This window comes from Ictalurus furcatus, chromosome 20 (assembly GCF_023375685.1).
Source record: "Ictalurus furcatus strain D&B chromosome 20, Billie_1.0, whole genome shotgun sequence".
Lineage (NCBI taxonomy): Eukaryota > Metazoa > Chordata > Actinopteri > Siluriformes > Ictaluridae > Ictalurus > Ictalurus furcatus.
In genome coordinates, this window is record NC_071274.1 from 5,781,637 (window position 1) to 5,903,532 (window position 121,896).

Genomic DNA, 121,896 nt, shown 5'->3' on the forward strand with positions numbered 1-121,896 from the left:
ATTTCGGTGGATTTTCCCAGAATGGAAAAAGACTAGTTGTATGGTCCTGCTAAACATTGTACACTACCTTGTTGCAATATATTGTAAATACATGTTCTTTTCTTTTCAAAGATACTCATTAGTAAATTGTAGTTACACCATGTAAATTAAACATTAGAAAATTCTGACAAAATACTACTTCTTCCATGATCTAGTGTTGATTTATAGCATGTTTGTGTGTTATGGTTGAACACTATGGTCAATACTGGGATGATTTGAATCACTTTTCAGAAGACATCATTAGTACGATCATATCACTGATGTAGCCCACTGCTACTCAATATCTAATGTTAGGTACGTACCTGATGTTGAGGTTTGTTTATTTACCAGTTGTTTCATTTCCCCTCCTTTTCCTTTCAGAATAGTAACTACATAGTAACTACTAAATTATAACCTGGGACTTAATAAGGATGAATATGAAATATTACTAAACTCTAGTTTTAATTTCTCCCTTTTCTTTCTATTTGAACAAATCATAATATTGTGATACTGTGTATTGTCAAGTATTGTTATATGACACCACAACCTCTTAAATTGTTATATGATACAACACGCTATTAAACCACACATGAACTGAGCTATCGTAGGCTGCATTTTAGTATTTGTAAGTGTGTTTATTATGCGTTTAGGATTGCAAATGATGCTATTTCAAAATGGCTCATTTTAATTTGTTTAATTGCAAATAAAATCTGATATAGTCAGCTTGAAAAAAGGGCCTGTTAAGCGATTATATAAAAATAAGCATTAAAACTTCAAATATTTCAGCAGTTTGCACTTTGAGAAGCACTTATGAATCTTGAATGGTAAAAAAATGAAGTAATCATATAGTGAAATTCATTTTAAAATCACAAATTATGTGGTTTTTATGTCATTAAAAAGAAAATTAGTTGCTTGAAAGTGCTTCATGAGATGATCACTACATATATATATATATATATATATATATATATATATATATATATATATATATATATATATATAATTTGAGGTCTTAGAAAATTGGACCTGTGGTTCTATATCTTTTGACTACCATGACATTTTCATTCATTCATGCCCAGCCAGCATCACAAGAAAAAAAATCCACGTTTGTAATTATTGATTGTTCACATTTATAATGCAGTCCAATTGACAATTATCAAAAAAAATAGAGGCCTTTTAGCAATCTCTAAAGTTTCATTGGGAGTGATTTGCGCCATAGTGTGGCTCGTTTGATGTTCCGAGTCCAATGAAAGCTCCCAGACTCCGGACCTCGTCCGTTTCATCTCTCAATTACTAAATTAGTTTGTGGATGTTCTGCCTTCATCTGTCACAATATGGCTCGAGTTTGATGAAGTGAGAAAAAAGTCTGAAAAGAGAGGCACAGGCAGCTGGTGGTGTTTCAAAGGCACTCAGGCCCTTAAAGATGATCTGTGTTTCGTTTCATGTGCCGTAGCCCAGGCTTATGAACTGGGCTCTGGGGTTTATGGTGTTTTATTTTTTTCACACGAGAGAAAGAGAATCTGTTTGATTTGTCTGAAGTTCTGTAGATTAATATACAGCTGTCACGGGCCCAAGGATCCACACCTCATCAGAAGCCTTTCATCTGTGCAATAGCACCTCGGGCATCAGACAGGGCACACACACACACACACACACACACACACACACACACACATACACACGGAGATATGTAGTCTATCTCTCTTTTTCACCGTCTGGGTCTCACTTTTACACATTCATGTACGAAGTTCAATTTAAATTCAATATATGCATGTGAATTTTGCATATCATTTCTATGTCAGGTTTTTATGTAAGGGATTATGGTGATGGCTTCCGCTGTGATGATGGCCTGTCTCGGCTCACTTTGGCCCCCTGTGTAACTGACAATCATGTGTTTTTAAAAGGCCATTTGCACTCGTGAGCTGCTGAGAGATCACAGGTTCTGTGTTTTGTGCCTCTTTAAATATCACTTTAGATATGTTTAACATGCCAGCCGGTCCCACATAAGAGAGAGGGAGTGGCAGAGAGCACACGGTCACTTGTGGATAAGGCTTGCTCTCAGTATAAGCTGTTTAAGTTCACAGGTACTGTAAACTCCCGAATTTTTGCCACCCTTCAAGAGAATAGGTTAAACTGATCATATAAAATAAAAACACATCATGTTAGTCACAGTGAAGCAAAATTTGCAACTGAACAATGAGAAAATTGGTCACCTGATCCCTCACTATCTTCTTTCTCTTGTTTTTGTACTTGAAGTTGTTGTTGTTTTTGTATTTTTCTTCGATTGTTTACTTTTCCTACTGTGTTGTAGTTGTTCTCATTGTTGTTATTGTCTTTTTTCTTGTATGTTTTAGATTTTTTTTCCCTCTGTTGTACAACCCCAATTCCGAAAAAGTTGGGACAGTATGGAAAATGCAACAACAAAAACAAACAAAAAGAGTCATTTGAAAATTCAGTTCACTCTGAATTATATTGAAAACACATTATTAGCACATTATTTGATGTTTTACTTTGTGAATTTAATTTATTTTCGAAAATATACACTCATTTCAAATCTGATGACTGCAACACACTCCAAAAAAGTTGGGACAGTTGACTGTGTAACATCACCTTTTCTTTTAATAACATTTATTAAGAGTTTGGACGCTGAGTGAAGACACCAATTGGTTAAGTTTAGCAAGAGGAATTTTCCCCCATTCATCCATTATGCATTTCTTCAGCTGCACAACTGTACAGGGTCTACGTTGCCTTATTTTGCGCTTCATAATGCGTCACACATTATCAATGGGAGACAGGTCAGGACTGCAGGCAGACCATGCTAACACCCGCACTCTCTGCTTACACAACCATGCGCTTGTAATCCGGACAGAATGTGATTTGGCGTTGTCCTGCTCTGGATGGAAGCAGATGTTGCTCCAAGATGTGTACATATAATTCTGCATTAATGATGCCCTCACAGATGTGCAAGTTACCCATGCCATGGGCACTGACACACCACCATACCATGACAGACATTGGCTTTTGGACCCGATGCTGATAACAGCTTGGATGGTCCTTTTCCTCTTTGGCCCGGAGAACAAGATGGATGTTTTGTCCAAAAACTATTTGAAATGTTGACTCGTTGGACCACAAAACACGATTCCACTGTGCTACTGTCCATCTCAGATGAGACAGAGCCCAGAGAAGAGACAGTGTCGATGTATGGCTTCTGCTTTGCATAGTAAAGCCTTAACTTGCATCTGTGGATGCAGCGGCGAATGGTGTTCAGTGTCAAAGGTTTACCAAAGTATTCCCGAGCCCATGTCAGGATATCCATTACAGACTCATGACGGTTTTTAAGACAGTGACGTCTGAGGGATCGGTGATCACGCGCATTCAGAAGTGGTTTTTGGCCTTGCCCTTTACACATAGAGATTTGATCGGACTCCTTGAATCTTTTAATTATGTTGTGCACTGTAGAAGGTGAAATGCCCAAAATCCTACCGATTTGTCTTTGGGGAAAGATGTTCTCAAAGTGTTGAGTTATTCACCGATGCATCTGTTGGCAGTTCTGCGAGCCTCGACCCATCCTTGCTCTTGAAGGACTAGGCCTTTTTTGGAGGCTCCTTATATACTATGATTAGACGATTGCCTCACCTGTTTCACATCACCTTCTTATTTCAACTTATATATATATATATATATATATATATATATATATATATATATATATATATATATATAGGTGAATGTAATTTATTTCTGACAGAGATCCCAAAACATTTACAACTTTCATAAGAGTTCTGCTGTAATCACAGAATTATGTTTTACAGACACAGTTTATACACACTTAGTGAACTAACTTGCCATTGGTGTTCTTGTTCATTCAAGATGATGCAAGCAAAGGTAAAGGGTTAGGGTTACAGTGCAACTCAATAAAGATGATCAATAAATCCTAATGAAATTATCTAATTAAAATGCTTCTGGAAGTATTTCTCGCATAATTAAGACCCGATAACTCTCACAGAGATGCATTTTCTCAAATGAAAGCAAAGCAAAAAAACAATGTACTATGGAGTAAAATGACCACAGTGGGGCGCTGTTCAAAGCACAGTAGAATGTGCTCAATATTCTCTTCAAGGTCAAAATATCAGCACATAGAGGCTTGATGTGCAGCCTGAGTAAAACATTCAGCAAAAATTCAAAAATTTAAATAGCAAATACTGGCAACTTATTTAAGATTTCGATGTTGTTCACGGACAATAGCACATTAAATCTGACACTGACAGTGACCTATTGACAAGTTTTCTGTTGTTTACTTGAACTTGCTCGTATTTGTATAGCTCAATCATTCCTACAAATTTCATATCTCTTACTGGATTTTCAAACAGAATACAGATATCGCTTCACATTTCAATTACATTTCTTTGGACTTATTTTGGATGTTAGATATAAACTCATAAACAACAGGGTCATTATCCCAAACCAGTGGATAAAATCTCTGCAATTACCGTTGACATAAATTCTGAAAATTGTTTTAAAAACACTTCACATGTAAAATTCTTTTATAAAATAAAGCGCATTTACTGTAATGATACTTTTTTTATTATTATTTTTTAAATGAAAGCCATTGTTCATGGTTGAGTTTTGCTTGTTTAAATTGTTGAAACAAAATTAACCCGCTTCCTGTTTGGGAAATACGGTTAGAGTTTGTTCAAGTTGTAAAATAGCAGGGATATAGCTTTAAAATTAGAGTTACAGTCTTGCAAATGTGAGATCATGGTGTGCAAAATATTATTTGTTGACTGACGTTTGTCAGGAATCTTTTCATCGCTGCATTACACAGTTGAATATTTTGATCTGTTAAAATGTTGACTTTACTGTTTTGTAGTGCATTCATATTCGTTTTTAATGCTAATGAATTCCTCTTCATATTAATCCTCACCTATTACATGTGGTCTGTGGTACACTATAAAAAAATTAAGTTAAAATGTCTTATAGGCTGATTCCTCTGATTTACGAGTGGTGGTTCTCAGTTCCAGCCCTAGTTATGCCATATTCTGCACATTTAATTGTGTTTTTCCTTTTCTAACAGACCTGCAACAGCTTGTAAATACTTTAGACTTTAAGCATAAGCTCATAAATACTTTAGGCTCGAATCTGTAGTTGCTGAGTCGAGTCTAGAGTAGGAAAGCACAAGAACAATTATTTTATAATACTCTGGCTCCATCTAAGGACAGAGAATTGAAATGCAAGACTGTGCCATTTGGGTGATTAAAATTTTGCTCTACCACTGCTCATGGGCTTCATAGGACATTACACATAAGGTACGAGCAATTTGTGCAAGAAATGCTGCCTTGTTCCTGAGTTGTTTTTGTAACTGGAATCTTTGGTGTTTATCGGATACAACAATAAATTAATAAAAGAAAAAAATAATACATGGCAAAAACTGTTGTGCGTATGCACCAGTTTGAAGTATTCAGCTTTCTTTGAAATGATAGTACAGGTACTCAAAGGGATATAACATACTGACTAGACTGTGCTACTGGGGGACTTGAGTGCTTATGTTAGGAATGACTGAGATGCTTGGAGGGGCATGATTGGGAGGAATGGCCTCCTGGAGCAGAACTTGAGTGGTGAAATGTTATTGCACTTCTGTGCAAGCAATGGATTTAATACTTGGTACTGGAACACCTTGCGCCAAAGGTCAGTGATCAATTTTGTGATTGTATCACCAGACAATGTTTTACACCCAGGTATAGAAAGGGGCAGAGGTGTCAAAAGATCACCAATTGAGTGAGTCGGATTAATCGCAGAGGGTGCCAGGCAGATGTACCTAGGAGGGACTTCTTGAGATCATCTGGAAGCTTGGGTGAGAGATGAATTTAACTCTGAAAAGACTTCTCCCTTGTAGCGAGTGAGGTCGGGGGGCACTGAGTCTGAATGGACCACGTCCAAGTGCGCAGTTGTAGAGTTAGCCAATGCCCATGGTCTGCTGAGCAAGTTCCAGGGAGTATTGACCTCTACCGAAGACATTGTTGAGCAAGGGATGGAGCACTTTGAGGAAAAAGGGAACCAAACAGTGTGTACCAATTATAGACAATTCTAGACTTTCAGTCTCCTGGGAAACGTTTATGTGAGGGTTCTGGGTTCCAGCCAGGCTGTGGAACAGCGTACCAACTCTGTACATTTGCACAGCTTTATGGGGGGTCAGGGGAGTATGCTAATCCAGGCTACCTCTGATTTGGGGATTTGGAGAAGGCTTGGGAATGTGGGAATTCTTGGGAATTCCTCAACACTTGTTGTGGAAGGTACTGCAGGAGAGCGGGGTATCAGGGTCACTACTTCAGTCTGTGTGTGAATGCAGTGAGAGTTGTCAAAACCATTTAGGGTTGGTGTCAGACTTTATCATGTGTGCCTCTATTCCTGGGATATCAAGGTCTAGTATAGGTGGCTAGATGCAAAGGTGGCTGGGATGAAAATGAGCATCTCCATGTTTGAAACCACGGCTCTCCCAAAATGAAACATGACAATGACAAATGGCTTGAGTCAGCAGAACCAGTGCCAGTTCTGTAACTCTACATCCCTATCCTTACGTATGGCCATGAGCTGTGAGTAGTGACCCAAAGATTTTGATTATGAGGGAATGTGACAGGGTCATGCGATCTGATGTACTCTGAAGGAGCAGATGCGAAACAAAGTCCAACTCGGCCATATCACAACCGAAACCAGCGCTGACGTTTCACCAACCAAATATTTGTGTGTATTTTTACAATATTTTTCAGAATAATCTTTTAAGTCTTCAAAGAGCAATTGCATTAACTGCCCATGATTCATTTCCCTCATAAAAGAGAACATAACACAAAGTTAGAGCCCAAGTGAGAGAAACAGCAAGTAAAATTCCACAGAAATAGATGACAACATCCTTATTGTAGAGCAATAGGTGCAGGTTAGATGCTAATCATGATAAGTTTTCCTCAACAACAGTGTTAATTTTGGTGACGTGCACCAAAATGAAAAAATGGTCACCAACGACAAATGGCTGCTGCTATACATCCATCCATCCATCCATCCCTTGGGGTGGCTGTGGCTCAGGTGGTAGAACGGGTTGTTTGATTCCCGGCCCACATGACTCCGCATACCGAAGTGTCTTTGGGCAAGACATTGAAACTGAAGTTGCTCCAGATGGCAATTTAGCGCCTTGCATGGCAGCTCTGCTAACATTGGTGTGTGAATGGGTGAATGAGACACAGTGTAAAGCACTTTGGATAAAAGCTCTATATAAGTGCAGACCATTTACCATTTACCGCTTTTCCTACAAAGGGGAGCCTGAAGCCTCAGGGCACAAGACAGGGACACCCTGGACAGGGTGCCAACCCATTGCAGGGCACAATCACACACGCATTCACACACTATGGACAATTTAGAAATGCCAATCAGCCTACAACACATGTGTTTGGACTGGTGGAGGAAGCCAGAGTATCTATAAGACACCGCAAAGCACGGGGAGATCATGCAAGCTCCATGCACACAGGGCGGAGGTGGGATTCAAATCCCCAACCCCAGAGGTTCCACCATACCCCTGCTATATGTACATTAAGGATATATTGTATATTTCCAAACACACTGGAATTGTAAGAGCGCCATGACTATGACTGACTATGTTGAAAACTCATGATCATAGTGGTAAATCAGAAATTTGTCTATAATTCTTCTACTAAGAGATTCAAATTTGATCAAATGTACATTTATTAAAGTGGTCCAAATTCCGTGCCTAGTACTGGTTTTCTAGGTTTCCTTGTTGCAGGTTTTTTTTTTTTTTTTTTTTTTTACACAAGAAATAAAAAAGTACTTCATGGCCACTGTTTACCCATCTTCTAATAGCTAATTCCAGCATGCTAATGCACCTTGTCACAAAGCAAAAGTCATCTCAAACTGTTTTCATGAACATGACAATGAGTTCAGTGTTCTTCAGTGGCCTTCCCAGTCACCGGATCTGAATCCAGTAGAACACCTTTGGGACATGGTAGAACCGGAGACTCACACCTGAGAAAGCTGGAGGAACTTCATGATGCAATCATGTCAGCGTGGACCAGAATCTCAAAGGAATGTTTCCAACATCTTGTGGAATCCATGGCATGAAGAACTGAGGCTGGTTTGAGAGCAAATGGAGGCCCTACCCAGAATTAGTATAGTGTTCCTAATAAAGTGCTCAGTGAGTGTATATTATTTGGTAGCGTTAGCACACGATGGCGACAAAGTACCACACACACACACACACAGACACACACACACACACACACAGACACACACACACAGACACACACAGAGTCTTACTGGTCTCTCTCTCTCTCTCTCTCTCATACACGCACACACACACACTATGTGCTGCTATAGGGAGTTACCAGCAGAGGGCGCTATATGACAATATTTTCCAAAGCAATTTTCACTTAAGCGCAAGAAAAAAGATGTTTATTCCAGAGCAAGACTGAATTCTCTTGAATTTTGAACATTACGTTTATTTATAACGCTTGAAAGTCCATTTTAAGCACGTGCACTGATAACACTGATGAATCTGTTAGTGTACAGAATAAACCATTATAATAAACACACAGTTATGGCGAGTAAACAGCACACATATCAGGGCATTTAATTCAATCTAGCTGAATCTGCCCTGTCGTAGATGATTTAGCTGCTGAATGAACAGATGAACAGAGCAGAGCCCTGCCCGCAGAGAGAGAGAGAGAGAGAGAGAGAGAGAGGCGCGCGCGCGCTGTCGCTGTCTGGAACAGCAGTCGCTTGCGTTAACGTGATTTTTTTTTATCATAAGGGATTTTTTGTGTTTTTAAATTGTTGTTTTTTAAAAATCTGAGATCATTTGTCGGATTTGTCGCTGATGAACAAATGGCAGCGGAATCATCGACCCGGAGATTCACCAAGAACCTGCTGAAACCCGGCAGCGCGGCCGAGATCCGCCAAACAGCGTCCAGTGCGGTGAGGATTTCTGCTCTCACGGTAAACTGCGCTCCATCGGCACACCGGCACACACCAGTATACACACCGGCACACACCAGTATACACACCGGCACACACCACTATACACACCAGTATACATACCAACACACACTAACACACACCAGTATACACACCGGCACACACTAACACACACCAACACACACTAACACACACCAGTATACACACCAACACACACTAACACACACCAACACACACTAACACACACCAGTATACACACCGGCACACACCAGTATACACACCGGCACACACCAGTATACACACCAGTATACACACCAACACACACTAACACACACCAGTATACACACCAACACACACTAACACACACCAGTATACACACCAACACACACTAACACACACCAGTATACACACTAACACACACCAGTATACACACCAACACACACTAACACACACCAGTATACACTAATACACAACAGTATACACACCAACACACACCAGTATACACATCAACACACACCAGTATACACATCAACACACACCAGTATACACACCGGCACACACCAGTAAACACTAATACACACCAGTATACACATCAACACACACCAGTATACACATCAACACACACCAGTATACATATCAACACACACCAGTATACACACCAACACACACCAGTATACACACCGGCACACACCAGTATATACATCAACACACACCAGTACACACACCGGCACACACCAGTATACACTAATACACACCAGTATACACACCAACACACACCAATACACACCAGTATACACTAATACACACCAGTATACACATCAACATACACCATTATTCACACCGGGACACACCAACACACACCAGTATACACACCGGCACAAACCAGTATACACTAATACACACCAGTATACACATCAACATACACCAGTATACACATCAACACACACCAGTATACACTAATACACACCAGTATACACACCAACACACACCAGTATACACTAATACACACCAGTATACATATTAACACACACCAGTATACACTAATACATACCAGTATACACACCGGCACACACCAGTATACACTAATACACACCAGTATACACTAATACACACAATTACGCACCAATATGCACCAGTATAATGTACACCAGTCTACACCAGTACACGCTGCGACTGGACGCTGGCAGCTTTACACTAGTGCACCACACAACCATCTTCCCTGCTGCAGAGATACAGCACGGTGCGTTCATTTAGACGCTTTGAAACAATTTCACATGCTGCATGAGTGTGTGTGTGTGTGTGTGTGTGTGTGTGTGGTACTGCTGTCTGCACTGTTGTGTATCGTGCAAAGGATAATAATTGAAAGATTTTTGCGGGAAACCTATCTGTCTGTCTATCTGTCTGTCTATCTATCTATCTATCTATCTATCTATCTGTCTGTCTGTCTGTCTATCTATCTATCTGTCTGTCTGTCTGTCTGTCTGTCTATCTATCCATGAGTCAGTATATATTGACTTATTTGTTTGCCTGTCCATCTCTGTCTCTCTACCTGGCTATTATTCTGCTCTGTTTCTGTCTTTATGTCTCTTTCGGAATGGTGTGTATGTCTGTCTGTCTGTCTGTCTGTCTGTCTGTCCATTTTTCTACCTGTCTGTGCATAAGTATGTCTGTCTTATTTGTTTGCTTGTATATCTCTATCTTTCTGTTTGCCTGTCAGTCTGTTCTGTTGCTGTCTGTATGCATATCTCTTTCAAATTAAATCTATCTATCTGTCTGTCTGTCTGTCTGTCTGTCTGTCTGTCTGCCTGCCTGCCTGTCTCACTGTCCATATATCTATCTATCCTTTTCACACCTTCTATCTATCTATCTATCAATCCATCCATCTGTCTATACAGTGAGGGAAAAAAGTATTTGATCCCCTGCTGATTTTGTACGTTTGCCCACTGACAAAGAAATGATCAGTCTATAATTTTAATGGTAGATTTATTTGAACAGTGAGAGACAGAAAAATACCAAAGAAATCCAGAAAAACGCATGTCAAAAATGTTATAAATTGATTTGCATTTTAATGAGGAAAATAAGTATTTGACCCCTCTGCAAAACATGACTTAGTACTTGGTGGCAAAACCCTTGTTGGCAATCGCAGAGGTCAGACGTTTCTTGTAGTTGGCCACCAGGTTTGCACACATCTCAGGAGGGATTTTGTCCCACTCCTCTTTGCAGATCTTTTCCAAGTCATTAAGGTTTCGAGGCTGACGTTTGGCAACTCGAACCTTCAGCTCCCTCCACAGATTTTCTATGGGATTAAGGTCTGGAGACTGGCTAGGCCACTCCAGGACCTTAATGTACTTCTTCTTGAGCCACTCCTTTGTTGCCTTGGCCGTGTGTTTTGGGTCATTGTCATGCTGGAATACCCATCCACGACCCATTTTCAATGCCCTGGCTGAGGGAAGGAGGTTCTCACCCAAGATTTGACGGTACATGGCCCCGTCCATCGTCCCGTTGATGCGGTGAAGTTGTCCTGTCCCCTAAGCAGAAAAGCACCCCCGAAGCATAATGTTTCCACCTCCATGTTTGACGGTGGGGATGGTGTTCTTGGGGTCATAGGCAGCATTCCTCCTCCAAACTCGGCGAGTTGAGTTGATGCCAAAGAGCTCCATTTTGGTCTGATCTGACCACAACACTTTCACCTAGTTGTCCTCAGAATCATTCAGATGTTCATTGGCAAACTTCAGACGGGCATGTATATGTGCTTTCTTGAGCAGCGGACCTTGCGGGCGCTGCAGGATTTCAGTCCTTCACGGCGTAGTGTGTTACCAATTGTTTTCTTGGTGACTATGGTCCCAGCTGCCTTGAGATCATTGACAAGATCCTCCCGTGTAGTTCTGGGCTGATTCCTCACTGTTGTCATGATCATTGCAACTCCACGAGGTGAGATCTTGCATGGAGCCCCAGGCCGAGGGAGATTGACAGTTCTTTTGTGTTTCTTCCATTTGCGAATAATCGCACCAACTGTTGTCACCTTCTCACCAAGCTGCTTGGCAATGGTCTTGTAGCCCATTCCAGACTTGTGTAGGTCTACAATCTTGTCCCTGACATCCTTGGAGAGCTCTTTGGTCTTGGCCATGGTGGAGAGTTTGGAATCTGATTGATTGATTGCTTCTGTGGACAGGTGTCTTTTATACAGGTAACAAGCTGAGATTAGGAGCACTCCCTTTAAGAGTGTGCTCCTAATCTCAGCTCGTTACTTGTATAAAAGACACCTGGGAGCCAGAAATCTTTCTGATTGAGAGGGGGTCAAATACTTTTTTCCCTCATTAAAATGCAAATCAATTTATAACATTTTTGACATGCGTTTTTCTGGATTTTCTTGTTGTTATTCTGTCTCTCACTGTTCAAATAAACCTACCATTAAAATTATAGACTGATCATTTCTTTGTCAGTGGGCAAACGTACAAAATCAGCAGGGGATCAAATACTTCTTTCCCTCACTGTATGTCTATCTGCCTGTTTGCCTGTCTCATTGTCCATCTCTCGGTCTATCTTTTTCGCACATTCTATCTGTCTGTCTGTCTGTCTGCCTGCCTGCCTGCCTGCCTGCCTGTTCATCTGTCTCACTGTCCATATATCTGTCTATCCTTTTCACACCTTGTCTATCTATCTGTCTATCTATCTATCTATCTATCTATCTATCTATCTATCTTTGTTGAGACAGAATTGCTGATAGCGAGCTAATGATTTAGTTATAGTGCGTCAGCAGTGATAATTCAGTCATTTCAGTCATTTCCCTCTGCACACACAGTGGATGTCTACATGTGGGTGTATTTAACATGTTTGCAGTGTTACTGTAGGACACCGCTGTCTGCCACACACTGCGTCATGTCCCGGTTACACACTTCACACCATGTTAGGGGTTATAACGTTTTCCTTAAACCCAGAATGGCTGTTTTCAATATTTTTGCTACGTTCTAACATTTTACTATGGACTCAGATTGGGGATTTTGCAGCTTGCGATGTGAATTGTAAACTGTCATTTAGAACAAAGAAAAGCAATGTCGAGTGAAATGTACATTCCAGTGTTGTTATGATGCCAAAACAGAAATGCCATTCATACTGTAGCCTAATTGAGTGCATCCTTGACCTCGGGGTAATTACTGGTTTTGCACAGATCTCTCCTGCTCTCCATGCTTTGAGGTGGTTTGCTCGCTTGAATGTTTGCTTTGATCCTCTCACTCTCTCTCACTCTTTCCATCCTTCTCTGTCTCACAGTTAAGTGGCATTGACTGGCGCTCGGAGTGTTCATCTATTCCCGGGTTTATTATCAGCGTTTCAATGGGACTGTTGGCAGAAGTGTGTCACTGGTGAACGTCTGCATCTGTCACACACCCAGAGCCATGTTGTTCTGACCCGCTGTAGAGAACAGCACGGGGGAAAACCCAACTTAGTTGCCTGTATGTAACTTATCTATGTAGAGTGGGAGGGGAATTTTATTCTATTTTCATTTGTTGTACTTTTAAGGTTATGTTACTACACATTCATGGTTGTGATACTGTATAAATGCAAGACAAAACAACGTGAAACCTTCTTACAGCATGTGTGGACTTAGGCTTGCATTTTGCATCTGCATGAGCAGGTCCCACTCCTGTGGTGATTTACAAGCGGAGGTCAACCCTCCTCGTCAGGGAGGATTTAAGCTTCCTTAAGCAGATCCGATTGGTGTCAGTGGGTCACCAGTGTGTTTAGGTGTGAATAAATTGTTCGTTTGGTGACAGGTTCAGAGCTTTCGGTCTGTCGCTTTTCATTTTATTGTTGTATTTGAGAATTGAGATTATATTAATTAATAATTATGATATATGGCACTGTTTCTATGGTAACAGCTTACACAGAGATGCTCCACATAAACGGGTTAATAATAATATCTGTAATTGTTGATGTGGTGAGGTTTTCTGTAAAGAGGTGTTTATTGTTAATGTCTTTTGGAAGGAGTCTCCAGTGTCAGCACTTTGTAACAGTTAGATGTAAAGCCATTTCTTTAAGTTTTCTGACACGGAAATATGCCATTACATGGAAAATTGCCAGCATAACTGTTGCTTTATTTGTTAACTCAGGAATAACTAGTGTATTCGATTAAATGTTTGGAGTTTTTGGAGTTTCTTGAGCTTTTTTGGATTTCTAGGACGGCTTGTCTGGTAGTATTTGCTTAAATATTTCCTCATAAATGCACACAAACTTAGACAAAGTGTAAATTCTCCATGACAACCATGAGAATGGTTTTTGAACTGGTGTTTAACTATGTCGACAGTAAGAAAGCTGATGGAGAACTGGAGAAATCTCCGTTTGGTTATTTGGCTTCTTGTGTAAAATGAGATCCATTAAATGGATTGGAGTCTTTGCATAAACAGGGAGCACGTTATTGAGCAGTCTAAAACGTGTCAGAGAGTCATGAGAAGCACGTCATTTTGAAATACAAGATATTCTTTGGTTTCCGCTTTCTCTTGGACAGCGTCTGTGGTCTGTGCGAGTCTGAATGAGTCTCCCACTGACCTGAAGCCTGGACACAGTCAGATCCGTCAAAATGATGTTTTGGGTTAATGCCCGTTTCCACAGGGGGTGTGTGTGTGTGTTTGTGTGTGTCCACCAGCCAGTGGCTTTTATTTACCTCTTCCCAATCACAGCTTCCGCATGTAACCAACCGAACATCCTCTCTCTGTGCCCAGCCTTTGAATTTTCTGGAATGTTCTCCAGACCTTCAATCAGAATAAATGGAGAAAAGTCCTTTCGCAGATGTGCAACAGAATAGAGAAACTAACTTGTGTGTGTGTTAGTGTGTGTGTGTGTGTGTGTGTGTGTGATAACAGTAACCCCTCCACCCAGCATATTTATGAGTGAACAGAGGCTGTGATCTGAATATTAATGCAGGCATGAGGCAGTGAGCCATGGAAATCATGGCCATGTAAACAGCCTCAAATTCGCCTCCTTCGTCCTCTACATCACGTTTATTAGTTGTTTAGTGTGTCTCAGTGCTTCTTAGGCTGTGTAAGAAAGTCTTTTTTTAGTATTTCTTTTGAGCCTTGGATTTAAATGCATGTATGTATGTATGCTTACTGCCTTTAGCATATACTAGCTCTCAAGTGCTCTGAATACACAGAGAAAGATGCTTTTAGGTACACAGAAATGAGTCTCAGCCACAGGGGTATAGAGCATCTGCTATGTTTTCTGCACTTTTCCAGCCTTCAGGATTTTGAAGGTTGCAATCTGATTGGCTTTCTACACATCTGTGTGTGTGTGTGTGTGTGTGTGTGTGTGTGTGTGCTGGTTTCCAATGGGGAAAAAAAATATGTTAAAATCCTGTGACATAATATTTTCAGTTCCCTCCAGGATTTCGTGATTTTGCGATCGCAGAAATGAACACAGAGTCAAGCAAAGACTGTGGAGCTTGCAGTTTTTCAAAATGACCACAGATTTTCTGCAGATTTGGGGCAAGATGTGTCATGTGACATCATCACAACGTGCATTCAGCCAAAGCCCTCTTCGATACATGATATACGGACACGAGTCTAGCTAAACGGTCTCATTTACCAACAAACATCACTGCGAAAGACCATGCGAAACTATTTCGTTCTATTGCATTGCCGGCAATGCAAGTAGTTTCTGGGGAAAAAAAACAAAAAAAAAACTTTTTGGCCGCAAAAATCACAAAAAAAACAAAATCCTGTAGGGACTGATTTTTAGAGTAACATTGAAAAATGTTCACAGAATGTTGAAAATGTTTCAAAGAGTTTTGTTTGACGCAGGACGTGGGGAGAAAACGTTCTTCTCACACATGTTTGCTGATAGGCTATGGGAAAAGGTTCATGATTGGCCATCTATCGTGCCGGTGGAATTGTTTCTTGTTATTAAAATAGGCTATTCTTGGTCATGTTTATTGCCGAAACCTACCATACTCTCTAGTGAAGCGAGACTACTCACAAGTAGGTTTATATAGGCTTAAAGGTGCACTGCTCAACATTTTTATAGCTATAACTATTACCTGCAAAAAATCTGGGGACACAATACAAATATTTATTTGTTAAAACAATGTGATCAAAAGAAGAAAAAAAAAAGAAACAAAAAACACATGAAAATGGCCTTAATTATGGACTGGACTTCTTACTTATGTTAACATCCCCCCTCAGAAACACAAACATAAACAATCTATTGCTGAACAGTATTGTACTGTAGTGGAGTAAAACTAAGTCTAATATCTGCTGCAAGAGGCATAAAAATATCTTTAAAAAAAATTATACATATATATATATATATATATATATATATATATATATATATATACATATATATAAATCTCAGAGTGAAGGGGATGAAGTAGTATGGCTAATTAGCTACATTTCTTCTTAAAAATACTTAATCTTATAAACTGGTAAACAGTTTGGAATAATGATATTGAATCTAATTAGCAAGTTATTTCTATATCTATAGCTAAGTTTGTCTTAACTGTCTAAGTAGAATGAGATGAATAGTGCTTGTAAGCTAGTCAGCAGAATAAGACAATAGAAATATATCTATTTTTAGAATTAACATGGATGATCTCTGCATGCCAGGATAGATTCTGAGATGTGGGACTTTGCGTAGATGGCCATGGATGGGATGTTTGGTCAAGAAGTAGTAGTAGATGCTTCCAGTACAGCCTAACTCTTACTATATTATAACATTTTATCATAAATACTCATTTTCCCCTTGCTGTGGAGGAAAATGTGCATAGGGATTTACAGACAGAAATATTACATGCATTATCCCTGCCAAGCGTGGCGGTGACTCTGCTCGACCATGCGTGCCCGCTTCCTGTGGCTCTACCTGGCTTTCTGCCCAATCGACCAAGCCATAATGGGAATGTGAATACTGAGACCCTGAATGACTGGAGATTTGCACGTGTATGTTTTGGCTGTAGGTCAGACTCAGGAAGTATGCCACTATTATTACCCCCCGAAAAAAATCTGTGTTTAAGAAAAAGTCACATTGGTTTTCTTCCCTTTGTTTTGTTCCAGTCTCCGTGACGCCTTGCTACAGTATAGCATAATTTTGTTGTTTTTTGCTTTTGCTTGTAAGCTTTTTGATGCTTTTCCAGCTCTTATTAGCTACAGTCACAATTCTTACATAATTGATATTACCTAATTGCAATATTATGAGCTAAATGGTTAGATTCATTTGTTATTATACCACAGCGCTGTTGAATTCTCGATTCGGATCGGTCAGAAAGCGTTCATTAATTTTCTAGAACAGTAGCACTGGTAGTAGCTTTAAGGCAAAGGTTTAAATCAACAGTTGTTCTAATATGTTAATGTTTTTATAGTAACAACATACACAGGGAATTGTATGGCCGACGCTCCACATAAATATATTGAAAACGTGTAACTGTTGATGTAGTGAAGTTTTCTGTGAGATGTTCAGATTTAGCATTTTTGGAAGGAGTCTCCAATGCCAGTGCTTGGTAACAGACGTATGCAAAGCATTTATTGACTTCCAATTTAAAGGCTGATGAGTTGAATGACTGTTTATAGCTGCTATAACATAAGTGATCAAAGAAACTAACTTGTTTCATTCCACAATGCTAGTCATAACTATAAATCAATAAAAAGTATGATCTGTCATACATTAATAAATTAGTTTTTGTTGGCGAATCACTGTGGTATAAGAAGCGTACAGGAAGTAAGCTAGTTCAGCCATTTCTCTGGTTGCTGTAAAAGCATCGCGCTGCATATAAATTTTATTGTTACAGTATATTTGTGCCTTCTCACTACCCCTCTCTTTCCGTCAGCATATTAAATCCATTTTGCTGTCGACTTATATAAGCTGCACTATTACCTAGATGAGCCAGGATAAAATATGAAATCATATCACGAGCACTTTCCATTTACTTTTCATTAGTGCTTATAAACTCCTTGTGCTTTCTCAGAGCGGGGGTGGGGGGTGGGGCGTGGTTTAATCTAGTGTGGTTTGGAAACCCCCAGGGATCTGTAGTGTATAGCCAGCAGGTCAGTGATTAAATAGATGTATATTATAAAAAAGTATGATGCAGAATATGCTTTAATTGGAAAACGATAACACCGCTTTGTGTTGAGATGCATCATAGTACCCTGTTGTCCTATAATAAAATGCCTCAAGTGTTTTATACCTTACTTCTTAATTAGTGGCTTTGTCAGGATTTATTACATTAATACAGAATAGTAATTATTCATTTACATTTCGCTATAGTATGTTGTATATTGTCCAGTAAAGGTTTTGTGTGTTTCAGTAATACACCTTATACATGTTCTTTTCCCTTTGTAAGTTTTTTCACAGACTAAAAGTGTTGATAAAAGACCACGTATGTATAATATTAGACTACTGTTATAATCATATTATGAAAGTGGCTTAAAGCGAACAATAAAATACATCCTTCATCTAGGTTGTGTGCGTATGTGCTCCTCCAAACATCAAGCCTCCGTGCCATAAGGGAGCACATGCAAGGGTCAAAGGTCATTCAGTGAGGTTATATTTAGGGGGGTTTTTGTTGTGTTTTAGTGTGTTATGGGGGTTGGAATGCAAACCTGTAGGAATTTCTTTTTCTTTTCTTTTCTTTTCTTCTTCTCCTTTCATTGCCTTCATTTCACAAGGACATGCATACAATCCAGTTTACATATGGTCTCTCTCGTCCATGTTTGCATGTTCTGTCTATTGCTGTTTCTTCATTGCTGACTTCGTTTTCTGAATGATGACCAGAGAGAGCCAAAAGCTACAAAAAGCTACAAAAGAGTCTCACAGACCTCAGTGCACCCCTCCTCCCTAAAACACACACACAAACACATGCACGCACACACACACGGCACCCCATCATCATTTAGAACAGGGTCAGCCTGGGTTATACCATCCACCGCTCAAGGTTTTCATTTGCTTTTCTATTTCTGCAGCCATGATCTACGAGACGTTTTCTGATCATTTTGACTGTCTATGTCTTCCCTTGGTTTTTTTTTTGTTCAGTCACGTTTCTCTGAATTAGATCCTGTGGTTAATGTTTATTTTGCCGTGGACGTAGTATTCTCCTGAGGATATGTACCCGTCAGCACCTTCGTGATTTGTCTGCATACACAAATAGACGCACTCTATTGAGGAGAGGAACCTTTCACCCCGTGGTGATGTTCCTGAAGGAAATGCAAAATGAACAGCAGTGTTCCAAGCTTAAATAGATTACAAGTAATCTAATGAAGTGCGATGTATTATACTGCCAGTAATGAGAAATGAAGCTCTGCAGACTGCATTATGTGGTAGTTCACCACACGCAAGCTTTGTTCAAATCTTTAAATAGGACTTCAGAGAGCATTAGAACACGGCCATCGTAAATCTCTGTTCACTCAATAACGTGCATTTACAGTCATTTAGAGTCATTACTGAATTGTTTTCTGTGCAAAATGACTCACAAAGGAGGCCGAACACAGTCATAATGCCGAGTAGTTGAGGATTAAGGCTCTAGCTCAACCTTCTCTGGCAGTTCTGGGATTTGATCTCACAACCTTCTACTCACTATTAAGCATATCTTATATAATGATTTTAATCGTCTCTACATGACTTTACACTACCATGACCTCCAGTGGCATTTACATCATTTTTTTTTAACATTGGGGTACGCTAATATGAGTCATCACTCAAAATACACCAAAAGAGCAGTCTGTTTTTCCTCTTTCCAGGAAACTCCACCCCCTTCCCCCATCTCACGTACTCTCGACTGGGCTCTCGTTTTGAGTTTATATGTAAATATGAAATAAAAGCTATCAGTATATGTCACAGCTGACTATATTTATTAGAGATGTCACTGAAAATCTTTGGCCAAAACGGAATGAAAGAGAAAAAAAGCAGAGAAAAAAAATTGACCTAACACTTAACAAATAATGTTAATGTTGATGATGATAATTAAAAAGTGATTACATACGTTGGTCTTTTCTGCTCCCCTGACAGGTTTATCGCATTCAAACCCTTTGCAGCAAATCAGCATAAAAATAGTACTATGTTTTCTTTTTGTTTTTTTTGGGGTTTTTTTTACTGTTAATCGCCTAAAATGCAAGTGTCTAGCAGTGTCCTGCAGTTTAGCGTCCAGAATAGATTAATATTTGGCGCTATCCATAATTCCCTCTATATTAACCAGAGCCTCGATTCTCAGCTGAAGAGAAGCAGCCTGTATAGAATGATGCTGCCACCACCGTGCTTTATATCTTCTTTTTGTGCCAGACATAATCTTTTTAAGAATTAAAAAGACCATAAGACATTTTGCCACATGGTTTGGGGTGATCTAGTTGGGCTTGGATGTTTGTTTTTTTCCCATACATGAAGAATATGAGAAATCCTACGTGCCAGATAGTTCTTCTGCTCCTTTTATTGTTGCTGCAGGTTTCTTGGCAGCCTCCCTGATAAGAATTTGTCTTGTTCTTTTGAAAATGTACTGTTATGGGTTTTTTTTTTTTACCGTTTTATTACCATATTATTTTTTGCAGAATCGCCTTAAATGACACCATCCACCTATGTTTCCATGATTGCCACTGCCTGCAAGCAGTTCCTGACTAAAATGCACTCTCCGTCCTATACTCCTATAAACCTGAAATGAAATGGTGAAAAAGCTATATAAAAAAATAAATAAAATAAAAAAGCCTTTTTATCACTTCTGGACTATTAAATGATTTTAATAATATGGAATTACACCATGGACATGTTTCATTTTCTTTTCATTAGTGCTTATAAGCTCCTTGTGCTTTGTCAGAGTGGGGTGTTTGATCTAGTGTGATTTGGAAACCCACAGGGATCTGTAATATATAGCCAGAAGGTTAGTGAGTTAATATTCTTTGCATCTTTAATTGTGTTAGGTGGTGGAAATCATGATCAACGTTTACATAATTATATTATAAATGCAAAAAAAAAAGTTGTGTGCCTCCATCTTGCTGAATAATGCAGTATTGAAAATCATGCAGCATTTGAAAGTGCTGAATAAACCAGGGCAGCTGTCATAATCTCTGCCCAAGCATCTCATCATGACAGAGATTAGTTAAGTGTATGTGTGTGTGTGTGTGTGTGAGTGTCTGCATGGACAGTTTCATGCTTCTCAACCCTGTGCTTATAGCTTTGTGCACCCTAGTTGTTATGGCTCCCACCAAACCTCAACGATCAACACCCCAAAAAGACAGTGGAATATGACCTTCTTATCCACAGTGAGTGTCTTTCTTTAAAAGTTGCTCTGTCTGTACCATGCTCATATTCAGGCACGGCTGTTCTTCATCACCATATAGCATGTAAGAACAAGCGCAGTCTCTGTATCTGACTGATGTCAGAGTGCCGCAGAGAAAGAGTCGAATACATGACCAGTATCAGAGTTTCTTCTGACATTCACACACACACACACACACACACACACACACACAACAGTAACTGTATGAGCTCACAAACAGAATGATGAATACTAGCAGCTCTGCAGTCAAATCAAATGGTACGAGTCAAGATGTTATCAGGGAGATAGATCAGACGTTACTTATGCTACTGCATGTGGTCCGATAACTCTGGTAAATCTGCCCACAAGCAAATCGTATGGTGCATATGAATTTATGAAAGGAAGAGGCAAGAAAAGGGAGAGAGTGAGAAAAGCAGCAGTGTAAATATCACACACAGCATCTTTGAGTTATCTTCATTCTTGCTAGAAATAATGCAACACATGCTGTTTTTTCTTCATCTCTAAAAACATGTTAACATCAGGTTTGTTGTTTCAGTGGGAAGCAAAGGCCGTAACGTAAATCAAAGACACCGCTGTTTTGATGCGAATGTATTCACAGATATAAGTAAAGGAGGGAATCTTGTGTGCACATCCTTCTTCAAGTCATCCCACAGGTTTTTGATAGGATTTAGATCTGGGCTCTGACCGGGCCATTCCAAAACATTGATCTTCGCCTTCTGAAGCCATTCCTTTGTTGACTTCAGTCGGTGCTTTTGGTTGTTATTGTACTGGAATGTGAAATTTTTATCATTTTCGACTGTGGCCTGCGGTTTTATGCCAAGATAGATTGGTATTTGTAGCTATCCATGATTCCCGCTATCTTGACTAGAGCCCCAATTCCCAGCTGAGGAGAAGCAGCCACATAGCATGATGCTGCCACCACCATGCTTCGCTGTGGATGACAAAATGTCTTGTTTTAGAACCAAACTATTTTTTTTTTTTTAGAATTATGCCCAAAAAGTTTTGCCTTGCTCTCATCAACACATTTGGTCTCAACACATAGTTTGGGGTAATTTAGGTGGGCTTGAATGTTTTGTTTTGTTTTTTCGTGATTAAAATACAGGCTACCCGATAGTCCATACATGAAGAATACCAGAGATTGTTGTCACATGCAGAGAGTAATCAGTACTTGCCAGATTGTCTCTTGACAGCCTCCCTGATAAGTTTCTGTCTTGTCCTTTCATCTGTATTGGATGGACGGCCTGTTCTTGGTAATGTCACTGTGGTGCCCCATTTTTTTACTTGTTAATGATGACCTTCACAGTGTTCCATGGTACATCTAATGTTTTGCGAATTATTTTGTTCCCCTCTACTGATTGATACCTTTCGACAATGAGATCAACTATATGCTTTACAAGAACTTTGCACACCATGACACCAGCAGTTGAATGAAACCAAGAAGACGTCAAGAAGATCCTACAGAAACAGCTGATCTTTATTTTGGGTTAATCAGAATCACTTCATTCATGACAGGTGTATGATAATTCCTTTAAAACATGAGTTTGAATGTGATTGGTTCATTCTGAGCACAGTCACATGCTCCATTATAAAAGCTTATGCAATCAGGTTATTGTACGTTTTTTCTTGTCGTCCCCCCCCCCCCCCGCCCCCACCCAAATGGTTTCCATTTGTTTTTCACTTGAATTTGGATGGTTGGAAGATTGGACATGATTTATCTTGGTTTAATTTTTTACATCACAAAAAAAAAAAGCGATTTTTAAAGGGATGTTTATATCCAGTTAATAAGGCTGACATGATTAACTTGATGCAGTATATTCTTGTAAAGAGATGATGTCATTCCTTATCTGCCAATCTCACATCTAATCTGGTTCTCTTTCGTGAATTCCTAAGCAATTAGTAGAGAACGGGACGAAGCGAGAGAGAGAGAGAGAGAGAGAGAGAGAGAGAGAGAGAGAGACTCACAGACACAGCCCATAATTATTTAATGGGAAAATATCATATTCAATATTTTTGGGACCCAGGTGGGCCAATCTCATGATTGAGTGAGCCAGGACCCTCTGACAACACCATCCCCCCCACCCCGTGGAGCCAGGCCCAGAAAATAAAAATATGCCATGAAAATGTGGTGGTATTTAGAATTTATTAAAGAATGTAAATAAACGTTTTAATTACATTTAATGTTGAGGAAGGTCCACGAAACAAGTTCCGGTTACCGCTTATAGCATTAACAATAAGCAATCGTTCCCTCGCTTTCTCTTAATGTTAATAAGACATAAAATGCTTATTCACTGGTGAAAAACTTGCTGCCTTACTTCTAACTGTTACAAAGCACTGACACTGGAAACTTATTCCGAAAATGATCAATAAACATCTCTTTACAGAAAACCATATCAACAACTATTCTTTAATAAATCTATAACGACACCTTTTAAAAACGTGTATATTATTAGACTTCGAGTATGTGGTTGATACATGGCCCTGAGAATTAGATGTTACTATAGAAACAATAACGTATAAGAAGTAGCACATTAATATAAATATAGCTTAGAGAGTTTTTTTTTACGCTTTCTGTGTAATAACCATATTTAGTATTTAGGGGAAAGGGTGTACATTGGCGGCACTCTGCAGTGATTTTGTTGGTAAACAGAATGACGCAAATCCTCTGTCTCATTTTCTATCTTGAGAAAAAAAAAGATCTGTTTCCTGCTCCTCCCATCCTCAGAGACAAGACTTCCTCCTGGGATTCATCTTATGCCATTCAAAATGTGCTAATGCTGTTGTGTGCTGAGTGACCAGTGAGTCTGGCTCTATGTTTATGATTGTATCACGAAGGCTAAAATATGCCACAGCATTTCTATTTTTATGACCATTAACGCAGGTGAAGGGGAATGTAAATGGGGGAGGGGTTTGAATGAATACAGCAGCAAGATTTGTGGTTAGATGTCCAATTAGATTAGCTCCTCATTTTTTTTAAAAAACATGAATAAATATTATATTTTTTACATCTATGTATAGTTTTAGACATCACTTACACTTGTGTACCTTGATTGACGTCACCTTGATTGAATGATGTGTGCCAGTAGGTTGCATTTTGACCAAATCTTTTCCTAGAACACCATGGGTGTGTCTAGATCACCTCCCTAGCTCCCTAGGTCATGAATCAGTATATTGTGTACATGAGTTCGGACACTGGTAAGGACCCTGGCTCATTACACATTGGGACACTGATAAATCAATTTCTGGCAACATAACTACTATAAATTTTTTTAGCTTAATCTCACATATTTCTGTCATGGTAAGTCAAGCAGGATCTTAGGCAAGCTAGTGGATTTTTAAAAAAAATCATTAAACACTTAAAAGTCATTAGACTCAAACAAACTGTATATAGAATGTCAAATGCTAACGTAAGTAATCATTCGAGAGCTACAACAATGATAACAAACTACTTACAATTGTAAACGAAGTTGGCTGAGAGTTCGTCCGCCTCAGAAAACATCATGATATCATTTCCAGTTAGGAAACATAGTGAGCATCGATGCTCCCTGTTTTTTGCAGTGCATTGTGGGATTTTTTATGGCGTGAATGTTCCGGTGTACTGGAAGGATTTCGTGATTGACAGCCCTTAAAATGGCCGACTCCCTGATCAGTGCCCTGACTACTAGGGAGCTGATTGAGACACACCACAAAGGGTTTTATTCCTTTTATACCACAGCAATTTACCATCGATTAAGTTTTTATTATTATTATTGAGGAACACATACTTTTTATCTATTTCTAGTTACAATTAATATTGTGGAACATATGTGAAATAAGCTAGTTTGCGTTATGTTTTACATTATAACAGCTATAAACAGTCTCACAAGCCTGTCTTGTTCTTCTCTCTCTCTCTCTCTCTCTCTCTCTCTCTCTCTCTCTCTCTCTCTTCCTCTCTATCGCTCTCTTTAAGGTAATATATGTCCAAAAATCTATGCCAGAAAATGTAACAATTTTGTTTGCACTAAGCAGGGATGAGAAAGTAATGCACATGCAATTTGGAACCAAAATGGGTTTGGAAATCTCACTGCACTGGCACATTTTTAAATACACATACCTTGTGTTAGACTAACCACATCTGCTCATACTCTTTTATTTCTGTCCACAAAAATAGTGACTAGGAGAACAGCAAGGCACTGGCTTATACCCAATAAAATAATCAGTACACTGCTGTTATATCACTTATAACATTTCGCAGTACAACACACCCAGATTTCAATTTCTATACACGTAAAGCATGACTTTTTCATAAAGACGAAAGGCTTTCTGAATTTCGTCTGCACTCTATCAATAAGCTGTATCTTTTTCATACGTACAACACAAAAGCCCGACCATGCTTAGTTTGCGAAACTTAAGCCACATGTTCATGCTCAGAACAGGAAGTCAAGCTCATTTAGACAGGTTAGACAGCATTAGTCTCATGCAATCGGTGATCGCACCTCTTCTTGTGAATCTTAACCACAGGATGTGATGTGTCGTGAAGGAAGATGATTATGATAAACTGAAGAAGAGGTGAAGAGCACAGTGTCGAATATGAGCTGACTTTGATTGAGCTCACCAGCCAGCGATATTAATACACAAAAGGAATGCACTGAACAAACTGTGTACCATTTTCTTGGATTCGGGAGATCAGAGATCAGAGAGATGATGCAGATTATGAGAGAGTCTCAGATACGATCTAAACATGTACACTGAAACGTGTCACTCATTATTTGTATTCAGAATCCAGTCATAAAGTATGCAGTTTCAGAATGAAAGAGCAAAACTAACCAAAGCTGCACACTGAATTAAAGTCATAAATGACGCACAAGGGCATGAGGTAGAACGTTTTTTTTTTTTATCCTTTCCCAGTTCTAATAAAGCAAAGCATCAGATGAAATTTGCAATATGCATGAGCTGTATCATTGCCACGTCCACGTCCGTAAGACCTCATTCAGGAAGGCTAGAGCCAGCGTTTTATGTAACTATACAAAATAGCTTGACCACACGCATTGTTATTGTTTTAACTATTTTGAAGATTTTCATTTCCAATCATTTCCATTATATTTAGTCTTAAAAGCACACGTAAAAGATAATTGTAATGTCTATGAAAAGTTCAGACACAACAAAATGGGAGACAGTTAAGCCTCATAAGTCATCTGTTTGTAATCGACACTTTAGAACTAAAACAAAAGATCACACACGACCTTAAATGGTCAGTGTTTTTCACACTATGTCTGGCAACGTGATCCGATCGTGTCTTTGTAGATCAGCATCTCTCCTTTGTCCTTTTCATCATACAGCCGGACCCAGTACGAAATCGTTCACCTCGTGAGCTGAAACAGCACGAGTGTAAAGTCCAGCTCACCATACAGTCCTCACTCGGCCAGTTAAAAATACAATCCTGTTATAACTGTCGTCACGTCTCTTTTCCTGAAGGCTTTGATGCCTGTTTGGTCAGTTACTGCTCAAGCCAGGGTTCCTTTTCTCCTCTTCTCTGTCAATGACATGAGCAGACATTTGTCTTTCAGAGCGGCTGTCTCAGGATAGCACTAAAGAGAAAAAGACGTTATATCCTGTACCACGTGTTGACGTTTAAATTCTGGCCAGGCGTATTCGTCTTCAGACTTTTTATGTGGGGTCACTTGATTTATAAATGGGATCTCTCTTCTATTCCGCTCTATTCTTTTATTTGATTTGATTTACTAGTTTACTAAATTTGTATTATGTATATCAAACTAATTATGAAGAAGTTTTGTGTGCTGCTATTGTAAATGTTAGTGCATAGAAACAAGCCACATTTAAGTAAATTTAATGTACATTTTTTGACTTTTTCCCTATCTTGACACGCTGTACTTGTGTAGGAGTTGAGCAATAAAAAGGACAAATTTCTCCATTCATCTAGACTAACTCTGTTAGTTCCTTTGACTAGCTCATTGAGTGACCCTGCCTTGGTGGAATAACAGAAGTCAAGACGTGCTTATCCTACACAGGGTTGTGGGGAGCCTGGAGCCTATCCCAGGGGACTCAGGGGTCAATGCGGGAGACACCCTGGATGCGGTGCCAACCAATTGCAGAGCATAATCGCACTTCCATGAACACACTAAGGACAATTTGAGAATCAGCCTATAACGCATGTGTTTGGACTGGGGGAGGAACATGCAAACTCCGCACACACAGGGCCGCGACGGGATTCAAACCCCCAACCCGACCCTGGACGTGCGAGACAAATGTGCTAACGACTAAGCCACTGTACCACCCAGAAGAAAATGGATTTACAAGCGGGACAGTAAATAATAAAGAGAAACCAAAAATGCCAAGGGCTGGCGTCACCCAAAAAAGTTTGTCTGAGTGTACGGAAGTTTAGACTGAGTGTGTTAGGTCTGTGAATGGTGTTTGAATTTTTCATAATATATTCATATTTGAATCTACAACTGCACTTTTTGTCTATTTTGTCTAAACATTTCCTAAACTTCATGGCATCTCATATTTTAAACCATGTATCGATTTTCTATCTAGGCACTTCCTGATGTAGTCATTCTTTTTCTGAGGCTAAATCATAAACCATGTTCGGTTGATTCTGCAACTTCATCACATTATGTTATTATTTGACAGTAGTTTTCTGACTACACGGTAAATCACGGGTCTATATTAATGCACTCTCTCTTGTAGCTTAACGTTTCTATAGTAACAGCTCCTCAGAATGTGAGCCTAATTTTAAAAACAATATCATTGTTGACATTGGTGAAGTTTTCCTTGAGGTGTTTATTTAACATTTTTGGAAGGGGTCTCCAGTGTCAGAGCTTTGTAACTGTCAGAGCTTTGTAACACTGTAATGTTTCAGACCCAGTCCAAAGTCTTCAGGACTTCTGTGGGACGTTCGCATGCAGTTGCATAAATATTAGTGGTACGCATAAACATGTGCGTAAACATGTGACACACACGTTTAACATTTACATACAGCATTTAGTAGACGCCCTTATCCAGAGTGACTTACACAATCGCTTTGTAGTCTATCAGAAACATCCAGTTCAATAGGTCTCACACACACACACACACACACACACACACACACACACACACACACACTGCATCATCTTAAGTTAACTGTGAGCCCATTTTGTGGTGATTGGGCTTATGATGATGTCACTTGTGTTAGTACACTCACAACAAGAGAATATTGTGACAGGAATTTCTGTGTGTGTGTGTGTGTGTGTGTGCATGAATGACAGAGGACTGAATTGCTCCAGTGTTTGAATGCTGTGTGATCTCAGAGAGAGATTTGGTGCTCTCTCATGCCTCTTCACTGCTCTTGCATATGTTGAGTATGTGTGTGTGTGTGTGTGTGTGTGTGCATGTGTGTGTGTTTGCTTTCGTTAATAGGTTTAATAAAAATGTATATTTTGTTCAGTGTGGCTGTTTTTACTGTTAGTGGTCCTCTATTTCCTGTGTCCCGTCTCACACTGCAGCTTGTGTTGTGTGTTTAATGTGTGTGTGTATGTGTGTGTGCCTCTGTTTGACTATGAATATCCTGGGGGATGCAAACTTGTACATGCTAATCCCTGTTACAGACTGCTGTGTGTTTCTGTGTGACACTTTCCTCACGACTGTGTGTGGCAGATTTACGGATTAACGCACGGATTCTGACAGACAGCAGGTTTAAAGCTTGTGATGATTATTCTAAAACAAGATGAGGACTCCAGTGAGGACAAACAACACTCAAATGCACATTTACTAACAGAACTGAAAGATTCTCTCCCTTTTTTATTCCACATGACTTTGACCTCATGTAGAGGCCATGAGGCCACACACACTCACACACACACACACACACACCTACACTTCACCATGAGTACTGTGCTTTGTCCTCATGTTCGCTTTCACAATAGCTAAAGTGGCTTCACAGGCTGAAGTGGTCTGTTGTACTCAGGGATGCCTGTTCCATCAAAATCAAGCTTTTACACTGATGAAACAAAGAACATTCCCTTAAGCTCCTCGACTGTCTTTCACTACTCTATTTTTCCTACACGCGCGCACACACACACACACACACACACACACACACACACACACACACACATTTACTTCATCATGCTTGTATTGAATTGTTGCAAGTACTGATACTATGTAATATGTAAGTAATAATATAACACAAGCTGCGTTGTTATAGGAAAATAATCGATGCTGGTTTGGGCACATGTAATACTTTTTATCCATTTATAGTTACGTTTACTGTTGTGGGATGTCTGCAAAACAAGTTAGTTAATGTTATTGCTTACATTATAGCAGATTACATTATGTACATTACTTGCGTTATAGTAATTTCCTCACTATTTTTTTTTCTCTTGAAGTAAGATGATAAAATGCAGGTTGTTATGTTACAGAGAAAGTCTAAAATGCTTAATTCCCGTGTCAGAAAACGTATAGCTTTACCTCTTACTTGTAATTACAAAGCACTGGAGACTCACACGTCTGAGTGTATATATATATATATATATATATATATATATATATATATATATATATATATATATATATATTTTGTAATTTATTTGTGTGGAGCGTCCAGCATAAAATACTATCTCGCACTTCTGGAATTTGGGGTTCTCCCCGTGCTTTGGGGGTTTCCCCGAGGTACTCCGGTTTCCTCCCCCAGTCCAACGCCATGCACTGTAGGCTGATTGGTGTTTCCAAATTGTCTGTATTGTGTGAGTGTGAGTGATTGTACCCTGCGATGGGGTGGCACCCTCTCCAGGGTGTCCCCTGCCTTCTGACCCTAGTTCCCTGGGATAGGCTCCAGGCTCCCCCGTGACCCTGTGTAGGATAAGGGGTATGGAAAATGTATGGATTATTGAGAGAGCTGCTGTTACAGAAAAACAAATCAGTCAGGGCTTCTGGAAGGTTGAGATACTGAGATCACCGAGTGTGTTTGACATGAGTACGGTTTAACCAAGAACTGCCCTGTGTGTGTGTGTGTGTGTGTGTGTTATTTAGGGGGGATCTAAGGAGTGTATTAATAGTCTTACAGTCTCATAGCACTCTTTAAACAAATTCCTGCGTTCTCTAAGGGCTCGCTGCATTCCTGAGTAGGAGGGCTCAATACGCTACTACTGCCATTCCTCCCCCATTTGTAGCCATTCTGGTGAATTTGTCACAAAACACACACATTTTAACATACCCCCACACACCCAACCATGCTGATTTATACCACTGTATGGTTGAATTATCATGTAATTTTAAAAAAATCCAAGCTGCTCTTAAATTTGGTAAAATTGTGGTGCTTCTTTGGGTAGAATGAATTTTACGGTTCTTCCTATCCATCTTTCCCTCCCTTGCACTCTTGCTCTCGGCTGTTCCAAGGTTAAACTGATAGTTCAGGGGAAATGTCTCGCACCTGCGGTTTTGATGTCAAGGTCAATGCCGAGCCTGACGACACACTGCGCCACATGATGAAAAGCAGGCCAGTGTGCAGAGAGACAGACTGTGTGTGTGTGTGTGTGTGTGTTTGTGTGGAGAAGATGGAGCTATGCCCAGTTATACCAACATATGGGAAATACAGGGGAATAGCTGTACAGACGCACACTGACATGGTTTCTATCTTGTGTGTGTATGTGGGTCAGTGTGTGTTTGTGTGTTTCCAAGGGGTGGGGAGGAGACTTACAGAAATATACAGTAGACTTTGCCCAAATTTGATGTGCCATTTAATTTTATAAACATCAGTATGGTTGCATCTTAATGGCTAAAACAAGAATATCACAGTTATTTTCCTTAATATTGAAACAATTGTTAAAACAATTATTATTATTATTATTATTATTATTATTATTATTATTATTATTATAATCATTATTATTATTATTAGGCTTTATTTATCATTTTCAACAAACAGAAAGCAGCCTTCTTACACAATGTACATTAAATGCTTATATTAGTTCAAATATATCAACCTTTGAACCAAAATAATCATTTAAATACATTAAAAATGTTATGGTCACGCAAAGTTGCGCAATACCTGAAAATGATCATTTATTAAAATAACAGCATATCCTGAACTGTTTTTTTTGTTACGTCAAAGTAATTTGCCAATGATTATAGTTTTAATTGGTTAATGAACAAAGCATATGATTTTATACATTTATAGTTACATTTAATGTTGTAGATTGGCTAAGAAACAAGCTTCTATCATCAGTTGCATAATAGCAGCTACAACAAGTCATTCTCTCACCAGTCACTTCATTCTCTTGAATCTGATAAGATAAAAAATTTTTTTTACAAATGCAGCTCGTCATGTTACGAAGAAACCACAACACACAAATTCCCCTGTCTTCAAAACTTGTTGAAAAATGTTCAATAAATATCTCTTTATAAATATTCCCACCATATCAACAATGATAGATTTTTCTTTGTTAAATAACGGCAAAAATCCTTTTATTAATATTAGCATTAGATTATTCAGTTGCTATAGAAACCCCTAACGTAAACCTGTGATTTGAATTACAGCTGGAACTATTGTCCGGTCCTTCCAGGATTTTGCGAAATGAACGCAAATATCCGCAGGAACTTGACATTTTTTCAAATTTACCGCAGGTTTGGGCCAAGATGTGTCATGTGACGTTACCACGACGCGCATTCAGCCAAAGCCCTCTTCGATTCACATCCGTCGAATATGAGTACAGCTAAAAAGGTCTTGTTTACCAACAAACATCACTGCGAAAGAGCGTGCAAAAGGACAAAATCAACCAAAAATGCTTGATTTTGCTGTGGTTTTTTTTTTTTAGAAATTTGTGGAGTTTTTTGTGCTATTTGCGGAAAACTATTTGAATTGGCGAGATTGCTATCGCACAAAATAGTTTTGCACCGTCTTTTGCAGTGATGTTTTTTGGTAAATGAGACATTTTTGCTGTACTCATGTCCGACGCATGTGAATCGAAGGGGACTTTGGCTGAATGTGTGTTGTGGTGATGTCACGTGACGCATCTTGGCCCAAATCTGTGGAAAAATGGCAAGCTCCTGTGAATATCGCGAAGTTTCCTTGATTTTGCGTTCATTTCTGCGATCGTCGAAATCCTGGAGGGACCGGTTGTTGAAAATAAATCAATACGTTTGAGAATTTGAGAATTCTCTAGTATACATTTAATAAATTAAAGAAAGCGCAAATCTGTTCATTGTGATTAATATGACTGAATTAAAGTCATCCTTGGTGCCTCACCCATGGTGGTCAGATTTATAGCTTACAGTACAGCTCACGCCTGATGCATTTTCCAGACTCCAGACTAGTCCTTTATATTTCACTTAATACACTGACATACCACACAGGAGAGGTGCACTATAAATCAAATCATCTAAGAGAACACGAACTGCTGAATTCAGTGTACAGTGAACATGAAATGCACCCCCTTGACTCGCAGAGATCACTCTATATGGATGACGTGTAATGTGAAAATTGATCACTATGTTTGATCAGGGCTGTGTTTAGCATGCAACGCTCTCAGATCTGCACTGTGGCACTGAGACACTGACATTGGAGTAGCAGTACATGACCTGGACTAGAGTATAAGCTTTAGTGTGCTAATACACACAGGCCTACAGGGCATTGGCTGCACATGGGCATCTAGGTGGGGGCACCATCTGCCTGCTCTCTATCACTGGGTCAGCGTTAATCTTTCATACGTACACATTCACAGTATTAAAACACTCGACAATGCCTCAAGAGCTTCTATAATAAGCAACACTTACTGGGGTTGGCTGGTCAGATATAAAAGATACTGTGTGTCTCAGACTGTGTGCGTGTGTAGAGCGCTCTCTACAAGCCTTAAACACAAGCAGGAGTCGCCTTAAGAAATCGATCGATGAGATATAACCTGCATTGGTATGTTAATTTGTACAGTCTGTGTGTTGGACGTACGCGAGTGCATGTTGCAATCATGCCGTGTGTCTTGCTCTCCCATAAGCCCTTCGTACAAACAAACAGATTACAGATTATAAACATTTCCAGTGCCTCAACCATCCTCACTCCCTGCCAGTAGACAACAGCGGCTGCAACGCCAATCAGTGCCACCTGGGAAACGGATTCGAAAGAACGCTAAGCAAATCTTTTCAGACGTTACGCTAACAATACGACGGGCGAAAAGGAATGTTGTGTTGCGTAAAGGTCTGCTTTTGGAAAAGGTTTGCGTATAGCTTGAGGGTTTGTGTGTATGCATGCGTTAGACTGTTGTCTGAGGATCTTTTGGCAGTCGGTGCGCCATGTTGGCGAGCACTTTAGCGTGGATCTGTTAAAAGAATGAAAGCTAAAGGGAGGGGGTCAGATGAGGGAGGCCAAGAGGAAAAATATAAAGGGAAAGGAAAGGAAGAAAATAATGTATCCCAAAGAAGCCATAAGGAAAAGTCTTCAGTGCAGCTGTGTTAACCCCAAGGGCACGCTCAATCTCAGAAAGGGTTCTCTAGAGGTTGTGGAGCTAAACTCCACTATGAGGTTCTGGATAGATTCGACGACTTGGATTTTGTACTGTATCTGGTAGAATAGACCGGAAGGGAGATGAAGGATGGAGGATGTTGATTGGTTGGTACTGCTGGATTTGATCAGATGGACTGGTGCTTGGAGATTCTGTCGGGGGGTTTACTGGGTTTATGCTGTGGTTTTCTCTGCATCCAAATGTTGATGCTTGTAGTCTGGATTGTGAGAAGCACAGAGAAGTCTTGGATGTTTGCAGGGCGCCAGGTTGGCGCTCGTATCCATGTGAGAAAGTGTTCTGTACTGCTCTTGGATGAGACACACACTGTCAATCCTGTAGACTCTCATCACTTTCATTACTCTCTACATATAATGAAAAAAGATAATGTTTGACTTAAATGTTGAAAGTTGATGGTGCATAATAGTCGATTAGGTGTCAGGGTTTAACCTTGATACCTGTGAGCGTAGAGGGACGGTCGAATTGCTGCCAAAATGATGAGCTAGTTAGTTCGCACAGCTACATTTTCCAGACATTATTCTGGATACATTCACCAGAATTATTGGCACACTTCATAAAACTGACTTAAACAATAGGAGAAACTATTTATCTTTGTTCTAACAAAAAAAAAACATTTTTATTGGAGCTAATTTTTTAATTAATAGTATTTTCTCTCAAATGTATACAGACAAATAATTTTACACCCCTTAGCCACATTGGTAATGTGCACTTATGTGCCCATGCTCCAATCATGACATGTTTGTGTTTTTGCTTCCTGGACATGTCTCCACGCTCTGTTTTGTCATTGGTCCATTCCCCCATTGCGTATATTTGTTTTTAGTTTAGCCTTTGATTAGTCTTTCTATAAATAGCCATCTATGTGTTTGTATCGCTGCCTAGTCTTGTCCAGTTAATAATGCTGTAGCGAGCCAGTGTTTTCCGTGGGCCGTTACTTTTGTTGTTAATACGGATGATCCTATTCTGATATTGCCTGCCTGTATTTTGACCATATGGAGATGATTTGTGGATTACTATAAATAAACAAGCCACTTACATTACACACTTACATTACACTGCTTCTAAGTACCGCAGGTACCACAGGTAATTGTTGAAAAACTTTTTCCTCTCAGGCCCCTTTAATCATTTTTTTCCCCAGAGGTGTAAATATGAGTTTGCACACATGTAAAAAAAAAAAAACGAAAACGAAAAACGAAAGAGACAGACAGTTGTTGACCTGCACAAATCAAGTAATGGATGTTAAAACAGTTAAAATACCATTAAGCACAATTAGGGCCATATAAAAAAATTCACATCGGTCCCCTTACACAGTGAGGAAGATCGTGAAGGAAGGGGAAAAAAAATCTCAGTGATGATGGTTTTAGAATCGCACAGTTTACATTTACAGCATTTTGGCAGACACTCGTATCAAGAGCGACTTACATTTTTCTCATTTATACAACTGAGCAGTTGAGCGTTAAGGGTCTTTCCCAAGGGCCCAACAGTGGTAGCTTGGCAGTGCTGGTGCTTAAACTCCTGACCATCTGATCAGCAACGCAGAGCCGTTAACCACCGAGCCACCACTACGCCACATTGCAAAAAAGAAAGATACCTCTACAAACTCATTGCAGGTTTCACTGAGATATGAACTCAGATCACTGGATTCAGAGTCCACAGTGCTAACCATTACAACATGGAACCAAGCTGCAACCAAGTTTAGTTAAGATAAATTTTTATTTGTCAGAAATGCTGTACTGTATTTATACCGTGTAGCTTGTTAGGAAGCTGGGGTCCACCATGATGGATGAAAAAGCACCCCTGGATGAAAAAGGTTTAAGGGCTCAACAGTGGCAGCTTGGCAGCACTGGAGCTTGAACCCCTGACCTTCTGATCAGTAACCCACAACCTTTAAGCTTTGATCCACCACTGCCCTCATTCAAGGGGTTGACACGTTTCTATTAAATGCCAGATTCATACTGTAACAACCTGCTGGAAGCATTGCAAAGAAGATGTTTTCCTCAGAGCAGCTCAAAAAATACAGCATCTGGAGTTCACCAAGTATCATTGGAATGACAACAGGCTTTGTGTGATGTGGTCAGATGGCAAAGCCAGTCCAATCGTGGCCGGCCAGTCCAAGAGAGCAAAATTATCCATGGTATCTGGGAGGGAGGGGTGGCATACTCTCACCCATGTCAATCACAGCAACACTAGCCAAACGTGGGTGTCATGTATGTCATGGAGTGGCTGTGGCTCAGGTGGTAGAGCGGGTTGTCCACTAATCGCAGGGTTGGCGGTTCGATTCCCGGCCCACATGACTCCACATACCAAAGTGTCCTTGGGCAAGACACTGAACCCCAAGTTGCTCCCGATGGCATGTTAGCACCTTGCATGGCAGCTCTACTACCATTGGTGTGTGTGTGTGAATGGGTGAATGAGATACAGTGTAAAACGCTTTGGATAATAGCGCTATATAAAAGACATAAATGTATGTGGAAGAGGGTAGATAGCGCATGCTTCCTAGTGTATTACGCTGCCCTCTGATGCAATATGAGCAGCAGTTCAAAAAGTTGTGGTTCACGTGTCGTACGTCAAGTACGTCTTAGCATTCACCCTGTTTAGTAGCTGTTGTATTATAGGCAGTCCCTCCAGGATTTCGCGATCGGAGAAATGAATGCAAAATCAATCAAACTCCGCAATCTTCGCAGGAGCTTAAATTTTTCTAAATTGCAGCAGATTTTCCACAGATTTGGGAAAATTTGGGCCAAGACACGTCATGTGACGTCATCACAATGCGAATTCAGCCAAAGCCCTCCTCGATTCACATGCATCGAACATGAGTTACAGTTCATTACAGTACAGCTAAAAGGTCTCATTTACCAAAAAACGCTCAGCAAGTTGCATTACAAATGTTGAAAAAAGCCACGGCAAAATCAAGCATTTTTGGACGCAACAATCACAAAAAACTCCCAAAGGAAATTAAGGACAAAATGTAGGGGGAAATACAAAATAAACTGCACTTAAAAAAATAAACGTGTCATTCTTTATTAATGTTAGCTAAATACTTTTCTTTCTCAAGTGTAGCTAAATGCAATGTATCAGACATGATTTAAGTTTAATGCATCAACCTTTCACAGAGTCAGCTATTTTCATTATGTTAGTACTGTATGGTATAAAAGGTACCTGGAAGATAAATGCATATTTGTGTTTTTATAGTGGGAGAATGATTTGACTGACATTTTTAGTAGTCACTTGGCTGGAACCTAGAGGAATTGCTCCGGAACAAGAGTTCACTTTCCAGATTCTCCTGATTATCCCTGTACTGCTGAACGCACACATATACACACATAACACACATTCACTCTCTCTCTCTCTTTCTGTATTTCATTTGCTCTATTCCCCATTCCCCCTTTCCCCTTCATGTACTGCTTTTATCTTTTCTCAGTCTGTTTCGTAAATCTCTCTCTCTCTCTCTCTCTCTCTCTCTCTCTCTCTCTCTCTCTCTTCCTTACTGCCGTCTCAGCGTTTCTCCTTTTCTCCTTCCCCGTCCCCACTGGGTTCCCTCTTTCATAGCAACAATGGCCATGTGCCCAATTGCAGCCGTCAGCTTGATTTTCAGTCTGGATCTAATTACCCAATTCCAAGAGTCAAAGAAGGACACAAAAGCTCTGCTAGTAACAAGCGTGCCTCTTTTTTTTTCACCATCTCCATCCTCTGGTTGGAGCTCATTGGTTGCTTGAAAGTAGATAACTCGTGTAATTTAAGACGTAACTAACAGCGAAAAGTTGCCTGTTAAACAAGATTGCTTTAACCCAAGCACCGAAAGTCATTTAGCTCTAAAAACCAATTCCGATCTCGTTAGGAAGACAGATGGCAAGAGATCACATGTTGTTTAAGTAGCACCATAAATCACCGGTTGGACTTTTTGGTCATATAAAATCGAGCAGTGGCTGAATTGCGGTTCTTATAAAGTATCTCACAGTTAATAGATCTTTTGAGCAGTACAGTTCCCATTGGCTATGTTTTTGGCTATTGTACACAAGCCAGGTAATTAATAGAGATCATATATTAGGTTGAGGAACAGTTGAGGGAAAATTCAGTCCAGAAAGAATGAAATAGGAGCGAGTACTGTGACTGCAGGAGAGCAATGAAAGCAAACAGGGGATTTTTTTTTTGTTTTTTTGGGGTTTTTTTTACAAAAGAGGCAGAGAGTGTGTTTTTATCTGATCCAGGGAGCCTTATGACTGTATGTGAAGGTCAAATATGAGAAGGTGTGAATAAAGTCACAGTTTGAGTGAGAAAATAGGCTGCATATATATAACGCAGCCAGACATATGCAGTGCTTTTGGTACAAGTGAGTTGCCATTGGCGTAAAATGTCATGTGTCATGTGACTCTGGGGTCAGAGATGTCTGCACATGGGCCGAAGGATGAATGGTGTTTGTGTGATTTTAACCCCCCCCCCCTTCTTCTTCTGTATTTCTCCTTCTTCCTTCTCCCTCTTTCTTTCTATCTAAAGATGATGAAAGCACAAGGACCTCTGTGTGGATTCAAAGGCTTCTGCAATCAAAAGTCTGTGTTTTTGTTGGAATGGGTATTTCAATTCCTAGCGCTTCGTTCATTTTCATTTCTTTCTTAGTTTGTAACTACGCTTATTTCTGCTTGGCATCGAAGACATAGATGTTCTCCTCAATTCACTGATCTGGAGAGATGCAAGAGGAAGAAGGAAGCTCTTGACATCCTCCATTTTGTGTGTAAATCCCCCCAGGACTTTTATTTCCTCACTAAAGACACTTTAATAACTTCCTTTCATAAACAAACTCTTGCTGAGCCAGCCGTTGGGACTGTAGGCATCTAAAGGTCACACTGCCATCTACAGGCAGCATCAGAAGCTCAGCATACACACACACACACACACACACACACACACACACACACACACATACATATAAAGCAATAAAGCACGTTTTGTAACCCACTTTACAGTCACACACACCAAGGATACACGATGCACAACTTTGCTTAGTTACGTGCCACTTATCTTTACATTATACGCATTTATGTCATCTTGTAAAACAATCTCACACACAACTAGCATCACTATACTAAGCTAAAAGATGTTTTAAGCTGTTGGTTAAAATTGCTGATGCTTGTTGTATAGATTGGCCATCACTAGATGGCACAGGAGGTGTAGACTGGAGCTGAGTCCCTCACTAACCCTGTGCACACAGTGGTACTTCCTGACCCTTTATAATGTCCAAATATCTTTTACTGAACAGCCAGGAGTTTATTTATCTTTATTGTAAAAGTCAGCAAAGATTAATAATCCACTAAAGGAAATGCCCTCAGTTATATAGTTTATGTCATAACACTTAGTCTGTTGAGTACAGACTTTGTAAAACGTGCAGATTTTTAGAAGCTGTGCTATTGTATAAAGGTTTATACCAGTTATATTTTATAGCTCAGAAGGTGTTCACGTACTGTATGACATCATGACTCGGACAGTAGTTCAGGCTGCAAGGCAACTCGCAGGTTATATTTATGCGCTTATTATCGTTTCTATAGTAACATCTTTTTATCTCCAGGGTTGGGTGTTCGAATCCCGCCTCCGCCCTGTGTACACAGAGCATGCATGTTCTCCTCCGTGCTTTGTTGGTTTCCTCTGGGTACTAGGGTTTCCTCCCCCAGTCAAAAGACATGCGTTGTAGGTTGATTGGCATTTCCAATATTGTCCATAGCGTGTAAATGTGTGTGCGATTGTGCCCTGCGATGGGTCTGCACCCCGTCTAGGGTGTCCACCACCTTGTGTCCCAGGTTCCCTGGGATAGGCTCCAGGCTCCCCATGAACCTGTGTAGGATAAGCGCTATGGAAAATAGATGGATGGATGGATGGGATAAAAATTGTGCTGCTACTTAAGGATAAAAACGTCTAATTATTGTACAAGAAAGAGTGCGGTTATACTGGATATCGGCATGGCAACATGACATGACGTTCCCTTGTAACATCATAACCTGCATATTTTATTTTGTAAAGATCGACCGATATTGATTTTTTTTATAGCTGATATGATACAGATTATTTGCATCTTTATGTGCCCGATAACCGATATGCAGAACCAATATTTATTTATTGTTTTACTTGTATTTTTGACACAGTGATAACACCACCACTGAACTGAACAAACCATTTTATTTATAACAATTTTGTCAATTTCACTTCCTCCTTGCATACAAAGCAAAACAACTCTTATTTATACACCAATAAATAGAGGGGTCTGAAAAAGTGCGATAAATAAATAAATACAATACAATACAATACAATAAAAAGATTAAGTGAACTGTTACAAAAGTGTCTTTTTTTAATAAAAGCTTCGATGAGGTAAACAGATTACGTGACTCTGTGAGTTTGTCTGTATTTCTTAGCACCAAGCTGCTTAAACTACGTATCACGCGTTTATATAACACATCTCATTTGTACATTAATGGCTGTTATGTTAAATAAAGTTGATTAATTAAAGCAAAGCAAGTATCCTTTACCTGTGCACACCAAGTTGTTGACTCGATCCTGCATGCAATTCTCAAAACGCCCACAAGAGGGCACCATTTATTGGTGGATCCGATATTACAAAACCGATAACCGATTATGGAAAATTCTTAAATATCGGGGAAAATATCAGGGGTAAAACCGATTATCAGTTTGATCTCTGTTATTTTGTCTTATTAAGTTCAAGAGAGAAACTTAAAAAGATATACTACTGTTTCACAGACATTCCACATGGTGTGCTGCTCATTAATAACTCAGTAATAACTTATTTTAACTATGGAATAATAATCTAATAATTAGTGTTTGGAAAGTGCTGTGGTATAAGAGGAATGAAACTGTGCTGTTATAGGAAATAATCAACGTCGGGGTGGTAACAGGAACTCCTTTTTGCGTCCAATCAGATCACAGCACCTTGTCATTAATGATTTTTCCTTTGACAGCCCGCAAATGTCTTATTTCTTACATATTTCAGTCCATTGCTCTTCTGTTTTATGTCTATAATTAGTATGAAAAGCATCTTGTCTATTAGTAAATAGAATGTGATCTACATACAAAGCTCACTGTCATATCTTAGCAGTAATCCATCTACAACTTCATAGAACAGAATAATTGTTTTTACTGCAAAATGTGTACATTTTTGTTTGCATCAGCCTAACACCTTGTTGTCAACAGTTGTTTAATGCACTTTGTCAATTTGTCTTTCTGTTTCTCAGAAATTTAGTCAGGTGTGTGATATCCTGTTAGTTGAGGTTTTTGCACTCACAAACACACACCACATTTACCTACTCTCTCCTGCCACAAGCTTGTAGTATTTTTCAGATGTGTGTGTGTGTGTACCAGACACATGTCCCTCCCTTCTGGCATGTGTGATGATTGACATGCTAAGTGATGATCATTTGAAGCTTGCAGGCAAACTGTTAAAACTGTAAGAGTGCAGTCTGCAGCAGAATTATTGGCACCCTTTCATCAAAGTTTCGCCACTGTGTTGCTGCCACATGATTGGTTGATTGGATAGCTGCATAAATGAGCAGGTATACAGGTGTTCCTATTAAAGTGGACGGTGAGTGTATGTCTGGAAAAAAAAAAATATATATATATATATATACACGTATATATATATATATATATATATATATATATATATATATATATATATATATATATATATATATATATATACATATATATATATATAATCAAAAACATTTGCACTGGATCAATGCGTTCATCTGGGACGACGCATTTATCATCACTTTAAAGCACTTAAATTATTTTTTTATATTTCAGCCTCTGCAGTCTGTGTGTCTCGCCTGGGTGTGTGTGACCTCAGCTTGCCCTCGGTAATCCATCATTTTCACAGACCAGGTGGTGAATAGGACTCTGAGTTTTGATTGACGGCACTTGGTAGCCGTCTCCATAGCAACAACCCAATGTTTCCTGCTTTGTCTAAGCTCAGGTTTATCAAACCGAGCCAGCACAACTCACTCTGAAACCACTAAAGGACGTTTTAGTAACGTACGAACAACACGAGACGAACATACTGGAATGTGTAGAGAGCAGAGACTGTGATCATAAGCAGACATGGATGAGAATGGATCTAGCTCATCTCCTTTCTCTCCAGCTAAGCTTGGCATCTTTTCCATTAGCATGTGCAGATTTAGCGTGATGCTAGGGGAGGGGGTTGGGTTCTTCAAGAGGCTCACAGCTGTGAAATGTTAACTAAATCCACGTCAGACACAGGTCTGGCTCAGTAAAGCTATGTCTGGACTAATCTTTTGTCTCTGGTGCTGGGTTAATGATAGAATCTTTCTTATACAAACATTGGGAATGAAAGCCTGATAAAATCGATACTTCAGTGTTCTCTGTTTAATAGCAACCTAATTATATTCACTACCATTAGAAATCTTACATTGAGGGGAATGTATTCAGGAAGGATTGACTTTCATGGTGTTAGCGGTTCAGGCTCTTGACACACACACACACACATACACACACACACACACACAACTACACACATGCACACACTGTCACTCTGGGTGGTAATATATGTATGTATGTATGTATGTGTGTATGTGTGTGTGTGTATCGGTTAGGTCAAGTATAAAGAATTTAGCAGTTAATACTAATTGAGGTCATCACCAATTAAATTTAATTCCATTCAATCTTATTTGTACAGCACTTTTAATAACAGACATTGTCACAAATCAGCGTAAATCCAGATGTAGCTTTAAGGTGTTTTCACATCTGCCTCATTTGGAGCATTTGTTTCGGGAACCTGGTGCGTTTTCTCCCTTGGTTCGGTTCATTTAGACATATATGAGCACGGCAGTCGCGCTCGGATGCGCACCAAAACAATCGGTTGCAAACGAACTCTGGAGCGGTTCGCTTGTGGTGAGAAAGCAATCCGCCCAACCTGTATAGCAATGCATGATGGGAACTGCGTTACGTCAAATACACATGTTTGTTTTGCTAATGGCTCGCAACACGAATCACGATGTAACTTGGACCAAAGACGAGGTAACTAATAAATCATCAGAACTACAGCTCAAAAGAAAGCCACAGTAAGCTCGTGGAGCTTCTGTCTATCCATCTTGATGGATGACTGCTATGAGCGGAACCCCAGAACATAAACAGATGCACTCTGAACAATGAGAGGACACTTTTCTCACGTTACCCGCATAAACACATTTTGGTACGCTTTGAAATGTTGCTTTGTGAAAGCGAACCGAGCCAAAGAGAAAATACTTTGGAGCAAAGCACAGAGCAACAGTTCTGAAAACCCTTGGATCACCAATGACCAAGCAAGATGGGACAGTGGCAAGGAAAAACGTTTCTCTCAAGAAACGTTGAGAGAAACCGTTCGAATCCATTCACTTCCAGATGTGTTTAAATGATCATCACAGAATTTATGATTACAGCAGCAGTTCAAGTCTTCAGTATCTAGGTCAGATTATCCACTGAAGAAAGACTGAGACTTGGGAATAAACTCCTGGAAGTCATTATGGTATCTATCTGCCACCATGCCCATTGGCACAAAGTGACTTACAAATGCAGAATCTCAAAGCAGAAGAAATATCAGGATGAATCAGGCAGGTCTCGAGAGCAAGAATGGTTAGTGTTCCTCAAAAAAGCTTTTATGGTAAAACAGGAAGTCGCTCCACATTGAATGTTCCACATTCAAGCTTTGGAATGTTACTTGTTTAAGTGCTCAATTATCTCATGTTTACTCATTGAATACGTCACAGTAGGTTAGTTTACTTACTAGCATATTTTTGTAAACCTCAACCAACATTGGTAGCATTGGCACAGCAGGAAGTCCGGTGCCTCTCAGCCTCAGTGTCCAAGGTTTAATTCTGTTTATTGTTCTGCTCGGTTTGGCATCCCCAACAAGGATGCACCGAGATCCTGACCAGGATAAACCGGTTACTGAAAATGAATGAATGAATAAATTAATAAATATTTAATACATTTCAGAAAAAAATAGTCATCAGTTTAATGTATTAGAGAAATAAGTGTTAGTTGTAACCTTAAGGGGAATATATTTCTACATTTATTATTTATTCAGTATCATTATATTCAATTCAATTCAATTTTATTTGTATAGCATTTTTAACAATGGGCATTGTCTTAAAGCAGCTTTACAGATATATATAAACACAGGATACGGAAACTGGTATGTATATTGTATAGTGTCTATGAATGAGGAAGTGAGGAGAATCAGATGAGTTCGATAAGCCGGAAGTGGGTTAGTACTCAGGTGATGGGGACTTCTACTGGTGTGGATCATTAGGTGAGCCAGTGACAAGCAAAAGGTTAAATATCAAAACATAGGGCTTGCCCAAACATCAGAGATGGTGAGTTTGAATCCCGATGATACCGTTAATATCCGGAACCAATTGAGTGAAATTGTGCTCTCTGGACCGGAGGGATGGTGTACATTTTCACCCCTGTCAATCACGGTGACATTAGCCCATCATGTGTGTCTTCTTTGGAGTCTTTTTTGTAGTGTGTACATGTGAAGTGTGGTATGCTGAAAAGATACAGTTGACTGGCTTCATTTCGGAGGGGATAAATATCAAGCGTTTCGGAGTTCCAGATATTTCGAGCATAAAAACAGGAAGCCACTTCACCCATTTTCTTGGGACTTGAAGCAGAGCAGCACTTACGAATCTCAGACATTTAGAGCTGTACGAAAGTACTGAAGCTGTTAAAAGCTTTAAAAGCCAGTAACATGATTCTAGATGAATCAGGCAGGAAGTGCAGTGATGCTAGAAAGATGGACTATTCTCCTATTTTATGGTGTAACTCTGGCTGCAGCATTTGCAACCAGCTTTAGTATGTGGTGATTTGCACGTAATCCAGTACACAATGCATTACAGTAATCTAAGCGAGAAAATATGAACATGAATCAACTTCTTAGCAGCTAGGTCAATATCCCACCGATGCCCAAATGACAGCTCTCTACTTCCTGATATAGAGGAGCCTCTCAAGTATGACAGATAGGTTTCCACTTAAATATCTTATCTTGAGCCATATGTTCTGGTGCTACAAATGATTAAAATGAGTCTGCTTTCATGCTGGGTGCTAATAGTATTAGCCACTTGAAATCTCCATCCATACATCCATCCATTTTCTGTACCGCTTATCCTACACAGGGTCAGCAATCGGTTCCAGCAATCAGTTATTGGTGTCTAACTTCTACTGGAGCCTATTGAAATCTGTTGGAATTCAGCTCTGTCATCTCTGCTATAGAGGTCCTTTCAGTGTATACTCTGGAGCCTGTTGGTATTTTGGCATAACTGTTTGACATTTAAATAGGGAAAAGATCAAAAAGGATATACGTGTGTGTGTGTGTGTGTGTGTGTGTGTGTGTGTGTGTGTAGACTGGAAAAAACAGAACTACAATCAAAGAGATCTAAACATGTTAGATTTTTATATTTTTACATGTCTTAGCCAAGGGGTTCCCAGCTTCACTTCTGGGATCCGGCACAGCATTAAAGGAAAACTCCAGACTGAAACCCATTAAGCTTGTTTATATTGAAATATTTGTGATGTGCCTAGTGATTCTGATAGTAGTTTGTTAGTTGGTGCTGTATTTTTTGTTATTCCCATGAGAAGACCTCTAGCAATGGATTTTAATAGGAGAAAAATGTAAACAAATCTCAAAAAAATCTATTTCCTAAAAACAAAAGAGCTTCTTTTCTCACTCATCATTTTCCAGCAATGTACAATGTCATATTAATAACTCCAGCATAGATAAAGTGGAGAATAGATATAAATACTGAAGAAATAAAGCACTGCTGCATCACTCTCTTTAGGTAGAGATGAAGTGAGGGCTAAATCTCATTAGCACTACTATACTGTGAGTAGACAGTTGAATGGCATTCTGGGTGATGAAGAAAACCATTAACCAAAGTGAAAATTGGCCAACATGAATACTCCAAAAAAGTAATTCAATCAGTGATATGGTTATTACTTATAGTATATGAGTTGGCAATTATTTTAAAAGCAGTGAATGGCAAAAAATCGAAGTAGTATAAAATAATGTAGTGCTTATGTAGATGCAAACTATAGCATAATTCAAAGAGATTGAATAAAGATTGTAATATATATATATATATATATATATATATATATATACATACACACACACACACACACACACACATGCAGTGTCCTCCACTAATATTGGCACCCTTGGTAAATATGAGCAAAGAAGGCTGTGAAAATTTGTCTTTATTGTTTAACCTTTTGTTAAATTTTTTTTTACAAAAATACTCTGCTCTCATGGATATCAAACAATTGCAAACAAATCAGGTTTATCCAAAAAAATATACTTGTTAAATCTTTGTTAGGTGTGCAACAATTATTGGCACTTTATTGGTATTTTAGTCAATACTTTGTGCTACCTCCCTTTGCCAAAATAACAGCTCTGAGTCTTCTCCTATAATGCCTGATGAGGTTGGAGAATACATGGCAAGGGATCTGAGACCATTCCTCCTTACAGAATCTCTCCAGATCCTTCACATTTCGAGGTCCATGCTGGTGGACTTTCCTCTTCAGTTCACCCCACAGGTTTTCTATGGGGTTTCAAGTCAGGGGACTGGGATGGCCATGGCAGGACCTTGATTTTGTGGTCAGTAAACCATTTTTGTGTTGATTTTGATGTATGTTTTGGATCATTGTCCTGCTGGAAGATCCAACCACAGCCCATTTTAAGCTTTCTGGCAGAAGCAGTCAAGTTTTCATTTAATATCTGTTGATATTTGATAGAGTCCATGATGCCATGTATCCTAATAAAATGTCCGAGTCCTCAGGCAGAAAATCAGCCCCATAACAGTAAAGAGCCGCCACCATATTTAACTGTGGGCATGAGGTACTTTTCCATATGGCTTCCTCTCTGTGTGCACCAAAACCACCTCTGGTGTTTATTGCCAAAAAGCTCTATTTTGGTTTCATCTGACCATAGAACCTGATCCCATTTGAAGTTCCAGTAGTGTCTGGCAAACTGAAGACGCTTGAGTTTGTTTTTGGATGAGAGTAGAGGCTTTTTCTTGAAACCCTTCCAAACAACTTGTGGTGATGTAGGTGACTTTGGATTGTAGTTTTGGAGACTTTCTGACACCAAGATGCAACTAACTTCTGCAATTCTGCAGCTGTGATCCTTGGAGATCTTTTGGCCACTCGAACCACTACATAGTGCATTGAGACAATATTGACACACGTTCTTTTCCAAGCTGATTCATAACATTTCCAGTTGACTGGAACTTCTTCATTATTGCCCTGATGGTGGAAATGGGCATTTTCAATGCTTGTGCTATTTTCTTATAGCCACTTCCCATTTTGTGAAGCTCAACAACCTGGACTTACCCATTGTGATGAATGACTAAGGGAATTTGGCCTGTGTGTTACCTCATATTTATACCCCTGTGAAACAGGAAGTCATGGTTGAACAATTTCCTGTTCCTAGTCACCCAGGTGTACTAAAAAAGGAAAATATCCATGGGTATATACTTAATATAGTTTTCGACACATGAATTCATAGGTGTGTCAATAATTGTTGCACACCAATATTTAACATATATACAAACACAGACACACATACACACACACATGTGAGTGTGTGTGTTGTGTGTGTAACATAACTTAGATTTTACAGATTATCCTTAATAACAAATAATAAATAATTGATAAAACTTTGTAACAGAAATTAATAACAAAAAACAGAATTGTACACATTAATCACCTTCAGCTGCAAGACACACAATGCATTAGAAATACTAGAAAATACTATACTAGAAAATTAATAAAAGTTAAGAGAACTTAATCTTCAGTTCCCTCAACGATTGCCTCTCAGTGTTTTTTTTTGTTTGTTTTTTTTGTGGTCGTTGTTGTTGTTAAAACTGAGAATGTTACCTTTGCGTTTCCTATAAAGCCATGATTTCCAAGTGTCTGTATCTTTTGGAATCAGTGTAGAATCAGCACTCATGGCAAGAGGGATCCTGTTTCAGACGGAGGCCAGTCATCATCTTCTCAAACCACACAGTCATAGAGATCCATGCAGGTAAATCAGGATTAATTGATGAGACTTCTTGTATCGGCTTCTTGTATCACTTGGGGTCTGCTACATCCTATAATTAAATTGTACCAGATCCAGACATCATCATGCATCTCACGACAGCTTCAATCAATTTTTAATAGGGATAGACATTCAGGCACCCGAGGACCTGGAACGGATTCTAACCACGTTCAGCAAAGTCTGCGTTGCTGGATATCGGCACATGTCAGCTGGCTATTAAACTCCTTTCATTCTTACCGAACTGTTATTGACGGGACTTCTGTAAAGAACAAAAACACAAACACTGTGCAGGGAAAATGCCTGGGTTTGTCTTCGTAGTTCGGTTGGTTTGTATCAGCATTCAGTGTCAATAGAATTATCTTAACATGTATCTTTTGAATGTGTTTATTATTTGCAACTGACATTTCTGTACAGTAACTAACAGTATACAGATGTCTACAGTGTGTCAGACTGCATGAACTGGTTTTTATCAGAGTACAACCAGAACATCTGAGATTTTCAGAGAAGTGCACGCACGACACTGACACAACAGATCCATGCTCCATTATACAGTAAATGAACACACATTTTATGAATTAGGTTACTTGTAACTATGAACGCTTGGTTTCTGCTTTTAGGGAAGGATACATTGCAGGCAATTAGAGTGCTGTGCTTCCAGTACACTTGATTGTGCAACCGTTCTTGCTTTCTCTCTTTTTTTTGTCCTTCCCTCCATCCGATTATAACTTGAGTTTAATGCTGGCACATGGACGTTTATTGCGTCAGTGAAATTTAGTACCGAGATTTAGACGGAGATTGAAAACATTTTTGAGGACTTATTGCAGTGTTTTCGACCACTCCGCTGCAGGAAAGAAAGACAAGGGTGTATGGCAGAATTTGGCAGTTAAAATGACATATCTTCTGTGACAGCTTTACATACAGATGCATACAGCCTGAGAATGTTTTGGTTTTGCTGCTCATTTTTTCCAGGCGATATGAGACGTTCTCGAGCAGTTACAAACATTTGTAAGTGTTTACATGTCTCTCAGACTGAGAGTCAGCAGTTCAGAAGAAGTAGAGGTAAGGAAAAGTAGTGTGTATGGGGCAGCGAGTGTAAGTTTGGTGTGTTTTGGCTATTTGATCCAGTCAGCTGATCGCAAGGGTGGTCTGTGATTGGAAGATCCAGTTGTGCACAGCTGCAGTGTAGGCAGATTTGCATGAGACAAGGCTGCCAGTGTCTCCTCCTCGACTCCAAGTGTGTGTGTGTGAGGGAGAGAGAGAGAGAGAGAGTGTGTGTCTGTGGAAGCCACAGCAGTGTACTTCAGGCTCAAGCTCAGCCTCCAGAAACCAGTGGAGGGAAGAGCTGCAAGATCTGAAGTTCCAGACTTTTCTGGAGATTGATGATTGATGCTTACTTTGCTGGAGTTTCTGTGTTAAAGGGAGATGTTTTTTGGTATGCTGAGCCAATGATGGACTGTCCTCATGAAGGACTGATGTTGTGAAGGTGCAACCTTCCCAAGCTGGAGTGTGAGCATGGTCTGCATTGAGGGTAATCCTGAGTGCCGGTCTCCACTAATGTATGTCCTGACTCCTGATCTACCTTGTCGTGCAGTCCTGCTGTCCATTATGGTGCATCTTGAGAGGGATCTTCATTGAGGTACTACCTAAGGGCTGATCTACATTTGGGTGCACCCTGAATTCTGCTTTCCATTGGGGTGAATCTTGAGAGGGACCTGCACTGGAAAAATATCTCTTCTGAAGTGTGTCCTCGGCTGGTCTCAGTTGGCGTGCATCTTAAAAGCGGTCTCCATTCAGATTTATCCTGAGGGCTGGTTTCCACTAGCGTGTATCCTGGCCTCCATTGGGGTGCATCTTGTAAAGCTCCAGGTAAAGTTGCAGGAAAGGAGGCTGGTACGCCAGGCATGGGTTGCACGGCCAGTGTGGTTCAACTGCAGGCTCTTCGCTCGTTGATGAGAGGCAGCTGTGCTCGGACCTGCTCAGAACGACAGGAGCAGATATCCCTGGAGGTCCTACAATCATTGGACAGCGAGGTGGACAGCCGGCCACGCACCATTATTATCACGGTAATAAGATTTTGCTCTTTTCTTGGTTGGTTTCCTCTAGGAGGTTCAGCCAAGATTTGCTCAAATTCTGCCGACCTTTTCGTGTCAGCAGTTTCTGGAATATTCGTTTTGGCCATATGCTTTCCTCCTGTACCGCTTGTTGTCTTTAGCTTCTTGGATTATACAGTGGCTGCTTGACCCACAAACTAGGTATCTATATTAGCACTTGTCATTTTAGGAAACTAATTTAAGGTAGCTGTGCACCACAGTTACCAAAGGAAAAGTGAAATGTGTAATATGGGGTTTTATATTTTCTCCCATAGAGCATATCTGGCTGGTTTCTATGTTGGAGAAATATGGGGAGAGAGCGTAATGCATTATCCAGCACTCAGAGCTGCTTCCGGCACAGCTGACAGAGAGAGAGAGAGAGAGAGAGAGAGAGAGAGAGAGAGAAATAATAAGCATGACCAGAGGGGCTTAGACTATGGGAATGTGGGGTTCTGTGGGAAAATGCTGCATCTGTGTTTGTGTGTTTTGTGAATGGGCTATCATCTGGGAATCTGTGTGTGTGTGTGTGTGTGTGGCTGAGGGAGTCGTGCATTAACCCCACATTACAAGTTGGTTGATGTGTCATGCTAACACACACACACACACACACACACACTTTAGTATAAATATCAGTTTTTCTTCAATTAGTTACTTAATCTAATGAATTTGTTTGTTTTGTACCTCACAGTTTCAAACTGTACCACATAAATATTAAAGGAATTGATTGCGAATAAGGAAATATAAACACAACAGCCAATATGTGTTTTATAGCCAACGCTGAGTTGGAAGATCTGCTCGGTTACTGACTGTAGTCAGCTGTGCACAACCTGGCTAAACAGCAAAAGTAGGTTAAGTTGATTAATCGTGGGAGGAAAGTTGTGTGAAGGAAACTTGATCTGAATCTGCGTTTCACATGGTATGAGTGTGGAGATGAAATAAATCTGCTGGTTAAATCCATATTATAGTTAAAGATGGCTGATTCGCAGTTATCAAAAGACCTGATGTGTGATATTGAGATGTAAATTGCGCATGTTTTACCACTCTATGTGTGCGGTCTGGGTTTTGTTTAACACATGGTGCTAATGTGGCTAACAAGTAAGGGAAGTCCATCCAGTGTTAGGCAAATTCTATTCCAAAAATAGTTCACACAGACTTGCCGATGTGGTCTCAGACTTACTGTAGTCTATAAAACATGAACAAAACTGTAGCTAAACAGTGGAATGTTATGGCGGCAGCCATCTTGGACAACCTGAATGTTTTGCTTTGTTAGGTTTTTTCCCCAAATTGATATCACTGACTGTGAATCAGCAAGAAACTGTGTTGAAGTCTGTATGGTTCCAGAAGGACAGGAAGGCATTTGCTCTCTGTCTTAGCTGTCAGTCTAAACCTTATCCTTTTCACCATTTATGTTATTCAGCGAAACGTAAGCTCCTGCAAGAAGCGGTCAAACCTTTTAGGTTGAGTTTACATATTTTCCACAATGGCATTGGAGTGGTTAAGTGGAAAAATGGATGCTCACTGTTTTGGCAGGATGCTCCTCTACCTTCTTTTCCCCTTCCTCTTGCATTTATGTGTCCTTGTACCTCTTTAATCTTTCTTCATTGACCCGTAGGGTGTGTTTTATTACAAGAGTGTTGCTAGAAGGCTCCAATCCTTATCCTCATATCTCCCTTAATCATATTTGCAGCTATTCCAGATAATACACTGCAGTAGCACTTAGATTCTAGTGTTTCAGTAGCAGTTCAGTAATGTGTCAGATAATAAATGTTGGCATATCGTGATAAATCATACATTGATCATTTTTATCTACGTTGTCTGTCATCAAGTCTCCATCACACTCTCGGTTTACATACCGAGGTGTTGGGAGGCCGATCCCAAAAGAGTTGGTTCCCTGATTCCAGGTATTGAACAGCCCCCCCCCCCCCCAAATTAGGATTGATTCTATAACAACAGCATCATAAAGAATGCATCAAAACACACTTTAAGCTTTAGTGTGAATAATGCATAGAAATTCAATTTAATTAATTTTAAGTGTGCAAAATTATACATGTGTGTATCATATTTGACTATTTAAAGCTGCACCGATTCTTTTGGATGCCCTGGTGGCTCAGCTGAAGTGGTTGAGTCTGAAAGTGAAAGTGCACAGCATGGAAGCTCATGTCCATCAACAGAGCCCTCCTTATAGCTTACTGGATGGAGAATGCTGTGATTACAGTCATTTTTATGAGGGTTTTCTGGGTTAATAATGAACCAGAAAGTGGCGGTTCAACTCCAGCCTCAGTAATGTCTGAAAACAAGTCTGGAACGGACGCTATTGGTCAGAATTTCTTTCGGAGCTGGTCGGACTGATATCATCCGAAAAGTCTTACACAATTTGAAGTTGACTGTAGAATACCGCCTACCTCGTTACTGTGTTTTTCACCGACCCGACTACTTCACATCAACTAGTGAAGGTATTAGTCAATGAGTCTATGCAACTCCTCATATGCGTCAGATAATTCATTTCGGAGAGGCGAAAAAGTGATCCCTTTTGATGTGCAGATGTTAAGCTCTTGGTCTAAACAGTGGATCACTAACATTAAATGAGAGCAGCAGCATGTGAGTGGGGCGGTTGTGGCTCAGGTGGTAGAGCAGGTTGTCCGCTAATCGTACGGTTGGCGGTTCGATTGCCGGCCCACGTGACTTCACATACCGAAGTGTCCTTGGGTTAGACACTGAACCCCAAGTTGCTCCCGATGGCAAGTTAGCGTCTTGCATCTGCTACCGTGAGTGTATGGGTGAATGAGACATAGTAACATGTAAAGCGCTTTGGAAAAAGCTCTATATAAGTGTGGATCATTTACCATTGTGCACCTACATGCCAATGATGGTTTTTGAGGTGCAATAGAGGGAGGGCTCCTTTAAGTTTCACCCCCTGATGTCATCAGTGTGATTGGAGTAGCTTTGATAGGGTTCCTCATTTCAGTACTACTCATGAAAATAGTTTTACGAGACTCAAGAAGAGAGCAGATTTGTGTGCGTGTGTGTGTGTGTGTGTGTGTGTGTGTGTTAACCAGACATATGTGTGCCTGATTGTCACTTACAACACAGAGCAGAGCTTACTCCATATGCTCCCCATCTCTTATGATTCATCCCTCTCTCTCTCTCTCTCTCTCTCTGTCTCTCCACCTCCATCTCTGTTTCTTCCACTCTGTCTCTCGTCTCTGCTGCTGATGCTTATAGTCAATCAGGAGTGATGGAGAGCAGATGGTGCTTACTGCTCGTTGTCACTGGTCTGACTCTCTGTCTTTCCCTCTTTCCCCTTCTCTTTCTCTCGTGTCATCGTTTGACGAGTGCGACCGTTAATCACACACCCCTCGGCTTCTATTTTGATCCCACGCAGCTGTAGTTTGCAGACATAATCAGCGCTATCACTCCTCCTGCACAGCAGGGGTGCAGGATGGAGGGAATAAAAGGAGTGAGCATGTAGATGCTGCTTAATGAACAGGAAGAGGGTAAAGGCTAGAATTAGAGAGGAGATCGAGTAACGGACCGATGGCAGAAGAGATGTAAATGAAAATAAGTGAATGTGTAGGAGGCTTGTGTGTAAAAGTGCTTGTTAGCACTATTTTTAGTTTAGGTTACACAGTAAATCATTAGCATTAACATGCTTGTTGTTGGTTGGTTTGGCGTTAATGGTTGTACAGTGAAATTTCAGTGCAAGGTGTATGGATTTAGGTCTGTTTTGAATACTTTTGTTTTTTATTGTAATTTATTAGTTCATATTTATGTCTTGTATATGCTGTAGTGAGAGAAAAAAAATTCTGAGCTACATACAGTATAGAAAAGTCTAGGCTTTTTTTTTTAAAATGAGGTTTAAACCATAAACAAATCCAACACACCACACTGGCACTCATACAAGAACCAAAAACAAATCATGGATAGCGTTGTTTTTATAAGTCATGTAACTTCTATTAAAATTATTGTTTTCATTTTGCATAGTTTGAAAGCACCATCTGCCATGTACATTATCTAAATACTGTACTTCATAGAAATGAATTAAGTAACGAATAAAACTTGGGAGCATGCACGTCGGTTGTGCCTTCGTCAGTGGATGTTCGCGGACGTCCACTTCTCGGTCGGTCTCCCACACGTCCAGTCTTTTTGAATTTGTTTATAAGTTTGGCGACAGTGTCGTGTGTGAAGAGCCTGCCATGTTTCCTGTTAAAGTAAATCACAACCTTGCGACAGCTTCCCGATCCAGCCATGAGAATGAGTTCAATACATTCTTCTTTTGTGAAAGGCATTCTTAATGGCTATCCCGAAATTCTCCATATACAGGGGAAATGAACACTGTTTACCAAAATGTCATCCAAAATTTTATATATATATATATATATATATATATATAATTTTGGATGACATTTTGCTAAACAGTGTTCATTTCCCCTGTATATGGAGAATTTTGGACACTCTGTTATTAATGCTGCCTAACACATAGTGGATTACTGCTATCACTCCAAAAAGTTGATTCTTTTCCAATGATAACATGTCTTGAAGTGTTTTATTTCCCACTTATTTCATAGCAAGATAATTTGCCAACCCTAAACTTTGTTATTAACTAAAGAATGTCATACTTTTACTTATATTTTTACTTATGTTTTACTTATAACAGCGACAGTTGCGATCACAATTATTCAACCCCCATTGCAAATCGGGTTTATTGTCAAAATTTGCAGACTTTCAGCTGTTTGCAATGAACAAATCAAACAAAAGCAATTGATCAACTTTGAATTCATCTTTGTCTTAGAATCATATCTAATCATAACCATATTCCATAACCATATTCATTCAATGTATTTAGTTACTGTATATACAGGTAAATCTACATATTGTAATGTGTATCATGAACAGTCTAGTGGACTACCTAGACCAGCTGTTGTAGGAGGTAATCTGACCCCGTTCTCAGAGTACAATTTCACAGAGGGGGTGGAAACACCATTTTTCCCAGCTGCACTAACTGTACATTCCAGACGTGTGCATGGCTAACACGACATAACTGTAATTATGGTTGTAATTCTGTTTTGTTTTCTTTTTCAGCTAAAGTAATGTCAGCAGTTATGTGCTAACGGTCTACTGTGATTGTCCTGTTTGACTAACCTTATGCCTAACCCTAAACAGTTGATATTAGATACTATATCACTGGTGAAAATGAAACTGACAATGTTAATGTTAGCCCTAACCCTATCCCAAAATGTGTTTATAGTATATATAAGCCCTGGTCTATGGGGGCACGGTGGCTTAGTGATTAGCACATTTGCATGTTCTCCAGGTTTCCGCCAGATACAGTGCATCCGGAAAGTATTCACAGCGCTTCACTTTTTCCACATTTTGTTATGTTACAGCCTTATTCCAAAATGGATTCAATTCATTATTTTCCTCAAAATTCTTCAAACAATACCCCATAATGACACCGTGAAAGAAGTTTGTTTGAAATCTTTGCAAATTTATTAAAAATAAAAAACAAAAAAAGCCACATGTACATAAGTATTCACAGCCTTTGCTATGACACTCAAAATTGAGCTCAGGTGCATCCTGTTTCCACTGATCATCCTTGAGATGCTTCTACAACTTGATTGGAGTCCACCTGTGGTAAATTCAGTTGATTGGACATGATTTGGAAAGGCACACACCCATCTATATAAGGTCCCACAGTTAACAATGCATGTCAGAGCACAAACCAAGCCATGAAGACCAAGGAATTGTCTGGAGACCTCTGAGACAGAATTGTATTGAGGCACAGATCTGGGGAAGGGTACAGAAACATTTCTGCAGCATTGAAGTTCCCAATGAGCACAGTGGCCTCATCATCCGTAAATGGAAGAAGTTTGGAACCACGAGGACTCTTCCTAGAGCTGGCCGCTAAGCCAAACTGAGCGATCGGGGGAGAAGAGTCTTAGTCAGGGAGGTGACCAAAAACCCGATGGTCACTCTGACAGAGCTCCATCATGTCTCTGTGGAGAGAGGAGAACCTTCCAGAAGAACAACCATCTCTGCAGAACTCCATCAATCAGGCCTGTATGGTAGAGTGGCCAGACGGAAGCCACTCCTCAGTAAAAGGCACATGACAGCCTGCCTGGAGTTTGCCAAAAGGCACCTGAAGGACTCTCAGACCATGAGAAACAAAATTCTCTGGTCTGATGAAACAAAGATTGAACTCTTTGGTCTGAATGGCAAACGTTATGTCTGGAGTAAACCAGGCACCAGTCATCACCTGGCCAATACCATCCCTACAGTGAAGCATGGTGGTGGCAGCATCCTGTAGGGATGTTTTTCAGTGGCAGGAACTGGGAGACTAGTCAGGATCGAGGGAAAGATGAATGCAGCAATGTACAGAGACATCCTTGATGAAAACTTGCTCCAGCGCGCTCTGGATCTCAGACTGGGGCGAAGGTTCATCTTCCAACAGGACAATGACCCTAAGCACACAGCCAAGATTACAAAGGCGTGGCTACAGGACAACTCTGTGAATGTCCTTGAGTGGCCCAGCCAGAGCCCAGACTTGAACCCGATTGAACATCTCTGGAGAGATCTGAAACTGGCTGTGCACCGACACTCCCCATTCAACCTGATGGAGCTTGAGAGGTCCTGCAAAGAAGAATGGGAGAAACTGCCCAGAAATAGGTGTGCCAAGCTTGTAGCATCATACTCAAAACGACTTGTGGCTGTAATTGGTGCCAAAGGTGCTACAACAAAGTATTGAGCAAAGGCTGTGAATACTTATGTACATGTGCTTTTTTGTTTTTTTATTTTTAATAAATTTGCAAAGATTTCAAACAAACTTCTTTCATGTTGTCATTATGGGGTATTGTTTGTAGAATTTTGAGGAAAATAATGAATTGAATCCATTTTGGAATAAGGCTGTAACATAACAAAATGTGGGAAAAGTTAATCGCTGTGAATACTTTCCAGATGCACAGTAAAGTGCAGTCAAAAGACCTTATTGGCATCTCTAAATTGTCCATAGTGTGTGAATGGTGTGTGTGATTGTGCCCTGCAAATGGTTGGCACCCCATCCAGGGTGTCCCCCACCTTGTGCCCCGAGTTCCAGGCTCCCCCTTGAACCTGTGTAGGATAAGTGGCATGGGAAATGGATGGATTATTCAATTCTGCAACTTGCCAATATGCATCAATATGTCTTGGTATCAAATCAACCAATAATCAGATTGAGACAACGTAATGACCACAAATTTAAAAAACGATATTTTATTGTAGTATTCCATATTCCAGTTGAGGTCACAGCACAGATTCAGACATGATATGGTACCCCTGGACCAGAGAGGATTAGGGGCTGTGCTCAAATTTGAAAGCTTCTGATCAGTAGGCCAGAACCTTAACTACTAAGCCACCACTGCCTCTGAATAAGACTGTTCATCTTTTCAGATGATTGTTTTCAGAGCAATTATATTAAAATATCCAAAGAAATATTATGATAACAAAGTGACAGGCACCGCTTGCACAACTAATTGCGAAACGCTAGCAAAGTGTAGTAATTCATTTCCATTTCATTTCCAAAGTGAAAATGTAATCCTTTATATGCTGCACGTTGCAAAATCTGATATCAACATGCTGGATATGATGGAAATCACGCCTACAAAAGCTTCATGGTTGGCCAGTTTCATCTCTGTGGAGAGCAAAAGGCATCTCATTCAAAGATTAAGGTGTCATGATATTGATTTAGAGGCAGATGCACATGCAGAATCTCAGTGAAACATTTAATAAAGTATCAAACAACCTACATGAAACAAGGACGAGCATAACGTGATACATAAGGACAGAACAAACAACGCAAGACAACAGTACAGTGCTGAACGTGACAATATATACACACCAGTGGTAATGAGATAAATGTGAAACAGGTGCATGAGACATGTGAGATAGTGCAGTGGCTGATGGGAAACGTAGTTTCTAGTCTTTTTCCGATATTACATGACAGTTATTACATGATACACAGATATTACATATATACACAGATATTACATGATATTACATGACAGTTATTCATTTTTGGCTGCTATTATTCCATATGGAAATAAAAGATGAGATTGTAAACAAAACACATACTGTATGTAAATAGAAACTGACATCAGAAGCACAATTAAGTAATTATTTACTATTATTATGTTTGTGTGTGTGTGTGTGTGTGTGCGCATTTATTCATGTGTTTTTTGGATGGTAGTGTTTCTGTGGATATACTGTACAGTACATACATTCTGGAATATGTACTGAGAGCCATATCTCCCTGCAGCTCTCGCCTGGTGTCCCACTGAAGCTAAGCAGGGTTGAGCCTGGCCAGTACTTGGATGGGAGACCTCCTGGGGAAAACTAAGGATTCTGCTGGTATTAAGGAGGCCAGCAGGGGGCACTCACCCTGTGGTCTGTGTGGTGCCTAATGCCCCAGTATAGTACAGGCGACACTATACTGTAAAAACAGCACGGTCTTTCGGATTAAGTGGTCCTGACTCTCTGTAGTCATTGTAAATCCCAGGACACTTATCGTAAAAAGTAGGGGTGTAACCCTGGTGTCCTGGCGAAATTCCCCAATTGGTCCTTCACCATCATGGCCCCCTAATAATCCCCATCTCTGAATTGGCTACATCACTCTCTCATCTCCACTAATAGCTGGTGAGTTTGAGTTTGTACAAGATGTGTTGGTGTTGCTTCAACAGCATCAGACCACAAAGGAGCACAGATTGGAAGAAGACCCAAGTGATGCTGTCCAATTCCGGTGAGCCTGTACCCACTGTACCCTCAGATTCCTGTTCTTGAATGACAGGCGTGAAATCCGACATGGTCTTCTGCTGTTGTAGCTCATCCCCCTCAAGGTTTGTTGTGTTGTGAGATTTTCTGCTCACCACGGTTGTAAAGAGTTACTGGAAACTTTGCATCAGCTCAAACCAGTCTGGCCATTATCCTCTGACCTCAGTAGCAAGGCATTTCCGTCCACGGAACTGCTGCTCAGTGGATGTTTTTTTGTTGTTCACAGCATTCTGTGTAAACTCTAGAGACTGCTGTGAGTGAAAATCCCAGGAGATCAGCAGTTTCTGAAATATCCAAGCCAGACCATTTGGCACCAACAATCATGCCACAGTCAAAGTCACTGAGATCACATTTTTCCTGAGACCACATTCTGAGTTTGATAATTGCATGAATGTGCAGGTGTATGTTACTAAAATATGAATGACTATAAAGTAAATGTGGGACTTTAGATGCAAAATAGTGATAATTCGTTACTTATTTTTGACTGAAATCGTTGACTAACAGATTTTGACTGAAATACATTACTTTCAGTTGTGCACTTGCATTCTGTTTAGTCACACGTTAAAACATCCACAGAGAGTCGGTGTTCCCCACACCCCCGGGTAAATCCCCGTTAAATTTGTGCCTAAAGTATCGAACAGAACTTTTCAAGAAACAAACAAAAGTATATACATTATGAGACTCTGAATTGGAAAACCGTGAACTGTGAGTTTTCTGTTTTCAGTTTTAGAATGTTTTTTCTTCTTTCTCATTGTATATTTTTGTTCATCTCTTGATAAGTTTCGTTCGATACTTTTGGCACAAATTTAATTCCTTTTTCTTTTATCTCTCACAACTTTAGTTCCATCCATCCATCCATCCATCCATCCATCTTCTACCGCTTACTCCTTCTTCAGGGTCACGGGGGAACCTGGAGCCTATCCCAGGGAACATCGGGCACAGGGCAGGGTACACCCTGGACAGGGTGCCAGTCCATCGCAGGGCACAACAACTTTAGTTCCTACCTGTGTTTTGACATTTTACTACATTTTACACTCAATAATGGAAATCTCAATAATGGTTTTCCACAATATTCACCACACGGCCACATTATTAACTATTGAGAACGCAAGATGACACAAAGAGCAAGCAAGGGAGGATTTGAAGTTCTTGAGACAAATTAGTTTGAGTGTGGGGGCATGTTTTATAGCTTGGTGAGGACCAAATGTCCCCACAAGGATAGAAAGCTCTGGCAGTTTTGACCTTATGGGGACATTTGTCTGGCGCAAATAAGGCTTTTTCTTTTACAAAAATATGCAGCTTTATTTAAATAAATAAATAAATAAACAAGTCAAATGGTTTGATTGAGGTTACTGAGGCTAAGGTTGGGGTAAGATTTAGGTGTAGACATAGCATTCATTAACTGCCTTACTAATTCTGTTAATGGAAGGTCCTCACAAGGATAGTAAGAAAAACGATTGAGTGTATGCTTAGGATCTCACTTCCATATGTTAAATGGTAGTCTTTAGCTTCTCTCTCAAAAATATCCTCACTGTTCAGTTTCTGCCTTGGCCCATGGCCACGGACTAATACGAGTCATGGTGGTCAGACATGTGGGCAAAATAAATTATACACAGCTAAAACCAAGCACTCTTTAAACTCTCTAATGGATATTAAACCAGTTTGCTAAGCCACTGCTGACTTTGTTTAGATCACAAACACTGTTATCTGCTAACCCTTTGGCATGCTCCCTGCCTGACTTCCTGTTTTAAAAGGAAATACATCAACATACAGAAGGAAATCACAGCTCGAGTCATGCATAATCAGTTTCAAACAGCCAGTTGCAGAAGGAAATCACCTAACATGTTTTACATGACTTACCCTGAATTCAGTCATTGCCAATTCCCACCCTGTGGCTCAGTTTTCCCCTATCACTCCATCGATACCAGCTGCTACACAACATGGCTTCTGGTTTTAAAGAATAGATAGCCTAATGTTAGCTAGCTTGATACTACTTGGTTTTAGCTACTTACATGATAATCATTAGCTATCTTGTTTGTTTGTTTGTTTGTTTTTTAATGCCATGCCACCGCCTATGGCTGTTTTCATGGTGAGTTAGCTATCTTATTAAAAAACTTGACTAGTTGCTAATGTCAGACAGTTACTTCTGGTGAGTAAACATTAGCTAACTGCTTAGTTGGTAATATCAGTGCAGTGCTGCATTTAGGGAGCTGGTTAGCCTAGCTAATAGGACGCTTAAGGGTGTAAATGTCCCCAAGGCAAATAGTTATTCTTATAATGTTGAAATATTTCAGTTGAAAATGGACACAATTCACTTCTGACTTTTGAAAGACAGAGATTATATAGTAAAATGCCATCATAAGTGACAACAGGAATGTATAATTGATTCATGTACTCGTATTGATTTGTTTTAGTATAATTAAAGCTTCAGCCCTTTAATTAATTAGCTGCAAGTGAATCAAAAATGTTCCATAAGTGATTTATTTCTCAGAAAATATTGCCACGGGATTTTTTGTTGTTTGTTTGGGGTTTTTTTTTTTTGCTGGAAAGAAAATGAATGTTAATTATTGGACTATTTCTGAATTTTGTATTTTATGAGAGCTGTATTGTTTCTGTACTGTTATGACTATTAAAAGTTGATAGCATGTGTGTACAAGGACAGACACACACACACACACACACACACACACACACACACACACACACAGAGAAAATAGGATGATGCAACAGAATCGGCCAATATAACTATTGTTCAGAAGCTCATTGTTGAGAGTGTTTCAATTTCTGTTCAATGTCTGTTCTACCCAAAAATACTTTACCATTACTTTAAAACAAAAAACGGTAATCTTATTCATTTAAATATGTACACACTCTATTGGTTAGTGACATCATGTGCCAGTTCAGACTTACTTCCTCTCCTGACCGCACATTCAGAATTCAGTGAGCTGACAGGTTTCACATGTAGTCCGGAAAGTTCTACTTCTCTTCTTTTTAACGCGTTTACTCCCAGGCTCAAGTCGTGTACCTTTTCATCGACGGTGTCTTTCCACATCTTGTGCATACGTAGCGCTTGTCAGGATGAGTTTTCGAAGTAAAATCACCTTTCGGAAGAAGATGAAAACGAGACGTGCCCGAGCAGATTTCAGCCGAATAAGCTGTGTATGTATCTGTTTATGTGTCTCTCTGTCTCTACCTGCTTCATCCACACTCTGACACTGACAAACTCTTTCTGTCCATCTTGGAGCGTGCTCATGTGTTGTATTATACGTGTGATTTGGAGTTTTATTTCATTTGTGAAAGTCGTTCATAACTCATAACACAGAAGACTTGTGAAACAGTCATAGTGATAGCAACGACCATTTTTTAGCGCGTGGTACAGAAAGTTGAGCTTTCTGTTTCTGCATTGTTTCCACATTGCTGCGTTGCATAGGAATTGTTCACTTCTTTTTGAACTTCCCTTTATGACTTTCATAGCATTTGAAAGTTTCCATTTTTTTACATTCTTTAAATTTCAACACTTCTATACTTTACACTTTCATTCAATAATTCTTTACTTTCGTTTTGTTTCGAATTAAGAGTGTGTGTCGTATTGTGCGTATGGTTCATTTGGGTTAAACACATGCTGGCACAGTGTGGTGATACAGTAAGTTGTCCTGTTCGGTATGGAAGTTTCGCTCCATAGAAACGCCAAACTGACGTAAAATAATGCACGTTCCCATGGAAACTGGGGATGCCCCTGAGAACGTTTATGACGTTTGTGAGCACGAGAAGGGGTGTCATAACTATAGAACAGACAGCGGTGTGCAAAAGTTTGCATAGCCTTAGGACAAAACGACAAAGAAGTGTACGTTTGGTGTGCTAGGTTTCACAAATGTTTCAATGTTACTGCATGTAACAAAAATAGAGTACGTTAATATATCGAATAGGGAAACTATCAGTTCAGAAATTTGCATCTCCCGTTTTGAACGTAATATAAATAACCGAATTACTTTCTTTCATATCTAAGTCATGATATGCTCTGATGTAGTTGTCTAGCCATGACAATTTGGCTCTTGTCAAAATCACTCATTTTTACGCTTGCCCATTTTTCCTGCTTCCAACACAAGAATAAACTGTTCACTTGCTGCCTAATGTATCCCACCTCTTCTAACGAGATAATCAGTTATTCACTTCACCTGTCAGTGCTTTTTCTCCTATGGCTGATCGGTGTATGTATATGACATAATTTCCTGTTAGTTTCTGCCTTATATTTTGGATTGTTGCCTTATTTCAGGACACACCCACATGTCATTCTTAACCTCCCGAGTACTCGATTCAGATTGATCAGAATGTGTTGATTAATTTTCTATAACAACAGCTTGGACATTGATTCAGTTCACATGGTTATATTAATATGCTCAGTAACAATTCACAGAGGAACTAGTATGGAGGACGCTCCATATAAACAGATTGAAGAAATTGATAAACGGTGACAGTTTCTGAGAGATTTATTTAGCATTTGTGGAAGGAGTCTACAGTGTTGGTATGTTGTAAGAGTCAGAGGTAAACCTGTAGCCTTAAGTTTTCCAACATGGGCAAGTCTTCAGCACAGAGAGCTGTGCGGTTTCTTAGTAACAGACCAAGCTGCTATTTTTGTCTTATTAATGTCAATAGAAAAAAAAAAAAGAAAGGTTGTTGAGGGAACTGCTATAATGCAAAGGATAATAGCGTTCATAACTTGTTTCATGGACATTCCAGAACATTAAATGGAGGTGGTGTTCTTTTAATTAATAAAATAATTGTTGTCCTTTAATAATAATAATAATAATAATAATAATAATAAAACACGTTGGAATGGGCTGTTATTGGAAAATAATCAACTTCGGGATGATAACGGTGACTCCACTTCGCATCTGGCCGCATCAAAGCACTCCCTCATTGATTAATTTCCTAGAACAGCGTGTCTCGTTAAGATTTATTCTTTACTTCTCTCCGCTGCTTTCTGTATATTTTTTATGTTGCAATGTTGTTTGTGAATTCTCAGCAAAGGGCTGTGGAACAGATGTGTGTGTATGTGTGTGTGTGTAGGACATTATTTGTTGTAGGATGTGTAATATCCTGTTTTCTTAGTTATCTGACATGAAGAAGTGCAGTTTGTGTGATATGCAGGTTACGGAAAGATCTGTGAAAGCCAACATGTGTGATCTCACCTGGGACCTCACCTGGGAAGTTAAATGTCATAAGGGAAATCATTAGATACTAAAAAAGAAACACAGGACTATTTAAAGGCACGGTCTTGACTTTTTTTTAACGTGAGAAGAAGGCAAAATGTGATGCTAAGGCCGTTTGTCCTGGCGTTGGTTACAATGTCATCTTTATTTCAAATATGAACAAATCCCAGAAGAAGTGTAGCATACTGATTTACAAACCTGCAGCATAAGAGCATGAGTTGGATGTTTCTGAAACAGGAAGCACCGATAGTACCTTCCATTTACTACAGGGGATTTTAACACTGTGCACAATAAAAGCTACCATAGTTGTACTTTTATTATATCATAAACCTTCAGTGTCAACAGAATTGCTTTACTTTTCAATATATCAAAAGAGGAACAGGAATTCACATGTGATTTTTTTTTCTTTCATGTTCATAATGTTCTACACTACCATTCAGAAGTTCGAACACACTCAATTGAGTATATCTTTTTTATTTATATATTTGTCTTAAAAGTGTATGCTTGAAAAGGAAATAGTTAATGAAATGAATGCCAGTTAACAGTAGGAAAACATTTCTGAATCAAAATGTATTATTAAGTATAATTTACTTCATTTATTTCCCCAAACAAAATAGTTTTCATAAAAGAAATTTAGGAGAAGTAGTGAGGCGTTCGGACTATTTTGGGGACTCCTGGGTGAAGCTCCGTCATTCAACTTGTTGTGTAGATGCCAAGTGTGTGCAAAGTTTCATCAGGAAAATGTATAATATATAAATTATATATAGAAAATGTCAAAATTCAAAATAATGAAATTAGATGTTTCTACATAAAAAAATTTAGATACCACAAAGAGCAGTAAACAGTAGAACAGTAGTAAATGAAACAAAGTCAATATTTGGTGTGACAAAAAAATAACCATAGTAGTTTCCGGTACAGTTTATACAGTTTTATAAGGAAATGAGCTGTAAGTTTTACTGAGCATCTTGCAGAATCAGTCTCGGTTCTTCTGGAGACTTTGACTGTCGTACTTGCTTCTAATTTTTGCAGCAAAACCCATCAGCCTTCATTATGTTTTTTGCCTGAAAAGTGGTCTCTTACATAATATGCTGCTTTCTCAAACATTTTTCTGTAACAATAAAATTTTGTGCTAGAAAACTAATGTTTGGGAATCTAAAATGTTTTTTGTACTGACATGATAATGTAGAAGTCATAAAATAAAAAATCTATAACAAAGTTTATACTAAAAAAATAGGGAGCCTAAAACTTTTGCACATTACTGTATATAAAATTATACATCATTTTTTTTGCTTTACACATTTCTTACTCACTGAATAATTCCATGTGTTACTTTATAGCAATAACATCTTCATTATTATTCCAAAATAAAAAGTATTCCATAGCCTCTATGGCTTGTAGGGTTTGTTTTCTTTGGATGCTCTACTAATTTTTATTTAACATCAAAGACAAAAGAGAAAGTCTGGTCTAGCTGTGTTAACAGGCTGAAACAATATGAGACTTAATTACTAACACATCTACAGTATGCTCTCATTGTGATTGAGTAACCATGGAAACCACCTGGAAAAGTACAGCACAATGTGGCACAGACATAGAAGCAACCTGGATTATTATTAATTCAACCCAAAATTCTGTATCTATTGTGAGGTTTTGAATGGGGCTTTATTGCATTTGGTAACAATTTCTTGCAACTGTAGCTCAAGATTTCGATGGTGCATGTAGATCACTGACCTTAAGTGTAATCTGTAAATGGAAATGGTCTGAGTTGGATAGATTAGCCAAAAACCTTACACAAGTAAAAGTAGTCATACAAAAACACTGCTTGAGTGAGAAAGTATCTGGTGGAAAGGCTAGTCAGGGAGCATGTTGCTTGTGTATAATCAGATGAATTTTAGAATGAGGAGTATTGATGATGATGATGATGATGATGATGATGGTGGTGGAGTGGTGGTGGCCATTCATTCTTGAATTAAGGCCTTAATTTCATGCAGCCCCAAGCTGTTTATGCTTGTATAATGCCAGTGCATGGCTAATGTGGTTTGGCACAAACCAATGTTTTCCATCTACACTCGTCGGAAATGGCTACCCGGTAGACATGGTTTACCTCTCAGCTCCAGGATTGGGGGCTCAAATCTCACCTCTGCCCTGTGTGTGTGAATCTGCATGTTCTCCTAGGGGGTTTCCTCCAGGCATTTTGGTTTCCTCCCCCAGTCTAAAGACATGCACTGCAGGCTGATTCGCATAAAATTTCCATTAGTATGCGAGTGGGTATGTGGAACCTCATTCATTGTGCCCCCCACCTTGTGCCCTTAGTCCCCTGGGACTCCAGGTTCCACGCTCCCCTCAACCCTGTGTAAGATAAGGGTTATAGAAAATAGCTGCATGGAAATTGCCACCTGTGCCCACCTAGTGATGAAAATACTGAGAATATATGCTGTGATCTCATGGCTTACTTTTCCCTTACAACATGCTCAATGAACATGGGTTTTAAACATAATACCGAAGGGAAACTTCTCATTTGAATAAGAGCATTGTTAATAGGAAATTCTTTGTTAGCTATTTCATTTCGAGTTCAACATGTACTTGTAATCTGAAATGTTCATGAATTGTAAAGTACAGGCAACATACTACCTAGCTATTCTTTTTTTGACAGTCTGAATGCAGCCACAGACACCTCGGATGAGTTCAAGCTTGAGGTGACACAGTTTGATTGGTGAAACAGCATGTAGCTATGTTTAAGTATGTAAGGTGTGAACTCTTACTGACCTTACAACAGAAGCGCCAATGTTAACAGTTTAGACGGTTTAACACAAATTAAATTCAACTAACAGAAAAGTCAATTCAGTGAAGGGGAAAGGACAAGGAACATGAAAATTACATTTGATTATGGTAGTAGTTGTTTTTGCCTTGTGATACCTGTATTTAGGTACAATGTTTGCTATTTTATTACTGTTGCTTAGTGCACATCCGGGGGGGAAATGTTACCCCTGTGATTCCTAAATCACACCCATTGGGACTAACAAATAAGTCAGCAAATCAACAGTAAATATCGCTACAGCTGGAGACAGTTTATTATTATTTGGACATGGACTGCATAGCAGATATGTGTTTGTAATAATTCTACATAATAAGCATATACACTCAAGCGGTTGCTTATAAATCTTAAGTGATAGTTTATCATTTAAGCTGTTCTCATGGAGCCGTCCCTTTCCGACGACATACTATAGAGTTTTTCTCTCTGCCTGCTAGGATGTTATCGCTAGCGATGTTTGTATTTCTGTTGCAGGGATGTTAAAAGTGTATCAGGCAGCTGACAACAAAATAAACTTATCGTCAAGTGATCACACCACACAGAACATAAATCAAATAATATGGGACAAATATATACAAGTTATTGTGTAAGAGCTCTGATTTATTCTGATTCAGAAAACTTTGGATGTAAAAACTTTCCGGAGTGTAAAAAGAAAAAGAAAAAAGTAACTCCTCCTTCCCCCGTCTCTCTCTGTGCATACAGCAGGAGAAGCCGAAGCTGATCGATCCTCTGGACTATGAGGCTGTGATTACTGAACTAGAACTGGAGCTTAAGGAGGACCCTCTACAAGACCTGCTGCTCTTCCCAGACCATGATTTCACTGTGAGTACATCTGTGTGTACACATGCTTAAATTTAACCATTATCCATGTTTATAAATGCAAGGAAGCAACGGCCCTGATACAGCATGTTTACACCAATTTTTCATGCTGTATCTTTAGTCACGCTTTAGCGTTTTCACTTTCTATACCACGACAACGATTTGGTTGGCAATATATTGTATTACTCTCCAATATGTTGAGCAGTAGATCTATGCGATATGATACTACGCTAAATACCAGGTTCTATTGTGGTTACTAGAATAATTCTTTTTCTATCTAGGTTATTTTTGGAATATAATGATACATTAAGTCATGCCACAAGTCTATTTTCAGTTACAGTAACAAACAGCTGGTTGAGCATTACTACCTAGTTTGGTATCACTTCTACTATATTCCATTCCTGAACTAGTGGAGTTTTCCCATTTGCTCATTTTCTTGCAAATACGAAAACAGCATTAGTTACAAAGATAACTGCCGTGGCACTCATCCTTCTAGTGGTAGACAGGTCCACTGTCTGTGATGTCATTATATAGCTGTTCTTCACTGAAACTAATGGAACCACTAATGTGGTGTCCTGCTGTTGTAGGGCACCAGCATTAAAGTTTGATTTGTTGTTCATGGTGCATCTGAGATACTTTTCTGCTCACCACAGTTATAAAGAGTGGTTATTTTAGATCCTGTAGCCTTCCGGCCATCTCAAACCAGTCTGGCCATTCTCCTCTGACCTCTCTCATCGACAAGCTGTTTTCATCCATACATCCATTTTCTGTACCGCTTATCCTACACAGGGAGCCTGGAGCTTATCCCCGGGAACTCGGGGCACACCCTGGATGGGGTGTAGTTTTACAAAAATATATAAATTCAGGATATGAATTTTAAATGTTTAAATGTATCCCTATCAAGCAAGCCAGAGGTGACGGAGGCAAGGGAAAACTCCCTGAGATGATATAAGGAAGAAACCTTGAGAGGAACCAGACTCAAAAGGGAACCCATCCTCATTTGGGTGACGACAATTATAAATAATTCCCTTCTATAACTGTGTACTACATGGTCAAAATGTGCAATTGTGTAATCAGGAAGTTCATTATCTCTCATTGGATGTTTTTTTTCTCTTTCACACCATTCTGTTTGAACTCTAAAGACTGTTGCATGTGAAAATCCCACGTGATCAGCAGATTCTGAAATACTCACACCAGACTGTCTGGCACCAAAAACCATGCCAGAAAGACGAGAGAAGATTTTTTTTCCTCATTCGGATCTTTGATGTGAACATGAACTAAAGCTCTTGACCTGTATGTGCATGATTTTATGCGTTACATACTGCTGCTACATGATCAGCTGATTGCATATTTGTACAAATGCACAGGGGTATTGGTGCGCCTATTAAAGTGGCCAGTGAGCGTATATCTCCATTGTGTTAGTGCTACATGGACACTTAGTCAACAAGCTAATCCATACAGAGACAAAAGTGTGCAGCTCAGTCTGGTGTGTGTGCCGACATTTTCAGAAACGCATGTGCTTATACGAGTGAGATCAGCGTGCTGCACTTCTCCAGGCACAGCCCACTGAACACAGCCAGCAGGCAGAGGCCCAGTCAAGCAACCACATCCTCTTTCAAAGACAGTTACAAACATAGCCACAGTTTGAAGCACAAGCATCACTGCATTCACACACACACACACACACATAGACATGCGAAACATGTACACACATCAGAAGTGACACACTCTGGATGAGCCACTTGATCTGGTCTGATCAGGCAGGAATCAGAAGGTTACAAGTATACTCCTGCCAAAAAAAGCCCACAGCAGCGTATTGTCCCAGTTTAACAAACACACATCCGCACAGCACTCCACGTTCTGATCCCTTGATTTCTCCAGTGCTAATTAGCGTGTATGTTTGCTCATTAGTAGACTCATTAGATCAGCGGTTCAAATGAAGTCCCTCTAATTGGATGTTTGGGATGTACCGCCTAAACAGGATGTACAGAGTTTAAATCATTCTTTTGATCACAGAGGTCATGCGTGCTCTAGATTGCATAAATCCAGCTGACGCTCATATGTGCTGACAGCTAGCGCTAATTCAGCACTTTCAGCCTTTCAGCCACGTGCTGTGCAGCAGTCTGAAATTAAAACCGCACACTGTTCACTCTCACTTGCTTTAAAGAATTTCCCCATTAATTATTATGCATTTTTAATAGTCAAGCAATAAATTGAAATTACTCATCTTTGCTATAATTAAAACAAAAATTGATTGTCACTATTTTTAGGCAGTTAAATACTGATTAAAAAAAAAACCGCAAAGAATGTATCAAACTGCATTTCAGTTAACATCCATACACAAATGATATTTCCAGCTTCAACGCTTTTTTAAGTGGCTGACTAGCCTAAAATGTATGCTACTTTCACCCAGTTTTATTATTGTCTCGCCCCATACGCTAGCTTGATCTCTATCGCATGATAGTCACCGATCTCGAAGCATGCTAGCAAACCTGGCAATCGGCTTAGACAATGTCATATCTAGCTTTCTATACATATACATATATACATATATACATATATACTGACAAGCCAGACTTCTAGCATTTGCTCGATTTGACTGACATGGCAACCGAACAAAATTTTTTCTTGTAGTCCTTTGGCAAACACACAAAATCTCTTTTTAGGATTCTATGAGCCTTTTTCAATCCAGTGACTATTTTTTTTTCTCCAGCTTGCTGGTTTACACATAATCAGCTAGCTTGCTATATAAGATAGCATAATGTTTTGCTAGCTTACTACTGCTTTACACTATATTGTAGACGGTGTAGAAAAATGGGCCACAGTGTGTGAGGCTGGGACTAGCTTGCTAGCAGACTTAGCTTGCTAGCAGACTTAGCTTGCTGGTTTACACAATATGATCTAACTTGCTATATAAAATAGCATAATGTTTTGCTAGCTTACTACTTCTTTATACTATATTGTATCATAAAGCTATCTAGGTTGTTAGCCAAGTTTGGTAACTACTACAGTCAAATAGTTACTGTTAGAAAGGAAACATTAGCTATGCTAAACTACTTGCTGGCAACATTAGTGCTGTGACTTTTACGTGGAACTGCCTCACACATTTTTGTGTAATTTTTACACACAGACTTTTAGAAAATCAGGTTTTGTTTATCAAGCTGTTTTAAAAATAGGCTGAATGAACCTTAAGGTACATATTGACCTGCATGTTTGCTAAATAACTAAATAACTATGTGCTTTATAATGGGCATGTACTGTACATGGCAAAGCCATGTGATCTTTGTTAAATTAGCGTGTCTATAGGCATACAGTGTGACCATAGTGTTAGCCTGTTTAAATGAAAGACTTACTTAATGAAAGTTACAGTTTTTAATTGTTTGTCATGTTGTAACATTGAAAAAAGTGAACATTCAGTCTGTGTGTAACTATTTGAGAATGTTCAGAATGTGAAACTTTTATTTATTTATTTATTTGCTCTTCCACACACAGGTGTCTACCCTTCCTCAGGAGAGACGAACACAGCAATCCACTGTGCCGGAGGGGGCAGAGGAACAGGCTGAAAGTCTGCTGGTCAGACAGGTGAGTTGATGTGTGCTTGTGTGTGTTGTGTGTTTGCTGCGATCTAAGATAGCTGGTGTGATGATGAGCTCCAGGTAAAGCTAAAAGCTGTGTGCATGTTTACATGTTTTGTGTTTTTGCTGCTATGGAGAACATGTGCCACATGTAGGTTTGGGTACCTCCCAGTGTGGTTACAGCCAACAGATTTGGGAGGTTTGACCTAATTCTGTGTGTGTGTGTGTGTGTGTGTGTGCGTGTCAGTGTGGTGAAATAAAGATTATAGCTTATACTTAAAAGATCCCAGTTAGATAAGCAAAAGATCATCATTGAGCATTTGGTCAGAAAGTGCGTGTGAGCAAGTTGTGTGTGTGTGTGTGTGTGTGTGTGTTTCAGGAGGAAGTTTAAATTTCTGTTCAGTTCTGTCTGTCAGACATGTTCCAGAGCTCTGAGCAAGCATGGAAACAAACCTGACAACCAGTTCACAGCTTGACTATGTGTGTGTGTGAGAGTGTGTGTGTGTGTGTGTGTGTGTGTGTGTGTGTGTTTGTGTATATGTGATTGGGGTGGGGTTGGGGGGCTTGGGGGGTCATTCCCTGTCAAATGTCAATGGATATGCCACCCATTAGTGTGCTGTGGAGTACTGGTAGAAAAGAACCATCCTGTGGCTATTTATTCAGTATTCAATATTTATATTGTAGTCTTTGTATATAAAGACTACAAATGTGTAAATACTTTGATGTAAAAAAAAAAGAAAAAGAAAGATTATCCTTGATGATCTTAAACCGTATAGCACAAACATTATCTTGGTTATCTTGACTCTTCTTTACTTAGTCATGTGATAACCTGTCGCTGTGTCCCTAAGCTTCAGACAGACAGCATGTTCTTTCATCCCTGAGAGGGACAAGGTTAATCCCATTGTTCTGTGGTTTAATTACTTTTAATCATTAATCACATCTGGGAATCATCTAAGCCTGTTGTGCATTCAGAAAACCAGATCGAGCTGTGCATAGAACTGATTTTATCATTTAACAGACCCTCTTGACCATTCCCACTCATGCACTGCAGGATTTTATAATAAACTGGACTGATTCCCCCCGATTATAAACATAGGCCTACTATAACATCCATCCATCCATTTTACATACCGATTATCAAGGGGTGCCTGAAGCCTATCCCAGGTATAGCAGGGTACAAGGTGGAGGACACCCTGGACAGGGTGCCAATCCATCGCAGGGCACAATCACACACACACACACACACACTATGTACAATTTGGAAATGCCAGTCAGCCTACAGAACATGTCATTGGACTGGGGAGGAAACCAGAGTATGCAGATTAAGCCCCCAAGGCACAGGGAGAACATGCACACACAAACTCCACACACACAGGGCAGAGGCAGGATTCGAACTCCCAGCCCCGGAGGTGCGAGGCAAACTTGCTAACCACTAAGCCAATTAGAACGATAAAAATTCTTTGTGCTGATTAAATTAATCTGGGTGAAATTTAACCCCGGCGAACTCACCAACCTCGGATTGTAACTCAGAGAAATCATTGTGGAACTGCTAATTAATGAAGACAACATGGCGGGACATGCTGTTATATTATGTAAAATAATTAACTCCGAAGTTAGCACGTTATGGCGAACCCACAAAGACAAAACCCACAGACTTTCCTGATAGCAGCATTACCTCTGACTGTGTTTGTGGTACTTTCTAAGTGGTTTCTAATTATATTACTATAACATAATTCCCCACCTCTGCGCGTTCGGTGTGTTCGGTGAAGTGGTAAAAAAAAACATGGACACCTCCATGAAAGCATCTCTTTTGTTTGCTCTGTCTGAGCATGTAATGCTCATAAAAAAAATATTTTAAGCTTAACATTTTGGAATGAAAAAGCAGCACAGCAACAACAGACAACAATCGTGAGTAGCTTAGCAACAAGCTAGCCAGCTACTGTTAGTCATAACTCTAATATTGATGATTCTCATTAGTATAGTCAATGTTATAGATTTAACCAAGTACTTTGTCTGTATATGAACTGATCTAAAGCCAATACTGCTATTAACTAATTCTAAAGTAAAGAAGGTGCACTTTATACTGTTCACAGTGTGCGCAGCCATGTTGATTTGACATCACTCCATGACTACCTCCCCAACAGAGTTTTTTTAGACTGATAGTATTCGTTCTTATCACTAGTCTGTGACCTAGAGAACCAGTATCATGATGTATTTATTGATAGAGACTTCAAAGCACTTCTGTAAGTCGTTCTGGATAAGAGCGTCTGCCAAATGCCGTAAATGTAAATGGAAAAGATGGAAGAGTGTAGCTGCACCAGGCCTGTTTTCCGCAAATATTACCAGACCAGCACAATCCAATATAAATAATCTTGGATCACCGTAAAATTTGTGTATTTTTGTTTTCATGAAGTACTTATGTAATACTTATTAAGTACTGGCTTGGAAGCTGTTTGTTTCTCTCACATGCAAATAAAAGAAATGCTACAAGAGACAGGTGAGGTGTTACTTTCACACTAGCACAAACATTAGCACACACCCACAAGGAAGATATGTGAACAGATATTTTGGCCAGAAATTCATTTAGACTTTATGCACTGAACTTTTGTGATTTTTTTTTCTCCTGGTGCTCTGTCTGATAAAGTAAGGCCAGTGACTGTTGTTCTAACCCGATTTCCTCCGCTTTTACTTTTCAGGCCTGCCAGTATTACAACTCCCAGCTGCACGTGGTCGAGTACAAGTATCAGGAGTACGCAGGGGACTACCGCATGCTGCCCAGGTACCTGCCATTTTTCTGATACAAACATGTTTCCCAGTGGTGCAACAGAAACGCATTCGCTTTATTGTCAGGAGATCGTGAGTTCAAATCCTCAAATAGCAATGCTGCAAGCATCCACGGATGGGAGTCATGGGCCAGTGGCTCTCTCTCCCTCTCTCTCTGTCTTGTCAATCACAGCAATGACATGTATGCAGAAGAGGGCAGATTCGCTGCCTTGTGACACAGCATGAGCAGCAATGAGCAGTTCAAAAAGATGCAATGTCTCAAAGGAAGGACGTGTCTGGTTGCTGTCATATGATAGGGAAAATCTGACTGGTGGATGGGAATTGCAGAGAAAATGTGGGGAAATAATAATAATAAACCTGTTTCCATCATTACAGGACAAGAGGACAGTCCACATATTCTAAGTCTAATAATAACAGATTTAAAAAAAAAGTGTAGTTATTTAACAAATTAAACAAGTATAATCATTGATATGGTGAAGCTTTCTGTAAGGAGATGTTTATTTAACATTTTATGGAATTTAAGGAGTCTGCAGTGTCAATGTTTTGACTTTGTAACAGTCAGTAAATATTGCTTTTCATGGACATTTCTCAACATTGTTACGAAACACAACTTGGACAGGAAGTAAGCGCAGGAGTAACGTCTTTATTTACCCTTAAGTCTATGTATGAGGAGGTAGGAAACAAGGTCTAAACAGAAAACTCAAACTGAAGCAAAGAACATGAAGCTTAAACATTTATCCTTTAACTAGAAACGAGGCATGAAGCACTAAACTTAGAACACAACTATGACATGAAACACTTGTTTCACTCAGGCATTAAACACTCGGTTAACTCAGGCATGAAACACTTGTTTAACTAAGGCATAAACACTCGTTTAACTAAGGCATAAACTCTCGTTTCACTCTAGCATGAACACTCGTTTCACTCTAGCATGAACACTCCTTTAACTATGGCATGAACACTCCTTTAACTATGGCATGAACACTCATTTAACTATGGCATGAACACTCCTTTAACTATTGCATGAACACTCCTTTAACTAGGGCATGAACACTTATTTAACTAGAGCTTGGAACTAGGAACAGGAAACTAGACAGAGCATGGACACATTACCACCTGGCACCATTATACATTCCGTCTTTCCTCTTTTAGTCGCTACTCTAATACCGCCCGTCATGCACAGCAACGCGAGGGGTTTAAATAACCAGTCACAATTACCTTAATTGCTGACAACTAGTAACATTTCAAAGCACCCCCTCGCACCTCCGCCAATAACTGAACAGGGCGGGGACAGAACAGAAACCAAACTAAGTGCACATGTCCATTGTAAACAAAGTCTTAGCGTCCATGTGCACTTCAAGCACGTGCACACGCTCTCCAACTGCTCGTGCACGTCATCACCGCAGTGCCATCTGCCGGCGAGATGATGACAGAACCCCCCCCCAAAGGCGCCTCTCCCGGAGCGCCAAAGAGCACCCCCTCCCACGGCGGTCCTGGGCCCCTGTGTAATCTGTCCTTTGATGCATCAGGAAACAGGGTGGCCTCCGCTGGGCAGCAGACAGGCGGAGCACCGCCCCCAGCGGGGCTGGGGCATTGGGAGATGTCCACCGTGGGGCTGGACCTCGGGGCGACGTCCTCAGCGGGCTGGAATGCTGGGTGACGTCCTCAGCGGGGCTGGAACGCTGGGCGACGTCCTCTGCGGGGCTAGAGGTCGGAAGGACGTCCTCTGTGGGACAGGACAGCGGGACAGCTTCCTCGGTGGGACAGGACAGTGGGACAACTTCCTCGGTGGGACAGGACAGCAGGACAGCTTCCTCGGTGGCAGAGACCTCCCCGCGGGTCTCTGGCTGGAGCTCCGAGGTCGCCAAGTTGACCTCGGGCTGGAGCTCCGGAGCTGAGAAGCTGGAGCTCTGAGGTTGCCGGGTTGACCTCAGACGGGGGGCCAGAGGTCGCCAGGTTGACCTCAGGCGGGAGCTCCGAGGTCGCCAGGTTGACCTCGGGCTGGGGTCCAGAGGTCGCCAGGTTGACCTCAGGCTGGGCCTTGGGAGCTGCGGATTCGAGCGTGTTCACCCACTTGGGAGCTGCGGAGTCTAGCATGTCCACCCACTGGTAGAAAAGGTGGAAGGGCGGGTCAGGCTGGGGCTTTCCATTGACCCGTCAATGAGGCACTAAAGTTAGAACACAACAATGACATGAAACACTCGTTTCACTCAGGCATTAAACATGTGTTTAACTCAGGCATGAAACACTCGGTTAACTCAGGCATGAAACACTCGGTTAACTCAGGCATGAAACACTCGTTTAAATCAGGCATGAAACACTCGTTTAACTAAGGCATAAACACTCATTTAACTAAGGCATAAACACTCGTTTCACTAAGGCATAAACACTCGTTTAACTCTAGCATGAACACCACTAGAGTTAAATAGAGGGGACAGAACAGAAACCAATATATGTGCACATGTCCATTGTAAACAAAGTCTTAGCGTCCATGCGCACTTCAAGCATGTGCACGCGCTCTCCAGCTGCTCATGCGCGTCATCGCCGCAGCGCCATCTGCCGGCAAGATCGTGACAAACATAATATGTAACGATACAGGGTAGTCCCCTAGTCCGAGACCACAATGAAAATCTGGGCTTTTTTTTATTTATTTAAAATTGGAAACAAACAGAAGGTTTTAGAAAGTAAGTAAATGTTCAATATCGTGAATATTTATGATTCAAGATTCTGCACTATTTCTAGGTTCCCGATTTAAATGAAAGCAAATTTGTGATCTTGATTGACCATGTTAACTGCTTTGCAGTGTGTTCAGATGACACTCCAAAGGATTTGATCTAAAATGGATCGTTAGTCTGTGCCAGCTCGAGTGCACACTGTCACTGAAGCAAAAAGGGGATGTATCAAATACTAAGAAACTCTAAAAATTCATGTACATATTTCAAAGATTCTACTTTTCACTCAAGTTTTCATCAATAGTATAATTTGTAATGAAAATTGTTGTGATCAATTAGAAAAGAATGCAAAAAAGAAGCATTTTCTAGTGCTCTCAGACTAGTGGACCCCACTGTATATGGATTCAAAAGTATGCCATATTAACTCAGAGGCCAATCTTTAGTTATGCCTATATTTTCCTTGGTTTGTAGAGAATATTTTTAGGTGTGGTTTAAGACCAGTATGTGACATCAGCAGAAAGCCTATGTGTGTGCTCTGAGTGTGTGTATAGTACACTGTATGTGTGTGGTAGACACTGAATTGTCAGCCGAAGTGTCTCCAGCTCCCTGGACACAAATAAAGCAACCTGACTGCTGAGAGTGCTCAGGCAGGCGCAGTGAAAGACACCTGAATGTGGGGTCCTGTCAGAGCGAGCGATGCTGTAGGTAGAGGACACTGTTAAAACTTCACTACCAAATGATAGGGGGCATCAGGAGTCAAATTTAATGGGTTAGCATTAAAAAAAGTGTGTTTGGTATGTTACAGGGTTTTACGCTGTATATTAATAATTGTTATCAGCTATTTTTGTAAATAAAAAATTACATGATAGCTGTGCATTTGTAGCTTAAATGTATCAGTAATTGTTACAACAAATCAGGAATCATTTTAACCAGGTCATTTACTTTACCATAAATAGTCATTTTGGTGTGTTTCAATATGGACGAATTGATAATTAACCCTTTCTTGCAGTACCCTGGCATTTCATTCTGCCAGCAGAATGGAAATCGACATATCGGACATTTTGAATTAGTATAAACAAATGAATTATTTTATTGCTGCAAGTCTGTTGTAAGATTAGTCAAGACACTGTTGGGATACTGTGTGTAGAGTATCGTGACTTTGTGTTTAGCTGCTGGTGAGCAGGGCGATGAGAAATGGGAGGGGTGTAAGCCTTCTGCTGGGAAAACAATTCACACAATAATTTCCACAGTAACATTGGTACGAAGATAAAACAGACAGTACAGACAGCTTTTTTGATAGTAAAACACCGTATACAACCGCCAAAATGAAATGATCAAATTTAACCTGGCTCTGCTTTACATCAGGCTGAATCCCACTATGCCTTAACGTATTATTTTCCTAGGACAGCACACCCTGTTGTGTTTAATTCCTTACACGATTCTACATGTTATGATTCTATTAGCTCTAAACAGAAAACGAGTCTGACAGAAACTAATGAATGCCGAATGGTAAAAAGAATAGTGCATGGAGAACCGATGGGTTTGTTATGCAAGGAAACCTACTGTAACTGTTGTGAAAGATTACAAATGTCTGGGAAATACAAACATCTGCCTGCTAAAAAACCATCCCAAGTGATCAGATGCTGAAACATCTGGTTACCATTGGTCCAATGGTGCTCTCTTTCCATTGATTGATGGAGTGTTAAATATACATTTGATCAATAGTTACTGAATATTCAGGATATGTTTCACAATAGTACGGTGACTAAGTTCATGCAAATATAACGAAAGAAAAAAACAAAATACAAAGTTGAAAAATGGCTCACAGTGACATGCCGAAGCTCTGATTTCTTCCACACCCATCCAGCACATGGAAAATAACAGCCTGATATAATGGGAAATACAGTGGCTATATAATGTGTAATAGGAAATGCAGTCTTGCTGTTCTGTGCCCTCTTAATGGCTAAACGCAATCCGACGCAGAGCCCGCAAATTGTACAGGTCAAATCAGATTATACGCTGTCCATTTATCAGCTCTCCAGCCATCAGGGAGAAGGAGGAATGGAAAGAAAGAGAGAAGACAGGAAAAAATTAAATCAAGAACAGGATTCAGAATGGTCAGCTTCATCAAGGAGGATGGGTTTGAGGGATAAGATGTGGAGCGGTGGAAATGGTGCAGGGCTGCTAATGGAATGGATGTCTTCTTCTCATCCTCTCCTGTCCTCCGTTCTCAGTTGTATCGCCTCTAAAAGACTAATGATGATGGATTACAGTACACTTTCTCCTTCTGTGCTGTGCGGTCTTAAACTTTTTCTAGGGCAGTTGTTCTTTTCTAATTGTCATCCTTTTGTGTTCTCTCTCTCTCTCTCACTCTCTCTCTCTCTCTCTCTCTCTCTCTCTCTCTCTCTCTCTCTCTCTCTACAACAGGAAATTGCATAAGGCTCAGAAATTGCCCACCCACTCATTCGAGATCGACCATGAAGATGTAGATAAGGATGAGGTCAGTCCCAGTGTTGCACGTCCAGCATGTGTCCGTGTGTTTTCAGCTGCTTTGCAAATCACTCCACATCTCACAAGAACAAAAAATCCCAGAAGGAAATGAATTCAGTATAGATATTTTATTCAAGTCTTCAGTCTCGCATGTCTTTGTCTTCCTCCATCTTGGCTCGAAGAAGATAACATGTCTCCTGGTTTCCTGTACACTAAGTCTGGAATGTTTGAAGCAATATCGGTCTTTTTCCACAGGACACAACGTCGCTGTCATCGTCCAAAGGGGGAGGGGGAGGTGGAGGCAGTGGAGGTGGAGGGACAGGTGTCTTCAAGTCTGGCTGGCTCTATAAAGGGAACTTCAACAGCACGGTCAACAACAGCATCACTGTTCGGGTAAGAGCGCGAATCAGACACTTCATTCAGCGAGCTCTTTCAGCTGGTCTAACTAATCACCTAATCAGGAAATATAATCAAGCTCAGAGGGAAAGTGGTTCTCTGAGATCAGCACTCTGGTCCATATAATCATATTCAGTTGGATATGAAAGGCACAGATTGAGCTAAGATATAATAAGCATAATTATATCACAGCGCTGTTAAATTCTCTAATCTGATTGGTCAGAAGGTGTTATTAATGAATTCATTTTCTATAACAGCAGCTCTGACAGTAATGCTGCAGGTTTATATTAATGCGCTCTTTCTAATACGTTATCGTTTCTATAGTAACAACTCATTCATAGACTTGTGTGACAGACAGTAGACATAATAAACAGATTTTAAAAATGAGTATAATCCTTTAAAGAGACATTTATTTTCCTTCATGGAAGGAGTCTCCAATGTCAGTGCTTTGTAAATGGACAATAAATGTAACTGGAAATGGATCAAATGTATGTAAAAAGTATGACTCGTATGATGTTTATTAATATAAACTTTTAATCTGTGGTTTACAAGGAATAAAATATGCTGTTGAAACATGACATGCTGTTATCGGAAAATACTCAGCTTTGAAGTGGTAACGCATCACACCAACCCCTCAGTGGTTATTTTCCTATAACAGTCCAGAGGCATTAGCTGGACTGTTAATAATCTTGGGTCCAGATTCTTCCATCCATCTTCTATACTACTTAGGATCCAGATTCTTCTCCAACAAAAAACGTTTAAATTTTTTCTAAATAGACTGTTTCCATGCATTTATTTTTCTTGGATGTGAATGCTAGTTGCTTAAAAAATGTGAAAATTGAACAAAAAGTTCAAAAAGAGGCACAACTAAGCTATCATTGTATGGGTTTAGCTGCTACTGTGCCATGCAAAGTACATTAGCTTGTCTTTATGCTCTGCTCATATAATATTCACGTCACTTGGAACTCATATAGACATTTACACACCTTGCTGTCCTGGCTCAGCATGAGAGGATGTTACTATTTCAGTTTCAACCCCTTTACTGGTGAAAATATATCCACTTTTTCCTCACACTAACTGACTGTGTGAGCGTTTGACAGAATTGAGACCTGTCAGCCAGTATTTCCATATATTGTCCTGTAAACACTGTCTGATTGGTCTCACCTCCGTTCACTGAAGATACAAAATTACAACACTGACGTCTTCTTTTACTGATATTCAGTTACGTAGTGATAAACCGCTCCAAGTGGAGAATTATTCGTGGGTACACCCCAAATGCCCAGGCCAGGTTACACCCCTGGCCTTATCATGTTTTATTCCTTACCTAGCCTAACTTTGGGTCTGGTGTATTAAGGCATTTCATCCAAATAGACCTGCTTTATATAAATAGTAAAAGACCTCAAATATTTTTTTTTAAAGGCTTAAGTAAGAAAACCAAGCAAAACTACAATGAAAAAAAACGTATAATGTGACATAAACACTCTTCAAACATCAAGACATGGTTCTGATTAAGTGTACATATAAATGTGATGAGAACCTCCACATTCCTCGGGTCACGTGACCCACAAGCAGTCATTGTACTAATGCAGTTTAACGTTTGGCTTGTAAAAAGCACATTTGTTTTTCCATTATGTCAGCAAGCTCATTGTTGAGCCATCATCTATCCATTTCAGATTTCCAGCTAATGAGATCTGGTACATCGTGTCTGAATTGTTATTGATAGAGTGTATAAGAAAAGTTGAAGAGTGTGCAAACCTATCTCATAAAACTCCTCCTGATACAGTATATAGATAATGCAATTCCTATGAGTAGTCTCATTGCACTTTACTTTTTATTTTATTCCTCCTCCATAAACAGGCCTGGCTCTGAATATATTTACCTCACAGCTAAACCACAGCTAAACTTAACTTATGGTCTACCATTGTTTCTCTGTTCTGGGTTTATTTCATTGTTTTAAAATGTAGTTTCAATTCACAATGCACACTTTCTGTCTGAGTGCAAGGGAGTAAAAAAAAAGTAACATTTATGACTGGTTTAGAGTTAACACATTTTATGGAACATGCATGCTGGTGTAGAGCGATTATGGACTTGTGTGGTTATTTTTATTCACACCTCACACTTAGCTGAAGCTACCTTGCGAAGTTGTTGTAAGAACACGCTGTATCAATACTAGTGTTCGTAATGAAAAGCACAATTTGTTAAAAGTTGTAGCATGACCGTACTAGCAGAAATTTGACTTTGCTAACTGTCTACCTAAAAGTCAATCTGTCTTTATCTTTGGGTTTTAGTTGTTGTTGTTTTTTAAGTGTGAGAAAACACAGGCTTTTACTTTCAAAACCAGCAGCAAGAGAAAATCAAAAGCTGGTGTCTGTCTTCTGTGAGGATAATTACAAGTTACCTTACAACATTTTTTAGACAAACTAGCTAAGCTAGCATCTTAATATAAGATGGTTGTACTTTCTGGACTTGCTGACATGTTAGTTAACAAGCTGTTAACATAAAGATTGTTTTCCGTAGGGGAAGTACTTTATATCATTGAATGCTGCTTTCTGGCTTCTTTTAGGGATTATTTTTAGTTAAAAGATGATTCTTACAACCTTCTAGCTAAGCAGCTTAACTTAGCATGCTAGCTGAGACTAGCTGTCAGTCTATTATATAAGATGTTTCATATGTCATTCAAAAATGAGGCAACACAGAAGGAAAGTAAATAAGTGAATAAAGCCTGGAAGAAAAATGGAATCTATAACACTTCGTGTATCATTTTTATTTGCATTTAAAAGGCCATATTGGCTATACAGAGTGTTGAAATGCAGAAATAATTCACATCACTTCTCCATGTTTCCACAGACATCGGTTGATTTTTTTCATAAGGATTACACAGGGACTAAACAATATTTTACATTTTTGTAAACATGCAAAATAACTGTGATTGACGTTCAACATTTTGCCGTTGTTTATTTGCCATGGGACTAATTAGTGAAAGAGTATGAAATTTTCTCTATTTGTAATGAATGATTTTAAGGACGTTAGCATGAGGAAATGTGGACGTGTATTAGCCACAGTTTGGCCCAAATACCATGTCTCTCTGTAGAGCAAATTACTAGGTGGTATCAGCATTTTACACATGTTTACATCCCCCAAGAAAACACTGCACGGAGCAGGTGTACAGTCAGGTCCATAAGTATTTGGACAGGGACACCATTTTCGTTATTTTGCCTCTGTACTGCACCCCAATGGATTTGAATTGAAGCAATCAAGATGTGGTTCATTAATTCAGTGGATTTAACAAAAATGCTGCATTAACCGTTTAGGAATTACTGTACAGCCATCTTTTAGAAAATGGAATCCCTCCATTTTCACAGGCTCAAAAGTAATTGGACAGACTAGCATAATCATAAATATTAGGATTATTTGTAATACTTGGATGCCAGCCCTTTGCAGTCAATGACTGCTATTCTTAAATGGCTGTAATTCCCAAACGGTTAATGCAATATTATTGTTAAACCCTTTGAATTAAAGCTTGAACGTCTACACACTACAATCACATCTTGATTGCTTCATTTCAAATCCATTGTGGTGGTGTACAGAGGCAAAATAACGAAAATTCTGTCGCTGTCCAAATACTTATGGGCCTGACTGTATTTGTGTGCATTTTGAGATTCAGTCCAATTAGCTTCAGCAAGCTCCCACCAAAATCACTGACTAAACCTTATACTCTGATTATGAGACCAGTCAGTTACTGTGTTGAAACTTGGTCAAGGTATAAAGATTTGTCTGCCCATACATAAAACATTTGGTTATTGTTTTTATTTTATTTTATTTTTACCAACTTATTCTAGAGCCTGTAACTTAAAGGTCTGTTGTTATATGCCAACACATTTGATTTGAACATTACACTAGTGGTTTATACATGCATGTGGTTTGTTGTTATTTATGCTTATACCTATACTTTTGTCTTTGCAGTCATTCAAGAGGAGATATTTCCAACTTACACAACTAACTGACAACTCCTACATCATGAACTTCTACAAAGATGAGAAAATCTCAAAGGAGCCTAAAGGTTGCATATTTCTGGACTCATGCACAGGGGTAGTTCAAGTTAGTACCGAATACTTATTAACAACGCAACAAATAAAACGGGTATAGACAGTAAAACCCACCAAGGCTCTTCTTATTGCTAGTATTTTGCAATGGAAACCCAGAAGATGGTCAGCTTAGCTCACATTGAGCTTAAATGTCCTTGTCAAGGTCCTGACAGTTGATCATTGTTTGTCCTTACAGAATAACCGATTGAGGAAGCACGCCTTTGAGCTGAAGATGAACGAAGTGACATACTTTGTGCTTGCAGCAGAGAGCGAGCAGGACATGGAGGACTGGATCAACACATTAACTCGTATCCTCCAGATCAGCCCACCCGAGGTTACCGCTCTGGACCGCAAAAGCTTGGACCTGACAGACACCAGACACGGTGAGTCTAAAACTTGCAGCATCAAATTCATATCCTTTAAATGACCAGATCTGTTAACAGTTATGAAACAGTGTGGAGCATTGAGTGGAGCAGCATAGTTTGGAGCTGTATAATGCAGTGAAGTGAACGTTTCTCAGACATAAGGCAGGTTTTGCATAAATAATAGTTCACACTTCTGTGACGTCTATAAGTGCTGAATTACTGCATCATAAACCTTTGACTATAAACACAAATTTAGCTGAATTCGTTTGCACTGTATAACCTCCTGTCATGTAGCCACACATCACTGCCTCTCAGTTCTTTTATTAAGAATTCTCTAACCTAATTCTATACATTCTCACCTTTACCTGTAAGTAAATATAACATGCAAATGCCTGCATTAATTATTAGTCCAACCACAGCCACATTTTTAGATTCTCACAGTCACATACAGCCACATTTTTAGATTCTCCATCCTGATTGTTCAGTAACAACTGTGGGGCAGTGTTGGCTCGGTGGTTAAAGGCTCTGGGTTAATGATCAGGAGTTCAAGCCCCAGCACTGCCAATCTACCACTGTTGGGCCATTGGGCAAGGCCCTTAACCCTCAGTTGCTCAGTTGTATAAATGAGATAAAAGTAAGTCGTTCTGGGTAAGGGCGTCTGCTAAAAAGTCGTAAATGTAAATGTTCAGAAGGCTCTGATTCGGTTTTTTTTCCACAGCAGCAGCTCTGACAGTAGGACTAGCTGTAAATCAAATTACAGGTTTATATTAACGCGCTCATTTTAATACTTTATTGTTCCCAGGGAACTACTACATACTACAGGCAGTTGCTCCACAAAAATTAGGAGATGCCTTTTGTTTTGTCAAGAAAGGGAAGAAGAGAGGCTGAGCGAGGAACGATTGTCCATTGCCGCTATAACATTAGTGATAACAGGAACTAATCTGTTTCACTGATGTTTTACAACATGACAGGAGGAACAGTCTGGTGTAGATATAGTTCTTAGTTTTGAGTTCAGGGCAGTTAAGAGGAAATTCTGAGCTGCACAATCAAGGCTTTTTTTTAGCAAGAAGAAAGTGAAAATCTTGATGAGTAGACTGAGGGATGAAGAGGAGCTGAGTCAGCCTGTGCCCTGGAGCAGAATGACTCCTTTTAGCCTTGTTCTGTCTCTGCTCTCTCTCTCTACGCAGCACAATTCCCAGCACTGAATGAACACCTACAGTCCAGCTGGACACAAATAAACACTGCAGGTGGTGATTCAGGACTGTAGGTGTTCATTCACTGTGCACCGTGGTTCTACATACCCTGAACAAACCGGTCTTTCTATTTGTAGCATCTCTTTGTCTAGTGGCCTTGGTGCGTATAAAAGTTAGACCTGTTTACATACCAGGCCTGAAATATTTAGCAGATCTGAAAGTAAAAAAAAAAAAAAAAAGACTGGTAGTTAAATGCTCAGTCTGTATTTCTTGTCTTAAGAGTAATAGCACGATCATGTGATATATTGATCCAGATAACAATATGAATAATTCTTCTCACTTTTAACGTTATGTTTCCATCTTTTCAGATGTATTTGATCTGTCCTCGAATAACGGCTGTCTCACTGAAAACGAGGAAACGACGGAAAACGGAATCAATCCTGAATTAGCTAAGGTAACATTCAGCTCCCCAGACATCTCTGCTAATCGTCTTGGTTAGTATTCTTCATTATGAATACATTTTAACATCATGCCATTAAACTAACACTTCTTGTTGTTCTATCAGTACATAACTGAAACTGAAGAGACAGTGAGAGCAGCCAGAAGAGAAGAGAGACTGAATTTGTTCTCCCTGGACCCTGATACTCCTGTATGTCTCCCATCATACACACACACACACACACACACACACACCTGCAGTTAATTTAGAAATTCTGTCTGTGATGGCCACAAAAAATTCAGCTTTCAGCTTTGAGAATCATCTTCTGCAGTCTAGTTGAATGTGTCATACTGTATATGTAATCTAGGACATGCTGTATAAAGTACCCAATTTCCCCATCAAAACAGGTTTTATACCGTAATGGTTAGCTCTAATTGCTGCTACTTAAAATCAGAGGTGTGTGTTCTAGGTTTTGAGGAGTCCACGGGGGGATTGTGGGGAGCCGTCGCACATCCGACCTTTCGAGGAGAAGCTGGGAAAGAGATTAATGATTTACTGCCGCTCTCTCAACCTCACACTGCAGGGCTGTGTGAATGAGGCGGAGACGGAGCCCGTCACTAATGTGAGCTCACACACACACATGATCACAGGATATACTGTATACACGACTGTTAAAGTTTAAAAAAACTTACACACTTTAAATATTCAAAGGCAAGAGATCCTTTGATTTTAAACAGTGTATTCATCTTAATAGTGATAATACATGTGATTAGGTAATGATTTTCAACTCACTTATTGGAGTCACTCTTTTACTGTATGCTGAATATTAAATGGCATTTTATTGGGCTTAGTGCACTATGTACAGTGGTGCTTGAAAGTTTGTGAACCCTTTAGAAATTTCTATATTTCTGCAGATAAATACGACCTAAAACATCATCCGATTTTCACAGTTCTAAAAGTAGATGAAGAAAACCTAATTAAACAAATGAGGCAGAAATTGGTCATTTGATCCAATATTACATATCTGTGAGTGGCAGAAGTATGTGAACCTCTAGCAGTTTAGGATTAGCAGTTAATTCGAAGGCGAAATTGGAGTCGGGTGTTTTCAATCAGTGGGGTGATGATCAGGTGTGAGTGAGCTCCCTGTTTTATTTAAAGAACAGGGATCTATCAAAGTCTGTTCTTCACGACACATGTTTGTGGAAGTGTATCATGGCATGAACAAAGGAGCTTTCTGAGGACCTCCAAAAAAAAGAAAGAGTTGATGCTCATCTCATTTCTTTAATTGGGTTCTTGCTATCTACTTTTAGTACTTGTTATATTTATGCAGGAATATTGAAGATTCTAAAGGGTGTAAAGGGGAAGCCAGTCCATCACAGGCAACCATGCACTCACATTCACACAGTTATTCACAGCTAGGGATAATTTAGTGTAGACACATAAATAACAGCATGGTTTTTGTGAGGTGGGAGGAAACCGGAGGACCAGGATGTGACCTACTTTGCAAACTTTGCACAGACAGTAAACCGAACACAGGATAGAAATAATAAACATGACATTTGTAATAGATATGCTATGACATTACCTTGTGATATTCTTTGCTTAATAGATAAACAGTTTTCAGGTTTATGTGATATGAATGTATAGTTCGCCACTACTGATTGCATTTGCATTTGATTACTTAATTTGACAACCCTAACACATATCACATACACTTGTCATTTTGCGACTTCAGTTCACTGGCGTATTTATTGTTTCTTTCCTCTATAACTGGCTGCTGTTTCTGTTTAGATCGAGCCTTTTTTTGTAACTTTGGCGCTGCTGGACATGCGAGAGAACAGAAAGGTCTCGGCTGACTTTCACGTGGACCTCAACCACGAGATTGTACGAAAAATGCTCAGCGGCTTGGGAAACCCCGGATCTCAGGGCACACCTGGAAGTCATGGTGGAGTGCAGGAGAATGGTCTGAAGTCACCGACAGAGAAGAGAAATGGCGACTGCCAGCTCAGTCAGGAACTGGAGGACTGGTTGTGCTTCCCTAAACAGGTATCAGAGTCATTCAAGTGTAAGAGCGTGACTGAGTATAACACATAGACACACACACACACACAGGAAATTCTTTGGAGGTTTATCTTTAAATCTGAGACAGTTAGATCAGTGTGGGTGTTTATGTTTATTTGTGTTTGTGGGTGGATTCAGGCTATCTTCTCCATCACAAATCCTCACACGGATATCGTCATGGTGGCCCGAATAGAGAAAGTGCTTATGGGTAATATTACAAGCGGGACAGAGCCCTACATTAAGAACACAGACAACAGCAAGGTAACGTTACATCTCTTTTTACATCTAGCTACTTCTTTTTTTTTTTATCATACATTAAACCCATCTCTTTCTGAAATATATGTTTTTGTTGATTTGTTGACTATCTTGTTGATTTGATTTGGTCATCGAAGGAAATCCCAATTAAAGACCCCAACAGTATAAATCAATATACTGTTCAATAAATGAAATGAATGAACAGTATCAATAAATGAAAGCTTGTATAGACTAGTTATAAATGCAGTGGTGTCTTGTTATTCAGAAAAATATTTCTATCCTGTACTAATATCCATTACTGCGATCCTGATTTGGTCCATCACCAATCTAATATGTGGTCAGTGATCGGTGGTCCTATGGAGGTCAAATCATGCACAGTACCTCACAGATCAGTAAAAAGTTACATGGCAGCTAGTTAAATGGTCAATTTGCCTGGTAAACCGTATACTGTATATCTGCATACTGCTGGAACATATTTATGGAAAATGAATACAAAGAGAAGGGGAGTCTCTGCATCTTTTAAAATGTGTCCCAACATTATTGCTTTCCCCTTTGGGGATCCATCCATTTGAACCGCATGATGTACAGTACGCTAGATTTCATGTTTCCTCCATATATTTTCCCTGGAACGATCCATAAAGGCACTAATAATGATCCAGAACAGAAGTCTCTGTTGTACTTACAAAGCCATACTATTGAAAACATGGTTCTATTTGTGCATTCTTTCCCCTCAGATAGCTGCAGAAGAAATATCTTGTAAAGTCCTATTTTAAGCGCTTCATCATTCAGAGCCCAGATGGTATTAGAATTCCACCAATCGAACTAAAATATCCCTAGCCTCTTCACAGAAAACATTGTCCTTAGCTTAGTCTAAATGGATCCTACAGACTTTGTAGCAGCTTGCCAAAAATGAGGCACCTTCGATTTCAACTTGGACCACATATGGATCTGAGCGAAATATGAGAACGTTCTGGTCATTTTTCTCACATTGTAAACACCAGGATATTTTCCTTGATTTCCACTTTTACAGTTCTTTATCTTCTTTTCCAGACTGTTCAAAAGATGCTGAAATCCAACAAGCAGTTCTGTAGCAAGCTGGGGAAATACCGCATGCCTTTCGCGTGGTCTGTAAGGTGAGCGTCATCACCTTTTATTCACTCATAACCATACATATTTTGACCCAGACTGAGCAATGCTACAAAATTGCAACCACTCAAACATAGCAATGTGGAAATTGTGACATGTTTTCACTTGGATAACTTAAACTGTTGTTAGAGTATGTCGGACAGAAATCTCGGTGGAATTTGCGTTTGCGTTAGCCAGTTGTGAAGTTGTTTTCGCTAAATGGATACCTCTCTTTCTCTCTGTCCCGATGTCTTCATTTACTCAGGTCAGTATTTAAGGATAACCAGGGCATGGTGGACCGGGAATCTCGGTTCTCTCCTCTCTTCAAGCAGGAGAGCAACAAGATTTCCACCGAAGACCTGCTTAAGCTCATCACAGAGTACAGAAGGTACAGCAGAATTTTCAACACCAACAGCAAACACAAAGTTCCTCAATGTTCTCATGCACAATGGGGAAGGTGACTTACCCATCTCTAATACATGTAGAATAAGTGGAATGCTGGGTTTTGTATTACAGGGCAGAGAAGACCAGTAAACTCCAGACCATTCCTGGCAGCCTAGAGATCAGTGTGGACTGTGTCCCAATGGAGCATCCCAGTAAGACTTACAGTACTCATATAAACGCTGTCAAGAATATAAAGGTGCTGGATATGCACTAAGTAGTATGCCTATGTATTAAGGACACCTAAAATGTTCTTACGTACTATTTAGTATGGTGGTATACAGTTTGGGATTCATGCCTCACAATGGCTCAGTATTACAATATTGTTGTGAAATTGTCACAGCTGTGAATGTGATGGTTACTATGACTGCCTGATCAAGCAGCAGTGCCCATACATCATTTCTGCCATAAAAGAGAGCTAAAAAAATTAATTAAAATGCAACTGGTTGTCCGCTTCATGACTATCACAATGCCTTTAGCAATATCGACTATGCAACTGGGTAATGACACAAATTCCAAAGTGAGGATAAACCAGATGACTATCATTCACTAGCTTCCACCTAATTAGAGAACAAATGAATGTTCTTACTTGTTCAGCAAGAAACAAAAGCTAAAACTCAATCGATTTGATCATATAGACCATCTCCCTCTCTTTCTCTCTTGATTGGCTGATAGCTTTTGTCTGTCACTCTGTGGTCAGACTTCATTTGTTGGGGCATGATGTTTGACGTATCTGATCTGACGAATGATGTATGAGAACCAGTTCGTTCCTTGAAACTCCTTACACAGCACTGACTGTAAATCACTATTACAAGATTGTCAAGGTGCAATAATGTTTCTGACCTTAATGGGTAAAAATATGGTTCATACAAGTATTAAGTGCATACTTGCATACTTTCCAAGTTGGAAATATAAGTACACTGTGTAAGGCTAAGATGCACATTTTGACACGATATTATTGATTATGATTTACTTTTTAGTAAAGATGTACTGCTAGTACATCTTGGCTAAATAGGTTAAGATAAGTTTGAGATAAATCTGAGGCTAAGATATAGTATATTGGGTATCTTTACATCAAAAAAGATGGAACAGCCAATGCTACAAAATGTACAAAACATTGCATGATATTTGAACTGATAGTTAAGTGTGATCCTGCTCATTTGTTCTGCATTGCAACCGTGCATGCTATTAGGTTAAATGTTCACCTTTAAGATGCGTCCACTAAGCTCCACTAAGAAAAAGCATGACTGTCATATTATAACCCGAGGCGTTTGTACCCTTCAGACGCCGTGACATCGTCGTATGTTCCTGTGAAGCCATTCGACGACTGTAGTCTGCACGCTCCTACGGTGGAAGTCGAAGAGTTCCTGCAAGATTCAGCCAAATTCGCTCAACCTTACAGAGTTTACAAGAACCACATTTACGTCTACCCCAAACACCTTAAATATGATAGCCAGAAAAGCTTTGCCAAGGTATAGCTGAAATTTTTAAAAAAAGAACCAGAACAGTTGGCCAATATAATAAGATCATTTTATTCAAATATTTGCTGAGAGATATATTAATTTAGATTATCACTATAAATAGACTGTGTATGACTTCTTTATATTCTGTATATAAATACAATATATAAAAATACTTAACGGAAACTGTACTTTATAAGCTGTATTCTTCTAGTGTGTTTTTCATACATAAAAATATTCATCTCAGTGTGCACTTTGTATTCTGCCGATATCTTGAAACATTTTATTACCCCCTTTTTCTTCACAGGCCCGGAATATCGCCGTTTATGTAGAGTTTCGAAACTCTGACGAAGAGCACGCCAAACCACTTAAGGTAAAGAGTCCAAAAGGTCCATCACTTTTCTTCCTTTTCATCAAGAATTGATCGGAAATAGAGATTTTCCATGTGCATCTTGTTTCTACAGTGTATCTACGGAAAGCCGGGAGGTCCAGTGTTCACCACAGCTGCCTGCTCTACAGTTCTTCACCACTCGCAGAACCCAGACTTTTATGACGAGGTTCTTTCCTTTAGACACCTCCGTAGTCTTGCTGTCTCTACAGGCCCATTCTTGTTTTGTTTGACGTGTCTGAGTATTCTTTTGCTCTGATAATAGGTGAAGCTTGAGCTGCCCACACAGCTCCATGAGAAACACCATCTGCTCTTCTCGTTCTTTCACGTGACGTGTGATATCAATGCCAAGACCAGCTCGAAGAAGAAAGAGGCTCTTGAAACTCCAGGTGCAATTAATAGACTATGTAAACAGAAAAGCTATAAGCTATTTTATATACAGCTATGAAATGTAACGACTTGTAACTGTGTGTGTGTGTGTGTGTGTGTGTGTGTGTGTGTGTGTGTGTGTGTCTTAATCAGTGGGCTATGCATGGCTGCCACTTTTGAAGGATGGCCGTCTGACATCTCAGGAGTTTAATGTCCCAGTCTCATGCACTCTACCCACTGGGTACCTGCTTATTAAAGAGCCTTCATCCAGTAAGGTGAGAGCAAGAAAGTGAGGTATTATGTAAATATCGAATGCTGATTCCCACTCATGGGATTTGATTCTCATCTGAATTTCCTGTGCTTTGATCGGGTGTAAAATCTGTTCTATGGTCCATCGGTCCAAAAGGTGGGCTGGGGTTCAAAAGAATCAAATGAATTCGAGTACAGAACATTGTTGAATGACATGATTGGTTGAAATTATATCGTGTTTCACAGTGCTAGGGAAGGGCATGTTGAAATGTGCAGATATACCCAGGGTTTAATCTGGGAGCGATAGAGATTATTTGGTTGTCCATATAACTGAGTGTTTTCCTATTAGAAAGGATCACAAGTAGAACCCTTGTAGGAAGCTAAGAACCCTTAACTATCCAAGAAACTCTTGATGTCATGAGTTCTTCTTGATGTCCTTCTTGGAACTGTGCCACACACTGCTTGCGCATGTTCTACGTCTGTCTCCGCCCCTGTCCTGTCATTGGATTGTTATCACATTGTGTTCACCTGTTTTGCATTAGCCCTTAGTTATTGAGTCTGTGTATAGTCTTTATCATGCATTTTTGTAACTATTACTTTACTTCTTCTTATTATTAAGTTTATTAAGTTATTAAGTTTTACTCTTCTATTGATTTCTGATCGATTACCCTTGTGTTCTGACTCCTGCATGACAACGATTTTCAGATTCACCCTAATAAAGCAAATACTGTGTTTGTGCATTTGGGTTCTGCCTTTACTAACCACACCCTAACCACAAGAACCCTAGAAAGGTACTTTTTTCTCTAAAACTGGAAGGACTGAAGAAGACATTCAAATGCAAGTAACTACAAATAGTTGTATAGATAGACAAGCAACTTTGACTAAGACGCTTCACCCAAATGGTTGTTTAGGTTAAAGCAATATTATTATAATTGACTATTAATTGAATTACACCCGAGCATTAATAGAGTTATCTCCTATTTTGTAACTGACGATTTTCAACCAACGTAAACTGAAGGACTGTAAGTGTACCATCCTTACTGACTCTCACGTTATCCAAGGAAGAGATGTAGGATGCATGTGCATTAAAGAGCTTTATTAAAGGAAATCAGGCAGACAAATCAAATACGTGAATCAATAATGTGGTCAAACCATGAAACAAAAGCGAGGACCAACAGGCTTGGTATTAAGTAGACACTTGCAATACTTCGTGCTAAACATTGCTGAAGACACACGAGGGGTTTAAATAACAAACGTAATCAAGAACAGCTGAAATGAATGAGAACATGTGAGGGAGACATCCAATAACATAACAGTGGTGGAGACATGACATAAACCATAACAAACACACGTGTCAAATGTAAACAAAGTCACTGTCAATGAACCCGGAAGTGCGCTCTGTCGTGCCTCGGGCTTCAGCTCCAGCGCTCTGCGTGAGGGGAAATCTCTGAGACTGATGATCTAATAACATATCCATTCATGGATGACTGGAAAATAGCACTATTAACCCGATTTCTGATTAGTAGACAGCACAGTAGCACAATAGTGGTGAAGCAATGTTCACACCGTGTTCTTATGGGTTTTCTATAGGTTCTTTTTTTTCCACCTTCCAAAAAAAAAAAATTCTGATAGGTGGATTGGCTCCACTGAATTACTCCTTGTGTGTGTATGCGTGTGTGTGAAGGTGTGTGCATGGTGCCCTGGGGCTAGTACTCCATCCAGGGTGTATTCCCGCCTCACGCTCAGTGTTCCCATGATAGAATCCGGATCTGGCAAGATCCTGACTGGGATAAAGCGGTTACTCAACATGAAAGAAAGAATGATTGAATTTCTGATTAGCATGTCTGAAACGAATTAAATTCTCCTGCATTCGATTCTTCCAGTCCAGTGAAATGATATCATATCTTGGCACCAGTCAGAATTGCCAGAACCAGGGTTTTAAGTGATATAAACATCAAAGCAGCATAAGTTAAATATCTGTTTAACGATTCTTTTCCCAGAACGGATCCGATGTGAAATGGGTAGACGGAGGAAAGCCTATTTTCAAGGTGTCTACGCTGGTACTGTCCACGGTATACACACAGGTAATACATTTCTTTCATTTACACTTAATACAGTATAACTATGTGTCGTCAGCATGAGTACAGTTAGAATATTGTACTTTTTTTTATTGCAGGACCCCCATCTTAACCGGTTCTTCCAGCAGTGCCAAAAACGAGAGACGGATTTCTCACAACCACCTACCTCAAACTTTCTCAACTGCCTAAAGGTAAACTGAATCTCTAGTGAATTTTTCTCCATCGAATAAATTCTCTCAAGGACAAATCTGATTCTGTTTGGTTTCCCCTATCAGGGCCTCCTTAGTATGGAGAGGAACCACGTAATTATTCGCTTCCTGCCCATCCTCTTTAACCAGCTGTTTAAAGTCCTCACCCAGAATGACTCCGATGACGTCACCACTACCACCACCAGGTATGGAGGTCTATTAGAGAAGCCACGACTATCCATTTATACAAGATGCATAAACATAGCTTAAAGATCTTACAAAATTTTACATGATTATATGAAGCACGGAGCATCTGACATGGACTATGAAGTATATGAAGTATCTTTACCCTTTCACTTTTATAAATACGGTTATGTGTCGATCACTGAGGCTCTATTTTGCAGTCGGTGCCATCAATTCTACTTTGTTTTTTTCTAAGGCCGCTCTTTTGTTTTTTTCTGCAGGGTCCTAGTTCACATCCTTTCCAAGTGCCATGAAGAAAACCTGGACCGCTATTTGCACTCCTACATAAAGGTGTGTACATTCCCCTTTAAAAAAAAATGCTGCATGAGAATACTAAGTAGTACAGAACCATCTCCTTTACTCTGACTTGCAAGACCTTTAAGTAAAAATGCCATGCTTATATACTGTATTTATAGTAAGATCACATTTCAGTGAATACAAGTTTAATAGCATGATTGCAGTTGCAGTTAGCACAGAGACATGCTTGACTAAAGACAGTTCTGGACAGGAAGCTAATACGCAAAGAGTCATTTGGACATGGAACTACACACACTCATAGCTCTAGATGACATTGTAAAGTGATTTCTTATGGTGTAGAGAGAGAGAGAGAGAGAGAGAGAGAGAGAGAGAGAAAAAAAGAAAGCAAGCAAGAGAGAAAAACAGGACCTGTTTATTGTTCGGTGCAAACAACCAGGGAAAGCACTCAATCTTTCGAGGACACCGAGAGAGAGAGAGGAGAAAGGCGGGAGGAAAAGGGTAAACCTGTGAGGAAGGCGGCGTAACCATGGCAACTGATTGGTATGGCGTCTGCGCTGGTAACCAGTCAAGAGGTTTTTGCTCTGCTAGTGCTCTGCATTGCAGGGTGTGTATCTGTGTGTGAATATACTGCACATGCATGTGTGTGTATGAGGTTTCGCAGCTATGAATATGTACGCTTCACAAATATTAAGAGGATATGAGGTGGAGCACAGAATGAAAACAGCAGCCATCAAAAACAGCCACATCCTGCATCAATCATGTGGGTGTGTGTGTGGGAGGGTGTGTGTGTGTGTGTGTGTGTGTGTGTGTGTGTTTGTGCAGTGAGGGAAGAAAGAGAGCACTGAGATTACTCAGTCTGCTTTTATTGTGTATACTCTATACATAGCATGTTGTTTACACACACACAGAAGCTGCCATCCCACTTCCCACCCAGACCAAAGACCAAGAAAAATAGATTTCTTCTGGGAATAGAGCAGTTCCATTTTAGAGTCACATTTAACTTTATAAAAAAAATTTATGATTAAATCCTTGTTACCCTGCATTCACACATGAGTTCAGATGAGAAACAGTAATAGTCAAAATGTCTAGGCTATATCCCACTATATGATTTATACACATCGCATACACATTTCATTTCACATATTAAATGCTAGGGTTTGTACTAGCCTTGTTGACAGACTAGCAACACCACCTAACTGTACTAACCACCTACTGTACACTCACCAGCGACACCAACGATCTCTACTACGTCATTCCAAGCTTTATATTCCTTCATAATGCATCTATGCGTTTTTGTTCGTCAGAGAGTTAATGGGAGCTATTTGAAAGATCAGACTACATGCTCCATAAGATAGGTCTTACACCTAATTTGCATAGAATTGAGAAAATATTTCAAATATTGCTTGTCAAACTGTCACATAGTTGCCTGACGTTCTCACCGAAATCATGGCTCCGTGTCACGTTCTGTTGCTTGCAACTGTGTACATCGGGTTAAAATGATTCATCTGAATGCACAGATTAGTCATTCTATGGTTGACTCCGCCTCCCCGGTGATTACTGACCATTAGAGAGTTCTTCTTGCAAAATCCAAGGCAGTATAGAACATGAGAGCATAAAAGACAATATCAGTGGTCATCAACCCTGTTCCTAGAGATCTGCCTTCCTGCAGGTTTGATCTCCAACCAAAATCGAACACGTCTGTTTTAGATGATCAAGAACTTCTTAAAGCAATGATTAGATGGTTAGGTGGTCACAATTATGGTTGGAGATAAAGTCTTCAAGAAGGAAGATCTCCAGGAACAAGGGTGGTGAACACTGGGTTAGAATATGCAAATACAGGCCATGCAACACCAGTTTACCACTGCAAATGGGCGGGGCATGGAGGGTTTCCAATCTGCATATTCATTGGACCTGAATTATTAAGTGTCGGTTCACCTGTGCATTTTACAGTGAAGATGTCACGTCATGCAACATGTGAAGCAAGACATGCAATTTGCAAAATGATTTTTTAAAAGTGTTTTTTTTGTGTGTGTGTGTGTGTGTGAGAAAACACACCTTGCATATTTCATATTGTGTTCTTTTATTTAAATAGTTTGTGTTTAAGACTGAGGCACATGGATTCCGGACCGTGCATGAGGAGCTGGCAAAAGGCATGAACTCTGACCTGAAGAGCAACGAGCAGTCGGCTGTGAAAAACATCCTCAAGGTGAGAAAACACGGCCGACTCTCCCTGCAATACACGCCTGCACAGACTGGGAATATCTACTTAGCGAATATATCTCACATATGATTTCTTCCATTTCCTTCCTTGTACAGTTTTCTTGGTTCTTTCTGGAAATCATAGCGAAGTCCATGGCCCAGCACCTTGTCGATTCCGAAAAGCTCAAAGTAAACTGTTCACATCATAAGTCTTTTTATTTGGAGGCACAATATTCTTATCTTACAGAACTAGTTCTATATGATTGCACCTTGTTTTCACTTCATATCTCATGTACAACCCACTTTGACTTCAGTTAAAAAAAAGGTCGTATGTGTATGGAAACAGGTTCCTCGGTCGCAGCGGTTCCCAGGCACCTTCCAGAGCCACTTGGAGACTCTCATCATGACCATGTCAGATCACATCTACTGGAAAAGCAAAGATCTGCCCGACGAGACTCGCAGTGCCAGCCAGGCTGTTGCTGCCTTCGTAAATGTGAGCGCCTGTGCTTTACGCTATTTTAAGCCTTAATGCTGGAGAGAAATATTCACTACAAAAAAAAAGTTAAATTGAGCAGAGATTAACATTTAAAATATATTTTAAAAATGGGGTTTCTAGTTGGATGCAAATGCCAGATGTGAAGTTTACATGGAAGGATACTTGGAGAAACAAAATGCCAGAAGGGATTGGTTTTATCTCAGGTGTTGATTGAAATCATTTATTCTGAGGATTACTGGCTGAGTGTATGTGTTCTTTCACAGCGCTGTTTCAATCTGATGGACAGAGGTTTTACCTTCAAACTCATCAGCAACTACATCAACATGATCACAACCAGTGACAACAAGGTAGCACAATCCATCTAGACGTGCCAAAGCTTTGCATGTAAAATTATCATCATAAATTCACGGTTCCAGCATGGCGTTGACCTTCTATCCATATCAATGCCCAAATCCTGACCTGTTTTGTTACCGTGTTTGCGCAGATGCTGTGCGAGTTCAAGTTCGAGTTCCTGAGGGAGGTGTGTAACCACGAGCACTACATCCCTCTCAGCCTGCCCATCCCTTCCGCTCAAATCCCAGGTCAGCCGGCTAAAAAGCCACGCCTTGTTCCAACCTCATTGGTCTTGTCCTCATTAACACAGGCAACATCGCATTAACATTCTTTCCTCCATTTCTGTTCATCTCATCAGATAAGACCTCGTCGGAAACGCAAAGTGCTCAGGGTAATTATTAAATTAATATTAAGTAAATATGTCTCTAGTATACAATGTTTCATGATGACTTATCCAAAACAGAATATTATCTCAAGTTTGGTCTCGTCTTATATAGCGTTAGGTTAAACATTTCGCAACATCATGCATCTGTGGCTTCAGTTGTGAGTCTGACTGTTTCAGCTCATCATCCCACCTTGTTACTGGCTGTGAATATCTGATGTTTGGTTGATTTCCTCTAACTGGCTACACTTTAAATGTCAAATGTCTCTCTCTCTCTCTCTCTCCCTCTCATCCCCTAGTGGATATGCCAGAGTACAACCTGACTGGGGAGTTCTGTAGGAAACATTTCCTGACAGGTCTGCTGTTGAGGGAACTCGGCTTGGCTCTCCAAGATGAACAAGACATTAGGCACCTGGCTCTGGCCAGCCTGAAGAACCTGATGGCCAAGCACTCCCTGGATTCCCGTTACGCCTTGAAGGTGTCCCTAAAACCTTCTTAAAACCATCTTGCTCTGTATTCTCCCTGAGTTATAAGGACAATGTGGTTTATTATTAATGATACTAGAAGATACTTGGGCAGCTGTGGCTCAGGTGGTAGAGTGGGTTGTCCACTAATCGTAGGGTTGGTGGTTCGATTCCCGGCACACATGACTCTACATGCCGAAGTGTCCTTGGTCAAGACACTGAACCCCAAGTTGCTCCCGATGGCAAGTTAGCGCCTTGCATGGCAGCTTTGCTACCATTGGTGTGTGAGTGAATGGGTGAATGAGAACCAGTGTAAAGCGCTTTGGAACTGCTAAGGTTAAAAAAGCGCTATATAAGTGCAGACCATTTATCATAAAAGAGCTAAGTTGTTAGTGCTAAGTAGAAACGGTTCTGTGTATTTGGTGTGTGAAGGCCGGTATAATTCTGTGTTGATAGATGATAAAGGGGATACCCCTAACATGTGGTGACGATTATGCTTAATGCAGTGTACAAAGCACGAAGCATTCAGAAAGTGCTGATCTCCAGTGAGATAAGGAAGGTAGTGTGAAACAGTTGTTCACACATAACTATATTTTTTTATATAGAGTTAAATAAATATATATTCTCTACCCAGTGTGCATTTGACAGATGGTATGTGCAACATGCAGTGAGTAGAAGCAGGACACGTGCATAAACGTGGTATGTGCTTTGTTTAGAGCGAATCCAACAATCATACAGTAAGTCCATAGCAAAGGTCAAAACACTGGCAGAAAGCATCAAACAAGGTTAATCAGAAATGGGAACTAAAGTCAAAATCAGGAAATGGCAGAACTAGATCTAGTACAAAAAACAAGGCTTACTGACAAAAATGCATGATGAGACTTTATAATGCTACAAAGACACAGTCGAGTACCAGTGAAAAGATGGGGGTGGGAACTGGACCAAAAGAGAAACAGGAACCAAAACTTATCTTCAAGGGAACTGCAACGTCAAGGGGGAATCCAAGACAGTATGCAGCAGGGGCTTATTATATGTTCTCCTTTAATATGAAATATCTGTTTTTTTACGTGGATTAAATCTGGAAAATCCCCTACTGTCCAACACAGAAGTATGTATCGATCCCAAGCATGTTCACTTTAGTTCTTCTCTATTCTTGATGCACTGAAATGTAAGACTTGCATTTAGTTTTTCATTTTCTGCCACCTAATGGACATGTTTGTAAATATTTACACTGGATTCTAATCAGTATACATTAATGTGTATTTAATTGGAATCCTTTGGTAACTTGGAACCACTGTATATGGGATTGTAACAAGAGTCTATGGTTTATTATTTATTACTCTCACAGTCCAAATGGATTTCATTTTGGGTTACCCGCTGGAATATGGTCTTATTTCTATGGGTTTTCTAATGGATTTTTGTGGACTACCAATTTGAATAGGATTTCCACAGGATTCCAATTCGATTTTTATAGGATAGTTATTTTGTGGAGTACCATTCATTTTACCAGCGTCTCACATACACGTCGTCATTTCCCATGACCCTACTATAGTATCTCATGCAAGGGAGCCATGGGGTCCCTTGACTTTACATAGAGTTCCCATGGTGACCCATGAACTCCAGTGGGAATCACATGGGAATTTTCCATCAGGGTCATTGACAGAATTCCTATAAAGCATTGCATGTGCCAGAGACTGCTAACACACACCATTTTCCTCTTGATGAAAATGCATTCGGTTGTAGTATATAAGGCATTATCACGATTTCTCAGTGAGACTAGTTGTCTGATCTTATGTTCTTAGCAGATTCAATAAAGCCATTTTGTAGTGTGGCACTTTAAAACGTGTGTGTGTGTGTGTGTGTGTGTGTGTGTGGTGGGTTGGGGGGGGGGGGGGTTAGGGGGACAATGCTGGAAAGAAAAGCACAGAAACAGCAGGAAAATATTAAAGCTTGGTGCCTCCTCCCATGTATGTGTAGAGGCTGGGACATGTGTGTGTGTGTGTGAGTGTGTGTGTGTATGTGAAAAATAAATGGATGCTGAGCTGCAGCCAGGCTTACAGATTGCCCTGAGAAAAAGTCCATGCTAAAGTCAACATTGTATATGCTGTCCCTGGTGTACCAATTGTTTTATACCTATGTCTTGCAGTTGTCTGTGTGTGAACAGCAATTCTGTGTGTGTGTTCAGGAGAAGCAGGCCAGGATCGCTTCTTTGTATCTGCCCCTGTATGGTCTAATCCTGGACAATATGCCACGCTTCTTCCTCAGGGACCTCTTCCCCATTTATCTCACCTCCAGTGACCAGGTAAAACAAACACACACACACACACACACACACGTTTAGGAATATGGAGAAGCTATGATGATGTTTTTGGCTCTTAACTTTGAATTTCATTAAAAAAAAAAAATAACCAATGTTCAGTATCCGTCTTCTGGTCAGATATAGTTTTCAAAGGACCAGAACATTCTTCACTGTTTCTAATTTATGTTTGTAGCATATTCCAACAAAAATCCAGCCCAGAGGCCGCATTTATAAAGAAGTGGGTATAACAGTTTTAAATGTGGATGCATTGTTGTTTCCTAAAAGTGTCTATGAATGACTTCCATACCTATAATAATAGTCCTAAGTCCTTCCTTTATTAATTCAAATTCATGCACATTATGAACATAGACAACTCACGTTGAATATTCTTTTGTAGTGGGACACAGGCAAGGTTAGTGGATGATTATACAACACTGCTGTCAAATTCTTAATCCTGATGGGTCATAAGTTGTTGTACTACTGACAGCAGTTCCAGCTGCAGGTTTATATTGTAGTATGTTATCATTTCAGTAGTACACAGCTTACACAAGGATTTGCTTCATAGTAATGTGAGTTGTATAATTAATGGTGAAATATTCTGTGAGAAGAATTGATTTAGTAATTTTGGAAGGAGTCTCCCGTGTCAGCGCTTTATAACAGACAGCTCTAAAGCTGTAACTTTAGGTTTTCCGACACTGGAAAGTCTCCTTGCTTGGAGGTTTCTTGGTAGCATGACAAACTGTGTTTTAACTCGGTTTATAACTGTTATAACGTAAGCGATAATAGAAACTAACCTGTTTTGTTGATGTTAAATAAAAAATACAAATAAATATTTTTTAAATATATAATAATCATCTGAATGTGAACAAATTGCTGTTGTATCAGAGGAATAAAACATGACAGGGTGTGTTGTTAAATAATAAAATAATAAACTTCAGCAGATGATCTGACCTAACCAATGGTTCTGTCGTACATATATGCAACTTTTTTTTCTTTTTTTGAAGAATCATGTAGTTTATGAATCCAAAACTTCTGTTTTATTGAAGAGCCTGCATGATCCTTAATATTTTCTGCAGTAAAATCTATAACACTGGTTCAGTCATGAGTAAATACTAGAAAGTTCTTCAGTGTATCCGAGCTTAATTCTTGTTTTGCCACTTAAAATACGTTTTCTTTATAGGGTTCCAAAGATGATGTGAGTGTAGGAGGAGGAGGAGGAGGACTGGCGGGTCAGAGTGGTCACAGCACTCGTCATGGAAACTCCGTAGATGTTGCCTTGTCCAAGGAGGTGCTCAACTCTATTACAGGTGTGTGTAAGGTTCTAACAGATCAACTCCATGTCAAATCATCTCAATTCAGGTGCTGCCTTGTACAATCTTTCATATTAAGTATTGCAAATATTGTTATGTATTTTACAGTATTGTTTAAGGTTTTTTTATTTATTTTTTTTAACATGGGAGAAATATACATTTGAAACACAGTTTAATAGGAACACCTGTACACCTGCTCATTCATGCATTTATCCAATCAGGCAATGGTGTCGCAGCAGCACAATGCATAAAAATAATGCAAGTACAGGTCAAAAGCTTCTGTTAATGTTTAGATCAAACATCAGAATGGGTTAGGGTTAGAATTGGGGTTATGACCGTCATCCGGTTGTTGGTGCCAGACAGGCTGGTTTAAGTATTTCAGAAACTCCTAGGATTTTCATGCACAACAGTCTCCAAAGTCTACACAGAATGGTGCAAGAAACAAACAAACAAAAATATCCAATGAGCAGAAGTTTTGCAGGCAAAAACAGTTTGTTGATGAAAGACGACAGAGTAGAATGACCAGCCTGGGATGAGCTGAAGTTTACAGTAAATCAAATAGGCACTCAACTATTACAACTGTGGTGAGTAGAATAGCATCTCAGAACGATGTTGGATGAGCTACAACTGCAGAAGACCACTTCACGTTCCACTCTTGTAAGCCACGGAAAGGAATCTGAGGCTACAGCAAGAACAGGTTTACCAAACCTAGACAGTAAAAGATTTTGTTTTCACCTTCTGCCAGTAAATTCAGTGTGAGCACACAGTTGGCAGAAACAGGCAGCACATGTACATAGCTGAAGGACACGGTAAGGACACATAAAGGGTGCTTGTGCACCCCAGTACGCGACGTCACAGGCAAACAAAAACAAGGACATTTGGGACACAAGTCTTTAATGCTTGTATGCTTTCAGGCGCACAATCACCACCCACAAACATGACTAAAACAAACCATCAGGTCACATGATTGACACCAGTATAGATCGTATATACGTATAGATCGTAAGCGGGTAGACATCTGTTCCATCCATCTTTCTTCTTTCTTTCAGTGTTTTCATCGCTTGCTGTATCCACGGCTAACAACACTGATTCACGAGGCTCGCTCATCAGCATTGAGTCCAACCCCAGCAACAGTGACCGCAACAGCGAGAAGATGGACGGATGTGAAAAGGTCAGGAGAGACACGAGTTGTTGGTAAATTCTCAGTATTATCACTGTACAGTAACGCATTCCTAACATGATACTGATATGCTCTGTGTAGTTCACCAGGCCTCAGTCCCTGATTGGTTTTGGCTCACGCTTCGACAAACTGGACCAGGCAGAGACGCGCAGTCTGCTTATGTGTTTCCTGCATATTATGAAAACCATATCAGAAGGTGAGCAATCAGGGCCTACATACAATATTCAGACATACACACCAATCAGACAATATCCCTTGATTTTCCTGGATTTAACGTTGTAGATAAAGGCAATTCCTATCATTAACAGTTCTGACTAGTGTGTTTTTAATGCGAGTGGGCGTGGCATATGCTTTGTGTTACAGACGTCATGGTTGCATACTGGCACCGAGCCATTCATCAAGAGATTTCGGACTTCTTCAACATCTTAGAGTAAGTTTTCTTTTTTAAATGGTGAATTGATAGCTACAATAATCAATGGATATAATGATGGAAAGATGGATAGAAGGACAAGTTATGGATGGTTGGAAGAAGTGTGAGTGGTGAGGTAAATGGATTCAAGTGTGTGTAAATGGGGGGAAAATAGATTTTTAAAAAAATGAATAAATAAAAGAAAGAATCCACAGAAAATGAACTTGTTAAACTGTCAGGGTCTGGTCTTGTGGAAAATCACCCCTCTTCTAACTTTATAACTTTTCCTATTAGTTTTAACACACATATTTTTGTAAGGAAATGCATCACAACTAAGAATCTGAAGATCACCTAACATATTTCCATCTTTCACAGTGTTTCTCTGCGCTGTTTCCTGTTCTCGGTACATTGCATATTCTATTTGCATCTTAGTATTCACACGATCTAATCTCTCCATCTTACCCTTGACAGACTCTGTCTCCAGCACTTCAGGTTCTTGGGAAAGCGTCACATAGCCAGGTAAGTGCCTAAAATGGATCAGTCTCTGCTCTGAGTGTCTTTGTGTGTGTGTGTGTGTGTGTGTGTGTGTGTGTGTGTGTGTGTGTGTGTGTGTGTGTTTGGTCCATTTGAGAGCCAACACATTTTTCATAGCTTATTTGTAAGCCATGTACCACTGAGCAGCTGCACTGCTTTACCTTTGGTAGTTTCTGTTCCTGTGTATGTGTCGATGTCTTTGTGTGAGAAGGAGGAGGGTGAAAAGAGAAGAAAGAAAGAGAGAGAAGATGTGAGACATAGGATTTCCAGCCAGACTGAGAGAAACAAACTCCTGCTATCTGGCAGGCGAGGATAGGTTTATTATTTATGGCACATGGTATCTCATATGTTTTCTATCACAGTTTTTCATGGTCATTATACATGGAAGGACATGAGTTCATTTGAATTAACTCTCCAACACCAATATAGTTACTGTCATGGTGCATTGGAAATGTAACTATTAAAGACCATGTTTCTTATTAACTCCTCGTTGATTAAATTTGTTCCCACATTCTTAAACTATGAATCAGTGGGAATACTTCTCATTTTCTATGCCAGCCTTTAATAAAAGCAGGTAGTAGTGAAATGAAGAGGATCAGGATTTATAGGTGAGACTGGGACTGTTTAACACACAGCCCTATCACTGAAGAGTCTCTCTCTCTCTATCTCTCTCTCTCTGTCTTGAAAGCTTGAAAACAAGGCCTTTGATGCCAAACTGTTGTCCTGAGTATTTCCAGGAACATGTTGTTTCAAAATCAGCCACTTCTCTCACTTCTTTCTTCCTCCCTCCTCTTTCTTTCACTTCACAGAGCCGTGCCTGTTAAGAGTGACTTGTAGTTATATTTTATTTTTATAATTTTTACAGCTACACTACTGTAAATGATCAGGCTGCTGAAATTGGTTATTGGACTATTAACCCAATACTAATGGCCTAATCATGTTTTTAATGGCTTACCCTGTAGCTGTTATAGGCCAAAGCAGGCTGTTCGGTTGAATAAAGCTTCTTAAGGACAAAAACCTACTCTTTTTTTCTCTTGTGTCTGTGTTACAAAAAGAAAAAGCAGTGATATATATTTTAGACGGTTTCCTGTTCTGTGTACTGCATCTACACTCCTACTACTACTCAGTTTATTGATGCATTAATAGCTCTTTCTCTCATTCCCTCTTTCTATCTGTCTCTCTGGTATCTTATCGATTTTTTTTTTCATTTTCTGTTTCAATGCTTACTACCTCGCGCTCTCTCTCTCTCTTTCCCTCTCTCTCTCTCTGACTTTAATTAAAGGTGCATTGGGCAGTTTTTTAGTTTGAATTTTTTTTACAATAGTACTACAATAGTATAAGGGCAGCATGGTGGTACAGCAGGTTCTTTTTTTCTTCCCACCTCCCGAAAACATGCCAGTAGATGGATTAGCTTTACTAAATTGTAACTGTGTGTGAATGAGTGTATGATTATGATGTATGATTATGTGTGCGTGTGCATGGTGCACTGTGATGGACTGCCGTGTATTCCCTACTCATGCCCAGCGTTCCCGGGATAGGCTCTGGATCCACTGAGACCCTGACCAGGATACAACAATTACTGGAGATGAATGAATGCATGAAAAATAGTATTGGGGGGGGGGGGGGGTGTTTATAACCAAGGAATCCAGTACAATCCTGTGGGTTTTTTTCAGGAACACATTATTTAACATTTATTTTTCACATTATTTCTAATAGAAAGATCAGTAAAATATTGTCCAGTGCACCTTTAATGTTTAAGTATGGAGATGTTCATGTACAAATTTGGATAATATACATTATATTGCTGCAGTTATGACAACGTTGTTACAGTAACATTTTTCACAGTGCTCTACACTGACACTCACATACAGTGACAAATAGAAAACTGACTTGCAGTGATGTGTAATGTAAATGTTAACATATGTATGGCATGATTATACCTTCATGTAATTATGCTCCTGCTTGGTTTTGAATCTGTGAATGTGTCGTGGTGTGTTTTGTGTCTTGCCTGGCTTTGCTTTCTCAGTTCCATCTCATGTTTAAGCAAACATCACTCACTGAATTCTGCTCTTCATCCCATCTCTATCTCCATTATCATTATGCCTTCCAAAACAAATTCACTTCCTATCGTAGGACTCTTATTTGAAATTTGAATTCATCTGCTAGTGCGCACATGCCAACAGGACAGAGCTAGCATCACATGAGGTGCTTGGGTTATTTTTTTTTACACTAACATTTGCAAGTTGAACTAGCTTGAACGCTGCCCTTCTTTGAATGCTGGCCTGCTAAATTAGTGCTAAGCTTTTTTTTTTCACCTGGCTGCTTCAAATGTGATGAAGAACGTGAGGATGATGATAATGTTAACGGTGCCCTTAACCCCTGCTGTGATTGGATCGTTGTACACAGGAAGTTAGCAGCTGCGGTTAAGCTGGCGCAGGCCACGCAGAACACTGGCACTCTGAAGGGTTCGAATGCTTCCACCCAGTCCTCAGGGCTTCTGCCCCAATGGTAAACACCCCAGGACTACATTCCCTGTAGAGACTGGCTTTTATTCTGAGAAAAGTAAAAGTATTAGCATTTCCAATTCCTGTTAGCTACAAATCTAGTAGCTAGAAGTTGTTCTTTGTCACAGATGTAGCAACAACCATGCCCCAAACTGATTATTATTAGTAGTAGTAGTTGTAGTAATAGTAGTAGTAATCCTGCCCCAGGCCTTTTCACTGAGTCAGCCTTTTATACTGAACACAATTTGTTAGCGTTATTAGCATGTTCCTGTTAGCAACACATCTAGCAAAGGTTTGTATACTTACATGGATGTAACTGCCTGTTCCACAAACACGGAATGATACTATTCTTGAGGTTCCTGTCCAAATGATGCATTGATTCCCAAGCCTATTTTTCTGATAAAACCAAGCTTTTATACCAAATACAACATGCCAGGGTTATTAGCATGGACATGTTAGCAACAAATCTAGCAGAAGCTGTGCTTTTCCACAGACCTAGCTGTAGACATGAGCAACATAAATGATCATTTTATTCTCATGCCTCAGTGATACAACGATCCCCGGGCTCCCCAGCGCCAGAAAATGTTGGCCTTATTAGCCTGTTCCTGTTATCGAGCAGAAGATGGCGGCTTTATTGATCTTGCCTCAGCCTCACCCTAAACCGAATTACAATATTATTGATTTTTGAAGAAATGGAAGAAAAGGTGTTATGTATGACATAACATGTCATACATGTCAACCTTTTATACCCTTTCATAACTTTTATTTCATACCATGGCAAAATGCAATTTTGTAAGCTTTAATGCTAACACAACGAAAGGAAAAGAATTAATTGTGGCAATAGCTCATGTATCCATCATTTGTCCAGTGTGAATACATCTTAGTTCATCATTTTTCATCACGATTTCATGATGTGACGCAGTACCAATATCCACTAATATACAGTGTCCTCCTGCAACATGATGTGGCAGCCATTTTGTCTGTATCATGGCCATCTCCCTTGACCTGCTGTCTGTGGTAGGCCTATTCTGTGAATGGCCGGTCTCTTTGTATTCCTTTTGTGTGTAAATAAACCCCATGTTTATAATAAAACAGCTAATATGCTAAAATCATGTCTTTATTAACTGCTGTAGCCTGTGTTGAGAGAAAATAAATATAGAAGTTGCCTTACATGTCTAGCTCTGAGGTAGTTAAATGCTAGCTATCTCAGGCAAAACAAATGATACTTGAGATGTTTTGACAGTCTGTAAAAGACAAAAAGAGTCCAGACAAATAAACTATAAAGTCATGGCTCATAAGAAGAAAAATTATAATGTAATATATATTACATTGGGATTAAACAAATTGGCAAGCTAGATATGCTAGTAAGCTAACAGTGAATGAAAGTGCATCTCATATGCTAGTGCTCTTAGCACTCATGCTTTTAAGAGTGAAACGAATTGATTGTTAAGGTCATAAGCCACACTATGTTCTTTATTCTCGACGATCAGGATGCTGTCAGGTCAGGATGGGCACAGACATGCACGTTCCCATACCATGCCCATTCTTCGGGGAAAGAATGCCCTCACCAACCCCAAATTGCTGCAGATGATGGAAACAGGTAATATCACGTGACACAGTGTGCACCCATTAGCCAGCTAACCTTTAAATACCTTCAATTTTAGTATTGGAAATCAGAAAACTAAAGGTCTACTTGGCATTTACAGACTTAGTAAGTATACTGTATATACTAATTTAAATTACAAGATATTCTTAGCAATTACAGCCTTAACTCTGAGTTTTCACATAAGTTGTAATGTTAATGTTATTGTGCAGCCTTATATGTTAATTGTGTGTGTGTGTGTGTGTGTGTGTTTAGTAGATGGGAATTCAGCTGAGAATGACAACTTCAACCCGACAGACATCGAAGCCAATCTGTCCACAGAAGTGTCCCTTACCGTGCTCGATGTCCTGGGACTATTCGTGCAGCACCACAAGGTCAGCAGGCACTCATCCATTCTGTGTAGCTGTGCTATTTATTTGGATTTATTTGTAAAGCCAAGCTCTTCATGTTAAGACAGTGCCATCTGGTGGATTAAAAAACAACAACAACAACAACAACAGGAGTGTTAGTGAGATGCTTTGTCTATCAATTGTTTTGTTTTTTTAAAATGGGAAACACCTAAGTAGTTACATGTTTGGTAGGAGGAGGCACTGTGGTTAGGGGTTAGAACATTTGCCTCGTACCTCCAGGGTTGAGGGTTCGAATCCCACCTTCCTCCAGCTAATCCGGTTTCCTCACCCAGTCCAAAGACATGCGCTGTAGGCTGATCGGCATTTCCAAATTGTTTACATTGTTCACGTTTGGTAGGTGGAAGTTTCTCCACAAGGGGAAGCTACCAGAACAGGCTTTACTCAGTTCTACTTTTACTGTTTTTACTGATCACTCTGATCACTGATCACTGATCAGAGTATCCTAATGATAAAAGCATTCACCATGCTATTTCAGACTGTCAATCACTTTTGAATAGAACACACATTATAGCATCACCTTACTCTTACTATTCATTCATTATTGAATGCCTAAAATGTGAATAGTGTCTCAAATCACAGATATGGCGCTCTCAATAATCTATGAACACATGCTTAATATGTTCATTTATTCTAATCGCTTCTCTTTAATTACAATATTGATGTAGAAATTCTATCAGCCCTCCAGAATTATTGGCACCCTTAATGAAAATGAGAACCATGTCATATATAAGAATAACACCATTAGGTTTCAATTCAATTCAATTTTATTTGTATAGCTCTTTTAACAATGAACATTGTCACAAAGCAGCTGTACAGAAATATATACATTTAGGATATACATTTTAAAATTGATACATTTTTGCATTTATCCCTAATGGTCCTAATTGTGCTGAATGATAAACTTCTTATGTATTAACTGCTTATGTGTTTTTAGTATAGCTGATTTGTGCAGGTCACCAACCATCTGTCTCTACTGTTTTGAAAGTTCTTTGCACTTTCCCATGGTGATGAATGACAAAAGGATTTTGCATGTAATATTTATACCCCCAGGATAAGACGACACGGCAAAAGGCAACAACAGAGTTCCTAGGAACTGAGAGCAAATTAAAATAATACATTTTTTAAGAATGACAGTTTGCATGCATTTATTTAAAATATTCCTTATGGGTTTCGGCACATATATTTTTGAGAATATTATTATTTACAAAAGACTTCTGACTTCAAGTCAGAATGATTTTCTTAAAACACAGATAAATCCTTTTTCCTATAGTGTAATGTTTTGCTCATTTTCATGAAGGGTGCCAATAATTCTGCAGGCCACTGTACCTTTGAACATGGGATGATATTAAATAGTGGCGTTTTGTTCGACAATACGGTGTCCTTGTTGTAACAATATATCAATGTAACCAAATTTCTTAACCATATTTTTTTTTTTTAAAGATGACTACAAAGGTTTATTGTGTCTGATGCCTTCTCTGCTCTCCTCCTGTACAGAAACAGCTGCAGCAGGACGAAGGTCAGAACTATCTGATGAAGAAAGTATTCGACACCTACCTGCTGTTCTTCCAAATCAATCAGTCAACTACCACTCTTAGGCACGTCTTTGCTGCATTGCGCCTCTTCATACAGAAGGTACACACACACGCATGTCCTACCTACACAGTTCATTTGTTATAACAAATTTACTAACTCATTTATCTTCATTAGAGAATTCTGAGTTTCTGAATACAGTGAGATGTCAAATTGTGGATTTATATGGAATTTTAAAAAGCCCCCCCCCCTCTCTCTGTAGTTCCCCTGCGTGTTTTTCCAGGGGAAAGCTGACCTGTGTGGTTGTCTATGCTACGAGATTCTGAAATGCTGTAACCATCGCTCCAGTAGCACACAGACCGAGGCCGCTGCCCTTCTCTATTTCCTCATGAGGAAGAATTTTGAGTTCACCAAGGGCAAATGTATCGTCCGTTCCCACCTCCAGGTTCGTCCGTGTTTGTGCGCAACAGTCATTTTGAATGCCATCTTCCTCTTTAACAGAAAAGGGAAAGGGAAGCGTCCTGCTGTTTTGAGCTAGGCTTATGGTGCAGCTAATGCATTCAAAACCACATCTGGGTGACTGACATGAATAAGAATAACGACGCCACTTTAAGAATAACTGTGTGCCAGTTTAGTAAAGCACTGGCTCATCAATCATCTGTTTCTCTTTGCTTCACTGGTTCATCTCACACGCTCATGTTGATTTTAGCATGCTGATTGGCTGATGTAGGGGGGTTTGGACTCCTGCAGATGTTAATTAGGCTCTGTGCCAGAAGTATGTTGAGCTTTACTGCTGCCGTTCATCACTCCTTTATCAAGGAAATGCTCTCTCTATATAGAGGCCTTCCCATGGATCCTGAAAAACATTAGAAAACAGAACATTTATTGACTACTTTTCCAGTCATAAAAAACAACTTGAAAACACAAACTTTTTTAAAAAATACGTTTCCTGATAACGATGGGTATAGATGGCATATATATATATATATATATATATATATATATATATATATATATATATATATTTTTTTTTTTTTTCCTCAACTATATCTATCTACAGTATCTCTACATATTAAACCAGACGTTTTTAGCCAGGGTCTCATTCCAGTGTGAAAATAAATCCCTTATGATCACAGCACAATTTATTTTTATGAACATAATTAGTAGGTTATGAAATTATTCTACAGTATACATTAGTATGCAAGTCTTAGGCACATGCAAAAATTCAATTAAATTATTTTAATTCATTAAATGAAAAACATAAGAAATACTATCAAGAGCGGTAAGCAGTAATAAACTATAAAAAGCTGATATTTAGTGCTACAACCCTAAAAAATATATATATCAGTAGTAAACAGTTGAAAATAGTTGAAAATCTGCCGACTCAGTAATACAGAAGACATCAATCCATCTGTAACATTTGTATAAAAAAAAGAAACACTTTTCCACACTACTGTTGATATAGAATAAAGAAAATGTGTATTTCTAGGAAACGTGGCTGTGTTTATTCCCATATTTTTTTAATTTTACAGGTCATTAAAGCTGTGAGTCAGCTGATTGCAGATGCAGGTATAGGAGGCTCACGTTTCCAGCAGTCTCTGGCCATTATCAACAACTTCGCCAATGGCGATGCACCTCTTAAAGTAAGTGCCACACTTTTCTTCAGACATGATTCACTTTGAGTCTTCACTTCACAGTATTATCATGTGTTGTCTGGAAAAGTACATTTATTTTTGTTTCCTGTCAGAACACGACATTCCCGGCTGATGTGAAAGACCTGACGAAGCGAATCCGTACCGTCCTGATGGCTACGTCGCAAATGAAGGAGCACGAGAAGGACCCAGAGATGCTGGTAGACTTGCAGTACAGCCTTGCCAACTCGTATGCCAGCACCCCTGAGCTGCGAAGGACCTGGCTGGAAAGCATGGCCAAGATCCACGTCCGCAATGGCGACCTGTCTGAGGTAAGAGACAGAGGGTTATGAAGAGTTAAATTATACACAGAATATTAGTGGTTACAAAAATAAAATAAAAAACATGTCTCAATGCTGTGTGATTTTTTTTTCTTTCCTTTCAGGCTGCCATGTGCTACATCCATATCTCTGCCCTCATAGCAGAGTCACTGAAGAGGAGAGGTGAGTGCCCCCTGCTGGCCATAAACCTCCATGCACTGCCTGTTGCACCTTGCATGCACGGCATTCTGTTCAGTTCTGTTTTCAGGGCAGTAAGCTTAAGTGAACTTTAAGCTGGAACATCTGTGGCATGCTTTATCACTAGATTTTCCATTTTCTCAGGATAACCACTATCTTCTCTTCCCCCTCTGCTTCTCATTTTACATAAAATACTACAAACGGTTGTAGTGACTGCTGCCTGGAGAAATGAATCACAGTTTCATGGCTTCTCTAGACCTCGTAACTATAATGAGGCCTTGGTGATTGTACGGCTTTTGTACGTGTGCGTGATTGAGAATGAGTGCCACAGCTTCCATGCATGCTCCTGCTTTCTCTCTATTTTTGCCTGTAGAAGCATGCTCTGAAATTGAGTAGCTAAGATCCCGATGAACAGAAGTGAACCTGTGTTAAACCTCCTGCCCCTTTGCAATCACAGGTTACTGGAAGCCTGAAAAGGCACGGATCTCAACCATGGGTACAGAGGAGGCCAATGTAATTAACTGTTGCCCTTTACTAACCCCTCAAGAAGGAGAAAGTGAGTGTTCCTCCACTTACCATGTCTTAGAAACTCTCCACTCTAGTGAGTGTTGAATGTGCTGTATCTCCTGGACTAAGATCTAATGGATATTCTTGAGTGTGAATTTTTATATTTGATGGTGAGTCCTGAGGCTCAAAAGCTTGTAAACGGCTTGATAATGGATGTCATTTTATGCTTAGGGTCATTGTACAGATTCCAGTCTTCTAGGCAGGTACAATATAAAAGATCACGTGTATAGACAGGGGGATTTAACTCAAATTTGTAATGGTCCAGGGGCTGGATGTTCCTAAGTGCAATTACTGAAAAATTCTTAAGAAGTTCTCAAATATTTTTCTTATGAACATTTAATTTTTTTTCCTTAAGAATAAAATAACAGTAGTGTAATAACTATAACAAATTCAATACTGTCAAATTTTAAATGTATCAATTTATTACCCTTTCTTTTTAAAAAGTAGCAATCACCTCCCGATCATTTGTTCGAATGTAAAGGGTGTGAGATGTGTTCGTTTAGCGATGTTAACCGTCACAGAAGAATGTACTTTCTGGAAATTGGAAACTATTCGATTGATTTGACATGAAGGAGAAGAACAGAAACAAAAACAGCAGGCAAGAGCTAAAATATTGTAGTAGTTATACAGTATTTATTATATATTACAAGTTTCTTAAGAATTTTTCTTAAGTTTTGTCTTAGGTACCATCTTAAGAAGAATTTTTGGGAATACGAAATATTCTTAATATTCTAAACATATAATGGCAGTTAAGAAGAATTTTATTCTTAAGAATGTTTTGTGAATCCAGCCCCATTTACATAAAATCCCTTGTTAAAAAAGATTTGGATAAGCAGCTAACACGACTGAATTATGACAGTTACCTATTAATGCTTAATTGTTAATGATAAGTTCATCGCTACAAACGACGATAAAGACAATTCGCAATGGTGCTTCACTTTTCCACTCTGAAATCGAGGTGTACTGTACACGTGATGTGTTTTTTTATTCTCAATCCTGCCTACTCCTGCAGTTAATATTTTTTTTACCGTACTTCCTGGCGACCTTTTATAGCCAATTTAATTGGTCCTGTTTCCCAAAATATAAACAAATGAGTCATTTAAACCACGATAACTCTGACCAGGATAAAGCAGTTACTGAAGATGAATGAATGAATGCGGTAAATGTACATACAACCTGTATATTCTCATGTTAATAAGTTTCATATCTGATGGGCTTTATTAAAATAAAAACCGCCCACTGCACACCTCTACTCTGAGCAGTCTATTTTGAACTTCACATACCTCTCTTTCCATTCATCATGTCATGTCATCACTAATCAGAAAGAAATTACAAACCGACCTCAGTTCTTAAACTCAGTTGTTACAGAAAAATCGAGCTGCTCCATGTTTATAAAACTGGAGTCATTCCAGTAGTCATTTTTTTTTTCATACATTAATCAGTTCTGCTGCAGCATTTTTAGTGCTCACTTCAGTCCACTGATATACTTTGCTGCTGAGTCCGCGTACAGACTGCTTTCCACCAGTTGATGAGCCCTGGTATACAGTAGACTTATTTTTATTTCATCTGCACACTATTTTGTTTTAACTTGTGCTGTGGGGGTTGCTTGCAGTTCACCATGCTGTCTGCCCAGTGTGTGAACCGTGACTGCATGCTGGTCGCAAATAATTATAAAACTGTGCAATTATACAGAGTTTTAATAACGTGGAAATGCTTGAACCTGAGTGGACAGATGGTTGGATGAATGAGTGTATAAATAAGCAGATAGTCAGAGTCATGAGCAGATATCTAAGTAAATAATCCGTTGCTCTTTGCTTTCTTTGTTTAACCTGTGGCTCTGGTTGGGACCTGCAGCCTCATTCAGCATGGGCTGGCCTGCATTTATGAACATCTCCCCCAACGTGCAGGAGGAAGGAGCCATGAAGGAGGATACTGGCACCCAGGATACACCTTACACTGAGGTACTGAACAAACTATGTTTTTCAGTAGCACTGTGGTATAATGGTATTTACTGTTACTGATGATTTTTGGGGTGTCTGTTTTAATAGGACACACTGGTGGACCAGCTCGAGCTGTGTGTGGATTATCTATGGAAGTCTGAAAGGCATGAGCTCATAGCGGATATCAATAAGCCCGTCATCGCCGTCTATGAGAAGAGACGAGATTTCAAGGTGAGTCTTAGACCTCGAGGTGAGTTTCTTATACTGAGAACTCATTCCTTTACAAAGTGAAGACATTGCATCTGTGTGTGTGCATTTTTGCAGAGACTGTCAGAACTGTATTACGACATTCATCGCTCATATCTGAAAGTGAACGAGGTTGTGAACTCAGAGAAGCGTCTGTTTGGCCGATACTACCGTGTGGCTTTCTACGGACAGGTAAGTCACCTGCAGATACAGTGCCCTCCACTACTATTGGTGCCCTTGGTAAATATGGTGAAAAATTGTCTTTATTGTTTAACCTTTTGATCTTTTGTAAAAAAAAAAAAAAAATCACAAAAATACTCTGCTGTCATGCATATCAAACAACTGCAAACACAACACAGGTTTATCCAAAAAAAATTGCTAAATATAGGTGTGCAACAATTATTGTCACTATGCATTCATATGAGAAAAATATATTTGAAGTATATTCCCATTTGATATTTTACATTTTTTTTTAGTACACCTGGGAGACTAGGAACAGGAAATTGTTCAACCATGACTTACTGTTACACAGGGGTATAAATATGAGGCAACACACAGGCCAAATTCCCTTAGTTATTCATCACAATGGGTAAGACCAAGGTATATCGCTGTGATAAACAACAAAAGGTTGTTGAGCTTCACAAAATGGGAAGTGGCTATAAGAAAATAGCACAAGCATTGTAAATGCCCATTTCCACCATCAGGGCAATAATTAAGAAGTTCCAGTCAACTGGAAATGTTGTGAATCAACCTGGAATTGGACGTGTGTCTATATTGTCTCAACGCACTGTGAAGAGGATGGTTCGAGTGGCCATAAAATCTCCAAGGATCACAGCTGGAGAATTGCAGAAGTCAGAAAGTCTCCAAAACTACAATCCGAAGTCACCTACATCACCACAAGTTGTTTGGAAGGGTTTCAAGAAAAAAGCCTCTACTTTCATCCTAAAACAAACTCAAGCATCTTCACTTTGCCAGACACTACTGGAACTTCAAATGGGATAGGGTTCTATGGTTAGACAGATCTTGGAATGAACACCAGAGGTGGTTTTGGTGTACACAGAGAGGTAGCCATATGGAAATCAAGGTCCTGCCATGGTCATCCCAGTGTCCTGACTTGAAACCCATAGAAAACCTGTGGGGTGACCTGAAGAGGAGAGTCCACCAGCATGGACCTCAAAATGTGAAGGATCTGGAGAGATTCTGTATGGAGGAATGGTCTCAGATCCCTTGCCATGTATTCTCCAACCTCATCAGGCATTATAGGAGAAGACTCAGAGCTGTTATCTTGGCAAAGGGAGGTAGCACAAAGTATTGAATAAAAGGGTGTCAAAAATTGTTGCACACCTATATTTAACAAAGATATTTTTTATAAACCTGTGTTTTGTTTGCAGTTGTTTGATATCCATGAGTGCAGAGTATTTTTGTGAATTTTTCTAACAAAAGATCAAAAGGTTAAACAATAAAGACAATTTTTCACAGACTTCTTTGCTCATATTTACCAAGGGTGCCAATATTAGTGGAGGACACTGTACGTGTAAGAAGGATAAGAATATGCAATTTCAGATTTGCAGCGCTGTTCATGACTCGAAAAAGGCATACTCCTCATGGTGTAACGTAGCTTGATTTTTACTGTACAGAAACAGCGAACCCTTAAACATGTAGCAAATAATAAAAATAATAATGCCCTTATCTGAATCATTATGTAGTCTTCATTGTCAGTTTTGAGGATGATCTCACAAGATCATCTCTCACATTGTTTTCTTTAAATCCTTCGTTTGCTCTCTTCTTCCTTTTGGTTTTCTGTGTCAGGCAGTGGTAAGTTTGCTTAGTTTTGTTCACTTTCTGACATTTTCTTCCTGTTTCCTGCTCTAAACAACTTAACCATACCTTTTTCTCCTACACAGCTAATATTTGAACATATTTATACATACATACATACATACATATTTATGTATGGTATGTAACACTGTATTGTGTTGTATTTCCACCATAAGTCACCCTTATGCCTATGCCTAACTCCGAGTATGTGGAATATGGGGGTTTAACTATTTCTTTAGATACTAAAGAAAGGAAAAGCTCTCAGGTCAAATAGAGGTATCTAAGTGTTTGGCTGGTTTAATCCATGCCGTTTCAATCATTACAGCCTAACTAATAGCAATGTCTTGCAGTTGTATTAACTGCTTTAACTTTTGGGTCATGTGAGAGATGAGTGCTTTTGTGCTTCCATCAAAGTAATCACATATTACAGCCATGGCAAAGAAGCATAATGCAAGATAACTAGTAATTAACAATGCAGCCACATGAGGACAGTGTAGACCAAGGTTTAAAGCAGGATCTATATACATGCAGAATTGATAACACTACTAACGGTACCCTGTCTAATAGGGATTCTTCGAAGAGGAGGAGAGTAAGGAGTTTATCTACAAAGAGCCGAAGCTCACAGGCCTTTCAGAGATTTCTCAGAGGCTCCTCAAACTCTACTCCGACAAGTTTGGCGCAGACAATGTCAAAATGATCCAGGACTCCAACAAGGTGCCTTCTTCTGCTTCTCCCATCACGTTTGTATCGATATTTTTGTATCTTCCAAAAAAGTATTGCTTCTAAAACCTTATCACATCTTTAATACCATGTGTATCTGGGTCCAGGTGAACCCCAAAGACCTGGATCCTAGATTCGCCTACATTCAGGTCACATATGTGGTGCCATACTTTGATGAGAAGGAGCAACAGGAAAAGAAGACCGATTTTGAGAGGAATCACAACATTAATCGCTTCGTCTTTGAGACACCGTTTACTCTTTCTGGCAAGAAGCATGGCGACGTGGAGGAACAGTGCAAGAGGCGCACCATCCTGACCAGTGAGTTGGACTAAATGTTGGAATATCCACTGGTTTCATATGAAAATAGGCACTATTGCAAAAGCTTTGTTTTACAGTTTTAAACTAGAAGACATAGTTTGTAAGATTTAGAGCCTTGTACGGAAAACAGACAAGTCTGGCCCGTTCTCCCAACTGATCCCACCGTTCTGTTGAAACTATTTGTCCCTTTTTAAGAGAAAGGGTCAGAGCAGAGCAGCTCTATTCTGGCTAGGCTACAAAAATTTAAACAGATGCCTGAAATGTAGAACATTTTCTAATCCATTGTATGGCAAAAAAACAAACCAAGGTGTTCCAAGGTATATTTGAGAATGTACAATTATTATCAGTCAAAATTCTAATAAAAATATTAAGTATTATTTATTTTTATCCACTTACAAAAATTCTGAAATGATTTTTGCATTGCTAATCGATTGATAATTGTTCACTGGTGAATAGCGAGCTCCATGTTCCCATACCTGAAGAAGCGGATCCAGGTGGTGAAGCAGCAGAGCACAGAGATGAACCCTATCGAGGTGGCCATCGATGAGATGAGCCGCAAAGTGTCTGAACTCAACCAGCTTTGCAAGATGGACGAGGTGGACATGATCCGGCTGCAGCTTAAGCTTCAGGGCAGTGTCAGTGTGAAGGTACACACACGCATCCACACACATACATGCACACACACTTATAAGACGATCTTGAAAACACACCTCCAGCTTCAATTTTCGAATGTCACACCTTACTTACTTGGCCCTTTTTTTGACCATAAAAATATAGAAATGGGATGAGAATGGTTTACACTCAAAGATTACCAGATTATATGAGCAATGTGTGCTTGTGCCGGCCCAGAAATAATTCCTGAAGTAAAGAATAAAACACAATCGGGCATGCTGTTTTATGTCCTGAGCTACCGTTACACCCTGAAGTTGATTATTTAGCAACATTAGCATTAGCAGCAGATCACGAAGTCATCTTAATTCACAGCAATTTGCCAATGATTCAATTATTTTATCTATTAAAGAGTGACATGTCATAATTTTTATCTGTTTTATATCATAAATTCCTGTTATCACTTGTGTTATAGCAGTTATAAACAGTCATACCCTCACCAGCTCTTGTTGTTTCTCTCTCTTAAAATTAAATGCAAAAAAGCCACTTATTAAGAAAAAAAAAAAAACACAAATCCATCCATCCTGAAGACTTTCTGTGTTGTAAAGGTTAAAGCTTTACCTCTGACTGTTACAAAGCACTGGAGCACACTGGATGGGGGAAAAAAAGCTAATAAATATCTCCCTCTAAAAAACATTACCAGAATTACAATTACTGAAAATATACTATAATATACACTACTAAGTATAGAAATAATGACATATTGGAATGAGCTGCGTTAATATAAACCCGTGATTTGCCATACATTCGGCTACTCTCAGAGCGGTTCTTATGGAAGATTAATCAACACCTTCTGACCAATCAGAAATGAGAATTTAACAGAGTTGTGGTATAAGTCTTTTGAACTTTTTCTGCAGGTAAATGCAGGACCAATGGCATATGCTCGGGCATTTTTGGAGGAGAAAAATGCAAAGAAATACCCAGACAACCAAGTCAAGTTGCTCAAAGAGATCTTCAGGTACTATTTTACCTATGGTCATTATTGTATATGAGCATTTACAGTGAAGTCTGACACTGCTCTCTATATTACTCATGTTTGAGGTTTGAGGTTTGAACTTAAATTCTTGCACATTCTTCACAAACCATGTTTGTAATTTCCAATTATTGTGTGATTCCTTCTCTTGTGCATCAGGGCTAGCTCGCTCTTCCAGTTCTACTCTGTGTAAAGCCACTAGTTTTCTAGCACTTTTCGCACCAATTAATCCATTTGCCAATTCTGAATCTGAACGAAATTGATACTTTTGTTTGCTATTTGCTTTGCTTTGTTTTGGTTTGCTTTAGTGTCATTGGTTGAGAGACAAACTTCATAAAACAAACTTATATATAGAACACATATATTATATATATATATAGAACACATGACATTTTTGCAGTTCTACAGTTCTGTCCTTTGGCTCAGTTTGCAAAATAAAAAAAAAGGCCTGGGTCGATTCAGAGCCTTTATAACTGCAACCAAACCTCACTAGAGTCTGCTTGGAGTAAGACTACCTCACTCAGATGCTCTTAATCTGTTTTTTATACCCGAGTATAATTGCTGTGTTCTCACCTGCCCAAACAAACCACACAGTCGGGGCATAGGGGTAAAGACTAAACACTGCGCTCTAAGACTTTTTTATATGTTTATATCTGATAGTATATCAGAAATTGTATTATAACCCCAGCATGTGTGTCCCCTTGCAGGCAGTTTGCAGACGCGTGTGGCCAGGCTCTGGACGTGAACGAGCGGCTGATAAAGGAGGACCAGCTGGAGTACCAGGAGGAAATGAGAGCTCACTACAAAGACATGCTGAACGAGCTCTCGGCCATTATGAACGAACAGGTCTGTGATATTGCTTATAAGCCACCTAGTAGTTCAGGAGTTCACTTAACTGATCCTGATACTCTCTGTTTACTCAGCAGTATGGTAAAGAGTACACAAAACACATTGTTGTGTCTGCGTTTTGTGGTTATTTAATATGTTTTGTCTCTTTGGCATTTAAAGATCTTACATGGAAGACAGTCAGTTACAGAGCGACCCAACGCCTTCTGAGCTGCCACTCAGCGTCCGGGAAGATGTTTTTTTTTTGTTGTTGTTGTTTTTTTAACCCCAAGAACCTTGTCAGTGTTACTCTCAGTATGAACCTTGAAGACGTTGCGAGGAAATTAATGAACTGAAAAATTGAAGCAGAAGAAAGGTTCAGTAAGAGTGAAATGTGTAAAAGGTTGCAGTCCTGTGGATGATACAGACCAGGCAGCTGCTCTGTTTTTGGTTGTGAAGGACACAGTATGACTTTTTCCCCCCCTGTACTACCACACGTACATGCACACACAGACACACTCCTCTTATATACACTCAAATTCACATATGCCTTCTCTCCTAGACCCTGTTCCTCTAGAAAACAGTGACCTTAATTAGCTTGAGGTGTGTTCAACTACGCAAGACTTTCTTACAATCTTATTAGAGGGCTTTTACATCACTGAATTTGCTTGTGAACATTTACTTGATAGATTATAGGCTGTTTTAGGAATCTAAGAGTATAATTATTATCATGTTCCATTTTTCTAGTGTATCCCAGATGGTCTTGTTGAACACACCTCTAGTTTGTGTATGAATGTAGACATGCTTAAAATAGCAGCATTGTATCCTAACATTCACAAATCTCGCAACTCTCACATTTTGGAAACAGAAATGTACTGTTTTATAACGTTTTTATGACTGAAAATGTGTTATTATGTCGTGTACTGTTTAAAATTTGTATATAAGAATTATTAATATTTAAAATGTTTTGTTTTATATATATAAATATATATATAAAAAACAATATAAGATCTTTTTGTTGTTTTGATAAATTAAAGAAAATTAAAGAATTTGGCTCTTATGTTTGTTTGAATATATTATTGCAAATACTGAAAAACTATAACCCTCAACTCAAAATTATAATATAAAAGTTTTAAATATTTTATATGTATATATTTTCAAATATTTGATATTTGATAAGTGTTTTGGAGGAAAAGGGAGATGGTTTAGTAAGCATTTAGATAGTTATACTATGTTATACTATATACTACACTATGCAACAAAGCTTTTCTTTTCGGTTCTGATTGAACAGAAGGTGTAACATTTCTAAAATTTGCTATAGTGGCAGTGCTTAGTGGTCAGCACACTTGCCTCACACCTCCA

At 39.5% G+C, this 121,896-nt stretch overlaps 1 protein-coding gene across 4 annotated transcripts; it reads left to right on the plus strand.

Annotated features, from left to right (window-relative positions):
* The first annotated feature begins 8,563 nt into the window (after positions 1 to 8,563).
* On the plus strand, positions 8,564 to 121,606 carry dock10 (dedicator of cytokinesis 10). 4 transcript variants are annotated; one of them, XM_053652250.1, is made up of 56 exons: positions 8,564 to 9,012; positions 67,426 to 67,545; positions 71,035 to 71,124; positions 73,814 to 73,896; positions 79,001 to 79,073; positions 79,319 to 79,456; positions 83,423 to 83,557; positions 83,741 to 83,927; positions 85,471 to 85,556; positions 85,668 to 85,751; positions 86,011 to 86,163; positions 87,333 to 87,587; positions 87,741 to 87,863; positions 88,908 to 88,990; positions 89,248 to 89,370; positions 89,499 to 89,578; positions 90,708 to 90,895; positions 91,191 to 91,256; positions 91,348 to 91,440; positions 91,537 to 91,660; positions 91,794 to 91,915; positions 93,890 to 93,973; positions 94,066 to 94,158; positions 94,243 to 94,361; positions 94,620 to 94,689; positions 96,749 to 96,862; positions 96,973 to 97,044; positions 97,202 to 97,348; positions 97,615 to 97,698; positions 97,836 to 97,932; positions 98,043 to 98,075; positions 98,366 to 98,544; positions 100,716 to 100,832; positions 102,010 to 102,136; positions 103,189 to 103,310; positions 103,401 to 103,515; positions 103,683 to 103,749; positions 104,200 to 104,247; positions 106,669 to 106,770; positions 108,257 to 108,366; positions 108,625 to 108,743; positions 110,274 to 110,411; positions 110,572 to 110,754; positions 111,842 to 111,952; positions 112,057 to 112,272; positions 112,386 to 112,443; positions 112,916 to 113,014; positions 114,880 to 114,986; positions 115,074 to 115,196; positions 115,290 to 115,403; positions 117,597 to 117,743; positions 117,857 to 118,067; positions 118,524 to 118,714; positions 119,594 to 119,694; positions 120,417 to 120,555; positions 120,718 to 121,605. In XM_053652250.1, exons 1-56 carry the CDS (start codon positions 8,902 to 8,904, stop codon positions 120,763 to 120,765), a joined length of 6,522 nt encoding a protein of 2,173 aa, XP_053508225.1. In that variant the 5' UTR covers positions 8,564 to 8,901; the 3' UTR covers positions 120,766 to 121,605. The 4 variants fall into 4 exon arrangements, with proteins under 4 accessions (XP_053508225.1, XP_053508224.1, XP_053508223.1 ...); XM_053652249.1 differs by lacking the exon at positions 8,564 to 9,012 and adding an exon at positions 48,806 to 49,878 and having other exon boundaries at positions 108,628 to 108,743; positions 120,718 to 121,606; XM_053652248.1 differs by lacking the exon at positions 8,564 to 9,012 and adding an exon at positions 48,807 to 49,878.
* Positions 121,607 to 121,896: the final 290 nt, after the last annotated feature.

Bases quoted from the DNA above. Each gene is read 5' to 3' on its own strand.
- dock10 (XM_053652248.1), top strand. From the start codon at position 49,717: ATGGGTTGCACGGCCAGTGTGGTTCAACTGCAGGCTCTTCGCTCGTTG. The intron at 85,557-85,667 runs GTAACATTCAGC...TTGTTCTATCAG, and splicing joins TCAATCCTGAATTAGCTAAG to TACATAACTGAAACTGAAGA. The intron at 90,896-91,190 runs GTATAGCTGAAA...TTTTCTTCACAG, and splicing joins GCCAGAAAAGCTTTGCCAAG to GCCCGGAATATCGCCGTTTA.